At 44.5% G+C, this 144,179-nt stretch overlaps 1 protein-coding gene across 2 annotated transcripts; it reads right to left on the bottom strand.

Moving 5' to 3' along the window:
- Positions 1-53,917: 53,917 nt before the first annotated feature.
- Positions 53,918-136,630, bottom strand: LOC144823108 (6-pyruvoyl tetrahydrobiopterin synthase-like). Of its 2 annotated transcripts, none has more exons than XM_078681289.1 (6): positions 107,599-108,131; positions 74,536-74,615; positions 62,146-62,168; positions 57,853-57,909; positions 55,815-55,885; positions 53,918-55,201 (listed from the first exon to the last, which is right to left on the bottom strand). In XM_078681289.1, exons 1-6 carry the CDS (start codon positions 107,712-107,714, stop codon positions 55,078-55,080), a joined length of 471 nt encoding a protein of 156 aa, XP_078537415.1. In that variant the 5' UTR covers positions 107,715-108,131; the 3' UTR covers positions 53,918-55,077. The 2 variants fall into 2 exon arrangements, with proteins under 2 accessions (XP_078537415.1, XP_078537416.1); XM_078681290.1 differs by lacking the exon at positions 107,599-108,131 and adding an exon at positions 136,473-136,630 and having other exon boundaries at positions 54,958-55,201.
- Between the last annotated feature and the right edge of the window lie 7,549 nt (positions 136,631-144,179).

Here is a 144,179-nt window from a genome sequence, read left to right as displayed (position 1 = left end):
TCATGTGACAATACAATGCATCTCCTCACATTTTAATATAACCTCTGTTTCACCCAGTGTTAAAAAGAGAGTATAATTTTTGAAACCATTGACACACCAATACTAGTTACTACATACGCACTCACTGATTGCTACGTCTACACACACCTTCACTCATTCACCCATACAATCATTCATACATACAATCACTCATCTTTACAACACTATCATATGCACTCATACACCTATACAGACACTCACAGTCTGCCACTCATCCATGGAGTTACTCACACACCTAGTCAGTCCTGTAAAGAATCAATGACACTTCCATTTTCTTGTCTATACAGTTAAAAATAGAGCACCTTACATTTTCAAACATATACTAACACATACTTACCTTCTTATACAATCATTGATACAAGTACAGATTGATCTGCACAGAGTCACACACCTCCCAGCTAGCCACACACACACTCAGTCTCCCATACAAATACTTGGGCAATCAATCAATAACCCATATAGTTACTCATATAGCTACTGATCAACACATGCAGCAGTTTACAGAACAACAGACATAATGATGCACAAATTAAGACAGTTTAGTCACTAACCCATGCAGTCAGTGAGACACATTTAATCACTCACTCATACAGTCAGTCAAGCACCTACTAAATCCTTCGTCCAGACACTTACACATCCACTCATTCTTCAATATGTAAGACATATTTAAACTTTATAGAAACAAAAAATCACTGGATGTTGTTATCAGTGATGTCATCAGTGATGTCATTTGAGATGTCATCAGTGATGTCATCAGTGATGTCACTGACCATGTCATGAATGATGTAATATGTGACATCATCAGCAGTGGATTGCGGGTGCGCGATATATAGTTAGTGCAACTAACTATATATGGAATTTCAATGGTTTTGTGTGAGTAAAATAAGGTTTTCTAAATGCTAATTCCTAACTATATATGGTCTATAACCTATGGTTTTTTCAGTGAATTTTCAAGGTTTTGTAAATGCTAATTCCTAACTATATATGGTCTATAACCTATGTTTTTTTCTGTGAATATATATATAGATAGATAGATAGAGAGATAGATAGATAGATATATATAAAGCATTCAAATTGGGAACTGCCAAAGACGAAATAAAACCTACCTGTGCAAGAGCCGCTGTGTTCCCTGTTGTTTTAGAAAGGAGGAAACTTTGGTGGATATTTTGCATGTGGCCACAACACGCTAAGAGAACCCGTCCCAAGGAGTCCAGAATAGATTGGCATATGGTGTGACAGTGTTCAAGGGCTAGAATAAATCTGGACCGGGGCAGACGTTTGGCCGTAAATAGGGCCATGGCTACATGGTGAGTCACGGTGTACTCACACGGCGCCTCCTGAACATGCCCACCTTTGGAATCCACAGAGGACGTAGGTTGTGCACAGATGGGCTTATGGAGTCTCAAAGGTAAAGACTCTACTGACTGGCAGCAATCTGAAGTGTCCATCGAATGGCATGCTGGGACTTGCAGTTTCTGGTTTCCTCCAATGGGAGAGATGCATGAAGCATTCAAATTGGGCACTGTGATTGAGCACCAGTATAGTAATTTTGCATCTGAGGAAGGCATTAGCTGAAACGCGTCCTGCCAAAGACTAAATAAAACCTACCTGTGCAAGAGCCCCTGTGTTCCCTGTTGCTTTAGAAAGGAGGCAACTTTGGTGGATATTTTGCGTGTGACCACAACGGGTTAAGGGAACCCGTCCCAAGGAGTCCAGAATCGAGTGGCATATGGTGTGACAGTGTTCAAGTGATCGAATGAATCTGGACCAATGCAGACCCGGGAGGGCAGACGTTTGGCCGGAAATAGGGCCATAACTACATGGTCACTTGCGGTGTACTTATACGGCGCCTCCCGAACATGCCCACCTTCGGAATCCGCAGCGGACGTAGGTTATGTACAGATGGGCTTATGGAGGTTCAAAGGTAAAGACTCTGGTGACTGGCAGCAACCTGAAGAGTCCATCGAATGGGATGCTGGGACTTGCAGTTTCTGGTTTCCTCCAATGGGAGAGATGCATGAAGCATTCGAATTGGGAACTGTGATTGAGCGCCAGTATAGTACGTTTGGCATCTGAGGAAGGCATTAGCTGACACACATCCTGCCAAAGACTAAATAAAACCTATCTGTGCAAGAGCCGCTGTGTTCCCTGTTGCTTTAGAAAGGAGGCAACTTTGGTGGATATTTTGCGTATGGCCACAACACGCTAAGGGAACCTGTCCCAAGGAGTCCAGAATTGAGTGGCATATGGTGTGATAGTGTTCGAGGGATCTAATGAATCAGGACCGCTGCGGACCCGGGAGGGCAGACGTTTGCCAGGAAATAGGGCCATGACTACATGGTGAGTCGCGGTGTACTCACACGGCACCTTCGGAATCCGCAGAGTACGTAGGTTATGCACAGATGGGCTTATGAAGTCTCAAAGGTAAAGACTCTGGTGACTGGCAGCTACCTGAAGTGTCCATCGAATGGGATGCTGGGATGCTAGGCTTAGCAGAATGGATGGACCGCAGCTGTCTTAAACTGAATGCAAAAAAAACGAGGTCCTGGTTCTGGGGAAACAGCACTGCATTGTGGCCAGACGCTCTAAGGCCGACCCCAACTCCTAAACTGAAAGTTAAGAACTTTGGCATCTAGTTTGACACTACTCTTTCTTTTGACAGCCAGATAGTCAGTCATGCCAGGGTCTGCCTGGGCATCTTAAAAAAGCTACACAATTTCTTAGGTCTTCTCCCAGATGCGGCCAGGAAAGTAGTCCAAGTCCTTTTGGTCGCTAGACTGGACTATTGTAATGTGCTTTATCTTTGAACACCCAAAGTAGGTTAAGAATGTTTTAAAGAGTTCAAAATGCTGCAGCACGGATGCTGCTGAACATTCCTAGATACTCCTCGATGGACTGCGCACTAGTCATACTTCATTGGCTCCGTGTCAGGAAAAGAGTATATAATTTAACGCTTTATCTTTCTATCCCAAGAACCTGAAACTGAAAGGACTCCCATACCCATATCTTCATCCCCTGATCAAGCCTTATCATCCTAGGAGATGTTGCAGGTCTACAGGAGCAGTGCTCACTGTGATCCCTAGGGGGGAAAGAGTGCAAATGGGAGGTCGCTCATTCAGTTTTCAGGCCGCCAAACTGTGGAACACTCTCCAACCGATTTGAGACAGGAACGTCCAGAGGTGGTCCTTCAGAAGAAACTTAAGACCTGGCTTTTTAGACAGTCTTAATAGGTCTTAATCATGTGTATTGGACCATGGTGGTTCTGGAATCCTAGTGCGGGGACACCCCGAATGGAGTAGCCATGCGCTCTATAAATCTCTTAACATAACAGCAAAGTTGACCACACCCCTCTTTCATGTGCCCTCATTGGCATGTTGCTGAGCAACCACTAGACTGGGCCTGCAGCTGAGCCTAAGAGGGTGAGAAAGGGTTAAGTGGCCTTCCCAGAATTACAAATCCTCCGCCCAGGGTATCGTAGCCCAGGCATCAGGACAAGGGTGGAGAGGACAAGGGTGTTGTCTGTTGGGGCCTGTTCGGGCTGAAAGCAAGAAATTATGTCCATTTCAAAACCTGCAACTACACTCTAGGATACAGCCACAAACACAGCCATGCACACTAGATCACAACAAACACACATCACTCTGTACCAACAAACAAGGTCATCCCACTTCCTTACTGAACTCTACCCATTGTAGAACACCCTCATAAATACCTTTCTACCCCCATACCCACACACTCCTATACAAAACACTAGCCTATACTACAATACAACCAAATACACATTTTACTTACAACCCTATAAAACACAAAACTCACACATTCAATCTCACAAACTGCCACCTTTGCCATACAAAACCCTTTCAATATTTCCTGCCTACTCCTGGTATTGCCTTTACCACCCCGTGTACCTTTTCTTAGTCGCTTTGCTGCGGCCAGAATTCACCCGTGGTGCTGAGGAATTTGACTCGTGCACAGTTCGGACGGCCCCTGGCCATCCTCCTCACACGCCCACCGTGATGTCAGACGGCCGGGGGCTGTCCAACGCACGGAAGAGGTCAAACCATCTATCATAACGCTTTTCCAAACAACCATCCTCTTCTTCTTGTACACAAACAATGACAACACTCTTCCAACACCCCCTCCACCAATAAAGCAATACCATCTCCTTACTCAGCCTGAAACCATCTTTCAAAATAAATATTTACCCACTCTCACATTACACAGATACTCTACTCACATATTCCCACCTCCGTTCTCCATCAACATTCACAACTTACCAGTCGTTCACTCTCAAATAGAACATCTCAATTCACACCAAAATACCAGATATTACTACCCAAAAAACAAAATCAAATGCGCATTAAGCATTTATCTGAATATAATCGAACACATTCAAAAACTTACCACCTTCCCAGCATACCACCATAAATAACACACATTTACACCCATCTCAAACTCATACTCTGTATACAACAAATACACCAAGAACCCAGTCCTCAAACAAAGGACACTCACTCACTCACACATTATCATCCATTGCTCAATTCAGAGCTTTATAGCAGGAGCCTCATGCTCCACCGACCACCTTCACTGTCGTGTAGTCTCACACTTCCCAGTAGGAACTGCGTGTTTGTTGGGCAACAAAAATATGGGGCTAGTGCCAGAGTGAGTCCAGGATATGTCGTCCTAAAGACCAGCTAGCCCACAGTGCCACTATAATCTCCCCTAAACCTAGATGGGTGGAAAACGGTTTTGGCAACCACAGAACATGACAAACCGGAGCTTTTCCAGGGAACATGGTAACACATCTAGAACCCTTTGGCCCAGTCACTCGTGCTCTCTTTCTCTCAGAGAAGTATACAAGGAATTAACAGTAGGGCGTTTTCAATAGTTATTCAACCAAAGTAATTCTTATATATAATATATCTGCTACATTGATCAATAGACAGAAGCAGGTAAAAGTGATTAGCAATATCCGGCTAGTGATCAAAATGAAAAGTTCCACCATCTTGCTAAACAATGTATAAATGTGAGTATATAAAATTATCTCTAGATAGCATACTCCTACTAGGCGTGCCCTAACCTAAGTGTCTAGGGGGTGTGTGTGTGTGTTCTGCCAAGAATTCCCCATTGGATAATCCCGGTTACCTGAAGGGAAAGTATATAGGTTCCTGTCGTGGTCACAAACTTGACATCCCTCTTCGCAGAGATATCAGCAAGCAGCCGGGCTGAGTTTTCAGCGTGCAGTGACCTGACAAATGATAAAAAGTGCTCCTCTGCCTGAATCCCGGAAATGATTGTTAATTTGTAATAAAAGTCATCCTTGACCTGAGCCAAGATTCGAGTCAGACTGCCATTGTTTATGTTCTATAGATAGATATGTCGCCACATGAACAAACAACCGCATTTGCACAATGTATATTCAGACCTTGCACAGAATGTTCAAGATGTTGTGATTGTGTTCTTGCAAAGTTGAATTTGAAGTAAGTTTCTTTTTATGGAAATTAATCCTCACAGTCACGGAAGCGAATGTGTCAAGCCTCATTGTGTGGAAGAGAAGGCAACTGAGGAAAACGTGTGTATGCAAAATGGCAGTGTTTTCCACTAGGCCTAGCCGACACACATGATACTGCCCCTTGCCCATACACCTTCCACATTCAACATATGCAAAGAAAGAAACTCTTTCTAACCTCACATGCTCTTGTCTCCACATCCCAACCACTCAATGTCAAGCAGACTCACCACTACCCACACAACCAAACCGATAAATTATCTTTTAAACCTTCTGAAGGAAGATAATGATAAACAAAAACAACGCTTTTTCTATCCTTCCACAGTCAACACCACCAATAACACACTACCCAAACTTCAAAGGACAATACTTACTCTCCTGCAGCACAGTCTCACACCACCTCCAACACAGATTCTTCAGACTGACTACTGATAAACGCTCACTATTGATAGACACAGAACCGGACTTCCTTTTCATAAATGAATCATGGCTCTGGGAAGATATGGCTCCAATATTTGCATGAAGCCTTTCCACTGGGATATCAAAACCGGGCACAAAATTGCATAGGCAAAAAAGTCAACGGCTTAGCTGTCATATTAAAAGAAATTAAAAATCTCACCAATGCTGAGGATGTTTCTTTACAAGGTTGTGAGGCCTTCCTTGTCAGATGCAATCCTACCCAAACCTTTTCATGTTACTTTCTCCTACTCTACAGACCCCCTGCTAGCAAAGCAATAGTTTAAAAACGCATAGCTAGACACAATCTCTAACATTTTTACAATATACTCAAGCCTATGCATACTTGGTGACCTCAACATATGGTTTGACAAACCTGATATGCTGTACCACAGAACCATTCTCACTGGCCTAGACACATACAACCTACAGTAGGTTGTCCCCAATCCCACCCACATTGCCGGACAAACATTAGATATCAACTTCACCAACCCAGACCTAATCACGTTCCAAAGAACTCCAGTCATATGGTCAGACCACTTTCTCATTGCCTTCCTCACAAGACACCACAAATCACCCCAACTCAAATTATCTTACCCTTAACTTCATATCAACCTTGGAACAAGCTGAATTATCCTCAACACAGATTTGGTCACAACCAAATTTGTACATATATTCTATGGATGGCTCCATAAAGCTTTGGATCTTTTAATTCCTCTAAAAATCTGTATACAACAAAAGAAAACATACACCTTGGATGAATTCATAATTTAAACAAGCATTGAAAATGCAATAGGTCTCGCAGCATTAGAGTTAGTGCTTTTAGAATTGTTTATGGGTTTTTTTTGTAAATCTTTAGCATTTTTGTTTCCTGTAGCCAATGCTAAAGAATTTCAAAAAAAAAAAGCCATAAACATTTCTAAAAGCTCTGAAATGCAGTCTGAAATGCTGGATATATATTCAGTACAGATACACTATATTGTTAATGAAGACATAGGATATAATATGTTGTACTGTATACACACAATTAGATGGGAACGTGCTGTGTGTGTCAGCGATTGAAAGAGACTGCACTCAGAGTTGCTGTGCGCATCAGCGAAAAGATTGCAGAGTAGACACGCAATACTTGTACTAAAGTGTTGTGCGATTGTACTGTAGGCACGCAATTTAAAATCCAGCTAAACGCGTCAGCAGAGTTGCTGTGCGCATCAGCGAGTGAACTGTAAACTAGACACGCAGTTTTAAAATCAAGATGTGCGTATCAGCGAAAAGATTGCAGGGTAGACGACCAAATACTTGTACAAAAGTGCTCTGCGTGTCAGCGAAAGAACGTAAAAGTCTGCACTGGGCACTGCTGTGCGAGTCTGCAAGAAAGCATGGAGCTGCTGTGCGCATCAGTGAGTAAACTGTAAAGTAGGCACGCAATTTAAAATCCAACTGTGCGCGTCAGCGCCGCGGAGTTGCTGTGTGCATCAGCGAGTGAACTGTAACTTATACACACAATTTTAAAATCAAGCTGTGCGTATCAGCGAAAGGATTGCAGGGTAGACATGCAAATACTTGCACAAATGTGCTGTGCGTGCCAGCGAATGAGCATTAAAGTGCACACAGCGTCGCTGTGCGCGTGAGCGATAGAGCATGGAGCTGCTGTGTACATAAAATGGACACAAAGCTGGTGTGCACGTTAGTATTGGCACAAAGCTGTTGTACACGCTGTTGTCCGTCTGTAAAGGCTGCTGGGTGTGTCAGCCAAGGAGAATGAAGCTGGTTTGCGCGTCAAGGTTTCTAGGTGCGCAATCAAAGAGCAACGTCGGGTCAATGCGTTGCACGTTGCGTTCCAATGACGAATTTCTGGAATGCCACAGTTATATGGAGAAGTCCTAAAGTTCACAGAGGAAAGCACAGTGCCAGCACGAGGACGGGCAGTCACGAGCAGGTAGTTAAAGAAATAACATGGAACCACCCGGACAGCGGTAAAGTTAACAAGTGAAAGCGGGATGTAAGTAGGGGGGAGGAGAAGTCTGGGCAGGCAGGATGACTCAGGGGAGGGGGCGGAGCGGGGCAGAGCGGCATGTGGGTGTGAAGAAGCCGGGCCTTTGAAGTGAAGCTAAGCTTCACTTCAAAGGTGTCGGAGGAATGCGGGCGGCTGTGCACGCGCTTTTAAGCTCAATGCACATGCGCATTGAGCTTAAAAGTCACGGGCACTGCAAGGAATCGCCACGATTCCTTGCAAGTTGGATAAAGAGTGGATAAGCCCCCATAGTCTCGCAAGCTCGATGCGCATGCGCATCGACAGGCGAGACCTAAAAAGACCAAAAAACAAATTGCTAAGCTTTTTAACGCAACTGGCTCAAAACAAACACTCAAGACAAGATATAGCTGCACAGACAGAACAGAATATACAAGTCAACAATCAAAAAGACATAAACAAGATGTTATTCCAGCAGAATCCACAATGCAAAGGATGCCAATAAAGTTTTTCATAAAATACTCTCAGAATTCCGGAAGACAAATTGGACAGGGGCTACCAATCTTTTTTCTCAAGAATTTTGTTGCAAACTGGCAAATCATTACACAAATAAAGCAAACATGTTGGGGTCTTAATTAAACGCAAAAAACAACAGGTGATGGACAGAATGCAGAACATTGTCATACATTCACCCCAGTACAGAGATCTGGACCTAAATCCATCGTTTTTTTGCACTCCACACCACCCCAGGTCAGACATGGCCATATGCAAATCAGCCTGGACCCTGTGCCTCATGGGAACAGTCCAGCCCGAACTGCCAAGCCATGTCTTTCCTGGACCAGAATCAAGCATCCAAGGACCGGTTTCTGGCTATCAGCCGTCATCAGCCTGGATAGCTTGACTCCAGTGGTGTGGAGAGCATGGGACTCACGTCTGAGCATACCCATCCCACTCGGGGCGACAATGGCAAAAACAACAGGTGATGGACAGAATGCAGAACATTGTCATACATTCACCCCAGTACAGAGATCTGGGCCTAAATCCATCGTTTTTTTGCACTCCACACCACCCCAGGTCAGACATTGCCATATGCAAATCAGCCTTGACCCTGTGCCTCATGGGAACAGTCCAGCCCGAACTGCCAAGCCATGTCTTTCCTGGACCGGAATCAAGCATCCAAGGACCGGTTTCTGGCTATCAGCCGGCATCAGCCTGGATAGCTTGACTCCAGTGGTGTGGAGAGCATGGGACTCACGTCTGAGCATACCCATCCCACTCGGGGCGACAAAGGCAAAAACAACAGGTGATGGACAGAATGCAGAACATTGTCATACATTCACCCCAGTACAGAGATCTGGGCCTAAATCCTTCGTTTTTTTGCACTCTTGGCAGTTCGGGCTGGACTATTCCCATGAGGCACAGGTGAGATCACCTGGTAAACTAAATTATCTCACCAACTCGGCCAGAGGGGTCACATACATATTAAAAAGGATGTGGCTCTATTAACAGTTTGAAAAGATGGACAGCACCCTTCGTGGATAAATACACAGTTTATGATAGAAAATGTCCCAATATTTGTTAAATTACGTGTAACATAGTCATAGTTGTTTTACCAATGAGTATATACACAAGAGACTCCAATTTTTCAATTTTCTTTCTTTTATTCAGTTTTTCATTTTCTTTAAGATATTCGCTGATAGCCAACGCGTTTCGTCCGTCACCGGACTTCTTCAGGGCTATACATAATAAAAGAGATACAAAAATACATATTTACAAAAATTTGCAATCCATAAGAAAAGATCTCAGCTAAACAAATTTTAGCTAGGAAAACAGAGAACCAGACTTCGTTGTAATAGTGTGAGAAAAATTAAGCACATTTGAATAATTTTTGGGGAAAACAAATACATGTGCAAAGATAATAAAGAGAAAACATACTTATATAAAAAAGAGTTCATATACCCTCAACACACAACACAATTATACACAGATAAAGTCAAGTATAGACATAATGTATGTGGTTTCATGTACCAATAATTGCTGGATTGTTTAATGCAAAAAACATACTAATAAATTTATCATATAACACTGCAAGAATATTATCAGAAAAACTCATTGAACTTATATGCATGACTTCCTTTATTTACCAACCATATAGTTACATTTGTCCAAAATTAAACAACATGTGAGTACTAATAAATTTGTAATATAGCGTTGAGAAGATATCAACAAGACCTGGTTAAACTCGTATATATATCTACCCTTATCTATAAGCCATGCAGTTACATTTGTACAGATTGAGAAAGAGACATATTCGTGAATGTCACAATCAAGATGAATGCATAAAGAAGTACCTGGATAAAATGTTTAGTTTTCACAATCACGGAAACTGCATGATTTAGCATCTAGATGTTGGTCTGAAAAAATAATAATGACCAATAAGCATTCCCATAAGGTGTCTTATGTCCAGGTATCTAATCTCGGAAGTTATTACCACTCTGTTATACTCACAAAATATCAAAGGAAAATCCTTTCCTGTTTGCGAAACGCTGCTGTGTCAGAGATGAGATGTTGACAGGAAGTCATAAGGGTATTTCGTCTGGCCAAGGTAAGCCTTAAAAAGATAATGAACAAAAGTAGTATTTGTCATATATCGCACGGAAAGATCACTGTATGGGGCCCACATAATATTAATTCTGGGCTGAAAAATTTAACAAATAATACCAATTTCATAGGTACGTAAACCAAATTAAAATCCCATTTAGAATTAAAAAATGGGATAAATCGACGTTTGAGCAATCTAATATAGACGCCATATATATAAAAAAACACACAATAGCTGCAACACAAGAAAAAAATATAAGAAAAAATATATCAGCAAGGTGCTAAACAACATGACACGAGTGATGTATATTAATGTCAGTATGGCTTCTATAGACATAAAGCGAGTCTTTTCTAATTTGCTTCCACTAGTGAAAATTTCGGGAAAAACACGAAGCACTATTTAAAGTTGACACACAATGACTGCAACACAAGAGCGAGAGTCATCAAGGTGCTAAGCAAAATACCACGAATGATGTATGTTAATGTCAATATAGTTTCCACAGGCAAAAACGAGTCTTTTCTCCTATGCAGCCCCAGTAAAAAGATTTTTTTGAGAAAAACTCGAGACACTATTTGGAGTTGACGGAAAAGAAAAGAAAGTCAAAATACTACTTCACCCAGTCTGCGAGAGTGTTCAAAGAGAGGGGGCAAAAGGCAGCGCCATTACAGATGGGTCAAGGATACACAAGATAATAATTAGTTGTCTATCGAATAGCATGTAACAGCCCCCTGCAAAGAACATGAAAAAATATATAGATCCACGTAGTCTACCAAGACCCTAAAGTAGTTTTAGCGTTTCAAAAATAAAATAACGTAAAAAAGGGGATAAAAAATGCCGAGCCCCACTTACCATGAATGCCGAAACGGCGAGCGTAGCAACAAGTCCTCTGGTTCGAATAAGAAGACCAGAGGACCTTGTTTATATACATAGGGCAATTGACATCTAATTGAGTAATTGTTCAATAATCATTAAATAGCGTGCGAGCACGGTGAACAATAATAAAGATCGCGTCATGTTAAGTAGGCTAGAAAGCTGTCAGAGAGCGGCGCCATATTTGAATGTGCATGAAATCCCATCAGAACAACATTGCCAACAATGTGTAGGCCGTCTTAAACAAAGACCAGTAACATATTGGATATCGTGGCTCAAATAAACACACTGTTTTATATCAAAAACAAGTTTATAAATCAACAACGTGTGGAGACAAATGTACACCACGAGGTATTTTATATATTACGTAATTTCATGGGTAAAATATATGTCCCAAATATGGTCAGATAACGATGTTTAAATGTTATCGAGATGGCATAAGAAGGCGTTCTATGTTAAGCTCGCCACGGTCATTGCAACATAATGGAAGGAATACAATGAGAAAACTCCAAGAAAGGCGGCGCCATTTTGAAGCAGGTTAATGAACGTGAAAAAGATGTGATATAATAACGTACACAGAAAGATATAAATAACTACCCAAATAGATACCTCATTCTAGAACACCATCAAACGTTAAGGTTGAACATAGACCCTTAAACGCGTCTCTATTGGGGAAATATGTGGGATGCGTTCGTACAATGAGACAAAAATTTATATACATGACAATATAGCTCAATGTGTAGATCTATATATCCAAAGTAAAAGACAGTATTGTAGACGCTGTCAGAAAAATATCCCATGGAAAGACATATCAACACAAACAGCTGAAGTATTAACAGCATGTTTGAAGAGGAAAGGCACGAGCGACAGCGCCTTATTGGAATGAGTCCAAAAAATGCTTGAAAAATATATGAAAACTATACAAAAGTTATTTCATTTCAGAAGCCAAAAAATAGAAGTTAATGCAAAATATATTCAATTTAGGAACTGCAGAGTATTTTCAAGGATGTAACACTTCTCAAAATGAGACCTTTTTTATCCAGAAAAAGGACACGAACAATTATTTCAATTAGTCTCACAGAGATAAGACGATTAAAAAGACACATAGAATGGTCTGTAATACATATCTAAGAATAATGAGAATTAAAAATAAAAAATTCCAAAAAAACAGGTTATGCCAGATTAACAACGAATCTTTGTTTATCTGAAACAGGATCCTGTGAGAAAAGAGTCTCAGGGTATGGAACTAGACACTGTAGGTCCCTACAGGAAGTAGTGAAATTCATTATTCGTGTTCATACCCTGATGAACTGCCCTCAATCTACAAATCCAACGGGATTCACGTTGTCTCAGGGATAGAGTCCTATCCCCACCACGAGCATTGGCCTCCACATGATCAATGGCATGAAAACTAAGAGTTTCATCATGTGGATGGCAATCTAGAATGTGTTGTGCTACTGGGCTGCGTACATCACGGTTTTTTATGTCCCGTAGGTGTTCCTGAATTCTCACTTTCAAACTTCTAATGCTGCTGCCCACATATATCTTTTTACAATGGCAAATCAGCACATATATTACATGGGTCGTATTGCAGTTAATAAATCCCCTTATGGTGTAATTTTTTGGGCCATTATATTTAAATGTTTTGATTTTATTGCAGCCAAATTTGCATATTGAGCAATTCCCACATACGTGGAAACCCTCCGGTTTCTCAGGCCACCAAGTAGATATGTTTTTCTTCTCCACAGATTTGATATAACTTGGGCAGATGCGACTTTTTATTGTGGTGCCTTTCCTATACACAACTCTAGGTCGTGTTGACACTATATCCTTTGGTATGGCATCTGACTGTAGCAGGTGCCAATGTTTGCGAAGTATGTTATAAACATGGCTGCTGTATATACCATATTCAGTCACAAAGATACACTGGTTACTAAAATCAGTGTCTCTTTTTTTAGGCTGACTAATCAGGGTATCTGCTCTATGCTTTTTCCTAATTTTATCCTCCGCAGTTTTGACTATGTTTGAATCATAGCCTCTTCTCTCAAAATCATAAGCTACTTTGTTCAGACCTTTCTCAAAATTCGGCTCTTCACTGCAATTGCGGCGTACACGTACCATTTCTCCAAAGGGAATTGCAGCAATCGTGGTTTTTGGATGGCAGCTCGCCGCATGCAGAACACTATTGCATGAGGTGGGTTTCTTATAGATATCACTGTGAATTATGCCATCTTTTGCATATAGCCTTAAGTCAAGAAAGACAATTTCTTGTTTGGAGCTAGCCATTGTCAGTTGAATATTGCGTTCATTTGAGTTAAGGAAGTTAAAGTACCGGTGGAGCTCGTCCTCACTTCCCTTCCAAATTAAAAAAACATCGTCAATATAGCGAACATAGAAAAAGATATGTTCAATCCAGTACCTTGCGCCACGGCCCCAGGCATGCTCCCTCTCATACATTCCCATAAAAAGGTTTGCATAGGATGGAGCAAACCTGGAGCCCATGGCTGTGCCGCGTCTTTGTATATACCACGTGTCCTCGTGCAGAAATACATTTTGGGTCAGGATCAGCTCCGACATGCTAAGTAACATGTTGCTGTGTTCCAAATGGCATGCATTACGTTGGTATAAGTAATGCCTCAGTGACCGTAGGCCATCCTCCAAACCAATACAGGTGTAGAGACTGGTCACGTCCATTGTTACAAACATAAAGTTGTCATGTTCCCATGTTACATCCTCCAGTTTGCACAACAGTTCTTTACTGTCTTTTAGATAAGATGGCAAGTTTTGAACTAACGGTTGCAGAAAAGAGTCAACATATTCTGCCATGTGCTCTGTCGGTCCCCCATTCCCCGATATAATCGGTCTTCCTGGGGGTAAAACACCGCCCTTATGTACTTTAGGCAGTGCATAGATGCACGGATACCGTGAATTGTTTGCCATAAGGTATTTGGATTCAGAATCCGAAATAAGACCAGATTCCCTCCATTCCACTAGTCTCATATTGATGTTACTTTCAACTGATTTAATAGGATTGGAGTGTAACTTGGTATAGCAGTCAGTCTATGATAATTGTCTGTCTAGCTCACCCATATAGTCCTTTCTGTCCATTATGACTATATTTCCTCCCTTGTCAGCCTCACGTATGACAAGGGAGGAGTCACTGCGTATGGAATTCAGAAAGAGTCTTTCCGCTTTAGTAATGTTCTGTGGATGCCTACATTTAGACACGCCGAAATGGGTGTCCTCTAATTTGTATAGATCGTTAGTCACACGATTAGAGAAATCCTCAATGGCACTATATGTATTACCAGGTGGTACGAATTTAGATCTATACTTAAGGCCACTTTCAACAGTTGTATCCTCACACACATCCAATCTCCGAGCAAATTCAACTAGATCTCCTATGTCGTCCTGACCATCCAAAGTAGCAACCAGATGTGAAGTATCTATCTCAGAGATGGTAAATTCAGAACGACAGGTATTATGATTGCTGGATAATGGAGCCTTAGGATGTTCAACAAAGAACTTCTTTAGTTTTAAATTTCGTGTAAAGCGAGACAAATCAAGATGTACATTGTCAAATTCTTGTTTATTAGTGATGGAAAAATTCAAACCTTTACACAAAATGGCATTTTCTTTGGCATTAAAGTTTTTAGAAGATAAGTTGATTACATTAACATTGTCCAATCCCGTATCTTCACTTTCACTGTCCACACCGTGACTCACAGTTTCAGTCCCTATTTGTTGTTTACAAGCTTTGCTCTTGTAACTGATCTTGTATTTTTTGCCACCCCTCCTGGTTCTTCGCTTTGGATCTTTTTCTTGTTGCCCAAACAATAACGTTGGACCACCCGTAAAAAATCAGACATTTTCGGATCGAAATGAGGGGCAGTGGAACTAGTGCCTTCTCCACGGTCACTTTCTAGTGATGAGATGGATGAGACCGAGGTACTGCTAGATACACTACTGGGCACTCTATTCTCAGCTACTGGTGCTGTGGTGTTTTTTGAGACTATGTCGTCATATTTGCGAGCGAACGTAAATATACGTCCTCCCTCATAGTCTCTACGATCTCGTTCAATTTTCTGTTGTTTTTTACCTTTTAGAAACAGTTGATAATTGGCCAGTTCCTTCTTTAAAATGTCAAAGTTTTTAATTATGACATCTTTTAAATTAGTCTCCTCAATTTCTTTTTCAAGGGCTAGGATTTCTGCCCTAATTTATTTGCCCCGTCTTTCTGCATTTCTTATCAAAATGTCCATCATTTTATATGATGCAACATATAGTCCTTCTTCCCATTCGCCTGAGAGATCTGGTTCAAGATACTCAAAATTAGGAAAAATCAAAATCCTTAATCCTCTAGGGATCCGTTTATTCTCCAAATATTTTTTTAAGGTGGCCCCGTCCCACCATTTAGCCAACTCCTGTTTACGGAGTTTTTCTAGCCGAATGAATTTGCTTTTCAGGCCATCTGTCTTAGTTATTGGTATGGGTGGACGAGTAGCATTCTTATCAGAGTTAAAGAGATCACCAAGAAGTTCCTCTCTATTATCCTCAAAATTCATGATTCCAAGTTTATGAAAAACAGGACTGGTTTCTATAGTGTGCAATACTGCCCAACTAATACAAAGAAGAGAATTTTTTATTTAGGGATTAAGGCAAAGACGTTTGCACCACTATTTAAGTACCGTGTCTAAGTCAAAAAAACGAAGGTGCTAGAACCAGGAATGTAATCCCTATACAGACCCAACAAGGAAGATGAGGGGACCCCACTTCCTTGATTCAAGACTTTGAAAAGATGGACAGCACCCTTCGTGGATAAATACACAGTTTATGATAGAAAATGTCCCAATATTTGTTAAATTACGTGTAACATAGTCATAGTTGTTTTCCCAATGAGTATATACACAAGAGACTCCAATTTTTCAATTTTCTTTCTTTTATTCAGTTTTTCATTTTCTTTAAGATATTCGCTGATAGCCAACGCGTTTCGTCCGTCACCGGACTTCTTCAGGGCTATACATAATAAAAGAGATACAAAAATACATATTTACAAAAATTTGCAATCCATAAGAAAAGATCTCAGCTAAACAAATTTTTGCTAGGAAAACAGAGAACCAGACTTCGTTGTAATAGTGTGAGAAAAATTAAGCACATTTGAATAATTTTTGGGGAAAATAAATACATATGCAAAGATAATAAAGAGAAAACATACTTATATAAAAAAGAGTTCATATACCCTCAACACACAACACAATTATACACAGATAAAGTCAAGTATAGACATAATGTATGTGGTTTCATATACCAATAATTGCTAGATTGTTTAATGCAAAAAACATACTAATAAATTTATCATATAACACTGCAAGAATATTATCAGAAAAACTCATTGAACTTATATGCAAGACTTCCTTTATTTACCAACCATATAGTTACATTTGTCCAAAATTAAACAACATGTGAGTACTAATAAATTTGTAATGTAGCGTTGAGAAGATATCAACAAGACCTGGTTAAACTCGTATATATATATCTACCCTTATCTATAAGCCATGCAGTTACATTTGTACAGATTAAGAAAGAGACATATTCGTGAATGTCACAATCAAGATGAATGCATAAAGAAGTACCTGGATAAAATGTTTAGTTTTCACAATCACGGAAACTGCATGATTTAGCATCTAGATGTTGGTCTGAAAAATAATAATGACCAATAAGCATTCCCATAAGGTGTCTTATGTCCAGGTATCTAATCTCGGAAGTTATTACCACTCTGTTATACTCACAAAATATCAAAGGAAAATCCTTTCCTGTTTGCGAAACGCTGCTGTGTCAGAGATGAGATGTTGACAGGAAGTCATAAGGGTATTTCGTCTGGCCAAGGTAAGCCTTAAAAAGATAATGAACAAAAGTAGTATTTGTCATATATCGCACGGAAAGATCACTGTATGGGGCCCACATAATATTAATTCTGGGCTGAAAAATTTAACAAATAATACCAATTTCATAGGTACGTATACCAAATTAAAATCCCATTTAGAATTAAAAAATGGGATAAATCGACGTTTGAGCAATCTAATATAGACGACATATATATAAAAAAAACACACAATAGCTGCAACACAAGAAAAAAATATAAGAAAAAATATATCAGCAAGGTGCTAAACAACATGACACGAGTGATGTATATTAATGTCAGTATGGCTTCTATAGACATAAAGCGAGTCTTTTCTAATTTGCTTCCACTAGTGAAAATTTCGGGAAAAACACGAAGCACTATTTAAAGTTGACACACAATGACTGCAACACAAGAGCGAGAGTCATCAAGGTGCTAAGCAAAATACCACGAATGATGTATGTTAATGTCAATATAGTTTCCACAGGCAAAAACTAGTCTTTTCTCCTATGCAGCCCCAGTGAGGATACAACTGTTGAAAGTGGCCTTAAGTATAGATCTAAATTCGTACCACCTGGTAATACATATAGTGCCATTGAGGATTTCTCTAATCGTGTGACTAACGATCTATACAAATTAGAGGACACCCATTTCGGCGTGTCTAAATGTAGGCATCCACAGAACATTACTAAAGCCGAAAGACTCTTTCTGAATTCCATACGCAGTGACTCCTCCCTTGTCATACGTGAGGCTGACAAGGGAGGAAATATAGTCATAATGGACAGAAAGGACTATATGGGTGAGCTAGACAGACAATTATCAGAGACTGACTGCTATACCAAGTTACACTCCAATCCTATTAAATCAGTTGAAAGTAACATCAATATGAGACTAGTGGAATGGAGGGAATCTGGTCTTATTTCGGATTCTGAATCCAAATACCTTATGGCAAACAATTCACGGTATCCGTGCATCTATGCACTGCCTAAAGTACATAAGGGCGGTGTTTTTCCCCCAGGAAGACCGATTATATCGGGGAATGGGGGACCGACAGAGCACATGGCAGAATATGTTGACTCTTTTCTGCAACCGTTAGTTCAAAACTTGCCATCTTATCTAAAAGACAGTAAAGAACTGTTGTGCAAACTGGAGGATGTAACATGGGAACATGACAACTTTATGTTTGTAACAATGGACGTGACCAGTCTCTACACCTGTATTGGTTTGGAGGATGGCCTACGGTCACTGAGGCATTACTTATACCAACGTAATGCATGCCATTTGGAACACAGCAACATGTTACTTAGCATGTCGGAGCTGATCCTGACCCAAAATGTATTTCTGCACGAGGACACGTCGTATATACAAAGACGCGGCACAGCCATGGGCTCCAGGTTTGCTCCATCCTATGCAAACCTTTTTATGGGAATGTATGAGAGGGAGCATGCCTGGAGCCGTGGCGCAAGGGACTGGATTGAACATATCTTTTTCTATGTTCGCTATATTGACGATGTTTTTTTTATTTGGAAGGGAAGTGAGGACGAGCTCCACCGGTACTTTGACTTCCTTAACTCAAATGAACGCAATATTCAACTGACAATGGCTAGCTCCAAACAAGAAATTGTCTTTCTTGACTTAAGGCTATATGCAAAAGATGGCATAATTCACAGTGATATCTATAAGAAACCCACCTCATGCAATAGTGTTCTGCATGCGGCGAGCTGCCATCCAAAAACCACGATTGCTGCAATTCCCTTTGGAGAAATGGTACGTGTACGCCGCAATTGCAGTGAAGAGCCGAATTTTGAGAAAGGTCTGAACAAAGTAGCTTATGATTTTGAGAGAAGAGGCTATGATTCAAACATAGTCAAAACTGCGGAGGATAAAATTAGGAAAAAGCATAGAGCAGATACCCTGATTAGTCAGCCTAAAAAAATTAAAAAAGAGACACTGATTTTAATAACCAGTGTATCTTTGTGACTGAATATGGTATATACAGCAGCCATGTTTATAACATACTTCGCAAACATTGGCACCTGCTACAGTCAGATGCCATACCAAAGGATATAGTGTCAACACGACCTAGAGTTGTGTATAGCAAAGGCACCACAATAAAAAGTCGCATCTGCCCAAGTTATATCAAATCTGTGGAGAAGAAAAACATATCTACTTGGTGGCCTGAGAAACCGGAGGGTTTCCACGTATGTGGGAATTGCTCAATATGAAAATTTGGCTGCAATAAAATCAAAACATTTAAATATAATGGCCCACAAAATTACACCATAAGGGGATTTATTAACTGCAATACGACCCATGTAATATATGTGCTGATTTGCCATTGTAAAAAGATATATGTGGGCAGCAGCATTAGAAGTTTGAAAGTGAGAATTCAGGAACACCTACGGGACATAAAAAACCGTGATGTACGCAGCCCAGTAGCACAACACATTCTAGATTGCCATCCACATGATGAAACTCTTAGTTTTCATGCCATTGATCATGTGGAGGCCAATGCTCGTGGTGGGGATAGGACTCTATCCCTGAGACAACGTGAATCCCGTTGGATTTGTAGATTGAGGGCGGTTCATCAGGGTATGAACACGAATAATGAATTTCACTACTTCCTGTAGGGACCTACAGTGTCTAGTTCCATACCCTGAGACTCTTTTCTCACAGGATCCTGTTTCAGATAAACAAAGATTCGTTGTTAATCTGGCATCACCTGTTTTTTTGGAATTTAAAATTTTTAATTCTCATTATTCTTAGATATGTATTACAGACCATTCTATGTGTCTTTTTAATCGTCTTATCTCTGTGAGACTAATTGAAATAATTGTTCGTGTCCTTTTTCTGGATAAAAAAGGTCTCATTTTGAGAAGTGTTACATCCTTGAAAATACTCTGCAGTTCCTAAATTGAATATATTTTGCATTAACTTCTATTTTTTGGCTTCTGAAATGAAATAACTTTTGTATATTTTTCATATATTTTTCAAGCATTTTTTGGACTCATTCCAATATGGCGCTGTCGCTCGTGCCTTTCCTCTTCAAACATGCTGTTAATACTTCAGCTGTTTGTGTTGATATGTCTTTCCATGGGATATTTTTCTGACAGCGTCTACAATACTGTCTTTTACTTTGGATATATAGATCTACACATTGAGCTATATTGTCATGTATATAAATTTTTGTCTCATTGTACGAACGCATCCCACATATTTCCCCAATAGAGACGCGTTTAAGGGTCTATGTTCAACCTTAACGTTTGATGGTGTTCTAGAATGAGGTATCTATTTGGGTAGTTATTTATATCTTTCTGTGTACGTTATTATATCACATCTTTTTCACGTTCATTAACCTGCTTCAAAATGGCGCCGCCTTTCTTGGAGTTTTCTCATTGTATTCCTTCCATTATGTTGCAATGACCGTGGCGAGCTTAACATAGAACGCCTTCTTATGCCATCTCGATAACATTTAAACATCGTTATCTGACCCTATTTGGGACATATATTTTACCCATGAAATTACGTAATATATAAAATACCTCGTGGTGTACATTTGTCTCCACACGTTGTTGATTTATAAACTTGTTTTTGATATAAAACAGTGTGTTTATTTGAGCCACGATATCCAATATGTTACTGGTCTTTGTTTAAGACGGCCTACACATTGTTGGCAATGTTGTTCTGATGGGATTTTATGCACATTCAAATATGGCGCCGCTCTCTGACTGCTTTCTAGCCTACTTAACATGACGCGATCTTTATTATTGTTCACCGTGCTCGCGCGCTATTTAATGATTATTGAACAATTACTCAATTAGATGTCAATTGCCCTATGTATATAAACAAGGTCCTCTGGTCTTCTTATTCGAACCAGAGGACTTGTTGCTACGCTCGCCGTTTCGGCATTCATGGTAAGTGGGGCTCGGCATTTTTTTTCCCCTTTTTTACGTTATTTTATTTTTGAAACGCTAAAACTACTTTAGGGTCTTGGTAGACTACGTGGATCTATATATTTTTTCATGTTCTTTGCAGGGGGCTGTTACATGCTATTCGATAGACAACTAATTATTATCTTGTGTATCCTTGACCCATCTGTAATGGCGCTGCCTTTTGCCCCCTCTCTTTGAACACTCTCGCAGACTGGGTGAAGTAGTATTTTGACTTTCTTTTCTTTTCCGTCAACTCCAAATAGTGTCTCGAGTTTTTCTCAAAAAAATCTTTTTACTGGGGCTGCATAGGAGAAAAGACTCGTTTTTGCCTGTGGAAACTATATTGACACTAACATACATCATTCGTGGTATTTTGCTTAGCACCTTGATGACTCTCGCTCTTGTGCTGCAGTCATTGTGTGTCAACTTTAAATAGTGCTTCGTGTTTTTCCCGAACTTTTCACTAGTGGAAGCAAATTAGAAAAGACTCGCTTTATGTCTATAGAAGCCATACTGACATTAATATACATCACTCGTGTCATGTTATTTAGCACCTTGCTGATATATTTTTTCTTATATTTTTTTCTTGTGTTGCAGCTATTGTGTGTTTTTTTTATATATATGGCGTCTATATTAGATTGCTCAAACGTTGATTTATCCCATTTTTTAATTCTAAATGGGATTTTAATTTGGTATACGTACCTATGAAATTGGTATTATTTGTTAAACTTTTCAGCCCAGAATTAATATTATGTGGGCCCCATACAGTGATCTTTCCGTGCGATATATGACAAATACTACTTTTGTTCATTATCTTTTTAAGGCTTACCTTGGCCAGACGAAATACCCTTATGACTTCCTGTCAACATCTCATCTCTGACACAGCAGCGTTTCACAAACAGGAAAGGATTTTCCTTTGATATTTTGTGAGTATAACAGAGTGGTAATAACTTCCGAGGTTAGATACCTGGACATAAGACACCTTATGGGAGTGCTTATTGGTCATTATTATTTTTTCAGACCAACATCTAGATGCTAAATCATGCAGTTTCCGTGATTGTGAAAACTAAACATTTTATCCAGGTACTTCTTTATGCATTCATCTTGATTGTGACATTCACGAATATGTCTCTTTCTCAATCTGTACAAATGTAACTGCATGGCTTATAGATAAGGGTAGATATATATACGAGTTTAACCAGGTCTTGTTGATATCTTCTCAACGCTATATTACAAATTTATTAGTACTCACATGTTGTTTAATTTTGGACAAATGTAACTATATGGTTGGTAAATAAAGGAAGTCATGCATATAAGTTCAATGAGTTTTTCTGATAATATTCTTGCAGTGTTATATGATAAATTTATTAGTATGTTTTTTGCATTAAACAATCCAGCAATTATTGGTATATGAAACCACATACATTATGTCTATACTTGACTTTATCTGTGTATAATTGTGTTGTGTGTTGAGGGTATATGAACTCTTTTTTATATAAGTATGTTTTCTCTTTATTATCTTTGCACATGTATTTGTTTTCCCAAAAAATTATTCAAATGTGCTTAATTTTTCTCACACTATTACAACGAAGTCTGGTTCTCTGTTTTCCTAGCTAAAATTTGTTTAGCTGAGATCTTTTCTTATGGATTGCAAATTTTTGTTAATATGTATTTTTGTATCTCTTTTATTATGTATAGCCCTGAAGAAGTCCGGTGACGGACGAAACGCGTTGGCTATCAGCGAATATCTTAAAGAAAATGAAAAACTGAATAAAAGAAAGAAAATTGAAAAATTGGAGTCTCTTGTGTATATACTCATTGGGAAAACAACTATGACTATGTTACACGTAATTTAACAAATATTGGGACATTTTCTATCATAAACTGTGTATTTATCCACGAAGGGTGCTGTCCATCTTTTCAAAGTCTTGAATCAAGGAAGTGGGGTCCCCTCATCTTCCTTGTTGGGTCTGTATAGGGATTACATTCCTGGTTCTAGCACCTTCGCTTTTTTGACTTAGACACGGTACTTAAATAGTGGTGCAAACGTCTTTGCCTTAATCCCTAAATAAAAAACGGCTCTATTAACAGCCCTGAGGGACCCCACATGGAAGGCTGAAGGCCCTAGGTCTGAATCCTCCGCAGCTAACGATGGGGCATATTATCAAGTAAATGCGATGATTATCGCAAATCGCGCTTAGCGCGATTATCATTACCGCCGTCTATCGCTGGATTTCTGTGCCGGGTTAGCGGCATATTATCAATGCTTTTCACCTAGGCGATGTGAAATCCAGTGATAGAGGGTGAGAACATGCTTTAGCGGCATAAAAGCAGCGATAATTTACCAGCGATACAGAAAACCTTGGTAATAGGCAGGTTTGAACTCAGCCATACAATCCACCTCCCATTTTACAGATGGCTAAGTCATATTTTTAGCAGGAGTTATAATCCTGTGATAATGGGGCCTTAGCGCGACTTCTAAATATTGCTTCGCGGGTCTGGGGCAGCCTTGTAAATACCGCGAAGCTGTTGTAGCAAGGTTTCCCCATGACATTATCTGAGGAACGCCTACTTTGCATGTCATTAGTGAGATTGATCGCTGACATGCAAAGTAGCAAGGAAACACGCGCTAACACTTGTTAGCGGGTCCTTTTAAATCGTGCAATAAAAAATTTTCCACTTTTTCTGCGCTATGTGCCGAAAAAGCGGCAAAATATCCCTTAATAATATGCCCCGATGTTCGTTCTCCTTGACATAAAAGAATGGAGAAGCTGCAGGGCCTTACTCATAACTCCCACTCCCTGCAGATGCTGAACCATGCGTGCTGGGAGACAGTATTGAAAGCCGCTGACACGTCAAGCATAATCAGCACCGCTTATCCTTCCTGATCCACCTGCATGCGGATATGGTCAGTGGCTGCAATATGGGCATACTTTGTGCTGTGACCGGCACAGTACCCATTCTGAGAGTAGTCTAAGCTCTCTTGGGACTCAACATGCTTCATCATAATCCTTCAACTCTGGAATTTCTCCCCTTCATTGACGTTGCCTGCTTATCTAAACTCCTTCTTAAAGTTAAATCTGGCTCTCCTGAGTTCATCTGCCCCCCATATATTTTGAGAGAAGTGGGAACCGTCATCCCCGAGAGCATGCTCTCCATGATGAATGGATCTCTTTCACAGGGTCTAGTCCCCGATAACTTTAAAAAAGCTCTTCTTATTCCTTTGTTAAAAAAAGCGGGGGCTAACCCATTGGACCCACTTAACTATAGGCCCATATCCTTGCTGCCGTACTGTGCCAAACTATTGGAGGCCCATGTCTGTAATAGCATCTCCCAATTTTTGGAAGAATCACAGTACCTTGCGCCTGATCAGGCTGGCTTCCGCCCTTATCATTCTACCGAAGCAGTTACCGTTTCGGTACAGAATACTTTGAGGCGGAATGCCGATGAGGGGATCCACCAGGCTCTGGTGCTACTGGACCTATCGGCCGCATTCGACACGGTTGACTATACCATCTTGGTCAACCGTGTCGAGCAGGCAGGTCTCAGGGGCTCTGCGCTGAGCTGGATCCGCTCATTTATTACTGGCCGCACCCAATCTGTGAGACTGGGTTCCTTTACAGCCCCCACCATCCCTACCACCTGTGGAGTCCCTCAGGGCTCATCCCTGTCACCTTTGCTTTTTAATTTATACTTACGCCCCCTGCTGTACTCTCTCAGGAATGCCAGGGTAACCATCTTCAACTATGCAGATGACTTGCAGCTCATCTTCCCTTTAAACACCAAGGACTCAGTGGCAGAGTTTCAAAACACCATGTCTCACATCCTGAGTTGGATGAGCTGCAGTCATCTGAAACTCAACCCAGGCAAGACTGAACTGGTCTTGCCTGGGCAGAGTGTACTTAGTTGGAACCCTGGCTTCTGGCCAGCCAGCATGGGAGCCCCACCACCCAAGTCGCCCTCAGTTAAGAGCTTAGGCATTTTTCTTAGTGAAGATCTCTCTCTGAAAAGGCAGGTCGGCGCAGTGCTTCTAGCTTCTTTCAGTTGAAGAAAATCAAGAAAATTGCTAGTTTTTTCTCCCTGGAGGCCCTCACACAGATTGTCATCTCCCTGGTTCTGTCCAGGCTGGATTTCTCCAATAGCCTCTATCTCGGGCTCCAGGTTGGAGAGCTAAAGCATCTCCAGCTGATTCAGAACCAGGCAGCCAGACTTATTCTCAACCTACCTAAAAGGCAGTCTGTCAGATTAGGCCTAAAACAGCTACACTGGCTGCCTGTTGAGCAACGGGTAGCTTTCAAAACCGGGTGTATTTTGTTTAAATCCCTACATCACTCTGGTCCTCTATTCATTAGAGATCTGTTTAAAAAATATGATCCCCCCCGTAATCTCCGTTCCATGCATAAATCCCTTCTGATTGTCCCTCCTTACAAGAGGAAACGTCTCGGAGGTTGCTGCTTTGACCACCTTGCAGCCACCTTCTGGAATTCTCTTCCCTTTCACCTCAAAACATGCGATAACATCTTCAGTTTCAGACACTCCCTCAAAACATGGCTTTTTTCCCAAGCGTTCTGCTGAGTTCCTCTTTGCCACTCCTGACTGACCCGTTGTGTTCCTGTCTATAGCGCCATGAAGCCCACGGGCGTACGAGCGCTCAATAAATACATATCAATATCAATATCAATATCATCAGTTTGGTGTTGAAAAATTTCTCCAAATTTTAACGGGGCAGGGAGAAGGGATATAGGGCAATAGTTTTTCAGCTCTGAGGGCTCAGCATTAGGCTTTTTAAGGAGTGGTGAGACGATAGCCTCCTTCCAGGTAGCCGGATAATTTCCGGATAGGAGACTGTTGTTGAACACCTTGCACAAGAAGTTAGCTACAGGGTCAGAAACAAGTTTAAGTACGAAGGGCATACAGGGATCTGATGGTGCAACGGATTTAAGGCCCATTAGGAGCTTTAGTTTGCTGAGCTGTAATTTGTGGGAAGGATGTAAGAGCATGCTTCTCACGGTCTTGAGTAACCTCCTTAGTATCTTTCAGTTGCTGGACTGTGATTTGCACGAAGGAGTTAATTACATGCTTCTCGCAGTCCTGAGTGACCTCCTCAGCCTCAGGATCTTCGGTTTCCATAGGTCTGAACTCCTGGAAGATCCTGAGGACCTTGTCCTGAAAGTAAGTAGCTACTCGATCACAGAAATCTTGGGAGGGGGTCAGCAACTGTGTCCCTGGTGACTTAGATATCTCCTTTATAACCTTGAAAAGCATACTAGATGAATTGTCTGCTGTTAGGATCTTTTCAGTAAAGAAACAGGATTTGGCTTTGAAGATGGCGTGTTTGTATTTCTGCAGCAGGTATTTCTGCTTGACCTTTTCCCTAGTGCAAGGGTCCATACGCCATTTACGTTCTTATCTGCGGCACTCCTGCCTAAAGGATCTGAGCTCGTCTGAGAACCATGTGGCTGATGGTTTAGCTCTTCTAGTGATGTTTTTTTTAAAAAGGGGCAGCAATGTCAAGAGCCTTATTGATCCAGTTGCGGAAGCCATCGGCCATGGGGGGTACATAGTATGCCTCCCATCACATGCCGTAACAAAGGCGGCCTCCCATTTAGTGGCTATGAGCTTGTTCAAACCCCTACAATGTATAGACCTCGGAATAGAATCCTCCTTCATCGTGATGGGGAGGGTAGAGCAGACTCTGAACACAATCAACCAGGGCTCCATCCAGTTGAGAGAATGAACAGTCTCAATCTCTAAGTTGTCGTGGTTGGTGAAAATGCCATCCTAGGTGTGGTCGGCGCTATGGGTTGAAGATTGAAGCAATTGCTCAAATCCCAAAGATGTCATGAGCTTCAGGAAGAGCACTGAATCATTATCCTGTTTGTTTTTTAAATGGTAATTAAAATCCCCTAAAATGGTCAGATGAGTGGAGGTAACAGATGGTTCCAATATTTTACACCAAGACTCTGTGAACCTGGTTCTAGGGCCAGAAGGGCAGTATATAAAAAGCCTGATAAGTTGTAGTTATCGGACAGCTTAATCCTGAATGAAGCTACCTCCAGTAGCGAGCCAGGGTCACCATCCACGGTGCTCAGAGTGCATCTAAGAGAGTCCCGAACCACCAAGGCCAGGCCGCCACCTCTGCAGTCAGGGCGATCACATCTGAGAATGATATAGCCAGGGGGATGGCATTGGTCAGGTTGGGACCCGTGTGCTCACTTGCCCATGTCTCGGTGACAAAGAGGCAATCCTAATTGAGTGTATGGATAATCAAAGCAATTACGGTTTTGTGTTTGGGCATGGAGCGTGCGTTTATTAATACTCCCCGAACAGGACTGAATTTAAAACCAGCCTTGGGGTTGGTCTCAGTCTTTATCTCTGCCCCCAGTTCCTGAGGCTACCTAAGGCAGCCAGGGGCAGAGGCCAGGCCAAAGGTACGTCTGAAATTACAGTGCTGACAGTATTCCTCCTCCACAGTAGTGAAGACAAGCATGTTTGCACTCCCCACGTGGTACAGTTTGGGACATAGCTTGAGGAGACTTGTTTTGGAGTAGGTTGTTACCAGGATATTTTTGTGTTCTGGGGAAAAACAGGCATATTATCTGGCCCTTGGTGCCATCCAGGCGCAGACAGGCTTGCCTTTGGCATGCCCGCAGCACGCACACTGCATGCCCGGGGTTGCATCAGCATTCAATGCCTCAACCCGAAAGTATGCGCAAGCTGGACGGCTAACCACCAAGATGGTGGCCAGCTAACGAGGGTGCTAGCGCAAGGGTCTCACCGCCCAAGCGGGAAAATCCATGGCGGACCGGAGAGTCCCAGAGGACAGAGAGGAAAGAGGCCCCAGCTGCAGGGAAAAAGAGAAATGCCAGACCAATGAAATAGTTAAGGCGGACGGGGCAGGCAGCACAATAAGCCTCCTGAGGTTAAAGTAAAGCACTTGTCACTTAAAAAAGCACATTGCTGTTACCACTAAAACAAATTAAAAACCAGATAAAACTTTAAGTTAGAACAGCTTGTAATTGTAAAAATAACAGAAGCCTGACTCACTGCACCACAGGTCCGCCAGACGCCTTGGGGGATTTATACCCGTTACTAAAATCTTAAGACATGTCATGTGTATATATGTATGTATAACATAATTACTGTTATCTCAAAAGAATTTGTATACTAGAACACAGGATGAATGTGCATATCATATCATGTCAATATTGCTGCTTCAATGTACACATGGATATTTAAATAGAGGGGTTGCTCTAGACACTAAAACTATACCAAGTTTCATATGTATAAGTTAATTTGTTTTGTTATTTAACCAAGAATACTCCCTTCAGCCTTTGTCCCATCCCTCCTATCTGACTCATTTCAAACCTTTCCGACTACTATGAACGTTCACACAGCTTTCTCAAACTTCACCCTCTTTTTTGCTAGCCAGGTCACCCAACTAACAGACATACGACCACTACTTACAAAAGTATCTTGCTACTTACCCTTTTCACATCTATTCCCGTCACTCTATCTTGACTCTAAACTCTACTAAACACACAAGAAATCAAGAGCACAAACCTAACACAACTGATGTACACAGGGGAAAAAAACACTGAGCACTAATCTACTGACTAATAACTCCAATCTTGGGTTCCGGAGTAGCATGCTACATTTCCACACAGTGCTTCAACAACTTCTCAGGGGTAGTAAGCTCTATATAAATACCATTTACAATGTAAAAGTACTGTGTGTATGTATGTATATATATATATATATATATATACACGCAAAACAACAACCATATGGCTACACAGAAAGTATGAGTGGGCCTGCTTATATATAAATAATGTGAGTATACACACACCCACATATATATTTAGTTATATAAGGTAAACTTACCAGTGATGCATTGCCTCCTGAAAATGAATAAATTTAAAATTAAAACATCACCGACCTAGCGACACTACTTCCACGCCGAGCAGGTCCTCCTCCCTGTTAATCAGGTCAGCCGAGCAGTGCACTACCTCCCACTGGTTGAGGGAGACCCTGGAGTGGCGGTGCATGATGCGCAGCAGTCTATCCCAAAAACCCTTTCACTCTGCCAGACTGTACCCTTTCCCGGAGCCTTCCACCTGTTGCCAGCATGAGGAGGAAGTGGCGCTGCACAGAAAAAGGGGCTGCCACCTCCTCCTCATTGAAAATGTGGCTAGACATTACCCCCTCACATTGCTGTCCCCCACAGTGGATGTATGTCTTACAGATGGTGGTGCTACCTGCCTCTGCAGTAGCGGGGATGGGCAATGCAGTAAAAAAAAAAATCACAAAAAGAAAGTTAACACACGGACAGTGACAAACTACCAAAAAGTGAAAATAAAGTGAAAAATGGCAGCGCGGTGGGCAACAATGGGGTGGATAGTGATGGATGGAGTTGAGGGTGCTTGAAAAAAGAGGGCTAGCAAGACAGCAGTAGGCTGAAGTAAAGCAAAATGGCCACATGCTTGTGAAATGCGGATTGCTCTTTGTGCTGTTTTTGGACATGAAATGCGTCTTTGGTGCAATTTTAAAAAAAAGGTAAAAGTTCAAAAGAATTTACTACTCTAGAAGAAACTAATTAATATTTGTATCTATTAAGATCTTAACTTGCAATATGAATGATATTAATAACAAGCAGAAATCCTGTGCATTTTAATAGTGGTGAAAAGATCATTGGTGAGATATTCTCAGCCGGCCAAATAACATATTTGTTGTAAGTGAAGAAAAAAAACTTTAATTACAGATAATTTACAATGTTACAGATAACTTTAATTATAGATCTTTAAATTGGACCTTTTGTTTTTCGGCGCAACCAACCCTTGTGCTGTGTACATCGCCTGTAACAAGGTTGGGGTGACTCCAGACTGTATTTAAAAGTGCTGCACTAGGCTTCTTCGTACACAGCGGATTCAGACTCTTCATGTTTAAATGATGTGTACACACCAGAATCGCATATTTAAACTGTCTGCCCCAGATTTGGAGTACTATGTATTATGTTTCTTTTCACAGCTTACATTCTCCAATTGCTTGTTATCCCAGAAAGCCTTCTCTCACTATACTCCTACTGCTCGAGTCCCCTCCTAATTGACCGTGACCTACTTCTGCTCAATTCCCTTCCTTTCTTCCTTCCATACTCTGCATGCCTTTTATTTCTGAGCCTCATCTCAGTCTCATGCCGGTCTGCCTCAATCCTTCTTTTATTGTAATTTACAATTGGGTGATGCCTCATTTCATAGATTACAACCTCTCCTCTTTAAAGCCCTATACCTGCAACCTAACATTACATAATCTTGGTCAGCCTACCTCACCAACCATTCACCTTAAACCATATAGCCCCCACTTATTATCACACTTAACTGGTATTAATATTTTCTATCACTAAATAACTTGTGTAAATACATGCAATCTTTTCTCAAGATCACATGACTAATTACAATAACTGTAGGAAGGGAAGTGGGCATAACTCTGACCCAGTGAGCCTAATTCCACAAAAAAACAAGATGGTGAATGTAGTAAGTTGGTGCTGTATATACTGTACCAAAATGAGGTATATTATGCATAGAATCCAGTGGATCCCCAGAGGCTTTACAGAGCTTCAGGTAGATAATACTAATGCTCTCTTTTGTGGTAGTGTGGGCGAGCAGTTAGGCTTATCAGAGGGCAGTGCTAAGCATTTGTTGTACTCACTGAGGCAAGAAATGATTATGCACACTCAATGACTAAATCCGAGAACAATGGTTTGCAAAAATAATACTTTAGTATAACTATTTTATAGAACTAAATATTCTTTGTTGCATGTAAATATGTTTTGCAATATCAATGCTTTTCAATGTAAAAATTGGACAGTTATTGCATTTTTCAACAATACAATGTTATCCTATGGGAGAAAACACTATAGCAATATGCATGGAAGTTAACGATTTATGATATTGAGTTTCTGGATTAAGAGCCAGTACAAGGTAAGGTTCAGGTAAGTTACAAAACTGCACCACCAGTGGCAATGGGGGAAGCCGGGTGCTGTGTTCTAACTCTGCATCTGGTATCAATGTTATCCAATGGAGAAAGGGGGCAATCAAGTGGTACTACTTACAGTTAAGTAGTACAGTGTGGTAACCCAGTCTCCAGGAGTTAGGGTAAGCATGGGGGGGACAAGGCAGCACCAAACTTACACCTCCACCGGCACAGGGACGGTCGGGTGCAGAGTACCAACACAGTGTTGGGCGGCCAATGCAAACCAATGGGAAATCTCAAAGTCAGAAGAAGGCTGTAAGCTCAGGCTAGGCGGACAATCGAAGGAGACCTACAGTTGCACAGGTAAACTGAGATGTGCTGGGGAACCTTTGCTGAACCGGTGGGCTTCGGGTACAGAGGTAGTCGGTTTTGAGGTCTTGCAGGCAGAGCTTTGGTCTTTGAAAGTTGGTTTGCTTTAGGACAGGTCTGCTGTCCACAGGAGAGCAGGAGTCTTTACAGAAGGTAGTCCCCCCAGGGTTTTGGAGGTTGCTAGTCTGTGGGATGAGTTGTGAAAGCTTGCAAAGTTCAAAGTACGCAGACAGGCTTGCAGGGCTGGGACCAAGTCAGTGGCTGGAGCTTTTTGTCCTGCAAGGATCGACTCTTCTTTGTCCTCTTCTTCGCAGGTCGTCGGTCATTTTAGGATTAAGGTTCAGGGGTGCCCCGAAATACAAACTTTAGGGGTGTTACAGGGAACAGAAGATAGTAGCCAATGAGCATACACCCTTTGTATGTCCACTCCTTCTGGGGAGGGGTTATATCTGTAACACTATTGGCTAGAGTCCTCCAAAACAATATGGAGGATTCTGAAAGTAGGGGGTAACTTCTGCTCAGAGCATCTTAAGAGTGGCCCTGGCTGAGTTGGGACACACCCCTATTTCTTACTAATTTTCCAGCCGACCTTACTACCAAAAATGGGGCTTGGGCAGGGGGGCGGGCATCTCCACTTGCTGAAGAGGTCCTGATCAGCATAACAGAGGATGGGAAGCCTTTGAGGGTAACTGCCATTTTATGCTGTTCTCTTCCAGGGGATCCTCATCAATAGACATAAGAACATGAATATTCCCGCCAAAGCGCGGGGACCCTGGAAACAATATATACACATATATGTGAAAAACATATATGAAGATCTCTCTCTCTTAATATATATACCTGCAAATGCAGCTCAGCATACAGTAAGATTTGGGCAATGCTACAAGAATTCTCATTGCACATATACACATTCAAAAAAGCAGGGAAGAAAACAAATGCATTTGAACTGCTTTAATGTACAGTAGAAACCATAATCCTGCAATGAGGAATGAAAGCATTGCCAGCTCACAGGCTGCATTGCAGAAAAACTTTGTGTACAAAGCTGAAAAGCTAACTCATAGACACACATAGGAAAAAACTGGTACCGTGCCTTTAAGGTAGCCATGACCCATAGCTTCCCATCATGCCTCAAGGGTGACAGTAGGTCAGTTGTTCTTTCTGGCTCCTTCAGTCAGGACCACTGTTCCCACCAAGGTGCGCGCGCGGGCACGCGCGCACGATGGTCTCCCGGAGCGCGCAGTGTCCTGATTTCAGCGCGCACTCTATGAGACGTCCCTACAAGAACATTTGCGCCGCCGCTTTTAAAACGCGAGCGGCGCGAAATTCAGGCTGGAGGCAGAGGAAGAGACATGGTGTTGCAGGCGCACAAAGCCCATTGTGGTCAAAGGGCTTCTGCTTCAACCCCTCCCTCCCCCCGTCGTGTGTGGACCCCCGGGCAGAGACAGCTACCCGGGCAAACAACAGCCGCACCCGAGTACTTCACAGGTCTTTAAAAGACCATTTGCACGTTAATGACCTTTGTCATTTTTTCACCCCTTCATAGTCATAGAGCCCCTGCATCTCGACACCTCCTACTGCGGGAAAAATTAGCCCCCTCCCGCCCCTCTCATTGCTTGTTTGGTCGGCCTTTTTAGAAACATGCTCTGCTGGCAGCATTAGGAACATAGCTGGGAGGGGGTGAGGAGGTAAAGTTTGCTGGCACTCCGCTCGTAACTCCAGCGGGTCATTTCTTTGTGGCAAATATGTCTCAAAGAGGACTCTTCCCCTGACATTCTCCAGGCTATCCCACAAGGCTATTCAATTGTTAGGCAATATAGATTATTGCGGGGGTGGAGTTGTGCAAACATCTTTAAAAGTGTTCTTAAATACCCCTTCTCCGACCTCTCTGTTACAGGCTGTGAAGCTGCAGTTTTCTCTCTGACCCGCTCACTAAACCTTGCTGGGTCAAGAGCTCTCATTTATCGTACTCCGTGGCTGGTGTCTCGTTTCCCCATCTCATTAGCAGACATATTGTTCCCGTAGTTCTGCGCTATTCTAATTTGATGATTTTCGGAAATTTTAATATTTATTTTGATAACGCAAATTGCCAGAGAGCGAGTACTATTACTGGGGACCTAGAGAGTCTACAGCTTCATCAGCAAGTATTTAATCCCGCACAAAAAATGGTTAATATTCTTGACCGTGTTCAACGAACATGGCCAAACTCGAGGTCGGTACACCTTTTCCATTAGTATTGTCAGATCAGTTAGCTATTCATAAAAAGTTACTCTGTGCTAGGAGGACAGCGATTTCAATGCGTGCTCACATTTTGACTCAGAAGTGGTATAAAGTAACTACGGTGAGACTTAATCAGGCCCTGAAAAACAGTAGTCTAAACTTGGATCAGAATGTAAGCAAAGCCAGTACTCAATTGGACAGCTGGTTAAAATAAGCTACTGACATAATTGCCGACCTTGGCAAACAAGTTGCTCGTAGACCAAACCCTCAGCAGGGTGGTTTAATGATGAACTTATTGTCTCAAAACAGAAGTGTAAGAGGCTCGAGCGCCTCTGGCAAAAACACCAGGACCCCTGTTGTAAAGCAAATTACAAGACAGCATTTAAAGCCGACCATCAGATTATTTCTCAGGCGAAGCAAGCATTCTATTCACTGAAGATTACAGCTGCTAATATCTCTTCACGCAAATAATTTCAGATTGTAAAATTGCTGATTACATTAGCTGCTGTCTCATCTTCTTTGGCTTAAGAAGTGAGTTGCAATGCACTAGCTTCCTTTTTTGTGAAAGAAAGTAGAAACAATCTATACCTCCTTTCCTGCTGAGGCTAGGTGTCATCCACAGAAGGATCTGTGGTCTGATCTGTCACCCGCTAGTGCCAAGTTGCAACAGTTTTACCTAATCTCCTCTACCGATCTGGCTTCTCTCTGCTTTAAGGTCAGATCAGGTTCTCCTGCGTATCCAATCTCTTCCACCATCTTGGATCAGAGCTGCAAGTTTACTCAACCTGCAGTGCGCGAAGTAATCAATGTCTCTTTGTCGGTTGGCTATGTCCCTCAACAATAGAAACATGCAATGGTGGTTCCTGTGTTGTAAAAAACGTTATTGAATCAATTTAGGCTTGAAAACGACCAGACCATTTCACTGTTGCCTATATTCTGTAAGTTAGCAGAAAAGCACATAAATCCAGGTTTTCGGAGGATAATAAGCTCCTACACTAAATCCAATCTGGCTTCCGTCCCACACACAGCGGAGAGTGTCAGCTTTGCTACTTGCCTCTGAATAGGCAAGATGAATTATGGATGAGGGCAATATGGCACTCATTCAATCTCAGTGCTACCATAATATTTTGGTCAAGCAGTTATGAAACTAGGGCATTTGAGGCATCACACTACAAGGCTGTCCTCTTTCTTGATGGGGTGCACTTTTCAGTTGGTACAAAAACCATTTAGTCATGAACGCGCTTTCTGCATCAAGACGTTTCTCAGGGCTCGTTATTGAGTCCATCTCTCCATAATACTTATGTCAGCCCATTGGCTGAGATCATTGAGCAATATGGTTTCACCATTATTTCATACGTTGATGGCACTCAACTTGTCATCACTCTATCTGACTACAATGAGCGTATCGCCTCCTCTCCCCAGATGTGCCTGTCAGATGTTGCCACCCGGATGGACCTTAACTGTTTAAAGTTGAATGCTGAGAAGACAGAGGTTCTAGTCCTGGGCAAGCATCTAAATATTTGGTCCAACACATTGGAGGACAGATAATTTTGGCTCTTTACCATCTCCTAAGCCCAAGGTTAAGAACCTGAGGAGCTTTCCTTTGATCCCTTTGATTAATGCCCTTGCAGGAAACTGTTTCGGGATGTTGAGATCCCTGAAACAAATTCTTCACCTCCTACCCGAGACCACTGTTCCCACCAAGGTGCGCACGTGGGCACGCGCGCACGATGGTCTCTCGGAGCGTGCAGTGCCCTGAATTCAGCGTGCACTCTATGAGACGTCCCTACGAGAACATTCACGCCGCCGCTTTTAAAACGTGAGCGGCCCAAAATCCAGGCTGGAGGCAGAGGAAGAGACATGGTGTTGCAGGGGCGCAAAGCCCATTGTGCTCAAAGGGCTTCAGCTTCAACCCCTCCCTCCCCCCGTCGTGTGTGGACCCCCGGGCTGAGACAGCTTCCCGGGCACACAACAGTCGCACCCGAGTACTTCACAGGTCTTTAAAAGACCATTTGCACGTTAATGACCTTTGTCATTTTTTCACCCCTTCATAGTCATAGAGCCCCTGCATCTCGACACCTCCTACTGCAGGAATAATTAGCCCCCACCCCTCTAATTGCTTGTTTGGTCGGCCTTTCTAGAAACATGCTCTGCTGGCAGCATTAGGAACATAGCTGAGAGGGGGTGAGGAGGTAAAGTTTGCTGGCACTCCGCTCGTAACTCCAGCGGGTCATTTCTTTGTGGCAAAAACATTGTTTTTCCTGTGTTGCCCTCTCCCCTCCCATCCCTCTCAATTCCTTACAGGTTCCCTTCCTCCCGCCATGCTTGTAGCTTTTCCCTATCTCAATGTGTGTTTGTTCAGCCTTTCTTGAAACACGCTCTGCTCGCAGCATTGGAACAAAGGTGAGCGGCGGGGGTGGGGAGGCTAAGTTTGCTGATGATCCTGTATGTAACTTCTCTTTTTTCACAGGAATAATTAGAGGACTGGCCTATGGCTTCTTACGTTCCTGGATCAGGAGTTTTTGACGTCGTCATCCAGATGGGAGCTCCAGTAGTCTCAACCCCAGCTCCACAAATAACTCATGAGATTTTTTTGACTAAAAGTATAAACTGTGCTGTACACGGCTAGAAAAAATGTTATTCTGTAAAAAAAAAGGGTTTGGTTCTTGGTGTACAGCTGCTCCACATCGCAAAGTTACCATCAGCTGGACGAGTCCCCAATCACCACCCACTCACCCTCCCTCTGTGATCTGCTCAGTTAGAAGGCACTTCACTCTGCCTGCATCACTGATCAGTTAAGGAGCGGCTGCTGCACAGCATAAGAATATGGGTGGTCCACCTTTATTCTGAGCTAGGAACAAAACAAGTATTAGACCTATGAAAATGGGCCAATGCACTACAAAGCAAATATGTTCTAAGAATACTACATTCTATAGCTAGCCTTATTTAAAAAAAAAAAAAAAACGAGGGACCTCTACATGAAACCTCATTTGGTGGCACCGACATTTCCCAAATCTAGTCCTGAAAAATGAACGTCTTATCTAACTAATGGTAAGGCAAACAGAGATACCAAACACTTGTTTCACCCAATGACATAAGCTTTATTTACAAATAAACAGTAAAAAAAAAAGTCAGTCACTCATTTCAACATTGGTTGTGCCTCATCTAGTAAAGGAGTTTTGTGGCAGTGTGGAAAGGACCGGGAATATCTTCCACAAACACCCTCCTTTACAGGACAAACACCCCTCAAGCTACCAGCATAAAACAATAATTCAGTTGTAGAGAACAGTTGTTCATGCTATTGCTAACAACTTATGGAAAGTGATATTCATTTTGACTAAACTCCTCTAACAAGCCAAAGGCTATCATTTTGTGGAGGAGAGCTTCCATACTGCAGCTTAGTAAGGGAGGAGGTGTGGTTGCTAGGTTCCCTTTATTTTTTTTCAAACACATTAACTGTGTTTTGTCTACATTCCTTTAACACATCAGAAAAGTTATAGTTGTGATAACTTGTGGCTTGGTGAATGCGGGGACCTTTCTGGCACTCCCTTTGCAGATTCAAGTATGCAAGCATAGATACACTGAACCTTTGTGAATAAAACAGGGTGCCAGATTGTTCAGTTTGTATAGAATACTCTGCCAGCAGATTTCAACACAACATCTTGCATTGCTTTACATGAATAGAGCACAAATTAACAACGCTGTCCCAGCCATCACCGTTTCTAAAGGTGGGCAAAAAATTCTGCTTCACAGAGCCTGGTGGACACCACAGATAGATACAGCAACTTAAAGGTGGATGAAGTCATGGAATTGTGAAACATAAGGGCAGGGTATTGGTTGGAAGGCTTAGATTGGTGATACAGGGCATTTTAAGAAAGGTCAACTTATCTCCCATCTTGGACACTTCACAGCCAGAACTAAGTTCTAAATTGTCTTTGCAGACAGAAGTGGCTAATATTGTGAAAACCTGAAATAAAAATTCAAAAAAATAAAACAATAAAGAATTGTGCGGTAATTGGGGAAGCATCAGGCCTATAATATGTTCATCTGGTGCAGTGACTGGCTTCATGACCAGTTTGCTATTGCGGTCTTATTGCAACAACTGGGCAACAAAGGCAGGGATGGATGTTATTGCAGAAAGTCAGTGATCCCCCATCTATATGCCACACTTACTACAGCCAAAAAGGATCCATAAATAAGTGAACAAGAAGCACACACTCCATCCATGCAAGGTAAATGCCTAACCCCAAAGCGTACAAAGAAGGGAAGGGACAGACTACTTGGCTACACCTCCGGCTCTGTGAAGCAGAATTTTCAGCACAGACCTCTCATCACTGTACCCCACTCAGCAGTTACTAAATATAATAGATTGATCAATCCAAATAACTGACTAACATAGAACCACTCAAATTACTTTCATATTTCACTATAGTAATTCAAAATTAATCCTCATGGGTTCCAGAGTAGCATGCTACTCGCCAAAAAAGCGCTTCAAAACCCCATTAGGGGTAGCAAGCGCTATATACATACAAACCTCTTTCCCTCTTCTATCCCACCACCTACCCTTCTCCATCAAAATAACTGAATAAAATATACACCACTCGAATTACTTCATATTTCACTATACTAATTTTCGACACGAATACTTTATGGGTTCCAGAGTAGCGTGCTACTTGTCAGAAAAGCTCTTCAACACCCATTAGGGGTAACAGGTGCTATATGAATGAAAACCTTTCTTCCCCTTCTATCCCTCCGCTATCCTTCTCACTCCAAATAACTGACTAATATGTGTGGAAATGCACAGTCTTTTCAGTTTTTTGAGCAAAAGTTTGGAAGGATATTTGGCGCTGCACACACGCGCAGTCTGGTTCCTGGTGCACATAGCCATGGCTGCAGCGCACAGAGACCCTAGACTGCCGCACACAGAGGAAAAAAATTAGAGGGAACATTGGTCAGGACCCTGGTTACTTCAGCTCTCTGTTTTTCTGATTTCTGTCAGAAAATATCTGCAGTATTGTTGCCAAACCTACTTACTTCGACGTCTTTTGGCTTTGAAAGTAGATTCCTACTTTTTTTGAGCGAGTTGAGCATATTTTTTCTCTCAGAAATGCCATCTCTCTTTGACTCTTGCCCATCCTGTGGCAAAAAGAAGGCTAGATCAGACTCCCATTCTGTCTGTATCATTTGCCTTCCTGAGGATCATGATCCTATGACTTTACGGCATGGTCAGTCCCTGTCTAGGCGTAATCTGAAAGACAGAGAGAGGATTTGCCTTTATGGGCTGGCTGAGAAGGTAATTGCTCCTTCTAGAGGCAGGTCTCCGGTGAAGGAGAGAAAGGAGAGAGCCAGATCTTCATCCAGAAGTAAAGTGCCAGTCTGCTCTCCTTCAGCATCAGGATCGGCGCTGAAAATACCTTCACTGGCAGCGAAAACGTCGACAAGAAGACCATCGGCGGCTCCCCGTAGAGAGAACACTGGTTGTCGATGAAGGCTGCAGGTATGTCACATCCTCCGCCATCGTCAACCCGGCAACGATAGGCGTTGAGAAATCGTTCTCCGTTGGTGCGGGCTCGCAAAACGTCGAGAGTTGGATCTCCCTCACTGCCGACACTACGGTGTTAGACGTCGAGACATACTCCTCCGTTGGCAGTAGAGGGGCAATCGGCATTGAAGCGGGCATCTCCGTTGCCGTCAACCAGGCGGCGGTCAACATCGAGATAGGACTGGTTGCCAGTGGAGCAACGATCAGCGTCGAAACAGGCATCTCCGTTGCCATCAACCAGGCGGCAGTCAACGTCGAGACAGGTCTCATCGTCGCCAGGTGCGAGACATTCAATGTCCAAGCGGACTCCTGCGTTGTCATCGACATCGAGGGCCAACTCTCCATCGTCGGCGAAGAAGGATTCGTTGTCGGACCCAAAGTGAAGTATTCAAGACGACGTTCGACATTGAGGCGGCGGTCTCTGCCAATGTCGAGGATGAGCACGATGTCGAGAAGGTATTCTCTGTCGGTTCACACTCCTTTGGGTTCTCTTAGACGCTGCGCGTCGAAGACGAGGTCGATGGATTCATCGTCAAGAAATTCAATGTCGAAGCACAAAAAGAGGTCGACGTCGAGAAGAAAATCCCTCTCGAAAGAGTCACCAGTGCTTGTCACATATAGTCGTTCGACGTTGAGGCACTCACCATCAACGTCGCATCGTTCCTCCAGACGCCGTTCAGCCACCAAAGACCACATAAAGTCATTGGTTTCAGTTACGAGCTCTCCTCAAGTAATTTCAAAAAGAGGCTCTTCTTCTCCATCTCCGGAGGCACGAAAATCCCCTAGGTCAGCCTCTTCACGAAGGCAGAGGTCGCCTTCAGTTCATCTAATCGCCAAGATTGCTTCAGCCCTCAGCCCCTGGCAGAAAGATCCTTCTGGCCAAGCTCGACAGCCTATGGACTATTCCAGTCCACTGCATAGATCCCTGTTGGAACGGCTGGTGCAGGAGGTGGACATTTCACCCATTACTTGGACCAGGGAACGCCAAGACATATCTCCGGAGCATAGACCAGCTCATGCCCATCGGAAGAGAACAAGAACACCGTCTTGGTCTTCCTCTTCAACTCACTCCTTAAAAAGGGACTATTCACCTACCCGTACGGATAGCCTGCCCTCTAGAGTGTCACCTATTGATGACCAATACATTTCATGATGTTCTCACTAGAGGAGCGCAGAAGCTGAACATAGACATGTCAGCTCCTCAAGCTTCTACCTCTGTTATCTTTGAGACTCTCCATCATCGGTCTGTGTCTAGACCTTTGCTCCCACCGGTTCCTGGGCTTCTTCACTCAGTAATGGATGTTTTTCTCACCTCATCCTCGATTAAAGCAGCACCAGCAAAGATTCAAAAGAAATACAAGCCTGCGGAAACTGATCTTTTATTTTGAGACTCAGATCCTCCACCTGATTCAGTGATCATCACGGCAGCAAAGAAAACTCATGCCTTCGCTTCTTCGTACTCTGTCCCTCCAGACAAAGAGAGTAGCGATCAGGATTCTTGGTGGAGGAAGGTATGCGGCTCCGCAGCGTCCTGCTTGAAAGTATCAAGCGCTGCAGCCCTGTTGGGCCATTATGAGAGGTCTTTATGGGACTCTTTGGAGTATTTTAAAGGAAAACTGCCTAAAGAGGACCGCCAGGATTTTGCAGAGATTCTTCAAGAAGGGGCACTGGTTTCTAATCAGGTGATTAGCACTGCAGCAAATGGGGCTTATCTGGCCGCTCATTTATATGCGCATGGAATTTGTGTACGTAGGTCTTCATGGCTACGCTTAACAGCTTTAAAGCCGCAGTCTCAGCATCGGATTTTAAATCTCCCATTCTCCAACACCTCTCTTTTTGGTTCCCACACCGATAAGGAAATGGCCAGGATGAAGGCTGAGCTGGACATGCTGAAGGCGGTAGGCCTGAAAAATAAAAAATAATTCAGGCGTAGATTCTGGTCTTACAACCACAAAAACTACCATCAGAGGATTCAAACCCTCAATGGCAGCAGAGGCAAAGCCAGCAATCCAGGTCTCAGTACCAACACCATAGATCCGCCAGAGGCAGGGGAGGACAACATCAACAATCTTCCAGCGCAGTTAAGACTCCATGGAAGCAGTAATTTTCTGCTTCATCAAGAGCCGTTGCTCACTCCAGTGGGAGGAAGTATTTCAAATCATGTGGCAGAATGGCGCAAAATAACCAAAGATCATTGGATGCTAAATATACTGAACAATGGATATACACTTCATTTCAGCGCACTCCCAAAGAACATCTCTCCAGTAAAATCACACCCCACCAACCAAAATTGCTACGTCAGGAGTTGTCAATCTTACTCCAAAAGTTGGCCATAGAAGAAGTTCCTCCTGCCCGAAAAGGAGTCTATTTTTAGGTACTTTCTGGTGCCAAAGAAAGACCAAGCGCACAAATTCAGACCTATCCTGGATCTTCGGTCTCTGAACAAGGTCATTCAGAAGGAGAAGTTTTGCATGTTGGCGCTACATCAAATATATCCGCACCTGCAAAAGGGGGATTGGATGTGTTCGATAGACCTCCAAGATGCGTACTTCCACATACCAATTGCTCCACGTAATCGCAAGTTACTGAAATTTATGGTGGGCGCCAAGCATTACCAGTTCAGAGTCTTACCGTTTGGCCTAAAATCCGCGCCGAGGATATTACCAAAGTGCATGGCGGTGGTGGCCGCAGCTTTACATCGTCAAGGCCTGTTTGTGTATCTGTATCTGGACGATTGGCTGTTGAAGGGTTCGTCCCCACAGATGGTGAAGGAACATTATCAAATTTGCTTAAACCTACTTCACCGCTTAGGCCTATACGTGAACATCGAAAAATCTGTCCAATAACCCACTCAAACTCTCCATTATTTGGGCGCCACCATAGACTCCTGTGTAGGAAAAGTGTTTCCTTCGGAGGAGCGACTGTTATCAATGAAACAGAAGTGCAACTCTCTGCTTTATGCACACCAACCCTCAGTACGACAAGTGGCATCTCTTCTAGGGTCGAAGGCCGCTTGCATTTTTCGCATCCCAAACTCCAGATTGAGAATGAGACCACTGCAGCAGGATCTGGAAGACAAATGGGACCAATCCTCAGGACATTGGGAGGATCGGATTCTCTTATCCCATGGTGCGAAGTCATCCATGATCTGGTGGACTCAACCGAAAAATCTACTAGTGGGAGTGCCTTTCCATCAACCTCTCCCAAAGCAATCCCTGATCACGGATGCATCTCTCCAGGGATGGCTGATGGCCATCCCGATGGCCGAGATTTTCAAGGCAGAAACTTGGAAATCGGTACACACGTTTACTAGACACTTCTGTCGTGATTTTGACTCCAGAGCAGATACCCAAGTAGGCCAAGCCTCTTTGAGGAATTTGTCCGATGTTAATTTCATTGTAGTCATGATATTTTTTCAATATCGGTTTGATTTTATGCTTTTCGTTTGCCCGCAGGATGAGGGCATGGGCTTGCTAGTCTATTCATGTGCTTATGAGTATTGATGAGGTTCCCCTGGAAGAGAAGGATAAGTTCTCTTCCAGGGGTACCCTCCTCAAAGTCATAAGAAACCCATCCGCCTCCCTGGGCAAATGATCAAGGTAAAAATCATTTCTTTGTGTTCTGGCCTTCGGGTCTCCGCAAAGAACTGACCTGTCACCCCTGCGGCATGATGGGAAGCTAGGGGTCATGGCTGCATTAAAGGCACAGTGCCAGTTTCTTCCTATGTGTTTCTAGGAGTTAGCTTTTCAGCTTTCTACACTAAGTTTTTCTGCAATGCAGCCTATAAGATGGCAATGCTTTCATTCCTCTTTGCAGGATTATGGTTTCTACTGTACATTAAAGCAGTTCAAATGCACTTTGTTTTCTTCCCTGCTCTTTTGAATGTGTATATGTGCAAAGAGAATTCTTGTAGCATTACCCAGCTCTTACTGTATAGATGGCTGCATATGCTGTTATATATATATCTTAAGAGAGAGAGAGCTTCATATATGTTTTTCACATAAATGTGTATATATTGTTTCCATATATATGATCAAGGTAACGGCTGTTACCGAAATGCGTAGTGACTGCAACTAATGCTCAAATAAAAGATTTTTGCGTACCTTCAAGAGGAGTTCATGCCATTCCTTTTCGAGGAAAAGCGGAAGGAGAGGCTCTATAACCTGTCTTTGGATATATATATATATATATAAATACATGTGACCAACACCACGGACGTGGTCGAAACACGTCGTCTTTTCTGCCAGGAATAAAATTTTCATCTGCTGCATCAACCTTGTGGGCTTGCTGACTTCCTATTCGTTGGACTTCTGACATCGCAATATATATATATTTTCCCACCAAAAGTGTCCTGATGCGGAGGGCGCTCTTTCTCACGGCTGGTGCGCGTTTGCAAGGCTGAACAGAGGAAGAATTCTTGACATATCTGACCATACTAAATGACAATGACAATGATATCGGTCTGAGGTTTACACATAACATCAGTGCTAAGGAAATCGTGTATGTAGACACCAACGTGTATGTGGAAGCAGACAATATTGAGACCACTGTTCATAGGAAGATCACAGCTACCAACAGTATATTGCATGGTAAGAGCTTTCACCCGGATAATGTCAAGAAGAATATCCCGTATGGGGAATTTATTCGAATGAAAAGGAACTGTTCTAATACTAAATAAATGAACCTCAAGTTCCATGAAACGAAACAACGCTTTCTAAAAAGAGGATATCTGTACAATGATGTTAAAAGAGGTGGAATGAAAGCACGAAAGGTGACAAGAACTGAAACCTTGATAAGAAAAAAGATAGAAGCAATGAAGGACAAACCAAGGAACCAATCAAGATGGTGATGACCTTCAGTAACGAAAGTACGAAACTTCGAAACTCTCTGATGAAATATTGGAACATCTTATTGAAAGATCCTGATATTGGCAACCAACTAGGGAACTGGCCAAAAATGTCATACAGGAAAGCACCATCGTTGTCGGACAAATCGGTGAATAGTAATTTTGTGAATAAGCGCCCAGATACATGGCTTCAAGGACTCCAGAGGGGATTCACAAAATGTAGCCTATGTAAGGCATGCAAAATTGGCTGAAATACAAAAACTATTTTGGATCCCAGAGGGAAGATTTTTAATATAGAAGATACTATCACTTGTAATACCACACATGTGGTTTATTGCCTGGAATGCCAATGTGCAAACGTTACATTGGCAGTACTATCTGCCCCCTAAAAAAGAGGATCTTGGAACATACAAGAGCCATTCAAAACAAAGATCTAACTTATGCAATGTCAAAACATTTGGTAACACATCCAGGTAAAACATGGAAAGACATCAGCTATTTTAGACTGGCAATGGTGCCTGTGAATGAAAGAGGGAGGAAATCAAACCCTCAAATTGCGAAGGCTGGAATCTAAGCTGATTATCAGATTCAAAACAAAATTCCCGACAGGCTGGATTGGGGATGAAGAGATGTACAAACATCTCTGAAACAGGGAAATGGACATAAAATAAAGAATGATGGCCAAATCTTTAATGCAGATCGAAATATCTTGAAAGAATGCTGGAGACAATTTGGTAAGACGGAGGTGAATGAACAACAATGCAAGGCATCAATCATGGCGATCTCTACAAGGCACTGAGCCAATACAATGAAACTGTGTCAGAAATATTTGATTTTTTTTTTAAAAGACATGGCGTTCAAAAATCCGATAATTATTGTTAAAAGAAATCATCAAGGACATAAAGAAATATGATATTACATAGAGTCACTTAGACTATTATGTAGTAACAAAGTATCGCAATGAGAAACACAGTTTTTACAGGATGAAATGACTGTGATAAATGAACTGCAGAATAAGTCTGATAAAATGTCAACTAAATTACCTAACCAAAAAAAGGTCAAAACGAATCATAAAGAAGATCTGGAACACGATAAACCGTTTTCAAATAAGAAATGAAACATTGTTTTTATAAAAAAAAAATCTACACAATGGGTGAACACTAAAAGAACTACCATACCCAGAATGCAACATAACATGCACAATGGGTTTAAGGTATAAAATACAGAAACTGTGAAGGGACTAATGTTTTTTGCACCGTGATCAAGCCCAGCAGGGTGAAACGCGTTGGTGAGGAGGAGATATGGCTCTGCTTAAATCTTGATTAAACTCACCATTCTGCCTTAACTGAGAGAGTGCTGCATTTTTCTTTTGGTGATATATATATAGAGCTTCATATATGTTTTTCACATATATATGTATATATTGTTTCAGGGGGCCCCGCGCATGAGCGGGAATAATCATTTGCTTATGACTTCGATGAGGATACATCTGGAAGAGAACTAGGATTACAAGTAAGTAACTTATCCTTCCTGTCGGAGCAACCTTTGTTTCTGACCCACAAGAGCAAAGGTTTCCCACCTTAGGGGGTCAGAAACATGTCTAGAGGTAGCAGGCTGTAGGGGACTAGTCAGACACACTACTGGCAAGTTGGTAGGATTTCAGGGGCCACCTCGGAGTTGCCCTCTGGGAGCATTTCCTAATACATCTAACACTGGCCTCAGTGTGGGTTTATTAAGCGGAGATGTTTGGTACCAAACATCTTGGAATTCATTGAAGCCATCATGGAGCTGTGGAACTCGTAGTGACAAGCTCCCAGCACATGTACTCCGTATGGCTTCACTGTGCACTTATAATGTATACAAATTGACTTGGACACTACTGAGGCATATCTGCTGAATAAGGCATGCCCTCACATGGCATATAGTGAACAAGGCCTTAGGGCTGTAAGGCCTGCTGTGGGGTTACTAACCTATGCCGCTTGCGGTGCAGGTATGCCTGGCACACATGGATGTGTGCCAGGTTGACTCATTTTTATCTACAACAAAACAAGCAGGCTGCTTTGGCAGTATGCCTGTGTTTGGTGAGGGGTCTCTTACAGTGGCATAATACATGCTCCAGCCCATAGAGGCCCTCTCTGCTCACAAGGCACCTAGTACCACGGATACCTTTTACAAGGGATTTCTGTGTGAGGCATAGGTGTGCAAATTGTGGAAACAAAGCTATAGTTTTGCGAAGAACACAGGCACAGGGAACCTGGTTAGCAGGACCCCAGTGCACACTCAAAGATGCATCAGGGAGTAACAATGCTAAAAAGGGTACTATCGTACAATAACCACTAACTTTGGGTTCCAGTAGTGTGCTACTCGCTCTAAAGTGCTTCAATGCTTGGTTTGGGGTAGCAAGCGCTATATAGATACACACATGCTGTTACAATTTTTTCGACAACTTCACACCATTTTCATCAAATTATTTAATGGCATTACGAAAAAAGATTGTATTCCCGATTCATTTTTGAAACCTTAATGATTTTTTTCTTTTTCTTTTAAGATAAGCAGCAATATGACCCTTATCTAGACGAGGGTATCGATAGTTAAGATGTCGATTCTCCCTGTGTTTATATCTTCATTTATTGATGCCTTTTTAAAATCCCAGAGAAAGTTTTCAATCAAATTGGTAGAATGATTGCATATTTCATTTGAAAGGATCTGTACTTCCGATTAAAAATATCTTATTTTCAACTGGTCATCGGATAGATTAACACTACCAAACCTGTGCTTATATTACAAGGCCCCTTTTGCAAGAACCCTTGTTTGCTTTAATGACATTGCAAGTTCTCCATTATATGATATTTTTTAGGCTATTTAATGATTGATGAATCAGCTATATACTTGCCTATGTTCAGAAACATTTTTCAATCTCCCCAAAAATTTAAAGTAAGATGTTACAATCACTGATCTTCAGGGAAAAGGGATGTTTTATCTAATATAATATACCATCCCTGCTTGAATACTTAGCTTTAAACAATTGCAGCTATTTAGCCTTCCTGTAGAAGATGCTATTATTAGAAGCGCGGAACAAAAAACATCTTTTGAAACACTTTTTATTTAATAATGTATGTAAGTCGTGGGATCAACTTCAGGTCAATAATTTACAAAATAATTTGCTTAAATGGCTCTTTTTTCAATAGAGCTCATATTTTTTTAAATTTTTCCCTTATCTGATGATATTACGACAGAAGACATTTTGAAATTTGTATTTGAGATCTTGGTTAAAGGAATTGGAATATGGTATTAGATTCTTATGAGAAAACTATATGAATCTTTATTAATTAAGCATCTAAGTAACATTGAAAAGGAAACAAATGTGCAAATAAAAAATAGCTGGCCACAAATTGTGCAGTTTGTTATAGATCATTTTTATGCAGCAAATTTTCAAAAGAATGGAGTTATTTTCACATTGGAGGATTTACTATACCCAGATAATTATCTATGTTTTATCTGCTGTGTTATACTTATTGTTTTAGATGTCAAAACAATATAGTCGAGGAATTGCGTTATACAGAAGTAGATTCAGATATTTATTTTGTTGTTGAAAAAGTTACATTTTTGAGTTTCAAATTAGTTATGAGCTTTCAATCAGCTTAATGTACAATATGGTTTGGATGTGCAAATTACTGATTTAGGGTGTTCAAAAAGAAGGCTTATACTTTTTCTATTCCAAGCTCTGTTTCTTATAACTCAATGTTGTAAACTAATTAGTTATAGTTTTACAATCAGAAGAAAATAAGCAAAATAATGTCTATAAAATGCTTGTATGCATTAAGAAACAACTGGTTCAAATGTCATAGTATATGGAAATGTGTTGCTATAGATTAATTGTTTTATCAGTATATATTTTGCTTTTTATTAGATAATCTATACAATTTGAATCTATTGATATGTTCTCCCTCAATCAAGAAAAAAAAGGTTAGATATTTCTGTGGATGGTGCTTTGTACCCTGGGAGAAGTGATGGAATGGAGATTGGAACATGCCTCAATACTCACTCTGCTTCATGCTAAAAGAGATATAGCCACAAGTTGTTTGTATTTCACTTGACCTAATGATTGGGTAAGGGACATAAGCCATTGCATGAACCTATAAGATCTCCATATACAAGTCCGGATACTGCCCCCACAATTATCACCAACAAATGGATGGGTTGGATATAGTACAGGGGGTTGGGTTGAGTGCAGGAAATGCCTAGATTATGGAATGCTCTAATGTGAACTTGCCTAGCTTTTCTTGCTTAAGAGTGGAATTTGGAAGACATGCTACCAAGACCAGATGAGTGACTGCTGTAACACTGAATAACAATATCATCGTGTGTTGTTGTGACCATTCATTGATAATGCAATATAAAGGATTTTTGTACACACTAAATACCAATAAAATAGTTCATGGAAAACAAATTCACCATTAACCAGTGGCGGCTGGTAATTCAAGCAGGAGGCGGTGCAGGGGTCCACACAAGCACACAAAGGGCGGGACTGCTGTAGCGGGCACCCGGCATTTTCCCGGTGACCCCAAGGGTTGGGGCCGGTTTTAGACCCATGGGGGCTAGTTTTGTTACTGGGTGCCGGTTTTGCAGCAGTGTTGCATGATCGGCCCCTGTAACAAAAGCGTCAGCAGTGCTTGGCACTAGTACCCCCCACCCCCTCCGGGGCCAGTCGAGCAGAATTGCCTGGGCTGGTTTCTGTTCCCAGTCCAGCCGTGCGCCCACATATATACTTACCCATCTACATGCACACTCACTCAAACCCACATACATTCAGAAGCATGCACACATAGACCCACCATTCACAAGCATACACACATATCCATTCATATCATGCACTCACAAATACACATACATTCATATGTACACACGCACACAGCATTTAAAAAATAAAATAAACGTACCGACTGATGCAGTGATCATGGCCTCAAAGATTCATGGAGGCCTGGGATTGCCGCTTCTTCTCGTGGACCTTAGGTCAGCCCATGAGAGGAGGCTGCAGTCCTTCACGACCCCACCCCACTCTATGATGAGGTATCGCGATTGATACTAGCCCTGGGCATTTCATGGCTTAAAACTGAAGGGACCAGGTCTTTGGCCATTAGTGGCGCTACCCCCTCGTTATGAGGGGTCCGGGGGAGCTACTGCAAGCACTTTGCAGGGTTGAGGCGGTCACACTCACAGGGCCGTGAAACTTCCGACCGGCAGCGTTCAGCTCAGGCAACTGGGCATATGCGCATTATGGAGTATGTATAGCGCTTTGCTGCCCGACCTGAACATAAAGAGTGTCTGTCAGGCTGACCAATGCTGAACCTGACAGACACTCTTCATGTTTGCCAAAAGGTGGGTGTCGGGGCCCTTCACCGTTAAATAAGAGGATTATGAATGTAGTATTATTTATTGGTTTGAGTAGGTGTTTTTTTTATTATGTTGAGCTTTTAGAAGTTGATACATACGGTTATAAATCATGAGGTCATAAACATTGCATTTTAGTGTGCAAGTTATGGTTTGCATGGCTGATGTGCAGGCTTGTGATTGTGGAACTAAACATAACTTGCAAATTTCAGTGTTGTTTTGGTTTTCAGTGTGCAACTATCACTGTGTTTATAGGAATGTTTACATTTTTTTTTCAACTTATTTTAAGGTGTTATAACCGAACCTAAATTCATTGTAACCTTGCTTTTTTCAGTGAATTTCTGGGTTTTTGGTTATATACTGCATCCAACATCTATGAACCTAATACCTACTGTGCAGCTCAGGGTATTTGGCTATCAAAAGCAGGGGTTGACTGCAGGGCCTGGCCTCTGGCCAGAGCCTGCACTAAAACAGTCATGTGCCACCAACCCCAGCAGTGCATTGGCTCTGGTTTTGCAGAGTGGGTGGAGGGGGGCGGGGAAGTGGAGGGGGGGGGGTGAAGGGGAGGCAGTGCGCCTAACTGTCAGTCAACCACTGTTGTGCACAACTGTTGGTGCTTGCAGACCCTAATAATGGACCACCAGGACTCCCCAGGTCTAGTACTGGGTCCATATACCCTTCAGAAACTCCAACAACAATTTATAAGTTCTTGCCGGGTGTTCTGGACCTCAAGGAAGGAGGAGCTGCTTTGGGGTTTATCAACCCTGCCTCGTGGTGTATATATACAACATAACAAAATGAACTCTTTAACATTTTGTGACTTAAGGGGTGTCACTTTGGGGCCCCCACCTGACTTTGGGTCTGCGAACCCGAAATGGATAATGGGAGAAAAAGCTCCCTAACTCAACAAGATTTGCTTATTTTTTTAATTTAGGTCCATTGACTAATAGTCCAGCTATCTCTAGAGGTCAAGCTCACAAACAAACCCTGTTTAAAGTGCTAATTTCTAGAAATAAAAATAAAATAAAAATCTGAACAAATTTACACTAAACCAAACAAAGGCATTTCCTTGAGTACAATTCCTTATCTATGCCAAGTTTGGTGTGATTCTGTTCAGTATTTGTTTCTGAATCAGCCAGCAAGGCTTCGTATGAGAATTACATTTGGCAATGTAACTTTTGACAATTCAAATTTTATTTGTCATTTCAAACCCCTAATGCCTTCCCACAGTTTTACACACACACATCCACGCCCATCCATTAGTAGCATAGCAGAGTACCCGGACACACATGCAGGGTGCACTTAGTATGGGCATCAGCACACACATCCCTCTATGACCACTGCTGGGGGGGCTCCCTCACTCACAAGTTTACCCTTTGCAGCCCTACCTGGAGAAGGGCTTGATACCACTGTCAGGGAACAAGGACAGATGTTGACAATGGACAGAGTGCTATGAGAATCGCAAGCTAGTAGAGTAGGTATAGTTGTAGCAGTAGATGTTCTTCACAGAATATACACACAAGATGTGCAGAAGCCTTGCATGCTTCACTCACAGAACAGAACAAGTGCCCTCTGAGCAGCACCGCTTCCGCACACACGGCAGTAGCAGTGCATGCTTCACTCACAGTACTGGATGCTTCACAACCACCACAAACTCATTTAATCCAAATCAGAAATTCTCACACTGGAGAGCAAAAGACCTCTTGGCTGAATGAACCGCCTGATGGTTCCACTGCTTTTTGACTAGGTTTGTGCGATAGTAATATCCCATACATACAGAGACTGACCTCCCCACACCCCAAAATAAAAGCAATCTAGAATGATGTGTAAAACTAGTCTAGATCGTGGCTGCTTCACAGACAACCAAATGTGCTGGTAGTTAAACAAGGCAGCAATTGCCTTAACGAGAGTAGCAGTTTATTCGAGTGTATGAACATGTGCTCTTTAGAGGGGATCTTCATTTTGCCAATAGCCAGTAAAACTCACCTTGTTAACTGTTTTCTCGTTTCATCATCACTTATAAATGGATATTCTGTCTAGACTGCATGGTATTGAGTTTTTCTTCCAAAGGAAGTAACCATGGATTCCAACCTGTTGCTTACACCATAATTAAATGAGGTACCTTTTATACCATCATAACACTAGGGGTGGGCGGTGAACCCCGCTCCGCCGGCGGAGCTCGCGTTTTTTTTTTACTCCATGCTCCACTTGTAATGTGGATTTCGGGTAAAAGCTCTGCCTCCTGCGGAGTGGAATTTAATGGCGCCGACCCACCCGTAGATAACACTAGACTACATCTGAACGCATCTAGGCTTCCCTCACAGGATTCAGACCACAATGAGGGCCCTATATACCTATTGCAATAAATTCAGAATGTGGCTGCCTCACAAGTCCTTCTCCACTTCATGACTTGTAATTGTAGAGCAGCTGAAGGTACCCAGAACCTATTTTGTACAAATGGTAACCCTTCTTGAGTGGTTCATGATTCCACAATTTGAAAGCAAGTCAAGGATATTGGATTGTTCAGATTTCTGCTGTATTTGACCAAAAAAGTAAGATAAGCACTGAAGAACTGGTTATACAAAACAAAAACGATTGGGGGTTAGTGTATGAATAGTCTAATTTAGGGAACTTTCGGAACAGAGCATCAGCTAGAAAAAAATGTTTCCCTGGAAAGTAAGTGATTTGAAAAGAACATTGAATAAAATTAATAATTGGGAAACCTCCTCGTACCGTAGGTGGGTGAGGGAATCTGCCCTATAAAAGGAACTCTCCTAGGTAGGTGTGTTTTTCCAGCCAGGCTAACACTGTCCTTTAGACCCAAGGGTTCCTATTTGTGTTTTGATATGTGAAGTAAGGAAGCCAACCCTTGCACGTCTCAAAACCTCCTCCAGCCCATTTTTTTGTGAAAAAAATAATTGTATGGAGGTTTGTGAGGGGTTCCACGGGACACATCGATAGGCTTCATGGGTGGGTTTCGAGATGTATGTGGATGGGGGGCGGGGGGATCCACGTCCATTCTCCCTGTAAGCCCATGTGCTATACTGTCTAAGTATTGTCGACCTGAGAATTGCTTCCTATGATTGTACTGTCAACTGCTTACATCTGAAGCTTGTTTACGAAGTTAATAAAAAGAATTAAAAAAAATTTACAAATAATCCAAGGGTGCTTTTCTGCCATTCCTTCACTGTACTCGTTAAAGGCCTTGCACATTAGGATGGTCTGTTGAGATTTCTACTTCCCATTTAGCCCAAAGTGAGAGAACACCCTTCAGAACAAGACTTTTGATATCCAAAACCTCCTTTATCAAAACTGAATTTCAAGAGTTGAGAATCCGAGGAAAAAAGAAAAACAGGTGTTCCAGATCATACTTTTTGATTCGCTACAGATGGGAAGCTTCCCTGAGACCGAGCTTAGTGAAACCATTCGCAATGCTAGATGTCTGAAATCAAAGGAAGAGAGGGTATCTATCCTTAACTTCGACAAAGTTTAAGCCTGTACAGTCAAAACAAGGAAGAAGCTCAGGGCAGTCTTTTTTGGGCCCGGTAAATAATAATCACTTGCTGGAGGTTTAGACTAAGTGATTATGACGATCTGTTATTTTTGCTGAAGATACTCTTTTGAACTCTCTTTTTAGTTTTGCATGGTGTATACATTCGAACAAAAGCTGCAGTAGCATCAGGTATTAATTCCGTTGAACAATCATAGTACCTCAAAAGAAGAAGAGAACATTTTTGAGATTTTTGGAAGCACTCCGAATACTTGTGATAATGAGTTCGTAAAGTAGTCAAAAAAGCTATAGTCGAATGTCTATTGCAAGTCCTCCTTTACAAATGCTGTGGAAGAACAGAAAAATATAGGTTCCAAGTGTGTATTGGATTTTGACAATTCTGGATACAAAACTCAGAAGCTAAAATCAAAGTCTGGGGCTGTCAAGCTTAAATAAAGTTCCTTAGCTTCAAGTGGAAGATGGTAACACTAAATGGAGAGTTGCACTTATATATTAACAGTTTTGGAGCACAAAATCAATAAAAAAAAAATCAGTATGATAAAACAACTCAATGACTAAAGCAGGTTGAAACAGTTGTAAAAATGTACGTAAATAGAGAAACTAAAACAAAGGTCTGGTCTGTGCCCCTCCAGACTAGCATTGAAGTGAACTACTTTTTAGGTGGATGTGCACAAGCAAACTGCGGTCACTCACAGAGAAGAGGGCCTGACCCACCGCCCCATGCTATAATCAAAATGCGATTGACACTTAAAACAGATCAATAAATGAAGAGAGCTAATCAAGATCCCATGTGTGGATATATAATTACAAAGTTTAATTTTTAGAATGTATCTTTGGAAATAATGAAGTTGGCGAGGCAGTCAGAGCTAAAAACACAATTGTGTGAGAAAAGTCTGCCACACTGTTGATATTTGGGGCTTACAATAAAAGTTCACCTCTTCAGGCGACAGTGGAACAAGGGTTAGAACAAACACAGAGCACGCTAGAAAGAGCACCAGTGCCTTGGGAGGAGAGTTTTCTTACATGCAGACATTGATTGCTGAGGTCATGCTTCTCACTGCAGGGTCGGACTGGCCTATGAGGCAATCGGGCAGTGTGTGGGCCTGGTTTACGGTTTGCTGGGACGGTTTTTACACATGATTTTCAACATACTAAACAAACATTGCCTGCAGCAGTCTCAAATCCATACTTTGCAAATTGTTTATCCATTGTGCCTTAAAGTTCGAAACTGCCTCGATTTGCAGGCATGGACCACTTTTTAGGTCGAGCCAGGGCAGAGCATGCGCTGCTCTGTGAGGCATGCTGTATTCAGGTAGGGACTTGAAGCTCCGCTCACTCTCCACCCATATTTTTCATTGGCTTGTGTCATTGTCCACTGTAAACTGTGGCTGTTCATTGGTCAATAGGCTAGTAGTCCCTCCTTAGTACCGCCTTGTCTCATTTTGTAACCTCGTGGAGACACCCCCTGTTACATGTATTGTTACTCTGTAGGCTTTAATTACAGCTTCTGAGCACTATTTTCTCAAATAGCTTTGTCCTGCCTGCTTATTCAGGCAGGACAAGCTCTCTCCTAATGCTTTTTAAAAGCATTTTTTAGCACAGGCGCTGAACGCATTTGCAATGCAATAAGTCTTGCTTTTGCAAGAGTTTAAGCTTTTGGCATTGTAAATGACAATGCCTTTTATTTATCTGTTTTAAAACTAACACATAAATAAAAGGCATTGTCATTTACAATGCCAATAGCTCAAACTCTCGTAAATGCGAAACCTATTGCATTGCAAATGCTTCTTTAGTTATCAGTTTTGCTAATGAGGCCCCTTTTATTTTGGTGCCCGGCGCTATTTTCGACCCTGTTAACAGATGTCCATTTGCACAATGTGGCCTTCTGGTGTGGTAGAACTTTGGAATGGTTGCTCTGTGCGTCTTCTCTGCAATGAAGGGCCATCCAGCCTCCTACTCGCCCTTGTACACGGCCGAATTGCTGTCTGTTTCGTGTACAGTCACTTTGTAGAGAAGACCAGGTGCTAATTGCTTCTGCATGCTCTCCCAGATGAACACGGCCACATTCTCAACGGTGCTGCAAAGAGAAGAAACAGAATGAATTAAGAGACTGTGGCCATTCACTGACCCTCAGACTTTTCAAGCAGCATTTCTCAGATCAGCTTTCTCTCACCAATCAGTGATTTTATAGTGAGGTTTACATATGGCACACCAAGGGCAATTCTTCTAAAATTGTTCTGTACTCTCCATCGGAGACAGCATATGATTAATTTTCTATGCTCCTTTGTAAATATATTTACAAAGATAATGATTCCAATAATAATGGATTCATGTATCTGGGAGGGCACAAGAGTACGAAGGCTCATCTATGAAGAGTGCTGATCATTTTCTGTAAGCATGAATTTGTGCCTGAATATTTTCTACTAAAGGGCTGTACACAGCATTTATTTGGATATATCTTATTGTTTCCTGTAAGCAAAGCAAATGCTGGAGACGTTTTTCTGGTAGTCAGATGACCAACTGTGCGAACACGTACGTGAAATGTTAAAGCTAGTTGAGAGTGTGAAAGCTCTTACCAAAAAACAAAAACAAAAAAAACGTGCAATCGCATGGGATTATAAACATTCATACATTTAAAAAACAGACCACAATTGTTCACACAGCATGGTGTGCATGTGATATTCCTGTACCTAACATGCTGAGCAAAGAACTGCACATCCTTGTCCAAATTCTTGTGGTCCAGCGGCTCTATGATGGCTTTCTGTAAAAAAAAAAAATGTACAAAAATTGAAAAATGGCAAACAAGTAATGCTGAATATGTCTTCTTCCCGAGCAGGATTCTTTAGTTAACATATTAGAAGGCTGCAATTTGCCACAGTACGAGGGGTTTATGACCCAAGCAAAATAAGCCAGAAAATCAAGGAAAGTGCACCTGGTACCTAGTGAGGATGCATCAGAAACCACAGCAAAATGCACATATTACCTGAGAAAACGACTGCCTGTGGGCTCTGCAGCTAGGCCAATGTGGCACACGCGTTACCTGAGTTGAATATGCATGTTACATGGATAATAGAGGCAGAACACACATGTCACCCCAGCATAACGAGTTTCCTGAACAGAATGTGCCCAATACTCGAGCCATGGGACAACGAGGCCCGTTCTAAGATAAGGCCAGAGCCTTCTCCAGTAGGATGCTGTGTCGCTATCCTGTAACTACTGACATTGGTTGACCTGGAGAAGGAGGAGGTTGGGCAGAGGTGGCTTGTCATTTGTTTTCCAATGATTTATTCAGCAGACTCCTGAAGGTCATGTCTGGTGTTTGGAGCAGAAAGGGCCTTCTTGGGGTAAGAAGTTAGCTCAGCGGCAGCCGCCACATAAATAAAGTGGTGGGGCGGGAAGGGAAGCGAGTTTGCAAATGTATAAAAAGTTAAACTTACCTGGTGCCAGCTGCCTACCGCATCGCGCCTCCGCGCTGGTTCTTTCTGATCCCAGCAGAACTGGGACCACGTCACAGACTCCCTGTCCAATCCCCACGCTATTCTCTCACAGCAGCACGGAGATTGGCCTGAGCAGGCTGGAATGACGTTCAGCTCAGGCCAGGGAATCTGTGGGGGGTTCCATACCCTCCCTGTTTAATGCAGCCAGGTTAGAGAAACCTAAGTGCGCATGTGTGTTTTGGTCGGCCAAACACACATGCTCACTTAGGGAGTGCACATTGCACTTCCTCTTCCCTCTCATGCCCCGGCCCCACCACTCCCTGCACACGCTGGCTGAGCCAGCTGCTTAAAAATAAAACAACAATGAAATATCGTTTTATTTTTTAGCTGCTGGCTCTGACCAGTGGGGCGATGCACCGAAGGGAGCTAGTACAGTATGAACCTATGCTCAAACAGCTAACATACAAGAGATTGCACCATCTTGCCAGAATATGAGCTCAGGGGAACCCTGGATGAACTGGACTTTAAGACCGATGCAGTACGAGGAGCAGCTGTCTAAGGAGTAGGCTCCGGCTGCACTGCTTAATGCTTCCAGGCAATGTCTCATTCTGTAGCTTGACGGTGCAGGCCGGACCACACAACCATTTATTTAAGGTGGCTTTGGAGCTTTGCACTTTGGTCCTGCAGCCATGGAATTATCCCTGGTTAATGATTATTCGGACACTGCATGACTTCACCCTGGCTGCCAGTCCAGGTGCAGTGGATTGGGGAAAACAAGGAAAAACACAAGACGTGTAGGGTTTGTATAAAGATTTGCCGGTCCCTATGCTGCTTGCCAATTATTATATTCAGGATGCCGCCAGCAAGAAAACGCTTTCAGAAGGCAAGCTCTGGGAACGGGGCAAGCACTAGCCAATAAACTCAAGGCCAGCAGTGAGCCGGAGTGTCATCGAGCACTCGTCTGGCTGCAGACAGCTCTACCAGAAACCTCTGGCACCCAAAACAATCACTGAGCCCTTGAGTGAGGGGCACATATCACAAGGATCAAGACCCACTAACTGCACATTGCAAGCCCACTGAGCACACGCTTCCATTAGACACAGAGGGACTCTGCTTGAGAATATCTATGTTTTGGTGTGAGGGAGAGGTCGCTTACCTGAACACACAGCCAACACTTACCCACTTTAAGTCGAAACCCAAAGCGAAGCAGAAGTAGGACCATTTAGTGGAAAGTGACTAAAACTGTGGGCGTGAACTCATTCAATGTCAAAGTTAGGCCCGAGATGCTCACCTGCATTTGCTGCTTGAGTGTCGTCAGGTTTATTACCATTCCAGAGACAGGATCAATCTGTGGGGTGAACGAAATGTATCACTTGTGTGACAAGTGGAATTAACCATTTAGAACGAATATAACAAAAATAACATTCTTGCTTACAATGACTAAAGCAAAAAAAATAAAAAAATAAATCAGTTCACCAAAAAAGTACTTTCTGCTCTTCAGAAGGACACGACAAACCCCCAGCAGGCCGCATTTGTCCCCACATGTTGGAAAAGTAGGGACATTGCCATTGTCATGTGATCAAACATCATTAGATATCACTTCATACCATAGAGCAATCCAGAGGTAAACATGGAAAATATTCTCGGACAGCCACAAGTGCAGCACCACCAAACTGTCTAGGAGGATCATGTACATATTTGTGCCATCGAGCAAGCACATGTACATTGAGACTGCCACTGCTTGCCACAAAACCACAGAGAGCAACCAGAAGTATTATGTACAATACAGGAACAGAGAAATACAAATAAGAGGTCTCGGAGACTCCTTTAAAGAATCTGCAAGTCAATCATGCTACAGAGAGATTTGTATAGGCACTCTGTAATCCTGGAGAGACAATTGCCCGAAAACCTAATCATAGAACAATATAGTATATGCTCCTGCGATAGACAGACATTCAAGGACACACACCAACCTAGCCCGATTGTGAAACTTATTCAAACAGGCATTAGCACAGCCAATACGTCTCGCCTTTTTGAACTACTGGCTTTGCCAACGCTCCTGATGATGCTGTCCAGCATCAGCAAAAAAAGGCATGATGCAGTGTCAGAGCGATTACGCTGCATGATGCAGTGGCAGCTGCATGTGATGACATGCACGTGCATACATCACCATGCATATGCACGCTTATAGTATAATGTGGCTGCCATTTTGTTTACCTGGGAAAAGATGGCGGATACCACTTGAAGTGGTAAACAAACAATACATTTAAACATACATGAAAGCACTTTGTAAAAGTGGTGCGGCCTAGAAGCCAATGGCAGCTGTTGCCCACACCAAATAAAATGTTAAGAAAAAAAACAACTTTAAGTGAATCGTGGACTGGGGTAGCAACGAAGGGGAGCTGGTATATGAAAATAATAGGAGGAGACACCTCACCTGCCAAATGGTGGCATGCTTCATCATTGGTGTCCCATCTCACCCAGATAAGCCACTTTGGTAGGCTAAAATAGGCTAAAACGTGTTTTATATAATGCCAAGTGGAAGTGCAGTGGTTCCAACATTCTAAATTTGCCAAGATGTTTCAGCTGAATAAAAAAAATATATATTTTTGAGATATCTGATCAGCCTCCATCGGCACAGGTCTAACATGGCAGTGGAGAGCAATCCAGGAGCACACCGGCGACCCTGCTCCCTTGGCACAAGTGTGAGCACAGGGCGGCGGCCCCAATTCCGCCAAGCCGATGGGGCCTGATCAAAAACCTACAAAAAATGTTGCATCACTAATCAGGTAGGAGAGCCTTAGGCCTCATTTTTACACATCCCTTACAAATTAGAAACTGGTAGATAAGGAGGTCTAGGAGCCCTGATAGAAGCCAAGTGACCCACAGGGTGTTTTCCTGAACTTAGCTGAAACATGTTGGTAAATTCAGTATACAGGAACAATTGGATTCCTTTTGGCATCCTGATCATTTATTTGTAATCATTGTGTGGGTCTCTGTAAAATAGTGAAATTTAGGGTACCTCAATAGCCATGTTAAAACTTTACATGACCTCCGCATTTATCCAGAGAATAATATACGCATAGAGGCTCCCAGATTCGGTTGAGCCTACCAAGGTGGCAGTGACCTAATTGGGTCAGAGGAGACACCAATAAGGATCCTGTTGGAAAGAGTTCCCATACAAAGGCACAAATAATCCTAGAAGCTTTCGCATGCTGTGGTGAGGATAGTTTTGACTTAATGAGAGGACATGCAGAAGCTAGATATTAAACCGCCCACTCTTTTGGTGGGGATACAGCGGTAAATGAACAAGCACTGGCGTTGCCAATAGGTCTCGCAGTAGGAAAGTTGGAGCTATTACAATTGCAAATAACAATGCCTTTTATTTTTGTTTTCATTTTAAAAACATAAAGGGCTTTGTCATTTACAAAACCAATAGCTCCAACTTTCCTACTGCGAGACCTATTGTGCACTGCACAGTGTGGGTGAAAGTGGCACTGCGTGGGTGTGAGTGGCGTTGCGTGGACGAGTGGCGTTGCGTGGATGAGTGGCGTTGCGTGGACGAGTGGCGTTGCGTGGACGAGTGGCGTTGCGTGGACGAGTGGCGTTGCGTGGACGAGTGGCGTTGCATGGACGAGTGGCGTTGCATGGACGAGTGGCGTTGCATGGACGAGTGGCGTTGCGTGGCTGAGTGGCGTTGCGTGGATGAGTGGCGTTGCGTGGATGAGTGGCGTTGCGTGGATGAGTGGCGTTGCGTGGATGAGTGGCGTTGCATGGATGAGTGGCGTTGCGTGAGTGAGTTGCGTTGCGTGTGTGAGTGGCGGTGAGTGGCGTTGCGTGGGTGAGTGGTGTTGCGTGGGTGAGTGGTGTTGCGTGTGTGTGGTGTTGCGTGTGTGTGGTGTTGCGTGTGTGTGCATCAGCTAAGCCAACCAAAGGTAAATATTCTGCGTGCAGTGGAGCGCGAAGGGCAGCACGAAGAGCAGCACGAGTCTCTAATGTAAAATAAATACGCTGTGAGTAGTGAAGCGTGAAGGAGACCTCGAGCCTTCAAACTGAAAGGGAAAAGGCGCGAGGATCAAAAAGCGACGAATATCTCATGCTGGAAACACATTATATGAAATGCTACTGCTGCTAATTAAATATAAATAAAAAGTGTTTAGGGAGTCACGGCTGCCGAGAGTAACAACAAGGCAGTGCTGGGAGGGGAGCTGCGCACCAACTGAAGTGCTCTGGTTGCACGGCCTGCGGCCGTGTGAAGTGATAAGACTTTGAAGTATGTCACGGCGCCTGAGGGGAGAGCAGAGAGAAGAGAAGGCGACATGCTGTGACGGAGGTGTGAGAGGTCTGGCAGGGAACAGATGGCCTGGCCGTAAAGCAGGGGGCGGGGCAGCGCTGGGGAAGCCTGTGGGAGGATGATTGATGCATTTGATGTGGAGAGGGAGGAGAGCCTTTTGCGAGCCTTGTGCTGGAGAAATGCTGCCTGGTGCACCTTTTGTTAAGTAGAGTCTAAAAAAGCATTTTAAATGCACTAAAGATTTATCAAGTCCCACTCTTAAAAGGCGGAGTGCTGCTACGGGCTGGGGAGGGGGAGGAGAAATTAAAGGAAAGGCTGTGTTTGCAGGGAGAGAGAGGAGAGGTGCTGGTGTGGGAGGAGTGCTGCTACGGCAAGGCTGTGTTTGCGGGGAGAGAGAGGGGAGGTGCTGGTGTGGGAGGGGGGAGGTGCTGGTGTGGGAGGAGTGCTGCTACGGCAAGGCTGTGTTTGCGGGGAGAGAGAGGGGAGGTGCTGGTGTGGGAGGGGGGAGTTGCTGGTGTGGGAGGAGTGCTGCTAGGGGAGGAGAAGCCCTGGCCGTGAATGCTCGTGCATGTTTGCTCACGTGATTCACGTGAACTGCAAGAAAACCGCGGCTGAAAGCGCTTTGGTTTGACGAGGATTTTGCCGACTTGAATTCTCGCTCCGTAGGTCGCGAGACCTAAAAAGGACTAGGCTAGCTCAAAGTTCACTCAAAGCTTTGCTATCGTGCAAAAGAGTTCCAGGCAAGCCATAAAATAAAACAGCGACATAATCACAGTATTTGAAGAATCAAGAATCATCTTTAGGAAAGGCACCGCAATCTAGAACTCTTTAGTAGGATTATCTGTAGTTGCATATCAACCCATCTTCACATGGAGACATCCAAATCCACCTGAAAAGATTTTTGGAGTCTTGGGTGAAATCTGGTCAAACACTGGCGAATCATTCCTAAATACACAGAAAGTTCAATCTTCTTTTAAATGTTAATACTTCACACAGTTTGCTCCAAAGTCACCAAGAGCCCTCTACCGTGCCTCAACTCTAGAATAAACATTTGCTTTCTCAAGAAATCGACCTGAAATCGACCTGATGACAGATTACATCCCAGCCGCTCCAGACCAAGGAGCATATTGCTGAGAGAAGACATCGTAGACGCCCCTGAAGCTGCCTGTGTACATCAATGGATCCTGCAAAATATGCCTGGAACACATAAATCCTAAATGCATAAAAATACTGGATAGTGTTAGTCTCCTAGGGACTGCAACAGTAAATAAGGATGTGGATGACACTTACCTCTCCTCGCACAGTGACGATCACTAAAAAGAAGAAAAAAACCAGTATAAATACATAGAGAAGAAAGTACATCAACACGGTGGTCTGCACTGGTAATTAATTAGCAGTGAAGTTTCAGATGAATGTCAAGCAGTATTCATTGTGGAAGTAAAATAAGAGTTATGAGTTGAGGGAGGGGAAGTCTAGGGCTCCTGGACGATCCATTGGGCAAACGATGACACTGGAAACAAGCATTGGCATTGACAACAGGTCTCGCCTTTGGGATCTTATAAGTGTTTGGCCAGAGCTATTGGCGTTGCCAATGGGTTTAAGCTAATTTTAGAGCAACTCGTTCAAGCCAAAGAAATGGAAAACTGATAGTGTAGAAAATATAAGCTGCCTTTAACTGAATTCTACTCTAAATGTTGCCCTATGAAACAAAAAATAGGACGAGAAGCCAAAATAAACACTGGAAAACCAACGAGAGGCGAGCAAGAACTAAATTTAAACTTAATTATCACGGCTATCTAATTAGTGCCCACAATGTCTTGTACCTATCATACAAGGAAACCCTTTACCAAGAACCAAGCACTAGGAAGCCGGGTGAGCTCACCAACAAGTTCTTGAAATCATGCGTGTACATACCTGCGGAGCAACGGAGTTCTGACTTTAATAGTTACAGGGAGTTCTGTAACATGACAGCATATATATATATATATATATATATATATATATATATATATATATATACATACATATACTCTCTCTCTCTCTCTCTCTCTCTCTCTCTCTCTCTCTCTCTCTCTGACCCATTGTTATGTAATGTCTGTAATTAGAAGGCCGACTCCAGAGATGGGGTGGGAGGGACTCCTGGGGGTAATGAATTAATCTTTGGGTCACATACTCCTCTGAGTGATGTGACCGGGGAAAGTCTTAAAGCTATCCTTATTAATGCTAGGTCTATGAGGAATCATGAATTCCAACTCTATGACATCCTCGTGGAAGCCAAGCCAGAAGTTTTGTTTATTACTGAAACTTGGCTTCACGAGGGATCAAACCCCACTCTCGCTAATGTTATACCCCCAACTATATGATAATTAGGAAAGACAGATTAGGGAATGGAGGTCGGGGGTAGCAATTATCTACAAGAATTCTCTCCCTTGTTCGGCTATATCTATTACTGACTTAGAGGGAGCGGAAGGCTTAGGTTTCCATCTGTCAGTTTCCGCTCACCAGTCAGTGGCCGGGGTGATTATATATAGACCACCAGGGCCGCCTGGACGTTTCCTGGAGTCTATTGGCCACGCCATAGCACCCATCGCTACTAGGTTTAGTCAATACATGGTCCTTGGAGACTTCAATATTTATCTAGATCAAATGGAAGACCGAGAGACCAAGAAGCAATGTGAATCATTGAATATTTTTAGCATGGTTCCGTATGTGATGTCTCCCACTCATGAAAAGGGGCCCATCTTGGACCAAATTTTTTCAACATGCAAGATTGACCTAGACAACCCTCTTCCGATAATTTGGTCCGATCATTATTTGATCACTTTTCGGCTTAAAAAAGACCATAGTAGGCTCAGTACCATGGTATTCAACAAACTAAAGATTACAGATCCTTTAAGCTATTTACGCCCGATTCTGTAGCAGAAATATTAGTCCGACATCCTATTTGTGGGGAAGGTTCCCTTGAAGAGGTGACACATGCTCTGGAAACCTGGCTGCAGAACTGGGCTCTGCACCTTGCTCCTCCAAAGATGCGCAGGGCCGCACGTGGAAATACTTCATCTCCTTGGTTTACAGAGGCATTGAGGAAAAGTAAAAGTGCTTGTAAATGTCTGGAGCGCTCATGGAGGAAAAGTTTCGATCCATTAAGTAAAGACATCTACAAACAGGCGCACTCAAAGCGCACTACATAAAAGTGCGTGATGAGAAAAAAAGTTTCTTGGCTACAAAAATTGATAAAGCCAGAAACAGTAGTAGGGAACTGTTTAAGATTGTGAAATATTTTGCCTCACCCCAATGTTACCCAGAGCCTCTTTACTCCCACCCTTGAATGGACCAATCAGGTCGCTAAATTATTTCATGATAAGATCAAATCTATCCAAGACACATTTGATATGCCTATCTGTACGAACCAGGACGATGCGGCAGACTCTAAAGAATGCTCTAGGGAGGAAATACTTCCGGATTTTCCTCCTGTCTCCCTGGATACCTCACTTACCATCATGAAGGCGCTTAAATCTGGGTCACCTTCTGATCCGTGTACTGCGAAAATTGTAGCATCTGTTGCTGAGGTTCTGAATCCAGCTGTTAATCGAGTTCTGAACCTTTCTCTGTCGGAAGGAAAGGTCCCAGCGAAGTGGAAACAGGGTAAAATCCTCCCACTATTGAAGAAACCTTTAGCTGACCCAGCAGTAGTCAGCAACTACAGGCCCATAACACTGCTTCCTTTTTTTGCCAAGGCATTAGAGAAGTATGTAAATGGGGTTATTACTAACTTCATTGAGGCCACAAATGCTCTTCATCCCAGCCAATCGGGGTTTAGAGCTAAAATATAGCACCAAAACGGCCTTATTAGAAGTCAGTGAAAGTATCAAAGCCACCCTTGACAGAGGAGGGAAGGCAGTATTAATACTGCTGGACCTCTCAGCGGCTTTTGATACCGTGCCCCATGGTCGACTCCTACAGAGACTTAGTGAGTCTGGATTTGGGGGCACCGTTTTCAGGTGGTCTTGCTCTTTCTTGGAAGGTCGTCAGCAATCTGTTTGGTCCCCACCTTTCTCAGCAGATATTCCATTGTTGAATGTTGAAGTGCCTCAGGGCTCAGTTTTGGGCCCAACTCTTTTTAATATTTATATGGCACCTTTTGCATCCCTAGCGGAGAAACATGGGGCCAAAGTTATAACCTATGCCGATGACTCCCAATTGTTGTTCACTTTTGAAAAGGATGAGCCGCTCAATGAAAATTTAATACATCGATGCCTGACTAAAGTGTTTGATTGGTTTTGACAAAACCAACTATCATGCAATTCCGCCAAAACTGAAATGACCTTTTTTGGACACTCCCCTGGTGATGAATGGCAGAATTGGTGGCCTCAGGATCAGCCTCCGCCATCCAGTCCTGTTTCCACTGTGAAGAATCTTGGGAGTCATGCTTGATTCAGATCTTTCCATGAAGTCGCAGGTTCAATCTGTGGCTGGCACGTATTTCAGACTTCTAAACATGATGAGGAACTTCCTACCTTTGTTGCCATTGTCCCATAGGAAGACAGTAGTCCAAGCCTTGATTATGTCAAGGCTGGACTATGCCAATGCATTATACCTGGGCATCCCAAATTATTTATTGGGCCGTCTTCAGGTTGTTCAAAACGTGGCTGCCAGAATGGTTTCTTTGGCAGGGCCTAGGACCCATATGGCAAGTCATTTAAGAACCTTACACTGGCTTTCAGTGAAAAATAGGATTGACTTTAAGTCTTTGGTGCTTGCTTTTGAGGCTCTCCATAACAGCAGGGCCCAGTACATCAGAAAGAGAATCACACGCTATATTCCAAACAGGACGCTGAGGTCATCGGCCCAACATCTGTTAGTGGTGCCAAAATTTACCCGGACCAGAAAGGGGGGTCGTTCCTTTCAGGTGGTAGTGGGAAGACTATGGAACGCGCTGCCTCTCTCCCTCAGACAAGAGCGAGAGCTTCTTAGCTTCAGGCGCCAACTCAAGACCTGGTTGTTCCTTCAGTAAAATTGTGGTGCAGGATTGTGAGTGCATTCTGTCTCTCTTTTCAATGGGGGTCCTCTTAGCGCCGGGACACTCCCTGGAGTAGCCGTGCGCTTTATAAATTCCCCATAACATTAACATTAACATATATATACACACCAGAATGAGGTTTAGTGTGTATAGAGTCGAGGTGACCCCAGAGGTAGGCAGAGGTTAAAGTTAGATAGAACCTTACTCTCTATTTGTGGTAGAGTGGTCGAGCAGTAAGGCAGTATCAGAGGACAGTGTTAAGCATTTGATGTACACACTCAGTCAGCAAATGTATTCGTCACACTCAAGAACTGAACTCTAGACCAATTGTTTTTGTATAAAAAATATACTGTTTTATTTTTAGAACCAAGCAAGCCTGGAACAGGTAAGCATTAAATACTTTACAGTAATAAGTTGCTGAGTGTAGAACAGTTTGAAAATGCAATAGAACTTGTACTTTGTTTGATTTACAGAGAATGCAGTAGGTTGCAATACTTAGCAAATACAGTACATTGAAATGAATAGGCTTTTTCAGTAAATTACAGGTAAGTTAATTTTTACGTTACTTTTATAACTCAGTGCTGGATACCTAGACTCAGCACTGGGACAAGTAAATACGTCTTGGTTATTCGTGCGATTTTTAAAGAATATCTTTAGATTTCAAAACTCCACACTGTGTGGAAGGAAATTGTCAATGTTATCCTATGGAGGAAAAACAGGTTATCGGTTCACTGGTAAGTTATCGACTGAGAGAGTTAAGGTTCTGGGGTTAGACTAAGGGGTCCCCCAGGGCCAGTGATGCACTCTTGTTACACCCTCAGCGGCACTAGGGCGGCGGGTGCAGAGTGTTGAGGCCCAATGTTATCCAATGGGGGACAGGGGGCCTCCGGTTTGTAGCTGCTGGCAAGCAGGCCACTGGGTTGTGGGAGCAAAGCTCCTAGGGTTTAGGTCAGGGCAAATGGGGAAACAAGTAGCATAAAAGGTGCACCCTCAGTGGCGCTTAGGTAGCCGGGTGCAGAGCGCTGTTTCGACGTCGGGTGCCCCGTTGTTTTCTATGGAGAACCTCCGGTTTGCAAAAGCACTGCAGTCAGGGAGACGAAGGACTTCTGGGTGCGACCATCACTTCGAGAAGTAAGTTGGGAAGTTCAGGATTGGTTAGACACCGTTGGTTTTGGCACACAAGGCCGTGGAGCATCGGGTGCAGGGGTGCCTTTTGGGGGTCAGATATTCTTACCAGCACCTGGTCGCAGTTAGGGGGGCCTTCTGGATTTAGACTGCAGGCGTCGGCTAGAGGCTTGAGGCAGGTCAGGGGTCCCCGGATCTCGGGTCGGGATCGCCGGGGTGACCTCCTCTTGGTGTTTTTTTCACTCGAGCTCGGGCCGGATTTGGCAGTTGCAGAGTGGGCTGGATTTGAGGTTTCTGGCTGCTGCCAGAGGTTGTTGTTTGAACAAATCCGGTGTTCACAAAAGAAGCAGTCTTTGGAGGTGAAGGAAGGCAGGTCCTCGGGCGATATTCGAGGGGGCTGGCTGCAGGACACACCGGGATTTTGCAGGAGCAGGTTCAAGGGGAGACAGGCCTGTAGGGCTGGGGTCAAGTCAGTGGGCATCTTCCTCTTGTTAGCTGGCTGCACGGCGGTTCGGTCCTTCTTTTCTTCTTCTTGTTTCTGGATCTGAGGAAGCAGGGATCAGGGTGTTCCCTAAATACTAGATTTTAGGGGGGTAAAAGGTAAGTAAAGGGCGGGGACCAATGTGTCCCTTCCCTGGGGTGGGTACATTCCCTAATTCGAAGGGACAGGGTTTTAGGTGTGAGGCCAAGAACTGGGCGCACTGCTAGGTTGACGCACAATTAGAAGCTAACAGGCAGAAAAGGTGCATGCAGAAAAGGGGCAAAGCCCTGTAACCCCTCACGATGTGTTTTGAGGACACACCACGTAAAAGAAAAACAATTTCGCAGCACACTTATAGAAAAATGAGAGTAGAGATGATGTCTCAATGGACATAAAGTTCAAAGTTCAAGAGTGAAGGAATTGTCCACAAATTTAGTGAAATTTCTTCTTTTATTGTCCAAACATGCGCCAGCCGACACGTGTTTCGTCGCCAGAAACACACTGTTTCTGGGACTCTTCAGGGCTATAAGAGTAGAGGTAAGGGATCTGCAGGTCGCGGTGCCGGTGATAATTCCGACCCGGCTCCGCTCGAGACCGGGTATTGTTGAAATCGTACACGGTTGTCACAGGAATACAACGATGTTGTTGCAGTGTGAAGTGAAGATCCTTAATAAAACTTAAACCAGGACACGGTTCGCGAAGTAGGAGTCAACATGCAGGGCTGAGTGTCCGTGTCTCCGGAGTGGTCGGTAAAGAGGCTTGTAGGCCAAGGGGTCCCCGTAGTGCGGGGATTGTTCGGCGGTGACTCTGTCGAGTTTACGTTTCTGTTCCAGGACCGCACCCGGAACAGAAACGTAAACTCGACAGAGTCACCGCCGAACAATCCCCGCACTACGGGGACCCCTTGGCCTACAAGCCTCTTTACCGACCACTCCGGAGACACGGACACTCAGCCCTGCATGTTGACTCCTACTTCGCGAACCGTGTCCTGGTTTAAGTTTTATTAAGGATCTTCACTTCACACTGCAACAACATCGTTGTATTCCTGTGACAACCGTGTACGATTTCAACAATACCCGGTCTCGAGCGGAGCCGGGTCGGAATTATCACCGGCACCGCGACCTGCAGATCCCTTACCTCTACTCTTATAGCCCTGAAGAGTCCCAGAAACAGTGTGTTTCTGGCGACGAAACACGTGTCGCTGGCGCATGTTTGGACAATAAAAGAAGACATTTCACTAAATTTGTGGACAATTCCTTCACTCTTGAACTTTGAACTTTATGTCCATTGGGTACATTCCCTATCATGCCACCCTCCAGTGAGGGGGGGCAGGAGCCTGTCCCTGGTTGGTTGGGCTCCCCCATCCTCAAGATGGCAGGGACTCAGAGTTATGCTTCACCTCACCTCCCCCACCTGATGGGTGGAGTTGGCAGAGGTGGGGACACCTTTTTCCCTCACTTGTTTTTCCCGCCGGCTCTCCCACCCTAAGTGGGGGTAGAACCAGTGGGGACCTGTTGCTGAAAGCAGCAAATGGTCTGGGGACGCTCACAAAGGCGGCATGCCTTTGAAGCTTCCCCTTCGTGAACCCTGCCCATCCTGGGGGAGGAGACTTGGCACATCGTCCCAGGATGTGCATTGTTTCAGGCCACAGAGAGCAGCAGGTTCTCGACCCAGGGGTCCAGAAACATGTCTTGTGGCGGCAGCTGCAAGCAGCCACTCAGCCTGGACACTAGTGGTGGGTTAGTTTTCAAGGGTCATCTCTGAGGTGCCCTCTGTGTCCATTTTTCATTAAATCTCACACTGGCATCAGTGTGGGTTTAATGTGCTGAGTTGTTTGATACCAAACTTCTCCGTTTTCAGTATAGCCATTATGGTGCTGTGGAGTTCATAATGACAAGCTCCCAGCACCATATACTCTTAATGGCAGCACTACACTTACAATGTCTAAGAATGGACTTAGACACTGTAGGGGTACAGGGCTTATGCACCTGTAGCCTCACCACTGGCATAGTGCATCCAGCTAGAAGGGTGACTGATCTATGCCAGGGCAGTGGATTGTAGGCATGGCACACAGGTGTGTGCCATGTCGACTCTTTACTTTGTTCTTCACCAAAACATGCAGCCTGCAAGAGCAGTGTGTGTGTGTAAAGGTACAGGGCCTCTAAGGGTGGCACAATGAGTGCTGCAACCCTTAGAGTTCTTCCCTGGTCACTGTGCCCTGGGTACCTGTGATACCATTTACCAGGGGCTGACCTGTGGCCAGAGATGACAACTGGGTTAGTTTTGGGGAAAGAGCACAGGCCCTGCAAACCTGATTGGCAGGGACCCAGGGAACACCAAGAAAAAGTGTGGCAAAAAGTGGGGGTGTTACTGCAACAGAAACCCACTTTCCTACACTGTGTCTCACGCACACTGTACTCACCGAGTGACGCAAACATGCCATGTATTTTAAAGATGTATTGGGGTGCTGCACTGAAAAAAGGGAAATGCACAAACGTGCATTAAGAGCTGTTTACAAATAAAAGCAAGGAAACAGAAAGAAAAAGAAGTTCAATGACCTAATGAATAAAACTGAAGAGCAATTCTACAGGTAACAGGGCCTATTGCCAGGCACAGGAACCGCCCAAGGAAAGGCGAAACAAACGATAAAATTAGTCACTGAAAGGAAAGGGCTTTCTAAAAGCACACTTAGGAACCAATGGGAAGCCATTGGTGTGATCGAAGCCCATAGAGCATCTGCATCTCTCGCCGAGCAGCGCATGAGCGCCGACTCCAGGCTCGACCTAAAAACTACAGTGAGTGAACTCCATTTCATGATGCAAACCTGAATGACCAGCAGGCACGGGGAGGGGGGTGTGGGTGGTACACTGCATAAGCCACACTGTAGGAAGATCGCATCTTAATAATTTAAGAAAAGGGAAAATTCCTCCTTCAGCAAATCCTGGCTAGTCAGGACAAACTGGCATGGTGGTTTTTTTCATTTTTTTTCTACTCGTTCACTGGCAAAGATATATTGGGCAAATCGAACATCCTGAAGTTTAACACCCACAGTAAATTATTGCCAAACGCCTCCATTCATTCTCACGGTGCAAAGACTAAGTAGTAGACAGGTCTTTGTTGGCTGGGGTTGACTGTGTTGTCGCTCCAATAAACCCAAATAATTAGAAAATACTTGTATTTCTTCAAACAAAATATGTTGCATTCTCTCGATTTCCCAACTTTGAACAAGGTGTGGCTAGGAGTTAATCTTAAGGAACAACTGACAAAAGATCAGACTCTATTTAAGTTTTGTTTCTCCCTTATCCCACTCATCACACCATTCCAATGAATTACCTTCAAACACCCCATTATCGGCAAAAGCTGTGCTGGGGCAAACACTCTGCTATCCTGTAGGTCTTCCATTGGAAAAACATGGCTCGCTGGACAGGGTGCAAAGTAAAAAATCTATTTCGATTGAGCAATGATCTTTCTATTGTACATAGGCGGTTAAATGTTCATCCGTCGCTATATATTCAATTTACTGCAAGACTGCTTTGTTAAAACCAACAAAAATGTTTATATCCCGTACCAGGGTTGCATTAATATAATATCAGGTCAGTTAAATGCTGCTAATAATGTGTGAGAGCGTAGACTTCGGATTTAAGCCAATGTACAGACTTAAGTTGCTCACTACACCCAGTGCTTAATTTGAGCTGGCGAGGGCCACCAACACTCATTTTTAGAGACCACTAATCATTTTTTCTGGTAAGACATTTCCCGAGCGCAAGAGAGGGAAAAACACACACAAAGGAGAAAGGAGGACGGGGAAGGTGGAAAAGCCACCAGAAAGGGACGAAAAAGGAACCTGAAAGAGTGGAATAAATGGAAAGGGGGCCTGGGTAGCATATTAAAGAGTCTTGAGGTGGATAGAAGATTACGTACCCGTGGTAACACTTGACAGCACACGTTTCCGCCCACAGCTGTGGGCACTGGCACTTTTTACAATGTCGCTCTCTTGTGAATTTTGTCTTGTAGGGCTGTTTCCTGTTTTTCTTCGTTAACCATGTATTTAATCTATTTCATAGGGGAGTCACTTACTGCCCATTATTAACTCTCTGATGTATCTAAATTTAAGAAAATCCTACGTTTCTCCACCACTGTGGGACACATCAGCAAGCATTTTTGATACATTGAAATCGAATGGGATGAACAATATTCTGAAAGCGCTGGGGGAGCCAGAGCATCCTCATCTGCACCCATCCAATCCCGTTCAAGCTCTGCCAACTCAACCTTGTCTACCCTAATGCCCCCTTCAATTCAGCCTTCAAGACTCACTAGGCTCCACAGCCCCTCCATGCCTTCAAGATCATAGATGTCTTCCTCTCAGATTCCCAGATATCAGCAAAATCCCTATTCACTGAACATTCCTTTTAGGAAGAGTTCGCATTTTTGAGAATTTAAAAGTAATCTGTCATACTACTGAAATATAACAAAGAGGACCAAGACCAGCATGGCCCTGCATCTCTCTGTCCGGAAAAGACCAGTAGGCAGCATTTAATTTGTAATAATAAAGTGCATGGGGACAAAGTTTTTCTTAGGATCCCACTGCTGAGTCCCTTTGCTGCCCAGTCTTGAATCCACCTAATGCCACTTTCATCCACCATCTGACAAGGTCTTTTCATCTGCCTCTTGCAGGTTATTGTCATCCCTACTTTCGTCCTATGTTGCTGTTTTCATATCTTTATTCCTTGTCATTTCTTCCTTTTCTGCTTCTTGCTTTCAGTCAGTCTGATGAGAACATATAAGCCCCCCTCCACCCCACCCCAAAATGACTGATGATGCTAAAGTTATGCAACTACTATGCACAACTTAATCACTACCAGAATGGACTAGAGGCACAATACCTGAACTGTCATAGTCTCTCCACCTCCTATTGCACTTGCTACCTTTTCAGTGTCATCTACGCCAATAAAAAACCTTTGGAACCAAAAGCATTGTGGAGTAGTGATGGGGTTGGAGCCATATGGAAGGGTATGAATCTCCCCGGACAATAACCCAGAGCACCTAGAGCAATATTGCTTGCAGCCATCTATCCAGAGAAGAACTGTGACAGCCTGGTCTGTCTGTCGGAATAATCATCTTCTCTCAGAAGAACAATGAAGGCCTTCTGTGGTGTGAATGGAAGGTCGTCTATATTAAAAACCCTCCAAGGTCCGTAAAACTCAAATGAAAGGCAACTCTCCATCTTGAGGATACCCAAGAACCTGGAACAGTCTTAATAAGCCATCATACACAACTGTGACTGCTTGTAGAAGTCTGGATGCGGAGTTATGTTTTTTTGTTATGTGTATTTGCAAAGCGCACCATTGAACATGAGCGTGTGTGTGCCTAGCGCTGGCTATGGTAGGTTGGTTAATTGAAAAGCCAGGTCTTCCGCTTCTTGTGGAATTCAAAGAAAGTAAGAGTCTCTGATGTGGAGTGGGAGGTCGTTCCACACTTTAGGAGCAATGTAAGAGAATGCCTGTCCTGATCTGGTTCATTGTATGCATGGGATCTGAGCGAGTAAGAGTCCTGTTTAGTGGAGGTGGTTGTGGAAGGGGATACGACTGTTCAGGCAGGTGGGGTCGAAGTTGTGTAGTACCTTCAATGTGTGTGAGAGGGTTTTGATGTGAGCGTGTTTGTGCATCGGAAGCCAAAGGAGCTCTCTGAGGTGTTGTACGATGGGAGTTCTGTGTGAGAGTTTGAGGATAAGTCTGGCTGCCGAGTTTTGGATGGCTTGTAGTATTCTAGGGAGTTGCTTGGTAGTCCGGTTTAGTGGGTATTGCCATAACAACTTTCTGGTGACTAGTGCATGAGTGACGATTCTTCTAGTGTTGCTTGGGAGCCCTTTAAAAATCTTCCTCAGCAATTTCAGGGTGTGGAAATAGGATGTAGTGATGGCATTGAATTGTGTGGTCGTGTTCAGCTTGCCGTCTGTCAGGATTCCGATATTCCTGGCATGGGTCCAAGTTCAGCCGGCCACCAGTTGAAAAACCCATGGTGAGGTGTTTTTGCTGAACTCTGCTACTTCTGTCTTGTCAGTGTTGGCCTGAGACAGTTGGCTTTCATACAGTGAGCAATTTTAGTCATGCAGGGGGTGAAATGGTTTCTTGTGTTGGGGTTCTTCTGAGAAGGAGTTGCGTGTCGTGTGCATAGGAGAGGAAGTTTATGTTGTGTGCATAGATAACGTTGGCTTAAAGGATCATGCACCTCTAGGCTTGTACCGAAGGTCTTGTAGCCAGCTAGAATGGCTGTCAATGTCCAGAGGAGAGGTTGTAGTTAGCCATGTTTCCGTGAGGAAGGGCAGGTCAGGAGCGGGGTCGTGCAGTAGGTCCCATACCACTGTGTCATGTTTAGTGAGTGAGAAGCTGCTGGGGTGCATGCATGCAAGCGTGGCATGTTGTGTAGGTGGTGGTTGATCTGTAGGAGTGTGAGCAGGTGGCTGGTTTGTGTAAGAGTGAGCAAGTGTGCAGCTGTTGGTGCAAGAGTGGTGGGAGTAGGGTATGTGAACTTGCAGGAGGCGCATGTGAATGCTACTTCCGTGTTGAGTGGTGAGGCAGCAGCTGGGGCTGAAAGTGTGGCTGAGTGTGGCAGGTTTGGGGGGTGGTGGGCAGAATACCAGAGTTCCTGGTGCTCAACGTGGTCCAAGCACAGACAAGATTGCCTTTGGTGTGCCAGTCGCATACCCACACTGCAGCCTCTATTAAGTAGGTCCTGGGAGGGGAGAAGAGTGCTGGGAATGGTGGATGTGAAACTAGTGAAGACACTTCCTGTGTTGATGGATGATGGAAATTCTAGTGAAGTCGCTTTCTGTGCAGATGTCTACCTAATCTAAGTTAGCTACCTAGATAAGGCCTCCCTACGGCTAGGAGTGGTGTATACTCTGATGGGACCTGTGCAGATCCAAAACTGCATGGATTAACCGAGGCCAGTATATAAATCAGGAGTTCCAAGCAGCTGGTAATGGCCCCTGGTGTCATGAAGTCTGTGCATAGACTGTCCAGGCTGACACGAACAGTGATGGCCCTTCTCTCACCTCGATAGTTGTGCCCGTGTCCGTTGGGGTTGTTGCATTTCCCATACAGCTCCTTGTTTTCTTCATCGCTCAGGGAGTTGCTGTGGGAAACAAAGTGGATAGAGTCATTGAAAACATTTTCCAGACAATCCCCCCGCCACTGTAATCCACTTATCCCAAACAGAACCCCTCTGAGAATGAATGTATCAATCCTTGCATAACCTCGCGTGTTGAGGAAGCCAACCCCTCCAGGTTCCGTGCGTCAGCTACCATATGTTCAGGAGCTCACAGGTGACTGGTGAGAATTGCTTTCCAACCCAAACTTACCTGAACCACATGAAACCTACTTGATTTGATTCCAATCTTGATATTGTACTACCCTGGTCAGGTAGGTTTAGAAGTAACCCAGGTCTCCCTTAGCAGACTCAACATTAATGCAAGATGGCTCACTACGGACGTCTGCTATGACCTGCAGGCCAGGACTTCGAATCTTGGCATGGCCAACTCAGTCTTCCATGATTCCAACATTGAACACAAAGGCAAATTCCCTCAGAGGCACGCTTGCCCTTATTATTTCTTCAGATCCCTGGGGGATCTTCTAAGGATGGCTTCTCATCCATCAGGCCCCCAGTCCTCATGATTTGTTGGCATAGATACATGTTCATTGGTACTGCTCTTTTTCCTTCACAGCAAACTGTAATTGCATGTGTGCAATTATTTCCAAACATTACGCCTCATGTCCAACTGCATCCCATTCTTTCTATAGGCGCTTCAAGCTTTTCACCTTTGTTTATAATCAATTTTATTTTGTGCACCACCTTTTCTAGAAGAGAGTGTCGTCTTCTTCTGCATTATATGAAAAATGGTTTTGAGTTTCAACCCACATGCATACATCACAACTTAAAACAGGTCCTACATGGGGACTTGAGCAGGGAATTTCTGAAATGAACAGAAAGAAAACATTTCTTCCTTTTCTGTCATTTTTGGTGGTCGAGTGAATGGGGGAAGATCCTAGCCATGAGATCTCCGGCATTTTCTATGCGAACAGCTACTGATGTTCCCTAAAAATAACCCCAAGCAGAAATTAGTGTTAACAATAGTTACCACTTTAAACTAGATTCATTTAATGCAGGACTACAGGCAGTGACCACCTCAGTGCATCAAGCAAGGTCACCAGCATTAATGAAAAAATAGAGCTTATCAATTTTCATTTAGAATGCCTCTACATGTCAGAGCAGTCATATAGGCAGTTACCCCTAAGAAAAAATCCATAATAAAACTACCCAATGCAGCATGAATTACCATTTAAAAATTAGCCTAATTTTTTTTGGGCAAACATCAGCTAATTAATTCTGAAAATACAAACATTTTACATTTAAACACATTAGTTTGAGAACTGGAAACAGATCTAATCCAAACAAACAAGCACTTTTCATTGACTAAGTTTTTTTATTTTTTTTGTTTTTTTATTTTATTGAGATCAGTATATTGCAAGAAGCATACCAGATACAGTGACATTTCCAGAAAATAGGAATCTTCAACAGAACATTCAAACCCCCCCAAATCCCAGTCTATACATACTGCAAGTCCAAATATGTCATACAATTTTCATATACCACTCATGTAATGTACTGAAGATGAACAAGGATACAATCTTAGGAGGCACTCTCATGGGCAGCGTACCGAGAACCGACAGTCTGTCGGGGTGAAGCCGTGGTTCCCAGAATCTCCTCCACAGTGTCCTCATCGCGTTCACAGCTCGCCAGTAGATAGTCTCTAAGTGGACCCCAAATGTCCTTAGGGCTCGAGCTCCTAGGGAGTTCCTCTGAATATGTGTTGAGCTGCTCCTGACAGTATACCAAGTCTTTAAGCCACTGTGACACCTTGGGGTAGCGCTTACCATCCCATGTAAATAACACCCTCCTTTTCGCCAGCAGGAGAGCCACTCTAACAAAGCGGCCAAGCAACCCTTTAGCCTCAGGCACATGTCCCAGTAAACACAGAAGCGGTGTACAGTCTAAAGTGAGTCCTGTCATAGTATCCAGTTTCTGCAGAACATCTACCCAGTAGGCCTGAACCGCAGGACAGTGCCATGATAAATGGATGAAATCAGCACCAGCCTGCCCACATCTCCTACAAACGTCAGTATCCCTGTAACCAATTCTATGCAGCTTGACGGGAGTGTGGTATGTCTGATGTATAAACTTCAGATGGATAATGCGGAGGTTGCTATTGGGCGATATCTTACCCGTGAGGGAACAGATGTGACCCCATGTGTCCGCCTCTAAGTGTGTGCCCAGGGCAGTGTTCCATCTAGCCAAGCTACGATCTTCTGGAAGGACCAATTCCGAGAATACCACTCTATACAACCTAGTCAGAAGGTGCTTTCTAGTGGTGGACGTTATAACCAGTTGCAGGGCTTTGGAGGTGTCAGGCTCACAGGGGAAGCTAGGATAGTGATCGCGCATAGCGCGCCGCATTCGATAACATGTGTATGTGAATAGGGGTGAAGCATTGGTGATATATCGAAGCTCGTCCCCGGAGATATACATCCCATCTATAAATAAGTCGCCCAGAGCGGAGATGCCAGCTTCAGAAAGCAGCCTCATTGAGCCACGTTCCTGTGCCACAGAGATAGCGCCGTGGCCCGCCATGCTCATGTTTGGCACGTAGAAAGGCAGATTGTCCGTCAGTCTACCAATCGCCTGCCAAGCTGAGCATGTGGCGGCAATCGTGTTAATCTCCGTCCTAGGTACATGTCTGTGCGTGTGGGTCAATATGTTCTGTAAAGGGATATCTCCCGCGTCCCCACTCTCAACCGCTACATGCGGGATAAAGCCATGATGTCTGTACCAAAAGAACGCGAAATGAGCCAGGCCGCATAGATAATAGATGTAAAAATCTGGGGCACAGAACCCCCCCTGTCAAATGGCAGGACCAAGGTCGCCCAGCTGATACGCGGGGGTTTCGACCCCCAGACCAGTCGGAGTAACTGGGTCTGAAGAGTGGTGAAAAAATGTTTATTCAAGCGAATAGGTATATTGCAGAATAAGTACAAGAACTTGGGGAGTATCACCATCTTGATGACCGCAATGCGATCCGCCAGTGACAGAGGCAGAGCTACCCATCTATCTACCTGTTGTACCAAGTCAGCATAGGCCTGTCCATAATTCTCACGAATGACAATCTCCGGGTCTCTGTGAACCCAGATCCCCAGGTATTTCACGGGATCTACAGTCCACAGCAGCGGATATTCCAACGTGGGGGCAGAAGTGGCCAGTGTGAGGGGGATGACAACCGACTTATTCCAGTTGATGCACAATCCGGAGAGGAGGCTAAATCGGACCTATTCCCGGATGATTTGCGTTAGGTGGGTATGCGGGTCACGAACATACACAACCATATCATCTGCATAAGCAGAGACGCCCACCGGTCTGTTATCAAAATTGAGCGCAGCTTCTCTGTGGTGCTGCCGGATTCTACACATCAGTGGTTCTAGTATAATAGCAAAAAGGAATGGGGAGAGAGGACATCCCTGCCTGGTACCGCGCTGGATCGGCAAGGGGTCAGAGGTGAAACCACCTACCCGCACTCTTGCGGAGGCATCAGTGTACAGAATTTCGATCCAACGGACAAAAACAGGGGGGAACCCCATCCGACGGAGAACAAAAAAAATATATCGCCATTCGATCGAGTCGAAAGCTTTGGCCGCGTCAAGCAACACGGCCACAGCTTGTAGGTCTGGGTTAAGGACATGGAACATCGCAAAGATTGTGCGGAGGTTCCACGACGTGGAGCGATCAGGAATAAAGCCTGACTGGTCAGGTAGAACAAGCATGGGCATCAATGGGTGAAGTTTAGTAGCAAGAATTTTAGCGAGAATCTTGGCGTCAATATTGATAAGGGAAAGGGGCCGATAAGATTCGCATCTGTTGGGGGGCTTATCTTTTTTTAATAGAGTGATGATGAGTGCTTGACGCAAGGACGGAGGAAGATAGCCCAATTCGTGTGCCTCAGCGTATACAGCCAGTATGTGGGGCGCTAGCAGATCGGCATATCGTTTATAAAATTCAGCTGTGAGCCCATCAGGGCCGGGAGCTTTCTTGTTCGGCAAAGAGAGTATTACCTCCTTTATGTCGCTCTCATCAATGGGCACGCCAAGATATTTCCTATGGGCGTCCGATAGCCAGGCACAGGCGGTATCCTGCAGGTAATCTTCCATAACAAAGTCCGACACGTCGCCCCGGGTCGAGTAGAGCCGTCCATAAAAATCGCGGAATTGCCCCAGTATAGCGTCCGTCGTGTGATGACTGGTGCCGTATCGTCCACTACGTGTTCTATAGGATGTGCAGTGGCTCTCTCACGTAAACGACTAGCTAGTACCCTGCCCGGCCTGCCACCCTCTCCGTACGCTCTAGCCACGAAGCGCTTGGAGATATACCTCATCTCTGCCTCTGCTAGGGATTTATGTTCCTCTGTGTATTCCCTAATGCGTGCCAGTGTGTCCAGTGAGGGAAGAGTGTCATATAAGGATTCTAAGTCATGCAGTTTGGTTTCAACCTTCTGTATTTGTCCCCTCAAGTCACGTAAAATGCCTGCAGACGTGCCTATACAGACCCCCCGTATATTGGCCTTGAACGCTTCCCAGAGGGTGGCAGCACTATCCACCGTGCCCACGTTCAGGTCAAAATATTGCTCTATGGCTTTATGGACAGTGTCTGCAAAGACGGGATCTAGCAGGGCATCTGCCCGAAACCGCCATGTAAAGGGAGGCCGTCTGGTGTGTGGAATCTGCAGTTTGACCAACAAGGGCCTGCTCCAGCGTTTGCAGGTTATACAAAACGCGGCAGCTCGGTTTGCTCTCGCTCTGCCTTGGTTGGCATCTATGACCTTAGCGAGGAAGAACCTCCACTGGCTCCCCATTCCTTCAAGGATTACTTTTAAACTCCTCTGCCTAACATATAAGGCTTTAACGGCAGGCTCGGCTGATGCCCTTGGGTCGCTACTCATTAGATATGTCCCGAGCAGATGCCTACGTTCCAGTGAGCTTAATCAACTGGTAATTCCCAGAGCCAAGAAGGCTAGATGGGGGAGCAAAGCTTTTTCCATACTGGCACCTCAGATGTGGAATTCACTCCCCCTGGAAATCAAACTACTGCCTTCCCTCGACCTCTTTAGGAAGTCACTGAAAACTTGGCTTTTTATTAATGCATATCAGTAGGCTCTGTTTCTGTCTGCTAACAGCCTGTTATTTGACTTAGGCGCCTTGACGCCCACTGGGCATAGCTGCGCACTATAAATGATATTTCATTCATTCATTCATTTGAGAATGACAGGATTGTGATCCGATAGAGTCCGGGGTAAAGTGTAGGTGTCAGTGACCCACCCATTGGTTGGCCTGTCCACTAACCAGTAGTCCAGTCGGGACCATGTGTTATGAGAGGGGGTAATGTGCGTTCCTGCCCTTACCCCATCGTTCCGCAGGCGCCAGGCGTCAACCAGGTCCCTCTCCTCCATAAACTGTCGTACACAAGCTGCGGTCTTTAACATACGATTACTCGCGAGGGCAGATTTGTCAAGTCGGGGATCTAAATGTGTGTTAAGGTCACCCCCAATCAGCAGAGCCGATTCCGGCCACGTACTCAGCACCTGAAATAAAGAAGACAGTGACGCTGGGTCGTCCACCACAGGACCGTAGACATTAGCAATAATCACCTCAGTCTTGCCCAGTGTGCCCCTCACTGCAGCCCAGCGGCCCCCACTGTCAGTGCAGGAGTCCAACGGATTAAAATGTATCCCTCTTTTCATAAGTATGAGGACCCCCCGGGCGTAGTTAGAATAAGAAGAGGCCAGCCGGTACCCAGCCCATCTACGCGCTACAGAACCCTCAGTTTGTACAGTCAGATGAGTTTCCTTCAATAAGGCGATGCCTACACCATGCCCATCCAAATGAGCTAGTACTTGTCTGGTCTTTCTAGGTGTGTTGAGGCCACGTACATTCCATGTCACGCAAGTATAACTCTCACCCCCCATCCCAGAGGCTCCTGAGAAGTTGCAAGTCAGCGTCTCCTAAAATTACAGCACAATTACATGGTGATACAATCAGCTCATTCGAGTGAACAACTTTTGCAGCGTATACCCTGATGCAGTACAAGAGACCAGGCCTCCCACCCCCCTCCCACTTTGGCAACCCCAACCCGCCAAAGAGCCTTACAACCTCCCCCCCATCCCTCCCAACATATCCAAACAAACAAAGCATCAAATGGGGAACACCCAGTGGGGGCAGTGGAGGCAAAGCTCACTTCTGGCACAAGGCAGAAGTGGGCCCCCGCAAAAAAGATCGAACCCCTTGAACGTGCCAATTAATATCAAAAGACATTGAATCACCGGTGAGACAGATGGAGTTCAGTCTGCATCGTTAACCATAGGGCGTGAGCCAGCAGTATGCCCAGCACGTAACCATCAAGTTGGGGAGCGTCAAAAGGGGGAAATGTAGTGTAGGAACAATTCAAAGGGTATACCAAAAATATCCACCCCCCACAACTGCCTCAGGCTCAGAACCAAGCATTACACCAATAAAAGGGGTACCATAATGCATCCAGAGTTAGTCATCCACATCAGAGGTGTCAGCCGAGGACCTGCAATGTTTTTGAAGTGTCTTGGCATACGCCATCGCTTGCTTGGGGGTGGTAAAGATTTTACCTCCCTCGAAGTCGCCAATTCTGAGTCTCGCAGGATATAGCATGGCATACGGAACCTCCTCCCGTTGAAGTACTTTCTTCACTGACTGGAACTCCTTTCTCGCCGCCTGCACTTGTGCAGTGAAGTCAGGATAAAAGGATAATTGGTTGTTCTGATAGATAATCTTACCCTTCTGCCGAGTAACACGAAGTACAGTGTCTCTGTCTCTGTAGTTCAACAGCCTTATAATGATGGGTCGCGGAGGTGTGCCAGGTGGAGGACGAGCTGCTAAGGAGCGATGGGCCCTCTCGACTGCAAACATGGGAGACAAATCGTCGGCGCCACAGATCTCTCTCAACATGGTCTCCACATAATCCTCCAGTCTCCCCACATTGGTCGACTCCGGCAGGCCCAGGACGCGGATGTTATTGCGCCTGGCCCGCGCTTCAATATCCTCATTTTTAGCCTGGATGACTTCCAGGAGTTTGACCATCTCATTCGTCTTGCCCGCCACCTGCTGTAGACCATCCTCGGTGTCCGTGATCCTCTGTTCCGCCTCCCCCAATCTTGTAGCCTGTCTATCAAGCTTGGCGGAAAATTGATCCATGCGGGTGTTCAGGGCTTCGATTTTCCCATCTATTGCCTGTAGACTCGCCTGTATCGCAACTAGTGTGGTCTCCAGCGTGGGGTGGCCTTGTGATGTGGAATCGCGATCACCTTCCACCGCTCCTGTGTTCGGCTGCTTGTTGCTCTTGCGGAGCTCAAAGGATAGCTTGGGCTGCGATCTGTCAGACTTGCCCATGGTGATTCGCCGTCTCCCACTCCCCTCAGCGTCTTGCGCGCTTTCTCGAACCCTAGGCAGGCCAGGGGGTTCCTCCACAGCACTCACCCGGTCTTCACAGGATCAACCAAGGGCCAGCTAGCCGTCTTGTCACACTCCGCTCAACATTCAGTACGTGGCCCCGGCGCCCAAAGGGTGTTGTCCCGATACACTTTTGCTAGTGGGGCCAGAGGGCAGCCCCCCATGGGCCGCAGTTGTGTGAAGTCCACGCAGTGCTCGGTAGGTCGACCGCGAAACAGGCGCACTCCGGTATGAAGGGCAGCCTAGGAGGCCCAGCACAAAGCGCTAATGCAATGGTCTGCGCAGCAGGTAGGTGACTGCTGTGGTTCAAGAGAGGGTACCTGGCAAGCACGCAGCGTCTGTGGCCCAAAGCGAGCGTTTCCAGCAGACCCCCGGTTCTTCCTGGGCCGCAGCGCAGGCCGCACCCCCTACTCTGTCACTTCAAAGCAAGATCAGAGGTTCCAGCACGCTACCTCACTTGCGCTGCGAAGCAGCCTGCGTGTCCCCGTACTGTTCACTGTCTTTCGCTGCGAGGAGAAGTCCACGCACCAACGGACCACCTGCAGCCCTCCAGCCTCTCCGCAGCCGGCCGCTTGATTTTTAGGCCGCCCAGCGACCGCACTGCTCCCCGGCGTCTCGAAACTCGAGAGCCGCGCGGAGCTCCGCCTTCAATGACAGCCCGCCAGCAGTCGGGGACGGGACTCACCGGCAATCGCCCTTCAGCCACCACCTCCAGCGACGAAACCCCGGTCTCCAAGGAAGGGGAGAAGGCAGAGGAGAGTCACTCGCGCCCAACAGACCGCAGGCGCGGACCCCGCCGCGGCCGATATCACAGAGGCTGACTCCGGTGGCGTCCAGGCAGCAGGGCTTCCAAAACTCAGGCAGTCCGCAGATAGGGGCACAGCAGCACAGCGTTCACCGAGCAGGAGCTGAATCGGCACGTATGGGGCAGGATATTGAAGGATTACAGTGCGGTGGCCGGCAGAGCAGCTCTACTGTGCGGCCATCTCGCCGCGCGCCAAGCCACCCATTTACTAAGTTGAACGACACGTAGGGAAGCTACTCATAGGTACCTGGAGAGCTACCAGTAGCTACCGAGCTACTCTTTGGAGAACCCTGTTCTAGTACATTCCACAGTGGAAGACACAAATGGGAGATAATGATGTGCCACAGTACCCTCCACCAACTACTTGATAAGATTGAGGGAGAAGGCCTTGTCTAAACATAAAAATCAAATTCCATCCTTATACGTGCACACTCTTTAACATCCACTGACAGTGTGTACTCCATTCATGCTATACCTGAAAACCTAAGGTGTTCTGCTAAGTCTTGGTTTGTCTCCTTTCTCCTCAACCTCAGTGTTCCATGTAAAGAGTTCTGGCTTAACCCTTTCCCTCCTTTAGCGTTGGCTATGAAAAGAGTGCAACATTATTTGTAGGGTGAATTTATTGAGATACATAGCAACACCAGCACTGCAATAGAGCAAAGGCTGAAGATGGGGTACATACAGTGAGAAGCTGATTTCACTTAGCGCCTACCAAAAGTAAATAATATAGCACTATCTTCATATGCAGTAAAGTGTGAGGCTTGAATCCTCAAATTGCATGCTGTCTCAAAAAGCATCCCCCAAATTGATAAATTACGGCTTAAAAACTGACCTTTACCAAAAATCTCTAATTGTTGCCTCTCCTTTAACCTTCGCAAATACATCTTCTTCCTTTCCTATTCTGTGCAGGCATTTTCTCTCGAAGCACAACTTCGTTGAGTCCCTTCCATGCCAGCTTTTAATCTCTCTGTATATTTCTGCAATTTGTACAGAACTCATTTTAAATATCATAATCTGTCTTTGTTTGAAAGTCATACCCCTGCAGCCTAACAATACCTAACCTCCTCTAGCTTATCTATGAATCCCACCAAAAATGTATGAATTCATATAACTATAACCTCTCACTCGTATCCCTAATGAAATCGCCTAACTCCTCTTATTGTAATCTCTCACAAACAAAATGGAGTTAATGCCTGGAAAGGTTTGCTTGCATGGCCAAGACTTATCTCAGTAACACTGGACTAACCACAAAATTTGGGCTTCGGAAAAGCATGCTGCCTGGAGTAAGGTGCTTCAATGCATCGTTGGGGTAGTACGCAATATATAGCTAATATTACATCAGTGTGTTGCATACAAAATTTTAGTTCAGTTTCATTATTTAATCTGACGTCATGGTGGTGTAATAGACGAAGGCAGTGATGGTGATCTGGATCTAGCAATGCTTTGTGCAGCAGAAAAGATGTCGGTCAAGTGGTGAGGAGAATGATAAACAAGCATTGGAAATGCAATATGTCTCGCATTAGGAAAGTTTGAGCTATTTGTCTTGTAAATGACAATTTTTTTTATTTGTGTTGGTTTTGAAAATAGCTAAATTAATAGCTTTGTCATTTACAATTCCAATAGTTATAACTTTCACAAATGTGACACCGATAGCATTTGTAATGCAATGTGTTGTATTTACGTGATTTACATGTATTGATATTACAAATAACAATGTCTTTTAATGTTTTTAATTAATTAATACTTAAATTAAAGTTATTGTAATTTCTAATGGCAATAGCTTAAACTTTTGTAAATAACTTTTGTTAAGATTATGTTCAGTGTATTTTATTGTGACGAAAATCCAAGAACAGAAGTGAAATATTAACATTTTTTTGTTACATTTGTAATAAAGCTTGAAACATTGTTTTGTTATGCTATGCTGGTGAGGGTGAGTGAGAGTGAGAGTGAGAGTGAGAGTGAGAGTGAGAGTGAGAGTGAGGGTGAGGGTGAGGGTGAGGGTGAGGGTGAGTGAGAGTGAGAGTGAGAGTGAGGGTGTGAGGGGGTGTGAGGGGGTGTGAGGGGGTGTGAGGGGGTGTGAGGGGGTGTGAGGGGGTGTGAGGGTGTGTGAGGGTGTGTGTGAGTGTGTGAGGGGGGTGAGGGTGAGGGTGTGAGGGCGAGGGCGTGTGAGAGTGAGGGCGTGTGAGGGTGTGTGAGGATGAGAGGGTGTGTGAGGATGAGAGGGGGTGTGAGGATGAGAGGGGGTGTGAGGATGAGAGGGGGTGTGAGGATGAGAGGCGGTGTGAGGGGGGTGAGGGTGAGGGGGTGAGGGTGAGGGGGTGAGGTGGGTGTTAGGGTGAGGGTGTGTGAGGGTGAGGGGGAGTGAGGGTGAGGGGGAGTGAGGGTGAGGGTGAATGGGTGAGAGGTTGAGAGGGTGTGAGGGTGAGGTTGAAGGGGTGTGAGGGTGAGGGGTGTGAGGGTGTGTGTGAGAGGGAGGGGGTGTGAGGGGAAGTGAGGATGAGGGTGTGTGAGGGTGTATGAGTTTATAATATCCACCAGACACAAGACCTCACGTACAATTGTTGGTAATCTGCACCAAAAAAGAACTCAGAAAAGATCACGAATGCACGCCATCGGCAAACTGAGCAATATTACTGGACGAACGTCTGGCTGGGCGCAGCAACAACTTTCCACAACCACAGTAGTCATATCACCGACGCTCCCGAGAACTGCATGCCACGCACCAGACTTCAAACACGCCCAAGCAGTTGGTTTCAGCTGCACCACCCACACAGGTTTCAGTGCTAGGTTAACACTGTTTATTAGTTCGGAGTTTTCATTCGAACAATGTGACTCTAAAGCACAGGTCGTCAGAAGGGAACAGTAGACGCTTATTCAGTACTGGCAGATTAATTATGGAAGGAATTCACCGATGCAGAACAAGGACAGTTTGTTCAGACTAACAAAATAATCAAAAAACAAATACTGCTCACAGCGGAAAAACAAAATAAAGTTACAAATGAACAGTCAGCATCATATGGGCAAAACAGTCCAAAAAGGAAGTACAGTTTATTAAATCTAAATAAACTCTGCAGAAATAAGAGGGACCCACACAGTGCAGTCTGAAGTATTGCGTAATGGTGGGAGTGAGGAGTCAGAATGGCAGAATGAGGTACACGTCTGCTGTTAGATAACACGGTTAAAAGAACTTCCCTTGGTTTTAGCGCCGCTATTCCGCAGTACTGCAACCTACACCAAAGGTGCTAAACTGACATTTGCCAGGCAGAGGTAAAGCTCCATTTTCTGTGCTCCCGAGAAAGACGTGCCTTCAGGAGAAAGCAAAGTAGTCTGTTTCCTCTGCGGACAGATCACCCAACCAGAATTGAGGAAGCCATTTAGGCACTCCGGGATCAGTAAGCGGCCTCGGGTGACAGCCATAAAACGGAAGTCACATTCATGTGACAAAAAGATGGACCTGAAATATTCTGAATCCACCCAAGACTAATAAAATAGGATTAAGAACGCATTGGTTTGTCCCATTAGTGGCCACATCTCCACCTCATTTAGCTTTTGAAAGGGCAATGCACTTTGAAGAAATACAATCGCAGAATGAAGTAGAACAGATGAGTCAAGAAGATCCCGGTGTTGACAGAAGTGCAATCACGAAAAGAAAAGTGGCCACACGGCCTACAGAGCAGTAGATCATACTGGGGAGCCAAGCTTAGGCACCGGATACGCTGGAGAGGAAACCAGGATTAGAAGAACAAGTTAAATAAGGAGACACGGCTGGCCTGGCAGCCGTGAAACTGAAAGCACGGCCGGCCGGCTGTGAAAGCCTTTAATCCGGCAGGCGGCGATGAGGGTGTGAAGCAGCAGGGGCTGCGGGAGGGAGGCTGGGCTGCCTTTGATGTGGTAATGCAAGGCAGGCGGCTGGTGGCATGTGCACGCACTTTTTAGGGCTTGCGCTTGCGCAATGACCTAAAAAGCACATGCACTGCAAGGAATCGCCAGTGGAATCGTGTGCTTGGTTAAACGCTGTTTAAGCCCCTATAGTCTCGCTCTGCTCAATGCGCATGCGCATTGAGAGGCGTGACCTAAAAATGTATGGCTTTCCTTAGTTCTCAAATACATCACCTCTTGAAGTAAAGGTTTCCAATTATGACCCTCTTGTTAATCCTAGGGTAATGGTCTGGGAAGTGGGTTGTAGGGTTGAATCTTTCCCTCCCAGGACCTACTTAATGTGCTTGCCACAGCGTGGATATGCAAAGGCGTGCCAAAGGCAAGCCCTTCTGCACCTGTCCACGCCAGGAACCCTAGTTCTCCCCCTGCTACCATACTGTGACTCTCCACATCCTGAACCCCGGCCACTGCTCCACATGCTGCTGCCTACCTGCACCACACAACACCGAAGGAGCATTCTATTGCGCTTCCTGGAAATTTTCATGCACTTACCCACACACAACACTCGTAGCACTGGCAGCACACAACACCCCACTGTCACTCAGTCCTGCAACGACTCAGCCACCAATCCACACTCAAATGCATGCTCCTCGATACCCGCTCATTCACCAAACATGCCACAGAGATCAGAGAACTGCTGCGTGATAATGCACATGAGCTATTTTTTCGAGCAAAAACTTGCTGAACCCTACATTGCCACAGCCAACTCCCTGAATATAAGATTGCAATGCAAGACAGACTTCATAAGCCCGGAGGCGGAATTGCCATCATTCAAAAGAAAACCATGAGCTGAGCCACATCCACGTACATGTCCTCTTCCAACTTGGAACGCATGTCATTCAAGCTACACAACACAGCCAACTTCACCCTAAGAGGCACTCTCATCTACAGACCTTAGCGACTCGGCACCAACATCACTGGCATCATCACAGACTTCACCGCACCACTCACCCGCGATGTTACCAATTGCATCCTACTTGGAGACGTGAACTTCCACCTGGAAGACCACACCAACCCAAACTCGAGAGCACTCATTGAAGACGTTGGAAGCCTGGGCCTCAGTCAACGGGTAAAGGGCTCTACCCATGTCACTAGACATCTCCAGGACCATTTTATGAACCAAATTCTGCATCATCCAAGTCAACAAGCTCTCACCACTTCCCTGGACAGACCACACCATCGTCAAGTTAAGCATCCCAGTCGAACGCACACTCCCCACCGCTAGACCAGCTTGCCAAACCTTGAACAGCATCAGTGACAAGGACTGAAACACCTGTCTCAACACCCACCGATCCGAACACAGCAACAGCCTGCCCAAAGCCATCAAGAATTTGAACATTGATCACCTCCATAGTAGACTCCCTCGCCCTCTCAAACACAACAAGATCCAGATCCCAGGCCAGTTGGAACACGGAGGAACTCAAACTGATGAAACATCACTGCAAACAACTGGAGCGCAAATGGGGAATGAGCCAGGACAATATAGATACGAACATGTTCAAATCCACCCTGAGACCCTGCCAATGAATGCGCTGCTCAAGCAGACAGCATTATTGCCCATCCACAGAAGCAAAGAAATCTTCACCATTATGAAAGATTTCACCTCACCATCGGCATCCTCCAGCTCGACCATTCCCTTGAAGGATCTCAGCAAACATCCCTCTCAATTCTTCAGTAACAAAATCACTGCCATTTACAGCAACTTCAGTCAGCAACCAGACCAAACGAACCTCGCCAAATGTCTCCTGATCTTATCCAAAAAACCAATGCTAACCACATGACCTGTCTGACGCTAGAAGAAACCGGCGAGTACATCCATGACCACCAACTTTTCAACACAACTCAGTTTGGTTTCAGACCAAACCACAGCACGGAAACTGACCTCATTGCTGCTACGGATGATATCCGTATGACTTTGGACTGAGGAAATGTGGTGGTCATCAAAGTCCTTGACATGTTCAGCATTTGACGGTCTATGGCCCCATCCTCATCCAATGCCTACACAACACTGAAACCCAAGGACACACACACCAATGTAGCTGCTCGTTCCTGACTGGAAGGACTCAGTCAGTCAGCCTGGCACTATACACCTCGGAAGCCTGCGACCTCATCTGCGGAGTCCCGCAAGGATCCTCCCTGAGCCTGATCCTCTTGAAAGCATACATGATTCTTCTAGCTAGCATCATCCACTCTCAAGATAACCAACCTCTCCTAAGACAATGACACGCAACTCATTCTCTCCCTCACAGACAGAACGCCTAGTACCCTAATCAAGTTCAATGCCAGCATGACTAAAACTGCCCACTGGGTGAAGACCAATTATCTAAAGCTGAAAGTCCACAACACCAAATCATGATCTTTGGGAAGAGCCCATCACCGTGGGACTTTACCTAGTGGCCATCAGAGCTAGGACCAGATACCACCCACGCCAAGAACCTCAGGATCATCATCTACCACAAACTCAACATGACCATCGAAGTCAATGTCGTCACAGCCTCATGCTTCCATACCCTGAAGATGCGGAGGAAGATTTTCCAATGGCTCCCAGGCAGCATCTGGAAAATCGTCACGCACGCCCTGGTCACAAGTCAGCTGGACTACGAAAGCACCCCCCTATGCCTAGATCAACAAAAACAAAAAAGCTCACTGATGGCTGCAGATCATTTAGAACTCAGCAGCCAGAATCACTCTCAACCTCCCATGCCACTCTCACATCACACCTGAAGGAGCTCAACTGGCTCCCCATTTACAAACGAGCACAATTCAAACTCCTCACCCACACTTTTAAGGCACTACGTAACACTGGCCTGGCATACCTCAATCACATCAGCTTTCACAAACCTTCCAGACATCTCCACTCATATGGACTCCTACTTGCACAAATCCCATGCATAAGGAAAAGCAGATCCAGTGTCCAAGTCTTTTCCTACATTGTTCCTAAAGCATGGAACGACCTCCTCTACATATAAGAGCCTCCTCCTCACTTCTTGATTTTCACACCAGTATTACCACTAGGCCCTTTATGTGTGCCTAGACTCACACCTGCTTAGTGCCAGAATACCCTCTTGGGTAATAGAGTGCTCTACAAATCTGCATACCATAACGTTTGTATTATCTGCCTTTGCTCTGCTCCCAAACTCCCTTTTAGATCATGCCCTTGGCCTAATCATACTCAAAATTCGATCCAGGATATTATCTGCATATAGTTGAGTCTAGGATAAAGGGAGAGTTCAGTCTAATGGAAGGAGTCCTGGCTGCAGCAATGACAGGCTAAATCTCTGATTTACACCAACTTTCAACCAGAAGTTTTAGATGTTTAGTCTACAGACTGGTTGGCTTTATTGTCAATTTTATTTGCTTGCTTTCTAGTCTAGGGTTTTCCTTGTCACAAATTGTACATCTTACATTTGTCCCTCCCCTAGAGAATAGCTTCTTTACGATCTCTCTGGCTGGATTCTATCCTTCCACCGCTCACTTTTAGGGAACTACTTTTTCTTTTTGCTTTAGCACTCCATGAGAGTGCACGTGTTTTTTAGCTCTCTCAATTGAATATTTTATGTTACCCAGCCATTATGACTGATATCCCTGGCACAATGCGTCAAAAATTACGTTATATGTTAGTTGTTATATGTTATATGTTGCAAGTGCTTGGACGGACCAGCATATCTGTATTCTGTGTCACTGTATCATCAACAACCAATCCTCGCTGCTGAACCCCCTGTAATGACAAAGCGACGACGATACTGTGTTATTTGTTACATGTTGTAAGCGAAAAACCAATAAACATTTCTAAAAAATAAAAAAAAGAAGTACACATCATTTCCCTTAACCTGTGTTGCAAGTGTTCTCTTCTGTGCTACTCTCCCTGCCAAATTTCAGGCCTCCCCTGTGCTGTGCTGCTTTCCTACTTGTATGCCTCTACCCCCAATCTCTATGCTGCTCTCTCTCATGTGCTGCCTTTCCTCTACTCCACCCACTCCCTGTTACTTCCCTCCCACCCACTCCTCCGTTGTCCCCACATCCACCATCTTTAGTGCCACTTTTTAATTTAAAAAGAACAATTTATTCATCCATCGCTAATGACTAAAACTCCTAGAGTGAGTGCCCCTGTCATTTGTGCAGGTGTGCATGCCTACAAAATAACACAGTTGTACACCATTGCCAAAAGGCAAGTACCAAAGGCAATACCTATTGACTTTGCCAGTGCTTGCTCAAAATGGAACTTTCAGGCTCACAGCATCTAGTTACTCCACTGGTCATGACACTAGGGGCCAGATGTAGGTCGCCGAATACCGGTCGGTAACGGCCGATTTCGGCCGTTACCGACCGGTATTTGGAGTTTGAGATTTAGGGGGCCTAACTTTACAGAATCGGTAAAGTTACAGATTCGGTATATTTACCGATTTGGTAAAATACCGAATCGGTAAATTTACCGATTCTGTAAATCCAGATGTAGGTGGCACTGAAAACAGTGCCACAGGCCCTTAGGAATTCATTATTTACCACTCAAAAATTCTTGGTGGTAAATAATGAATTTCTGTGTACATGCACATCTGTGCATGTACACCGGCGCCATGTGGCACACATACATGCCCTAAGGGCATGTATGTGTGTCACATTGCACACAAGCCAGAATCAGGGGTGCAACAGGGTGTCAAAGTGACACCCTGTCCCCCTTGTAAATTCGGTAATCTATTCCTGTGGAAGGTGGAACGTCTAAGGTGTGTGCATCAGTAGGTGTTCTCTTATTGTTGCCTTTAATTTAAGCATACGTGTGCTCATTGTTCCTGTGTGTTTTTGCTCCCTTACATAACTTGTACAGTGGTCCTTGTACTCGGACTGTCACCCCTTTTGTTTTTTGCCTGTGTGGTTTGTGGTGTTTGCTTTATAGCGCTCAAACGATCCTCATTTTAAGACCCTTGTCTTCATCAAAGCATAATCTTTAAACAGTACTTCTTTTGTAGAAATAAATGAATACACCCTAGAGCCATATCACTCAGTGTTGCCATTTCTCATAGCTTGCCCTTAACTGATACCCTGAACCCCGGTGCCTCTGGCTCCCTTTGACTCCACCGTCCCCTCTGCCCAGAACCTCTGGCTGGGAGCCGCCTCCCATCTATCCCAGGTCACCATAGCGGTTCGTCTTTAAATGTCCCGTTATTCTGTGCTGGGGTTTGGCCATTTGTTTAAACTCACTCCTGATAGACATAAAGCGACCCCCTGACATAAAGTGACCAGATGACCCACTGGCACCTTATATCCTTGCTAATTTACTAACTATTTTGAGCACAGCCTGCAGCACTTCTGGAATAGTGTCACACTCTCAAATTTGCTTGTAAATACACCCGTTGCCTACTCTTTTTTCAAAATTTTCTTGGAGAACCCCCCTTAGGGAGGTTCAGCCTCGCTCGCTCCGCTCGCCACAGTGAAGTACGGCAATTGTTTTACCCCTCACCACCAGTTTTAAATGTCACCAGCCGCAACTGACTATACAGAATAATCCCCATACCCCTTCGGCCGCTGGAAGTGACTGTGACTGACTCATTCAAGTGTATTGCATGATTTTTTTCAGTTTATTTGTTCAGAGTGTTTTCACAACATTTTGGTTTATTTTGCCACGCAAGCTATGTAAAAAATGTTCCTTTGAACTCATAGACTCTGTTAAAAATGGCATACCCTACCCCAGTATTGTCAAACAGCACATACGGCACTAAAATTGTCCCTTTTCAATGCATTAGTGATTTTAGCTAATTTATTCCAAAATTGTGCTTTAAATGCACTTTTGATTTAATCTTTTTAAAAATGTTCATAGGGCAAGGAATTGGGGAACCTCCTATCAAAACCTTGCTATGAGGAAGGCTCCCTTGCAGAAATTCAGATCAGGTATATATTACTTCTGACGTTTAGCAGTGCCAGTTGATGTAGGTGGAGCTAATATAGTGGGTGGAGCCAGTGGAAAGTGGGTGGAGCCAGAGAAAAGTGGGCGTGGCCTCCAACAAACATTTGAGCACCTGCACTTCATATTTTACAAATTAAGCACTGCTGTGGGCCTCAACTCCCATAGGAATCAATGGCAATTACCGAATCGGTAAATACCGATTCGGTAAATACCGAATCTTACCGATTCGGTAATTAAATAGGTAAAAATACCGACATCCCGATTGCCAGTTCTTAAATACCGAATCGGTATGATTCGGTATTTAAGAATCAGTAATCTGGGATTACCTACATCTGGCCCTTAGTAATTACAAATTAGATCGAAGTGATCAGGAACGACTTGGTTAGGAACCATGCAAATGAGGGAACGCGCTCTGGTGATAATATAGTGCCAGCGCTATCTGTATCACGGAAAGGGCCGCACATACGTCTGCGGTCCTTTCTGTAATACCAGAGTGCCCTTGGGGCGCGTGAAGCAGGCGCATATGCCCGTTGCGCCCCCGGGGCACTTTTTATGATACGCCCCCAGGTCTCTCAGATCTGAAGGTGCAAACCTGCTTAAAGTAACCAACATCCACATATTCCAAGACTGGCAGCTACTTCTTTGCCTATACAGCAGCCAAACTTTGAAATTCCCTCCCGTAACACATCTCTTCTGCCCCGACTGAACGTATCTTTTTCAAACAGCTGAAACCCAGCTTTTTAAAGCTAATTAGCTTCCTCCTACTTCATATCCTTTGTATGCAGCACCTGGGAAACCCTGGTGGCAGGGTAACTGTTCACTCACAATACAAAATCATATTCATTCGTATCTCCTGTGTGCATATTTAACCAATGGCAACTCCCCCCTGCCAACTCTAGCCCCGGGTGCCTTGCCTCCTGCCTTTCCCTACAACACACAACCCTAACACCCAGACCACCACTTGTTAACCTTCTTAGCCAGCCCCTTCTGAGAGCTACAAATGTGATCCCTAGATCTCCCAAGTTGCCTGTCCCCCATAATCCCCAATTCTGCTTTAGGGGATGTCAGTTCGACCTGGATATGTTGTGGTCAGTTGGGAGAGTTTAGAAGGGATCCCGCAGGAAGAAGTCCTAGAAGAGTTAGAGTGTAGCAGTGGTATCTGTACAACAAAATATGGGAACTGTGGTGTAGAATCTAAAGCTGTGGGTTCCGGGATGGTGATGACAACAAAGATGAGGGGGGGAGGGGTCATAGGAAGAGCCTAATAATTGAACCATAGCTATTACATGAAAGAAAACAAGCATTGGCAAAGCAAATAGGTCTCGCCTATGGGCGAGATTTTGGCTTTGGCAGTCGGATGGGTGATGGCCAACAAGGGCGGGTAGGGTTGGATAACGGGGTGATTTTAAAAAGCGCTACATAGCAGGCAGTGCTGGCCGCTTTATAATGCTTTCTTTTTCCTTTCTGTCGGGAGGGTGAGAAGAAACAGGGACAGGAGGGAATAAGTAAAACCAGTCCAGCACACTTGCAAACCTGCTTCAGATAATTTACATTTAACTCTAAGCACTGGACTTAAGTAGTTTTGGTTTCAATTTATAGTTTTCCTAGGCACTCAGTGTGATCTTGGACAAGTACCTGTAATGTAACTTGTCGCAGTAGAGCCAACAGTCCTTCTACAGTTAGAAAACACCGTACTGACTATGCTGTTTCTGTCAAGTCTGTAGTGGAAAACTACGTCATATCAACCTATGCTTGCATTATTCAGGAAGCCACTACTCGCAATTGTGTTGCATCTCATTTCTATACTGTTAAAAGCATCGGCTTAATAATCCCAGCATGCACAGAGTTGTTGGCTAAAACTTGGCCTGGTTGAAGATGTCAGATACAGGGTACTTGACAGCTAGGGATTGCAAAAAATAATCTAATAAAGAAGTAACCATGCCTTAAGAACTTGAATGCAATGATCAGACAAAGCAGACATTTGGTGTTGTTGCTGAATTACTGTGTTAGGGTTTTGCAGTTGTGAAAACCTCCAGCGCTGATTCTCAAGATAATCAAGGCGCAGCTGACCCCGCTTTTAATCTATTTTAAGATTCAAAATGGTATGTGCTCAACCCAAATATCTGATTGTTGTTTTCTGCATCGGATGTAATCCGACTCAGAGGAGCCCTGCCTGTAAAAGCAAGGAGGGAGAATGTGTCACACATTTAGGAGGTTGCATTTCTTCATTTTAGCTTGCCAAAAAGGATACCACAGTATGGTACTGTAATACCCAGTATAGGTTGTATCCTTGTCTCTTTATGACCATACCATATACATTGAAATAAGAATGCGAGAAAATAAAAGCAAAATGGCAGGGGCCCTTTTTATATAATGTTCCAAACCGACCTCCTGCCGCGTCTAAGCACTGTAAATAGGAATAGCAGATGCTATTGTCACCCCATATAACAGGTCTCAGTTTGCCGACTTCAGCAGGATGGGAGGCAGAGTGGCCTACCTGAGAAGTGATCCTCTGGCCGGCTTGCTATGCAGAAGTTTCTGCAGAGCAGGCATTAACCCACTAAGCTCTCTGCATCTTCCAGATCTTTCCCCATGCCTTGGCTTGCACGGGACCCGGGCTCACTTTCACACAGGGTCCATTAGAGTGCAGCGGGCTACTTTACTCGGCAGCTGCAATGAGCCCCTCATCCGTTTCTTAGACTTTAATTAAAAGATCACTTCTGCTACGGTCTTCTGCCAGGGTGTGCTGCCAGTGAGGCGCCTGTTACTGTTAAAGGGCCATCACTGCCTCGGTCTTTCCTGCGTCTTCCTCCCCAGCCCCTGCCCATCGTTTATCTGTACACAGGGGTCCTAATTCACTTTAAAGAAGCGGCCCCTGTTTAAAGAAGCAGCCCCCAAAGGAGTCAGAGTCCTTCCGGGGCTGTGGAGAACCAGAAAAAAGAAATGTGTCCATCTGTGATCCCTAAAAATAATGGAGGCGCAAGAGTCCGGGACTGCGGAGCACCAGATAAATAAATAAACAAGCAGCTCAATAGGAGTAGTGGGCGCGGGCACAGAGAGACAAGGGGGAGTGGTGCAAAGGAGGCACTGCAGCTGCCGCCCTGCTCGCTGCTGCTCGCTCCCGCAAGCAAAACACTATGGGAGTGAACCTTTGCAAAAGAGGTGGGACATGCACCCACTTTTAGCCATTTGCAGGCTACGATAACAAACATGACACAGGCAACAAACAACCCAATGCATGGGGGGAGTCAGACCCACACAAAGTAGTTTAGAGTGCTTACAAGAAGCCTCGCAGAGCAGCTCATGCGCGCTGGCTCAGGCTCGACCTAAAAAGAAAAATGTCCCAGATTTCAATCTGTTGGAATAAAAAATCAAGACCTGGATTATGATATCACACATGACATGGACCCTTCTGGCAGCATAACCAGATTTTGACATGAAGAGACCACAATCTTGGATGCAATCAAAGGGGTTTTGTTGTAATTGAGGTTCTCTCTTCGTAAGTTTAACCCCTTCCATGCTCATGACGAGCTCATCATGCAGCACAGTGCTCGTGTGCTCATGACGAGCTGAGCTCGTCATGACCACACCCGTTTTTATTGCTGTCCAGCACAGCAGGGGAAACTCTCGAGCAGCGATGCGGATAATTCAGGTAGCCTTTTTGCCTCTGCGCCCGTGCCGTATTCAAGACACAGGCACAGAGGCACAGAAGCTGCCAGGAGACGCACTGACAATGCACTTAAAAGGTGACGCACTGCCAGTGCGCCCCCTGATGGCAGCCCTCTGCAGGGGGAAAGGGGTCCTTTGGGCCCTTCAGACATCCTCATGCAGGCAGGTGCACTCACTCACTGCACCCTCCTGCAAGCGGATGCTTTCCCCTCTTAAAAAGAGCAGGAGCGTTGCCACCTGCACAGTGAAACATAGAGTGGCTGCTTCAAAGCTGTTCTGTTTTTCACTTGAATGCGCTGCCCCCATACCAGTGCGGCTGCCCTGGGGGCAGTACATTAAATATAATAGGGCACACTGTCCCAGTTTGGGTTCGGCGCACCTTAAAATAGGGGGCGCAAACAGGGAAAGCGCACCGTATGTGTAATAGGACCCCTGGTCGAGAAGCAATGCTGTAGTAGTTCCTGCAATTAGATAGCCGCTTGTTTGGCCAGTGCTATATATTCTGTTGTGGACGAAAAACCAGTGGAGGGCTTTAAGATAGGAGACAGACTGATGCCTTGGTATTATGAGTAGGAGCCTAGCTGCCACGTTTTGACAATTTTGAAAATGTGACATTAAATTACAGGGCAGATATAAACAAAGAGAATTCCCGGAGTTTAGTCTGTTGGCAATAAGGGTGGGTAGCACGGTTTTATGATAAGAGATAGGCAGGAAATCCAAGATCTTCCTGAGATATTTGAAAATGTTGAAGAGGATGCTAAAGAGAGTGGCGATTTGAGATTTGGAGGATCCCACGAGGCAGACTTTCCCGAAGATTAGCTGTTCGATTTATCAGAATACCATTTTATGCAGCGGAGATGCTTATAGGCAGCAACTGCAGAGACATTTTAATTTGTGCTAGGAGGATGAAAAATTGTTGCCGATCGAGATGATAAGTTGCATTTCACCAACATAGAGACAATAGAGAAGCCAAAAGAGCAAATCAACCAGAGAACTGGGGACATGTACATATTAAACAATGTGGGGCTGATGGAAGAGCTTTGAGGGGGATGAGTATGCCCAGACTTGGGTCTCTTGCTCACTGTGCCACTGGATTCAAGCTAGCCTGGCTGATGAAGGGTGAAATACCCTGAAACTGGACCCAGGATGCTTGTTTCTGGTCCAGGTAGAACCTGGCTTGGCAGTTCAGTCTGGACTGTTCCCATGAAGCACAGGGTCAAGACTGATTTTCATATGGCTGGGTGCAAACTGGGGAGGCATAGTGGGCAAAAGAACGATGTATTTAACCCAGAACTTTTGACTGGGGGAGAATATCTGAATCATTCAGCATTCCATCCATTATTTGTTGCAGTTACACATTTCGCCCTAAGTGGGATGGGTATGCCTAGACGTGGGTCCCTTGCTCACTGCTCCACTGGATTCAAGCTAGCCTGGCTGATGAAGGGTGACATACCCCGAAACCGGTCCCAGGATGCTTGTTGCCGATCCAGGGAGGACATAGCTTAGCAGTTCGGTCTGGACTGTTCCCATGAGGCACAGGGTCTAGACTGATTTTCATATGGCTGGGTGCAAACTGGGTAGGCATAGTGGGCAGAAGAACGATGTATTTAACCCAGATCTTTTGACTGGTGGAGAATATCTGAATCATTCAGCATTCCATCCATCATTTGCTGCAGTTATGCCTAGTAAAAGAGTGGCATGAAGCCATATTGCAAATCATCGTCGGGAGAGTTCCATGTTGACAAACCTTTCTAGGATTGTAGTTGCTAGTTTCGGAGAAGGGTTGGCCTGTTTTGGCAAGGGAGGTTGTGTGCCGAGCAGTGACCAGGGGCCTGGTGGAGGGAAAGTTGCAGTATTACAGTTTTGCAGTCTTTCCCCCTAGTTGTAGTACTGATGCTCTGGGGCAAATGCATCGAAAACAAGAAATAATGTTTAATGTTACAAGTCAGTGGTGCAAGTTGCCGACAGGCAGTGTGCCTGGAAAGTGAAGGTTTTGCAGTTGCTGATAGTGTTTGTGCTGGGTTGTATGCAGCATATTATTCTTTACCGAGTACGGCATATCCTACAGTTGATGATGTCTTATCTCATTTGCAGTGAAGAGATTCCATGGGCTTGCGCTGAGAGTAGACAAGGGAAGGAGTGATGACATGGTAAATTTCATTATGTCAATGATTGTAAAAGGTCTCTCTGGGGTCATCATAGTTGTAAGCTGGCAGGGATTGAAATTTTTGGTAAAATACTGTGGAGCTATAAGTTATTTATCAGAGAAATGGGTAGGTGAATTCTAGGGGGGTGTGCAAGGGAGAAGGACAGAGGCCGGAAGGCTGGTAATACTGGCATTGCTTCACTGGGTTTTCCTCACACTGCATGGCTTATTCAGTAATGAAGAGGAAGTAGTGTTCCTTCACTGGTGATGGTATGGTTGTTTTTGGGGGCATTTAGCATATCAGTATTTTTAGAGAGAGGTGGGTGTATGGTAGGAGGAGATGGTAGAAAAAAAGAGATGCCGTAAAAGTTTCCCTGAGAAAATTAAAGACTGACCAAAGGGGTAAAGGTAGGCAAGTTTATGCCCAATGTATCAAAGTTATATTTGCTATAGGTTGAGGATTAGGGAATGGGTTTTTACACATTAAGATAACTAAAAGCTTTCTAGTTTTCAATTGCTTATTGTGTTGCAAAATGTTTTGTGGTTCCTTAACTAAGCGACTGGGGATTTTGGTAATGCTCAGACGTGAGTCCCATGCTCTCCACACCACTGGAGTCAAGCTATCCTGGCTGAAGATGGCTGATAGCCAGAAACCGGTCCTAGGATGCTTGATTCCGGTCCAGGAAAGACATGGCTTGGCAGTTCGGGCTGGACTGTTCCCATGAGGCACAGGGTCAAGGCTGATTTTCATATGGCCATGTCTGAACTGGGGTGGTGTGGCGTGCAAAAAAACGATGGATTTAGGCCCAGATCTCTGTACTGGGGTGAATTTATGACATTGTTCTGCATTCTGTCCATCAACTGTTGTTTTGCATTTGTCACCCCGAGTGGGATGGGTATGCTCAGACGTGAGTCCCATGCTCTCCACACCACTGGAGTCAAGCTATCCTGGCTGAAGACGGCTGATAGCCAGAAACCGGTCCTATGATGCTTGATTCCGGTCCAGGAAAGACATGGCTTGGCAGTTCAGGCTGGACTGTTCCCATGAGGCACAGGGTCAAGGCTGATTTGCATATGGCCATGTCTGAACTTGGGTGGTGTGGAGTGCAAAAAAACGATGGATTTAGGCCCAGATCTCTGTACTGGGGTGAATGTATGACATTGTTCTGCATTCTGTCCATCAACTGTTGTTTTGCAAACATTCATTGAAAGAAACTACAGCTGCCAGTGCGTGACAAGCCATGAGCCACAACGCTTTATTCTAAAGTCATTCAACACCTGGGGTTGCCCAGATGTTTTAACTGTCTACTCGGGTGAGTACGATTTAGTGCGATTTAGTGCAGCTGAAAGGTTTGCTTTTGCTTACAAATATAAAAAGAGAACTTGGAGAGCTTAGGAAGATATGGGCAGCAATGACTATCATGTGGACTGAGTTGATTCCTCAGAGGAAATGGCAAGGTGCAAGGAAGATAGCTGCTATTGATAAGGCTAGAAGAAAGGTGAACAGAGAAATGAGGCACTTTTGTAGGGAGGGAGGAATAAACAGAATTAGATATCTTGTTATTAGATTTGAAGAGCATCAGTTTTTCAGTGATGATGGGTTACACTCATCAATTATGAGGATGGAGTTGTATCTGATGTAATTGCATAATGCCGTGGCCAGATTGCTTTGGTGAAAGGTTGTGGCATGGTTAGGATACCTAGGGAAGGGCGGGGGGACACAACAAATCATTTAATGTGGGTTTTTCTGCCAGGCAGGTGTACAGTCTGTTACAATAATTTATGTAGTTTGGTTACACTAGTGGACCGTTGGGTCAGCCCAGGGAGGATAGGGGAAAAGGTTTGGGGTAGTACAGAGTTGTTCACTGGTAAAGAAATAGAAGGCCTGGGTATGTTAATACATTTGGGAAATGTGATACATTAGCATTTCGGTACATTGGAAAGGTGGTTACCTGGGGGAGGGGGGTGTTAATAAGTTAGGTTTTGAATTATGTTTAGGGAGGCCTTAATGTTAGTCTGATGGCAATGTGCCAAGAGTTTTGATGATGGTATTCGCACCAGTCTTATTAAAGCATACTTTTTCATACACTTCAATGTGCAAGGTGGTTTTTGGGGTGCCCCATCTCGCTAGTACCTTGCTACGTACACAGACTAACGTGAGACAAGCAGAACCTCTATTTCACCACGCCCAATTCTTCTGTTACTCACTGAACATCCGGAGAACAACAACCTGCTTGATACCTCTCAGACCGACTTCTGTACCAACCACAGCACCGAGACTGCCCTGTTCGGCGCCACCGATCAAATCAGAACCCTCAACAATCAGGGAGACACAGCGGCCCTGATCCACCTCGACCTCTCAGCAGCCTTCGACACTGTATCCTACCACCCCCTTTTCAAGAGGCTCTGCCAAATAGGGATCCAGGGAGATGCCCTCAAATGGATCCCATCCTTCCTCACAGCACGAACCCAGAAGATCTGCTTACCTTCCTTAACGTCGGAACCCAAGAACCCCATCTGCGGCGTACCGCAAGGTTCATCACTCAACCCCACCCTGTTTAACATCTACATGACTCCCCTGGCCGACATCATTAGATCCCATGTCCTCAACATTATCTCCTATGCAAATGACACTCAGCTCATCCTCTTGCTTTCAGAAGACCCCTCCAACAGCAGGACCAAAAGGCACAACTGCATGACAAGTGTCGCCGACTAGATGAATACCAACTGCCTGAAGCTCAACACGGACAAGACTGAAGTTATGATCTTTGGAAACAACACCTGGTGGCCAACCGAACTCGGACGCACACAGAGAGACCATGCCCGCAACCTTGGCCAGCAAACTCCCCATGAAACGCCTGATCAACCCATTATCCAATGCCTGCTTCCACACCCTGCGCATGGCCCGAAAGATCTTCAGATGGCTCCCTGTTGACACCAAAAAAAGTGTAAACCAAACTCTAGTTACCAGCTGACTCCAGCAAGGTACTCTACGCAGGAATCATCACCAAACTCTTGAAGAGACGCCAGATTATTCCGAACTCAGCTGCCAGACCCATCCTCAACATCCCCAAACAGACCCACATCTCACCCTACCTCAGGAAGCTCCACTTGTTCTCTGTCTAGAAATGATGCCAATTCAAGATGCTTCTCCATGCCTACAAAACCCTCCATGAACAAGGACCAGCATCCATCAACCACCGCCTGAACTACCAGCAACCCTCCAGACACCTGCACTCGGTCTCTCTCACTCACACTCTCCGCATCCACTGAATCTACAGCGGAGGATGCTCTTTCTACTACCTCGCCGTCAACTCCTGGAACGACCTCCCTATCCACATTCGAACAGCATCCTCTTTCGCGGAATTAAGAAAGGGGATCGACCTGGCTTTTCGACTGACTGCAGCAGGATCCTAGGACCTGGATACTCCCACGGGTGATTAGCCATGCTCTACAAATCACGATTGATTGATTGCTACACCTCCCTTCACAATTGAGCTATGGCTATTACTCTATCAAACGAGGGAAGTGCTTTAAAGCCAGTGGTCGAAGTGAGTGTGATTGGCGGGGCACAACATGCCAATACTTTTTTAACTCATGAAAAGCAGTTCCCCTACTTGTTGTGAAAAGATAACTGTCCCAGGACGGTTAATTCTGGGAGTGAAATGCTTCAACTGCAATGTTAAGGCAGTGAGTCTCCTCTGCTGTGAAACGGAGGATGGGACACACAACTAAACAAGCCTTCTTGGAGTGGTGTCTGCTTGCTTGCAAGAAATGTAAATGTGCACAAGTGGTCAATCTTCAAATGTAAAGGCTGCTCAGAAGCCTGCATTGGCTTTCATTGATGGAATCACTTGAAGCTTCCTGATGACACAGATGTGTGCTTTTTGACTGGTATTGCAAGGGAGTTACCAGCTTAGCTGTAAAACATGTGCTTTTAAAGGACAGTTATCGAAAAGATTACACTATGATAGAAAACATTGCACTAGGTACAGTCTGTGTATTATTAATATCTATATGTTGAAAGCACATTTTTTTATCTTAAACCTTTTTGTGGATTTTTTTAAAATAATGAATAGTCCCAGTGCTTTCTGTCACAGACTGAGACCTCTTAGCACTAAATATATGCAAGTCACTATTCTCCACTGCTACAACCACAATTCAATTCTGTGGCTCTCTGGTTACACACAGTGACCTCTGCAGTGCATTAACTAATAGAGGTTTCATAAAGTATGATACTGCATTTTCCACTGATTAACTTAAATTGCATGTATTTAGCATTTAAGTTGTGCGTTATTTTATATGTAGTTACCTGAAGTTGAAAGTCCTTAAAGTTATAGAATATTTCGGTTTCTTAAGCCACGCATTTGACCCCGCCCCCATGCTTACTCACCCCACCCCATTGCACAGCATCACAGTTCCCATGCCTTTTTTTTATTTCTCGCCTAGCGTTGCTGCGCACATGCGTAGCTCACTCGGAGAGATTTATTGCTAATGAGGAGTTTCAGTAGAGGACTTGAAGCCCCGCCCCTCATTTCCATTGGCCGGTGTCACTGTTTATGCTAAACTGTGGCCTGCCATTGGAAATGAGGGTTTTTGGTTGCCACCCTTTAGCCTGCGATCCGGACTGGCTCGCCTGCTTCACGGCTGTCGTGAAGCTTTTTCTTATCTTTATGGGGCCAAACACATGGCCCCATAAAGATAAGAGATCCCCATGCTCCGGCTGCAGCGCGGTTCTCTTTCACTTTCGGTACCGCGCTTGTTACTTGTAAAATGGCGATAGCTTGTTTTATTGGCTGCCTTGCATTAGAGACTAAACACACGCTTATTATTGGTTGGGAAAATACTTTACAGTAGCTCGTTGGCTCTATGAGCTCGGAAACTGCACGTGCCCCCGTGGCGCTGACTTGAGCTGCTGCACGTCCCGCCGACTGTCAGTAGGCGAGTCTAGTAATGATAGCACAGATATGCTGATTTTTCGAGGGGAGTGTAAATCTACTCCTCCATTTCAATGAGCCGGTGCCACTGGCAGCCGGAAGTTTCCCATTGCCCGGTTGCACAGGATTGGTGGTAGTATGTCAACTGTTCCCTAAGGCGGGCTGAAGTCTGAGCATCGACTCCGTGCCGCAGCAGGTTCCTTGGTACGTTCTGCTGGGAAGAGTCACCCGGTCTGTACTTGCGTTAAGAGCGCGTCACCTTGTGCGGGACCCCTTCTGACTATTAGTTCCTCCCGCTGCTCCGGAGCACCGCAGCTTTCAACCCGGGCCTAGGCCCCACCCTGTACCACGGTTGCAGAGAACCCCTTCTTTGCGCAGGGCTCAGGCTGATCTCTGCCGTTCCTGCTTGGATGACAAATCTGGCTCACCTGCAACTCTCTCCTCTGGCCTGCACCTCCATAAGATTGAGGTGAGTGGTGTTCTACCTGCAGAGGGCCGCTGTAGTTGCCCGTCGCTTCACAGAAGCAGGGCTGAACTCAGCATCCACTGCTTGCCGTTCCTGTTGTGCTCCCTGATTGCCCACCCACCGCCACCCGTCTACTTCGCCCGGCTGCTCTTGTGCTTTCTTCCCACTGAGTCTTTGGTTCTGCATTTTTGTGTTGCTGTTGCCCTCTGACAGATGATCTGCTCCGCAGGGGGTGGGATTGGACTGCCTCTGGTCCTACTGCATGTGTGTGAAAGCTTCCCACTGATTTCTGTGCCTCCTGTGGTAGGGCTATGTGGATACTAGGGTCCTCACACACTGCCCTGGTGTGTTGCTGAGATGCTAAAGACTCTGTGCACACTGCTCTGCAGTGGTGGTGTGGCCTTTATTAGTGCTCATGGAGACTAATTTGGTCGGGTCTCTACATCAACCCATCCCTGGAGGAGGGAAAATTGGTTGGACTTCAGACAGTTCCACACCCACCTTTTCTCTGAGGTAACAGCATGTGGACTCACTCAGCTCCCACTACTCCGCAGGGGCGGTTCTGGGCTCCACACCCACCATTGTGTGGGCTGGTTATTGAACTCTAACCTGCACTCTACACAGCCAAGTATGGGTCAAGGTTAGCTATCAGATAGCTTCCGATTAAACTCCTTGACTGCCTTATTAAAATGAGTGTGTAGCCAGGCCGCTCTCATGACGTGTATATATATCATGCGTACAAGCCACAAATGTAAATGGACATGTCTTGCTAATGTTTGCGCAGTCAAAGGGTTTATACTTATTCAGTGGACTGGGGGGTCGTTAATGGTACATCGTTTAATACAGCCCATTGACAAATACACTGATAAAGATGGGGCATTGACACCCATGCTTTTGAAAATGTTTTCATTTGTGAACGCTCTCATGCTTTCTCCAACTAAAATGTATACCTTGAAGAAAAAAAAGTAAGTAAATACTTCTATGTTGGTGGAGTTAATATTGTGGGCATTACCAACCCATATTTCCTAGGTCTGTGCTTTTTCCTTAAATAAAGCTTAAGTTCCAATTGCCATTACAGGTAAGGGGTGTCCCGTTACGAGTTTGTGGACCTGGGTAGCATTCAATATAGAAGAACAATGGTACTCAAACCAAACATTTCACAATATCGGAATTAATCCAAAAATCTAAATGTTTGAGCAACAACCAATCCGCGCTCCTCAAGGGTAAAATACTTTAATACAATCTTTTCTTATAATATGCATGAAAGGATGTGCAGAGATATAAACTTCATATGTAACAAAACCAAATGTATTTACATAAATGAAATTTAATCGCTATACATTTGGTGGTTGCTCCAGAGGGGGGAACGTGCAAGGAAAGTGGTGCTCGAAAGTAAGTAAGTGGGGGAACTAATTCCCAAGGTGACGAATAGAAAAAGGTTGAAGTTTTTGTGTGAGATTGATCATACGTATCAATCTAGCTGTCCTGTCCCAATTGCTATTTTACAGGGTCTATTTACAATGGTTACTACAATCACAGATTGTAATCATCTGTGGCACGTGGCAGTGGTAAGAGAATGGGTCCAGGTACATGAATGGTTGTCGACGTTTCGACTTGACTTGTGGCATGTAGGATGTTTAAGCCTTGCCTGCGAATCTTCCTCAGGACGAGATGGGTGGGGAAGGCGGTGGAAGGGAGCAACGAACCCCTGGTAGAATGTACTTTATCCGCTCCAATCCATGTGCGTATAGTGCTGTGTTTCTTGGCTCAAAACGACATAGACGGAAGCCCATCCAGGGTCAGTCCGCTAATGCAACACAATTGGATATTTTTCTGGTGCTCACCGGCATCCGTTCGGTAACAGAGACGGATTTGGGATTAATTCCGATATTGTGAAATGTTTGGTTTGAGGACCATTGTTCTTCTATATTAAGTTCCAATTGCAGTATTTAAAGCACTAATATACTTTTGGCAGTCCTTGCTGCCCCCCCCTTACATATTGTAAATGGTGTGCACCGAATTTTAAACACTTGCTTTTTGCTACACAATCAAAAGCTCTGTTATTCAAATACTGTCTGGTATTTCGAGCAAACAGTGTCAGACAAATATTCTGTTCACCTGTCCTAAACAAGCATTAAAATGCAATAGGTGTCGCCTTTTATTAAGTTAAAGCCATTTGCTTTGCTATATAATACCATTAGCAAAGCAAATGGCTTTAACTTAATCAAAGGCGAGATCTATTACATTTTCAATGCTTGCTCTTAAAGCACTTCGACCACAGTTCAAAGCCTAACTCCCACTGTAACCCCTCACACAAGAACCTTACTTCACAATCACACTCTAGCCCTACCTGGCCATCCAAGATTTCACCTCAAACTTACAAACCAATAAAGAGAGGCTTCCTGCTTACAAATGCTAGCCTGCTTCTTTTTCAGATACATATAGCGTGAACTCGACCCAAAGGTATTGGAGCACTTTACATGAGCACCGGTTACGTTACACAAGGTCACATTCATTTTTTTGTAGGCACGGGGAGATTAACTGATTCGCCCAGAATCATAGGATGTGGAGTTGACCCCGAGGCTCGAACCTTAGTTTCCCAACTCCAAGGGCGGGAGGCTTGTCGTGAGACCAGGGCTTTAAGTGGGCCAGGTCTCAAGGGGTCTGAGCACTGGCAGTTTTTTAAAGGGGGCCTCGAAACAGGTCTCTATCGGGCTCTGTTTTGAGCCCTGGCACAGGCGGTCCGTTTTTTTTCCAGACTGCAGTGAAAACTGCTGTCACTGTAGTCCGGAAAAAAAGTGCCAGGGTGCAAAATAGCCCGGTAGAGACCAGTTTCGAGACAGCAGGCACATCAATGTGCGCTCCCCACACTGCTCACTTGTGGAGAAGTTACGGCATAACGTCATGCCAGGTATTGCCCCTTGGCCGCGGCGGTAATTTCGCTGGGGAAGGGGGTGGGGGTCGCCCGGCACCGCCATGCTTGTGATGGAACTACTCCGCCATGGGCCGGCTGTGCTTATGACGGAGTGGTTCCGTCACAAGCATGGAAGGGGTTAAAGAGTAATTTTCTTTCTGGATTTCCCTTCTCTTTCTGAAACGCAAGAGCAGCAACATTGTGGTAGGGTCACCGGGGCTTTAATTGGGAGCTTTTTCAATATTATATGTTACAAGCCATAGTTGCAGCTTATTTATCGTATGCAACTAATAACCATTGACAAAGCCAATAGTACTTACTTGCTGTAGGTATGATGTTACTTGTTGTATCACATATCTGATGCAATGACAGAAAACAGCAAAATACAAATCGAGTGGCAAACTATGCTAAACACAGATTTTTAGCGTGGTTTAAAGCCACGCCCCTAATTACATTGGCCACGCCCCTTCGAGAGACCCCCCACAGTTTTATTATCCCACTTAAGGCCCTGCGTGAGACCACATCCTCTCCCAAAGCCTTGCCCTTTCACTCTCAACAGCTAACTAGATGCGATATTTTGCTGGCAAAGCAGGAAGTTGGCCAGCGGATATACAATAGTCTGCTCCCTCTTAAGCAGGGCTGCGCACGTTTCCCAGTGACGCTCTCACCATCACCCGTTATTCGCCTCCCGCTGTCAGGCGCCCAGGGAGATGCAATGTGCCCGCCACCTCTCCACCAGCGATGCCCAGGGGTGCTCGCGCCTCACCTGTGCAGTCTGTGCGCGGCGCTAAAGGAGGCAGAGCGACAGATGCGGATGATCCGGGGTCGAGCCGAGCCCTGGGGGTCCCCCGGCATGGCTGAAGCGGCGCGAGGAAGCAGCATCCAATATTTGGTCCGGTGTTGTGAAAGGAGCTTGAGTTCATGGTGGGGGAGGAGTCCCGGTGGGAGCCTATGGGCGGCCGGGAAGAGGCTGGGCGAGATTAAATGGCGAGCAAGCCAGCCAAGCAGACGCTTCAGAGCCCTTTCGCCCAACTTTCAACGCCAGCTTGAGCTTGATCCTCAGCCCGTGTCTTCTGTAGGCGCCTGACAGTATGCCTCCGCCATGGAACAAACCCCCTCCCCTCCCAGGTGTTAGTGGCAGTTAACACACTCAAGTGTGCGGTATTCTTGCACGCGTCCCAACCGTCATCTTTTTAACGCGTCTATATGTGTCCCTTTTTACTTCCTTTTAGAAGTCTAACAACACTTTATAGCCACATTTAGATCCTTTCTGCATCCTCGTCCCGTGCACCTTGCTCCTGTTTCCGATTCGCAGGTCTTTAAACAAGGATCGTGTGATGTGTCCTGGTATCACCACGGGCTGCCTTACGCAATACATGACATTGCAGAGTGCACTTTATAACATGTTCTCATCGATGTCTGAGAGGAAGATCTGTTTGTTCGGCTCATGGCCACCATACTTGAAGGCCACTACTCTCCTCCATCATTGATTATTAGTGTATTAATACACTGTCGTTATACACACAGGGCTGGCTTTAGCGCTGGTGGCGTCCCGTGCGACAAACTTTTTTGCTCTCTCCCCCCCATAGCTACCTTCTCCACGAATTCCCTCACTTCTACGCGCCACCAGTGCCCCTCATATCTACATAGTTGTTCTCCCACATGCATGTAATTTATTTTTACAGCGCTACTAATATAAGTGTAGGGTGCCGTAGCACTTTTACATCACACAAACAGATTATACCAGGGCTCGAGTCGGGGTACCACGCGGGTGGACGGCGTCCCCCCACTTATTTTACCGGGGGTCGCTGTCCCCCCTGCAAAACAGCTGGACTTCACTCTTAGGCCTGTCTGGGACGAGGAGCTCGGCACCTTCCGTGACGGCACTTCCTGTCGTGACGTCACTTCCGGTGACAGCGTCCCCCCACTTCTTTTATAACTACTTGTGCCCTGGATTATACAGAGACAACGAATCATACGTGTGTAAAGCGGTCTATAGGAAATGTTACATAAAATATTGAGGATTACGAGGGGTAGAAATCGCATGTCATCCCAGTGGCGTAAAGAAACTTGAGCAAAGCACCTAGGGGGTCCCTCACCCACGCTCCAGACCCAGTCAGGAGCTATCAGCCACCACCATTGCACAGTGCTGGAGGGGTCCCCCTCTAGTTCGGACCCCCTGCACCGCATCGGCTTTTGTTACGCCAATGTGTCATCCATTCTAGTAAGCAATATATTTTAAGTGTATTTGGTATTGGGGTGACCAACTGGCAAGGGTGCAAATTCAGGACACTAAGTGTAAAAATTCAGGACACAGGGTCAAAATTCAGGACAAAACTTCAGGACAAAAGGTACGTTTTACAGACACATCACTACCATTGTGAGATGTAAAGCGGCACGCATAGGATGTAGCTAATTGTGACCTGCAGTACTGGACTAGAGTGCAGTCCTCCGAGGGGCCATCTTTATGTGTCAGATCGCTTCAAGCATTCCATTTCTGTTCAGCTGGTGATGACTGATTTAGGAGCTGGTACAGTACTGAGTGACGGATAAGATCCACAGCGGACACATCTTGTGTGAGGGTAAGAAAAAGGAGTTCTTATAAATCAGCCTGCATGAGCTATAATTTGCTGCACACTGTCGAGTGTTGTGGTATTATTGTGGTAATTAGTAGGTACATTTGCGCGATTTCACGGGATAGGAAGTAAGTACTCTATGTTTGTGAAAACGGACAAAGCCAGTCCAAGGAACGGCGATATTTGAAACTATTTACGAACTCGAAGGTCTTATTGATATTGACCTAACAAACATTGTATGTATTCATCATTTTACAGCAGTGTGTCCGATAAGTGAAATTGACCCCCCAGCGAGACCATGAAGTGTCATTTTTCGCTTCAATAAGTAACTATTGGAGACCTTTATTATTTTTCTGTGTACCTGTTATATGTTATGTATGTCAAGTGTTTTGGTCACATCAAGTCCTGTCTTGTTTAATTGTGTGAATTCACGAACAAACACCACAATTTTTTGGACTAATTTTGGTAAGCCTGCACGCGCCATTATGGTGCAAACCATCTTTCTAAGCACAGAATGCGAGCGGCATGCGAATATACTATGTGTGCCTTCCCACAGGGAAGGTTTGTTATTAATAATATGCTTTCTTTTTCAGCACCTTCTAGTAAAGAGGAACGTATGTATTTTTAATATAAATGCATGCTAAAATCACCTTTTTATTGTTGTAAATTCACTGTTCCCATAAATGGGATTTAGGAGTGGCATATGCAGGGCTGGTCCCTGCATGGTCCCGAAGAGATGCTAGGGGTAGCATGAAACATGTCGACCATATCGATCACTGAGTCAATCACATTATAGGTTGCCCTACAGTGACATTAACCCCACTTTTAATATACCTGCATAGGAGCTCAATAAAACAGTTAGGCCCACTAAGCATGGTATTTTTAAATACTCACACACACCCACTCCACCACTTTTTCTGCACCACACATAGTCATTCACACTTAAGTGCTCCTGCGTAGTTCGTGAGTCGCAGCACGCCCCTTTTCGTAGAGAACTGGGATGGCCCCAATGATGAAGCATGTCACCGTGGGGAAACCCCGGTGTGTGAGGGGACACTAGAAAGAAATTTTTCTTTCTAGACGGTACACTGATTCAAAGCAATCATACACCTGTAGCTGAGCTAGGTCCAAGGGTCCTACAAGTAGGATCCACACTGTTTTGTGGTATTATTGTGGACCAGAATGGTTAGATAGATTACTATATAAAGGCCTGGCTAGTAGCTAGCAATACATCAGCCTTCCTTATTTTACCTGTATATTTGAAATAGTATACTGCTTGGGCTGTTATATTTCTGTGAGCTGTAAACTGCAGATTCGAGCTGATGCACAGAAGTGTGCTACAGACTAAAAACTGTATACACTGTTAAGGCATAATTGTGTTGCAGAAGGAGGCACTGTCTTTTACATACAGAACATTTTCCATAAAAAGGAAGCAAAGTTCCAACATGCAGGTTCACTGATATAGCTATATTGCGCACAAATACTAATGTGCTGAAATGTGGTTTCAGCAAATATGTATCATTTGCACATCATCAAGTAAAGTGTCTTAATTATTTTGATCCTATTAAAACTGTTTCCAGCACACTTCTGAATTACAAACAAGTGGTCCATTTGTGGTTTCCTAACTGCTGATATGTTTGGAAACATTTGCACAGTACATTTGCAGATATTCAAAAGTTCTGTGTTACAAACAAACTAACAGCTTACTGCCTATGTTTTTGCCAAGAAAATTTGGGAAAACATGATGCATTCTACAACACATTTGTCAATATATATAAATTGTATTAGCTTCTAAAGCATAGTAAATGATGACTTCACTGTGCACCAGGATACGACCATCTTTGATGGGGCTCTCAATGATTCCCTTACTATCACCAACAGTGCCTCTATCTCACATGTATTTTATTTGTTTTATAGCGCATCTCATCCCAGTGTAGGGTGCCAGAGCACTTTACATCACATACATATACAGAGACAATTAATTATACATGTGTAAAACAGTGTATAGAAAATGTTGCATATGGCAATGGGGACTACAAGGTTTAGGATGCACGACACCCATACTAGTAAGCATTTTGTAAGAGTGCTTGGTCTGGAGAAGCACCGACTCAGCATTCAGAACATAACGCAGTGGTTAGCGTTGACTTTAATGATGAGAATATATTACTACCCAAACAAACCTTTTTAACAACATCGGGATAATGAAAAACTGAGAAGAAAACATACCTTTGTAACCTGTACCATACAGCTTGCATACAGCTCTTTGATGGCAGTTCATAGCTCACTGTGCTAGATTACATATGTAACTTATGAACTGCACAGTAACAATAGCATCTCCGTGACAAAAGCATTAACCCACTGAGCTCTGCACATAAAATACTTTTCTTTGATATGCATGGTACACATTCTTTGCAGCAGGCATATTAACCCTCTGTGCTACCTTAGATAATTCAAAACTGCTACTAAACAAAACTCACAGCTCTCCCCAGCAGGTACATTAGCCACCAGAGTTATCGTGACACTTTTATTGTTGCTTGAAAACTGCTGGATATACAAAGGACTTTGCTGTGCCAGCCCCAGTAACAAATCTGGACCCCACCACCCACCCATCCAGTCGCCCTGGGAAATGCTCGGTGTCTGGAACGGCCAGTCTGGCCTTGCTACCACCCTCCAATGGTGCCCCTCATCTTCACATAGACCCTCTCTCATGTGTATTTCATTTATTGTACAGTGCTACTCATCCGAAGTATGTATTGCAGGGTGTCGAAAGGTGTTACATCACACATATTATATAGAGACAATGACTCATGAATGTGAAAGTATGTGTATAGGAAATGTTACTTAAGACAGTGAGGGCTACAAGGTGTAAGAGTCAGATGTCATCCATATTGGTAGGCAGTGGCGTAACGTGGCCAAGGTCAGAGAGGCTGTTGCCCCGGTGGCAATATTCTTAAGGGTGCACATAAAAAATAAATTAAAAAAAATAGTGGTGGAAGGGACTCAAGTCACGTCAGTGCTGTTGTCTGCAAGTGCAGATTATGTTGTCTTGCCCGCCTTTCCCCACAGAAGAGCTGCACAGAGCTGTGCTCTCATACATCTCTCATAGCCTCGGAGCCAGTGTGGGGGCTGCTCGCGCTGTTTCCTGGTGGCATGAGATCAGCGCCGCACAGTGGCACAACAGCGGTACATCTCTTGTGGTACCACAGTGCCGTACAAGGAATTCTTTTCTACTTTCGGGCAGGCAGAAGGAGCATTTCAAGCCAGAGTTCCTGATGTCATGTGTCAGTTTGGGATGGAGGGTTGAGTCACCCGGGGGGGTGTCATTCATTCTTTCTTTCATCCATCATTCAGTCTTTCACCATTCATTGTGTCCTTCCATCTGTGTGCCCATCCACATCCAAACCTATTCAACCATTTCCAAACCTATCCATCATCTATCCCTCCATCCATCATTTCACTCATCCATCCCGCCTTCCATTCTTGCACTCATCCATCTATCCTTTCACCCCATCCATCCTTTCACTCATCCATCCACACTTCCATCCATTCACTCATCCATCCAACCATTTACCCTTTCACCCATCCTTTCACTTACTCATTCCTCCATCCATTCACCCAGTCACTCAGCCGTACATTTGTCCATTAATTCACCATGTTACCCATCCATCCATACTTTCTTCCAGCACTTCACCCTCCCTTTCACTCATCTATGCATTATTTCACTCATCCATCCTTGCATCCTTCTTTTCACTCATCCCTACCATTCACCCAACCATCCTGACAATCACCCAACCATCCTGTCAATCATTCATCCATACTTTCACTCATCCATCCATCCTCCCTTCTCTCTCCATTCCCCTTTCCCTTAGCCATCCCTTCACCCATCCATACACCCACCCATCCATCCACTTATGAATCATCCATCCATTGGCCATATCACTCATCCATCCTTTCACTCATCCATCCTCTCTCATCCATCCATCCACCCTTTCACTCATCCATTCATGCTTTTGCCCATCTACCTTCCCTTTCACTCACTCATCTATCCTTATATCCACCCTTTCCTTCGTCCATCTATCCATTCACCCTATCCCTTATCAATCCATTCATCTTTTCCCTCATCCATTCACTTGCCCATCATTCACCCTTTTGCTCACCCAGCCACCCTTTTACCCATCCATCCATCCATCCATCCATCCACCCTTTTACCCATACATCCACCATTCCACCCTTACATCTATTTAGTTACCCTTTCTTTCATCCATCCTTCCACTCACTCATCCTTTCTCTCATTGTCCTCCCATTCACCCTTTCACTCATCCTTCACTATCCATCCAGCCATTCACCAATTACTTACTCATCCACCTTTTCAAATTAATTTTTAGTTGAGCCTTTGCAGAGTTGCAGACAGAAGAGGCCCATCAAGAATTTTACGCTTGCTGTAGTTCCTAAAGCAAGGGGTGGGGTTGGGTGGGGGAGGGTTCACTATGCCCCTGCATATAGGCAATCTGAAAACGTCAAAGTCATGAGTGATGCGCAGTGCCAGGACATGAGGTGACTGTGGCATGGTGTTGTTTCCAGACCTTTAAGTGGGTTGAAAAAACTTGGGGGTCTCTCCAATGGGCGTGTCTGATGTAATTAAGGGCGTGGCTTAAAACCCAAAAGCTAAAAATCTGTGCTTAGCATAGTGTGCTGCCTGACTGATATTCTGCTACTTCTTATTGCATCCAGATATATAATACATTACATCGACAACAAGCCAGGACTATTGGCTTTGTCAATGGTTGTTAGTTGCATAAAATAAAATAGAAGCAACTATGGTTTCGTTGTATATAATATTGAAAATGCTCATGTTCTAAAATGATGAGACTGGGAAATAATTATACCTCCTTCTTTTTAACTTATTTCGCTGGCTTATTTTAATGAACTGGATTCTGTATACCCTTCCATCTGGTGAGGTGCAGCATTTTTCTGTATAAACTGTTAAAATAGAATGCCCTGCCCTAGACCGAGGCAGGAGGAGGCCCACAACATGCTTTAAAAGCCCAGACTGGTCCATTGTCATTCTGTATGTGACAATCAGCCGACAGACAGAATGACAATGGGCGGGGTGGGGCTGCTCTTGAACTCAGAGAATGAGAGCGAGGCGGCCCCATCAGGAGCTGAGGCTTCTCGCAGGGGAACAGCACAGTTCCCCAATGCCCGAAATTACGGATAAAAGGCGTCCGTAAAAGGGAACATCACAGAAAACGGATGTGGGAGCAAAATTACGGGCGGTCCGAGAAAATTTACGGACGGTTATTCACCCTATTTGGTATGGAGAAGCACAAACTCAGGATGTAAAACTTATTACGGCGGTTGGGGTTGGGGTTGGGGTTGGCGCTACTAATAATGTATTTCCTCCCAAAAGAATCCTTTTTAGCAGCATTAGGATAATGAAAGACTGGGAAAAAAACGTTCTTTTACCTCACAGTTTGCATGCAGCTCTTTGATGACAGTTCATAGCTCACTGTGCTATTTTAGGATTGTTACTTATGAACTGTAAGTACTAAAAGCATTCCTGTGATAAAAATCCACTGAGCGATCCACATAAAATACAGTTCTGTGATTTGCATGGTACATGTACTTTGCAGCAGGCATATTAACCTTCTGCACTACTTTATGATGAGCCAAAACTGCCACTAGACAAAAACTCTGATCTCTCCCCTACAGGAACATTAATCAGCAGAGTTACCTTGACATTTTGACTGCTGCCCAGTCCTTAATTTATAAAAATAAATAAATAATGCCCAGGACCCTTCTCAGGAGGCCACTGCAGTTTGCTTCACCACATTGTCACTGCACTTACACTACTACCAATCACACTAAAGTGTGAAAATGCAGTCTATTCATGGCCGGCAAAGCTTTAAGAATGTCTTGGTTGTCAGGTATTAGTTGTCAAGTCTCGCCTGGCATTAGCAGCGCGCATGCGTTGCTCTCGCCTTTTGCTATTGATACAAACTATTGATTCCAAACTTACTTAAAGGCACGCCCTCGTTTTCAATTGGCGCACGTTATAGTTTGTTAAACGCTGACACATGATTGAAAACTGGGCTTTCAGGTTACCGTCTTGTCTGCTTTTAGGCCGGCCCACGTGGACAAGCCCCCCCCCCCCCGCCATCTTGTTTTGCTTGTGCCAATAGCTTTGTATTGTCATGGCAACCAAGCTCAGACGTACCATCTTGTTTTAATTAGCAGGGCATTGGCACGCAGTGTGCCAGATGGTTGGCAGGCTGGCTGCATTCCAGCTTCAGGTTACTTCTTTCATTGGCTTGGAAAGCGCCTCTTTATCACCTTGTGCGCACTCTGTTTAAGTTTTATTTTCATGCTACACGGACAGAAGTGCACAGGCCTCGAAGCCGGGCCCGACTCTACTGAAAGCGGGACTCAAGATGACTGCGCACTTCCCTCTGCTCCACCTCCCACCGCTCTCACAATCACTCCAACTCCAACTGCCCACAAGAAACAAGCACTGGCAAAGGTAAATCTACTATCGGGGGACTCAAGATTACCCCGCACTGCCCTCAGCTCCACCTCCCGCCCCTTTCACAATCACTTCAATTCAAGGTGGCCACCAGAAACAAGCATTGGCAAAGACAAATCTACTACCGGGGGGGGGGGGCTCGAGATCACCCCGCCCTACCCGCAGCTCCACTGCTCTCACCAAGACTCCAACTCCAGGCTTCCACCAGAAACAAGCACTGGCAAAGGCAAATCTACTACTGGGGGACTCTAAATCACTGCGCACTTCCCTCTGCTCCACCTCCCACCGCTCTCACAATCATTCTAACTCCAGGTGCCCACAAGAAACAAGCATTGGCAAAGACATTGCTGGACCCCATCATCCAGGATCCTGGCACTCACCCAGGGCCTGCCCTCGCAGCACACTGGATGTGCAGAGCAGGTGGGCTGTGCGACAGTTCTGACCATCAGTGCGTTCTAGAGAGCAGTCACTCTTGTGGGTACAGCACATCATATTCATGTGCTTGCAAGATAGTCAGTCTGTCATCTTTTCAGCATATTGTGATCTGTACAAAGTTCCTCTTCCAGAGCCCCAACTTCCATGTCCTTAGTCAAGTCATCTTTTTTGGGAGAATCCGGACGCATCCAGTTTATTGCCATTTTTCTCTTGCCAAGAGCAGTGTAATAGGCGCCCTCTACAATGATGGGATCTGGAGAAATAGCCTGATGCAATACATCTCTTCAATGTCCAATGTTTTTATTCATACATACGAAGTGCGACAGAAACGGGGTAGATGCAGTTGAGCCCCAGCAAGCACGCCTTTGGAGACAGCATAACCAGACTGTTCGCCACATGCTCATACAGTAACCTGGGAATAGCGGAGGTAATCTAGTACTCAGAAGTCTAAAATTGGGAAGTTCAGGAAGATGCCTTTGTGGCATTATTACATTTATGGCACTTATTAATCCTATTTTGGTCAATTGTATGTTGGTGCTGAGAGTGAAACACTCAAGCTATCCTACTTGCGCTGGGACCTTCCACTTGCTAGTGTTACACATTGAACTGCAACAGACGCTAAACTTCCTGAACTATCTCTCTGGGACGCAAGTGCATAATCTTCACATGTCCGTTTCTGTAGTTGTTTTCAACTCACTAACAACCTCTGATTGGGAAGCAGGGCAGCCGGACATGGAGCGTTGGGGCAATTGTGGGCCTTTTTTGTGCGTGTGGTAGCCGAGGTTTGTGCAGGTTTGCATTTTGCTACTTCACCGAATGTCTGTCTGGCGGACCTAAATGCAATAGGCCTCGCATTTCATTAAGTTAAAGCCATTTGCTTTGCTATACAATACCATTAGCAAAGCAAATGGCTTTAACTTAATCAAAGGCGAGACCTATTGCATTTTCAATGCTTGTTTTAATGTATATTGATTTAACAAACAACTGTTTTTCTGCTCATCTTTATAATACACAAACATCGCCACCATGTGTCAGCTGTCAGAAGTGCAGGTTCAGGCAATTAAGAGCGAGTATTGACAATTAAAAGAGTTGAGCAATGGAAACCACTGGCTCGAATTAAGCACTGCTGTTGCCTGAAAGCTGCTTGACAAATAAGGAGCTCTGTAGTAAGTGCTTAATAAACCCATAAGTTATTTCTAAACATGGGCGCCCCAGAGGTCAGCGCTAGGTGCTGCTGCACCAGATTCCCCACCCTAGAACCAGCCCTGCACACACCTATAAATGTGTGTGCATCTGCACCCCATGTACACTACTTGTGAACCCTGGTCATCTCTGAACAGTGGGATTCAGAAGTGTACTGGCACAACGTCCTTAGTGAATAGGGAGCATGAGTGTGTTAATGCCATGTAAACTGGCACATGTACAAAGCTGTGAATGTATCTGTACCTGTAATTCAAATACACTACTTATGAACTATGGCTGTCTTCAAACGGTGAGTAAACGCGTGCTAAAACAATGTCCCTCACAGAACATTGAGCAGGAGTGTATTAACACAATGTTAACTGACATACAAACAAACCTATAATATTATGTGTGCCTGTAACCCAATCACACTAAAGCACTTTGACGTCTCGTCAGGGGTAGTAAGCGCTATATAAATGCAATTACAATACAATACATGTGAACCACGAACAGTACCGAAGCGTGCGCAATGTGTTGGTGCACATGTACAAATGCTTGAGCCCCTGTCTTGTATCCCTGGACAAAATGTGTCAATATGACAAAAGGTACAGGTTACAAACATTTTTAACTGCCTGCCCCTTGGCTGACATGCAAAATCGGTTCTGTTAGGTTCCATGCTGTCTTAACTGTTAATGGAGTTATTATTTCAATTCCCCCATACATTTAAAGATAGCGAGTCCACTCGAATTTCTTTGGAAGCCTGGGAACAACCAGGGGTAATTCTGGTGATGCTGGTGAATGCTGTTTAACGAGCCAGCGAAAACGGGCAAGCACGCCCATGCACTCACCTCTCTCCTGCTTTGTTGTGGAATCACACAGAGCCGCCGCGCTCCAGTCAACTCTCCCACGTGGAACTTGGTCCTCTCCAGTGCTTAATTTGTAAAAAAAAAAAGTAATTGCCAGGGCTCTCGTCAGGAAGCCTCCACAGCTTGGACCACCCATTGCCACTGCCGGCGTTGCAAGTAACAGTACCTACACAACTACTAACCAGCACACTGCTACAAGTGTGACAATTCAGACTATTCCAGGCCCACAAAGCTAAGAAAATGACTTGGTCGGCAGGTATTAGTTGTTTTTAAAGTATACTAAATGAATAAACTTCTGCTGTTCTGCTTATTTCTAAATTATACAAACAGCCAGTGGCATAGCAAGGGGGGGTCCATCCCAGGCGGTTCACAATTTTACATGCCATCTCGGGGGCGGCAATCGCCCCACACTCCCCTTTATATTGTGGCCGTCGCCCCCCCTTCAGTCTTCAATCGCCCACAGAAGGGCGGCAAACACAGGGACTGCCACAGGTGGCCATAGGGCTAGCTACGCCACTACAAATAGCATCAGAAGTGCTGGTGTTGAGAATTAAGTGCTGGTGGCAAGCACCGGAAACCACAGCAACCACTGGCACAAATTAAGCAGCTTTGTGCCTGCACCTCGATACCCTGAGACGATTCAATTGACCACAGCACCAGGCTTCAGTTGACCATGACCCCAACTGTACCTTGGTGCGAGTGGGAATGAGTGAGAGATGGCATAAAGGGACGATGATCCCTTATGTGCGGTAACCCCTGCTGTGCGAGTAGTCAGGCAGTGGGCAGACCAGGGGCAGCTAGCACGTATATGCACCAGTGTGGCGGGCAACTAAGTGGTGGGTGCGAGCATACAGGCAAGGCGAGTGTCAAATAATAAAAAATAATTTCACTTAACTTGCCTGCTGCATGTCCAACATCCTCCTCGATCCCGCCTCTGTTGACTACGCGTGCTCCAGCCTCCAGGAAATTCCACAAACCAATCCTAGCTCCCTGAGTGGACACTCCTTCAGGTCCTTTTGGCCTGTGCTTGGTCTCCATCCAGCTGTCTAAGACAGCTGAGTGGAGAGCTGCAAAGTGCCCATGTCACTTTGGCCAGCTCAAGAGAGCCGGCCAACCTGTCATGCGTACTTTGGAGGGTCCATCTTGCTCCTCCAGTCCTCTATGCTGACAATCGGCAGAAAAGGGTACATGCCCCCATTTATCCCGGCTGGGGGCTCCTGCACACTAAACATGAAAAAATAAAATCATTTCATTGGCATTTTATTTTCCACGTGTAGTGCCGCTGCAGCGAGCAGGGAGATGTGGTGACGCCATCTCGCCCTCAAAGAGAAATGTAGCTGAGAAACAAATTGTGGTGGATCCCCTTGTGCCATATTTCCTTTTAAACGTACATCTAAGGTGCGTTTTGCCAGTAAAAGCAAAAATCCTATGAGACAACCATCAAATAAGAGCAATTTCAATTATATTTGAACCTGAAGCAGCATCATGGTAGTGATGGCCCCTTAAAAATTGCAACTCCACCTTCAGGGAATCTCTCTGAGGAAATGGTTAAGCTGTCTTTGTCCATTTGTAAACAAACACATTAAATCCCATATAGAACCCACTTCTCTGGGCCATCTCTTTGATGCTATCCAAGGATATTGCTCTTTTCTGCTTTCTCCTGGGCCACTGCTCTGAAGCCCCAGGGGCCAGATGATCAATCAGGGCCCTCAATATGGCCCTTTTGTCCTCCTCCCTATTACTCCCTTGACCCACCTGGAAGGACAGCAGCACGCAAACAGAGGTCGAAATTGACCAGCTGTATGGGGACCAAGGTGCCCATGGGTTTCAATTTTTATAAAAACAGTGCCCATACTTTTTTGTTATAAACAACCATCCCATAATTGTTAATGGGAATCTGGAGGCACCTCTGTGCGAGAGCGGAGGGGTCTAAAGTGCTTTCATTTCTGGAGTCACTTGAAGCATCATAATGCCAACCATTTATTATTTTTTTAGAGTTACTGTAAGGATGCTGAGTTTCGGAAGGTGTCTTTTTAACGGAGTTATATAAAAATGTTAGCATGAGGTACTGTCTGGTTAGGGATTACTAATATGTATTCTTTGAAATCACTTTTTTTATCATACACATGAAATCATTGGGTGGAAGCCTAACTTATACCGTGTGTAGGGTTCTGTGAAACGAGACGGAATCAGCGTGCGGGAACTGTTGCCACTTGATTGACATAGTACCCAGAATACTACAATTGAACTGCGCCTTGAACAAAATGGCAGTTTACATATCTTTGGAATGATCTTAGTTATGACAGTTCAAGGTCGTGGACATTTATATGTGTGAAGACTCTGCTAACATAGACTCTTTCGCTACTGTCAACATTTTACCGACTAGAACTTTGTCCAAACGACTCTTCTGAGGTACATGTTTACTAGCCGGGCCGAGTACCTCTGACTGGGGCCCGTGTTTTTTCGGTGCTGGAAGTAGATGCGCATTTGATGCCCGGAACATAATAGGAGAAGCTGGGATCGATATCAGTCACTACAATTTGCCATCTGCCGTTTATTTGCGAATCAGGACCAAGAACCCTCGGCATTTTCGAGGATATCAGAGCCAAAGAAATTGATATTAGGGCTCGTAGATTACACATTATAAGCCTTGAGGAAGTCACGGTGGTGACGAAATGCGCGTTGGCTGTTTCTTACTTTACCTGACTAAGAAGTGGGACTAAGAATACATCACAGAAACCACAGAAATGTATTTTTGTTTTTTGTGAATGTTTAAAGTCTGGCTGTGGTACTAGTGAGGACGAATTACTTTCCTTTGATATCTACTTGTGAATAAACACTGGTAAGAACTGAATGATATATGTCTTTATACATAACTCCTGTGATAGAAAGTTTCACTCATCATTGTGGTGTTGGTTTTAGCTCCAAAGACTGTTAAACTATAGAAATGAATGATTAGAGTGCCGGGGTATCTGCTTTGTGAATGATTACTGTACAATTCACTCTGTGTTTTGTAACTATTGATACCCTAGGTAGTGGGGCATCTTACCCCGATTGGCACCTATTAGACGCTCTGGTGTATAGTTACACCTATATGACGCCTAATTTGATAATACCGGTTTCTACTAAATTTGCTTTGAAGTGCGACTAGTTTGACTACCACTACCTTGTGTGTTTTTAGATTATACTGTGTGTAATACAGTTTTAAAATGACCGCTTACATATCAGTGCTTTCTGTTACAGGCTGGACCTTCATAGCACTCACTATAAGTACACAAGCCACGTTTCTGCACTGCGCTAACCAGGATTTCAATTCTGTGACCCTCTGGTCTCACAAACAGACATCTGCAGTGATCACACAAACCAACTGAAGTTTCATAATGTAAAACAGGGGATTTCCCAACAATCAGTTTAATTTGCATTTATTTGTCACTTAAGGTGTGTGCATGATTTTATTTGCAGTTGCTGTGAAGATAAGAAAACAACAAAATACTGATAGAATATTTTGTTGGATTTTTGCCATGAGGTTAACCCCGCCATCACATAGCTCAGGATCACAGTTTCAATTCTTTTTTATGCATTTCACCTGCTTCATGTCAATGAAGATGGCCTGAAAGCATGAAAAATAAAGAAGTCCTTCCAGGCCATCTTCATTTACAAGTAATTACTGAGGCATGCGGCCCCCCTGGGAAGTCCGCCATGGACCCCAGGGGGTGTGCCTCCCAGTTTGAAGAGCTTTGTTTCAGGCATTTTTGCATCTGACACTGACATCTGCACTGTTTTGACGTTGAAAGCATAAGTTACATATCATTTACTAATGTAGAGGTCCATTAACCATGAGCTGCTGTGCCCAGGCCCAGTTTGGCTTCTGGCCACATGAGTACAGACCTGTGCCCACTGGTATAACCTGTGTCCACTGAACGCCAGCATCAGGTTATACCAATGGCTGCTGGGAGCAGAGAATAGTTACTTCAGACAAGGGTATCTGTGCTACGGTACATGTTTGAACTGTTTGAGCTGTGAATTCTGCGGTGCTGTGTTACAATACCTAACCATAAATGGTGAATTTAAATTTTTGGATCATTGTGACAACCTTATTTCAGTGTTAGTTTAAAAACCCATATTTCACAGGATATACATCATGCCTGTAAGTTATTTTCTGTCATTCGTGGAAAATAAATTAAGCATGTGTATTACAGATGTCTACCTATGTAAAGGCTAGAAAGTAATGTAGCATATTACAGTCTAAAGTAGTATGATAGAGTAGTGATTTCAATACACACTATTATTCTGTGAATACATAACAGATAAAATGCTCTCTTATCTTCACATTTACAAACCCCACTGCCTCATGGATCAATATCGTGTCACAAGAGCCCCACATTGGCATTATAAAACTGGCGGGTAAGTGAACTATAAACGTTTCCAGTTTTGTTTTACATCCCTCTGATTCTGTTTCCTGTCCTTTTATGTCCTGTGGGACGTCCGTCTGCAGGAAATTGTATTTCCTGCAGCCCTGTCACTCAGGGCTGCAGGCTCTGGGTGACAGGAGAGAAACACAATAGCCATCACCGGAGAAATCGCATATTTTCTGCTTGCTGCAGTCAGACGTCCTGCCCCACAGCTTGAATAACTGGAAAAGGGAAGGTACCTGGCTCACTGGTACAGGGAAAACGTGGCTGGTGTCCAACCAGCTCCAAGCCCTGTGCAAGAGAGTTTTGCTGCTGGCCATGTAAAGCAGCAGAAAGATTCTGCTGCAGTACTGGGCATGTTATCTGATATTTTGCACATTCACATATAGAACTTTAATGCACAGCTGCCTATTAGTCATCCTCTGTACATGAAGGAATATATATCACCGTAAAGCGCTCTGCTACCCTCATGGGTCATGTTCGCGCTGTATAAAACTTCTTAAATAAAGAAATAGTTCTGCAATGGTGCCAAAATATTTACGGCAAAATTGCATTTTCCACAGTGAATTAAAAATCAATTTTCAGCTAAACTTTAGAAATATTTAAAAAAGTAGCTCACCAAATTTCAATTAGCCTCATGTGATTCACATGTTGTGATGGTTCATATGCAGATTTCGAGTGTTTAACTTAACATGTGCCAAGAGAACGGACCTTAAAAGAAGGCTTAACTTTTCTAAAAAATAATATTGCATGTACATGTCCTACACTATAAAAAAAACATGGAAATGACACATATCCAAACTGGGCAACTATCATGTACTGTGCGCTACTTATCTCTGCTAAGTGTCTGTCATTCATTTATTACGTTTCCAACCTCAGTTAAGGTAACGATGGATGCGGATTACAACACACAAAAAAAAGATATCTCTAAGGTATCAATACATACAATTTTTTTTTTTTCTTTTAAAGAAACACATACTTGTGCTGTTCAAAATCCTTATCTAATTCTGACTCATCACAAAATGACTCTATGTCTAATTCTGGAATAGTTAATGTTTAGCTATATTGCTATCATGTGCTTTTTTTTTTCAACAGCACTGTAACCACATTTCATCATAATTTTTCTCTGTTTTAACGTCTACACTCATAGAACCTGCAACATCCGTTAAAAATGTTGTTTTTATTAAATAAATATATGAAAACCAGTGTTAATGTATCACTTGCCACAGTATATTTTGCTGTTTTGTAGCACTGTAAATAACAAGGGCTCCAATTAATCCATACAGCGATAAACATTTCATCAGTCTCAAATATGTATGACTTAACTGTTATCATTACAGCGCTAAGAGACCCTGATGGGTCATGTTTACACTATTTAAAACTCCTCAAATAAATAGAAGGATAAAATGATTGAATTCAAATCAATGTCAGAAACAAACAACCATCTATATCTACATCAAGATCATCCAGGGGCAAAACTATCAAAAGTGCAGCAGGTGCGGTAGCAGCGTGGCCTCCACTGAACTCCAAAGAGATACAAGTGGCCCATTTTCTTTGCTTGCACTAGGACCAATGGAAACATTGCTATGTCGCTGGTCATGTAAATGTATAAGAATCTAGAATGTTCTTTAGTTATCCTGACATGAGGAAGCAACAGGTCCTTTGTTCACTTTTTATTTATTTTTTATATACCGCCAAGCTACCAAGAAGTACGTTCTCAATGTATGCACATCTTTCTTTACTTTTCTTGATATGGAATCACCCTTTTCAGATTCGTTCTGTCCCATCACTTTTTAGGGCTCGGCTGAACGCGCGGAAGCGCGTCTCCGCCGAGAACCCTATTGTGGCCGTGTCTGCTTCCCAGGAGACAATCCTGGCCACGCGCATGGCGATTTGAAACTGCCACGCGCACGCGAACGCGCGCTGTGGCCAGGCGCTGTCTCCTGGGAAGCTCGAATCACCACACGAAACACCACACACGCATGCGCATACACACAGACACAAGCGCCCATGCACGCACGCACATACATACATACAGACACCCCCCACACACACACATACACACACACACAAGTGCACCAAGGCCCCCCCCCTCCCCGCCGCCGTCACCGTCGCACACACACGAGCATACACACATGAGTCCCCCCAGCCCTTTTGAACTTACCTGGGCAATCTCGGGGGACTCTGCTCTCCGCACGCGGCGCACAACCTCCTGCTGGCGCGGACCCGGGGCTCTCTACCGCTCACAGGAGCCCCGGGCGCGAGACGCATGGACTCTGCCTGCCTCCTTTTCCGGTCCGGACGCGGCCCCGCCTCCGTCACAGGCGACCTTGCCTGACTTCCGTTTTTCCGCTTCTTGGTTTTCACTGCCGCAAGTTCTTTCACAATCTTCGTCAGAACTCATAATGCAAGCAAGATTATGGACTTTGTCAACGCTAACAATTCTTTTTTTTTACTGTGTCTAGGCAGCAGGGGCACTCGGGTGAGCCAGGAATAAATGAAATGACCTGTCGATAATTGAGAATGCATGCTCGGATAGTACTGTGCCGAGATGCCTTAATGTCAAACTGATAACTTAGCAATGTTTCCCATATTAATGTTGCCTTCCATTGCTACTCTTTTTGCAAACCTCTCTCAAGCTCTCCTCCGCTAACTTCCAGGCCTTTCTCTGAGTTACACAAAAAGCAAAACCACACGGCTCCTTGTTTAAATGGTGCATGCGCTTCTTGAACTGAATGGAGTTGTGCATGTGAATGGAGTCTGATCACTGCCCAGTGTCGACTTAATGGGCTGCTTGGAAGTCGGTTAAGGTAAATGATCGACTTTCCTTGCATAGAGCTAGGATAGATTAGTCATTAGGACATCCGCTGCAAAGATTTCTGTTTAATGTGTGCTTCACCCTTCTCTAATATTTCTGAGGGAAATTTGCGCTTCCGCATTGCTCAGCCAGTTACCGGTAAGGCAGACTTACACTACCGCATTCCCTGAACCAGTTTTGAGTGACGGAAGCGTGCACATCTGCTTGCTGTGGGCACAGCCTCAGGGATGGAAATTTGCATTCTTGTGTGTGTGGATCTTGTTCTTAGCGATGAAAGTTTGCATCGCTGCGACTTGCTTCAGAGATCTCAGGTTCCTCGATTCAGGTGAGAAGCAAATCTAGCCCGGAAATTTTCTTTGCAATGTTACATATTTCTGGAAATCCAGTTATAAAATCATGAACACAACTACAGGAATTTGAGGGGAAAGACTGGATGCTTATGCCGGGACCTGGGTTGCTTGCAAGCTCTGCTGTTCTGTACTTGTACAGTCTTTATTTCAATATTATTTCTCATAGAGAAAGTCACTTCATCCCCAAAACCGCACGATTTAGGAGTGTTGCCGTCATAGCCCAACCCTGGAATGGGACTTAATCTGGCCATTAAAAGGAGTGAATCTCCTATTATTTTCTGGGACAGAATGGGTTGAAAAAACGTTTGCACAAGCGCAAAAGTTTTTGGGTGCTCCAAAACTTGCCAGAGTATCCCCATGTACCCTTGGAGTAGGCTTTACCCTTGCATTAATAAGATTGTTACTGGCACGAGCAATTTAATGTAAGAGGGCAAGTTATTTAAAAAAAATGCCATGCACCCGAAAATTAAGCCGTTTGCATGTATATGTTGAATTTACAAGCTCAAAAGAGGGTGTGAACTGGGCCCACATAATATCCGACTAACGTCGTTCTCACTTTTGTTCAATTCCATTTTTTCTACCTGCTAACTCGTGTTTCCATCACAACCGGTTCCCTAACAGCGCAATGTGTATTTTTGAAGATCCCCAAATATTATGCACCTTTTAAGGACAGATGCCTTTATTATGCATTTACACTAACGAGCCCGGAGCTCCTCTAGTGTGCAGCCATTACTGTTGGCTCCAAGCCACGCCCCTCCCCGATTTTCAGTTTTTTTGCAGAGAGGAATGATAGCGCCCCTAGGTTACTATTTATTCCTCTCACTGCTCTCAGACCCTAGTCCACCCCCAACCTCTCATCTTAAAAAAAACATTTTGACAAAAAGCTAATTTATAGCCTTCCATACTTTCTGTTCTTTGAATATCAAACTCATGCAAAGGCTTACAGAAAAGAACACAACAGCAGAAAATACCTACAGTTAAATACATCCCAGAATAGATAGTATTTTTATAATTCTGGAGTAACAATACATTTGGTTCTATTGCTCACATTTTATTTAGTTTGCCTTACTAGTGTTGGCATCTGAAACTCTGTCTGGATTTTCAGACTGCATAAGTGGGGGTTTTATTAAACAGGTCCCACAGGCCTTAGGTCAAAACAACACAAGTCAATTCACAGAGGATTTTGTGCATGGGCGAGAAGTTCAAATAATATGACCAGAATTGCAAATGCATTCTTATCCGGATTGGAAGTCAACATCATTTAATCAGTCTCTTTGATAGAAGCAACTCTATCTTGCAATTACCTTTTTTGCTATCTGTGCATGTTGACACCTATGGATCTTCAATTATAGATTGTTTTATTTGTGCTGGCAGAGTAGGTACACTAGTTTGGATGGTGCCTTTAGATATGCGTTAATTCTTAAACAGTGGGAGCAGACTCCCATGGTGAGGGGAGCATTATCTTTTGTAGTTTGAGATTTTATTCTTAAAAATACAAAAGATACCAGTTTGGCGCATGGCTCCATCATGTTGATGGAGCCATGTACCCAACTTCGCAATGCAACCTCGCTAGTTCTCCCACCTTTGGCCCAGGTTTGCTGTGTTCTACTAGCGCCGGGACACCTCCTTGTGAGGTAGCTGTTCGCGCTGTATAAAATCCAGTATTATTATTATTATTATTAATGCATTAACAGGAACCACCGTAAGGGTGGTTCCCACCAATGCTTAAAGGAATGATCGCCTGCTTGGTAATTTGCTCCATCTCCCTAACAGAGAAAAAGGCTGCCCACCAATATATTGTAAATGGAAAACGCAATATTTAAAAATATAATTTAAGGTGGGAAATACTACTTTCCAAAAAAGCCTGACATTTGGCCATCTTTTAAAGCACAGCAAATGTGACCAGACAAAAAAAAAATGTAAAAGCATTTTATTGCTCATTTATTTTCTGAATTCCAGCATGTTTATTTTGGGGGTACTGCATCACCCTTACTATGTGCACGCTGCACAATGCTTCACTCTTCACCCTCACACCTCCTCACCCTCAAACCCCCTCACCCTCACACCCTCTCAAACTTACACACCCTCACTCACCCTTACACCCTCACACGCCCTCACCCTCACACCCTCACCACCCCTCACCCTCACACACCCCCTCACCCTCACACCCCCTCACCCTCACACCCTCACACCCTCACACCCCCTCACCCCCCCACCCCTTCACACCCCCACACCCTCACACCCCCACACCTTCACACCCCCCCACACCTTCACACACCCTCACTCACCCTCACTCACCCTCTCACACCCTCACTCACCCTCACACACCCTCACACACCCTCACTCACCCTCACACCCAGCATAGCATAACAACACACAGCATAGCATAACAAAACACAGCACATCATAATAAAAAAGCACAGGATAGCAAAAGATAGCATAGCATAATTATTCCCAACTCTCCTTATTATTGAGCAACATATGACATTTTGCAAATCATCTTTATACACCAATTCAGAGTTTTCGGAAAATTTATGCAACTCATTGTCATACACAATGCCAATAACTCAAACTTTAATGCTGCGAGCCCTATTGCATTGTAAATGCTTGTTTGTTGTCTCTTTATTGTCTTGTGGTAGGATCGTGCAGCGTCTTTTTATTATGTTTGGATTGTCTCAGGATAGCCTGCAGTTCATTTGCACTTTGGGGAGGGAAGTGATAGCATTGCCTTTCATCCCTGTTAATTACACAACTATACCCTGGATCGTACAGTGAACCAGAGCGGTTCTTGTTATTGTGAACCTTACACTGAGGGTGTGGCCCATGTGAAGCATTACAAAACAGACAAGGGCGGCTCCCTTTCCCTCCAGCCCCTCATCTAGAACCACGCTTTCAGCCTGGCATAGACTGAGTCTGCCCCAGCCCTAACTGTCTTACAGAAACCAAACTGAAACGTCAGACTCACACTAGTCCTGCCAGCCTTTCAGACTTGAGTCCCACATGTGTTAGACTTTGCCCCAAGCCAGCAAAATAGCACATCAGCTGTGTGCAAATATTAGGGTGACCAGGAGTCCTAAATCTGCTGGAAGGGTCCCGGTTTTCCTGTCTCAGCAGATTTTTCACTGAATTAAAGCAAATGTCCCGATTTTTACAGAGGGTCAATTGAATACAGATGGATGCAAGCTTTGATGCGTTCCTGTGCAGGATTAGTTACCAGCCTTTTCAGAAATCAGCTTAATAAACACAGACTAAACGCTGTGTAAAAGCTTCATTTAATTCCTACCCCTTAAGTGCCCGGTTGTTTTTTTTAAGGCCCTCTGTACCCGTTCGTCGATGTGAAATTATAGTCCTGTTTCTATGTTTATGAAATGCCCCCGTTTTTGGTTTTCAAACTCTGGCAACCCTGGCAAATATTGCCTGACCCATGGACCGTGCCCTTGTCTCCATGACAACAGAATGGAAAATGGTAGACTGGAGTGAATGCTTGAAGCTGGACTGGTGAGTGTTTCAGCTACAAGGAGAGGGCCCACCGCACTCCATCTCTGGCCTTAGAGATGGTGGAGGAACATACCTGGATGCACTGGTGCTTTATTTATTAAAACTAGCACCATGACGCCACCAACTCAGTATCATACTCCTGCTCTGACTCTGCAGGAAGAGAGTCGCTGGTGGACTTTGACGGGAGAGATCATAGGTGCGGGTACATGGTGGACATGAAAGGCCACTGCCACAGGAATAGGGTACAGCCAGGCAAAGAAGGATCTTGGGGTGTGGGTAAAAGTAGTTCTGCGGGAGCAAAGTTGGCCATGGCTGTGGTTGGTGCAGATAGCTTGACCAACCGTTCTGCAATCATGACTCCTGTCCAGCTGCCCGAACAGAGATCCCTGGTGGCGTCCATGGGTCCACATTGTGGTTTCCTTGCACTTTTAATCCTTACAAGGGACATGCAGCTCTCACTCTTTCGGAGCTTCATGAGCTGTAAAAGAGGTGCCTGCTGGGGGGTGGGGGGGAGGGGGCAACTGCGTTAGGAGCACATACACTGTAGTAGCAAATTTCATGCTATTCAAAAAGAGCGCTTTGGGTGTTTTTTCAAGTGTTATCCATTTTCTAGATTTTTATTTTTTATTTTTGTACTAGCTAGTTAAGGTTAACATTAGCTGCCAGCAACAAAGATGTCTGTCTGTTGTATTCTTTCTGTTTTTTTAACAGGCGACGTCTATGAGACCTTAAATTTTACTCGTCAACAACTACTTCAACATGCGCACAAGCTGTTCTGCATTTCCCTCTTTGACTAGTTCCTTCAAGACGGACACATGACTCTTTCAGTCTCCTATTCTGTCCCCTAAGCCATTCCTCAATGCATCCTTTTGTTATACTTGATTGACCTTACAACCACTTAATGTTGTATTGCTCAACTGTGACTCTTATGAATCCCCCCATGTACCTCGTGTAAACGTTATCACATGACATGTAAAGCGCTCTGATACGTTCGGGTTTAGCTAGCGCTATGAAAAACTCTAAATAATAATAATAATTCATCTACTGAGACGCAAACAGCCATAAATGTGCAAATAAAAAACAAGTTGGGGCCCTGACCTTGGACTATGCCCTTGATGTGTATTTCTTCTCTCATTACTAAGGATCAGTTTGTTAAAGTATTAAACCCAAGACTTAACTACACTGCAAAGTAATGCAAAGTCTCTACGTCTACCATCAAATTACATTTTGGTGAATTTACCATGAGACTTGGCACATCTTCCTTCCCCCAGGTAATATCCAGGCCATTTTCTAATCATACATCTTCCAGCAGGTTTTACATTGATTCAAAATGTTCCCAATCTTGCTTACTTGGAAGCAGAAGAATAAGGTCAAAAAGTAATTCCCCGGGGCCTCATACATTGGCCAAAGAGAGGCTATAATTAAAAGCTGTGTCTTCTGGTTCAGTGTTTCCAACCAGTTCACAAAGGGGATGGCAGTGATTCTGATGGCAAGGCAAATCCAAGGGGTTGTCCTTCCCAGGAATATATCACGGAGATGTAGGTCATGCCACACTTAAGAATACACTATTTATTGCCAACATATTTAGGAGAAGAGGTAAAGCGTGCTAGCTCCGCCTCCATGGCTGAAACACACCCATTGAACCAGGTCCTGTGGCAGCTGGTGGTATACGTAATATCTAGCTGTCAAATCTTTGAAGATTGCCTGATTTAGCGGGGGAGGGCTTTGAATGAACCCCCCCAAAAGCTCTGCCTGACTTCTAATCCCACTGTTCCTCGAAAAATATTTTTTGATGTTTTTATGTGCACAATTGTGTCTTTCCATTTGCAAAGTGATAGTGGCAAGATGGCCACTCGGTGCAGAGGAAGCAGGAGCAGTGAGGGGGTTTTATTTGCATTGTATTGTAATTGCAGTTATACAGCAGAAGCTGCACAGACAGAAAGATTCAGCAAGAGCAGGGATGGGGGCGGTAGTTTAAGCCAAGGAGAGTAATCAAAGCTGCAGAATGAAGGCTGTGAGAAATTGAGGCAGGGGTAAAGGAGTATAAGTGAAGAAGGCTGGGTCAGTTTCTGAAAGCTATGGGAGGCAGAAGCAGAGTGAGTTTTAGAGGTTTTAGGTCGAGCCTGGGCCGCGCATCCGCTGCTTGCTGTATTGTGGTAGGGAATTGAAGCTCTGCCCACTCTCCGCCCACATTTTTCATTGGCCTGTGTCATTGTCCACTGTAAACTGTGGCTGTTCATTGGTAAAAAGGCTTAGTAGTCCCTCATCAGTACTGCCTTGTCTCATTTTGTATTCTCCCATGGCGACACCCCCTGTTACGTGTCTTGTTACTGGGTAGGCTTCAATTACAGCCTCCCAGCACTATTTTGTCGAACAGCTTTGTCATGGGCGTAGGAAGTGTGGGGGACGAGGGGGATATATCCCCCCCAGATTTTAAAGTGGGGGGGACACGGGGGACATAAGAATTTCCCCTCTCCCTTCTGTTATTGACAGGGCCATTAGCGCGTGAAAGCGCTACCTAATGGCCCTGTACTTAACCTGCCCGGAGTCAAAGAGGACCCCTGCCCTCTGCCCTTTGTTATGCTGTAGGAGGCTTGGCGTCCTGGGAAGGGCAGCGAAGGAAGACAACTCTGTCTCTTTTCTTTCATGCTCAGAGAAGCACAGTGTCAACCTCTCCGGAGTCCTGATCTGCCTCTGGCAGCGGCCCTCATCCCCCTCTCTCTTTCTTTTTCCTCTATCTCTTTCTGTCTCTGTCTTCCTCCTCGTTAAGTTCTGATTTCGAGACAGCTCTTACATTCTCTCTCTTGCCTCTCTTTGTCTTTGTTTCCCTGTGAAATGGATCCAAAATAGGAAGAACACTTTGGCTGGAAATGTCCCCATTTGCTGATCGTTTTAGTATTCCAAAGAAAAACCTTAGGACGGAGAGAAAAAATTATTAAATACCTAAATAAAGCGATACAGAGTGGTCAGCAGAAAGGCCAGATTGTTATTTACACCCACACACATTAGCACCACTTTACAGAGTTTGCCAGTGAAAGCGCTACTTTCTTTTTTTCTTCTTTCTTTGAAGAAAATTGTTTTCCCGGGGTGGGGAAGTGCACTATCCCTATAGGGACTGCAATACCTGGTTGATGAGTGGAGTAAAAACGTTTAATATGATCGTTTTCAACTGTTTTAATTATTTTAGCTTATAAAATGTGTACTGCAGCTCTGTGTTCGGGGATGTGGTCTTTTTTTAAACCAAACTGCTTACATTTTAAAAGGATGTAAGCAATGGACATTGAAACGGATCCCTTCCTGACTGGTCCTGTAGCCATGTCCTGAAATTTACAGGCAAAATCACTTACTGATTTCTGAATAATGAGTTTAAAACTGTTAAGGTAACCATGTTGTTCCTGATTACATTTCACATGCTTTGCTTATTCTTGCATTCCTTATGAGTGTTTGCTTTTTCCAGGGTGTTCTTTGTTTTTTTCAGGCAGCATTTTACTGTTGTCTAGTGCATAATTTAAATTTAGTTGCAGCACAATTGAGTTGTAGCTTAAGGCAGTGCAAGTTTCTCTCAGTGGGGCAGTATGGTGTTCAATGTGGGAGAGGATGTGGCACTCTGGCCAGAGCTGCTGAATTTGGAACTTGAGCACCATTTTCAGCCTTCATGACCAGTCCACCAGACCACACTCCTGACAGAACTCATTCCGATGCTACACCTTAGAAGGCCCGATAGATCTTAGAAGCCCTGGTGTCTTAGCACCCGTAGGTGGACCCTATGGCGGCAAGTGTGAGTTAACCTTGAAGGCCTGTCCACCACAATCCATACTGCAGTTCACCTCCAGTCTTGCGAGCAGGCATACAAGCACACCCTAGACACACCATCGACGGTGACGGTCACTGAGGTCACAAGATCCTTGAGGCCAGTCCACCGCACCCATTGGTACCTCCATTGGCCTTTTTTAGCAGTAGTGGTGCAACTCACCAGCGATCAGTAATGAAGGATTTACATGCACACCAAACTTATGGGGTGATTATAATGGAGGTGGGACTGCCCCGTCACCCCGTCAGTGGCGGTTACACCGCCATCGTTGACTGCATTACCGCCAGCAATATTACAATGGCGGGTGGTTCCATGGCGGTCGGAAAGACCACCGCCACACACCCAACTGGCGCCTTGAGCCCGCCAGTGCGGCGGAGGGGCTCGTGGTTCCTACAATGCTGGTGGTGCCTACCAGCCACCACAGTAGGGATTACGATACCCCTTACCCGCCAGCCTATCCATGGCCGTTCACCCGCCATGGAAAAGTTGGTGGAAAGGGACATTGGGGGCCCGTAGCAGGCCCCAGACATTGAACCCAGGGGATATCTAAGATGCCCCCTACATATCACTGCACCATGTGGCAGGCACCTGATTGTGCCTGCCACGTAGTGCAGTGATATATGTAACATGTCCTTTTTCACATTGCGGCGTACGATGCAGCCAGCAGCACCTGCTGCACTGTAAAAGATAGGCACTGCGAATGCCATAGTGGCGGTTACATTGTAATGCCTATCGTGGGGCCGCCACCTTGAAGGCCAGTGGTCCCATTTCCCCGATTCGATGGCAGACGGACTGAAGTCCTCCTGCCATCGTAATCAGCTTCAAAGTTTGCCAACTTCATCGTCTCTGCTTCATGCACAAACACTTTTAACATGTGCAGCCTGCTTTCGGGCCACTGGAGTTATGCAGCAATGGAGGCCAAAAAGATGTTGCAGTGTTGACTAAATTATGCAACAATAAAAAGGCTGCAGCGTAATGCAGTGCATTTTATGATACTTTATTATTTTGACATATTTATTCATACTAACAGCCTCTGCAAAGCTTTTGCCTCATTAGTACCTGTGTAACATACAAATGCAGCAGTGGGAAAGGTGACCAGTCAACCTTTACAAAGGGCCCTACACTTCACAGCAACATGAGTCACATTTCTCTTAGTAATTTTTGATCCGTTTGAGCAACAAAATTGTTTTTGGTCAAATCGTTAGATTATGCAGCAGATGATGTATTATGTGGCAAATATGACACAGCCATAGTTAAGTGGAAAACATTTTTCCACGTAACTTATTTTTGCCCCAGCATTGTAGTTGATCAATTTGCAAGTTCCCCAAACCGAAAAGTCGAGTTTGGGCACAATTTTCATTTTAAAAGCAGTCGTACAACACAGGGCTACTTGTAAACTGACCCCATGCTTCAGCAGTGCACACATGCAAATGCAGAAAGGGCTACTGGCCTCAAAACTGCCATGCCCTATTATATTCTAGGGACTTAAGGTAGTTCTAATCCCCCTGCCCTATTATGTACTAGGGCCTTATAGGAGAGGCCATGCCAATCATAGGGGTACCCTAACCCATAGTGCACCCTAGTGTATGTAGGTGTTTTCACAGTATCTTTAGGTGTCTCTTTCAGAATAACACTGTTCAGGCAGAGGCCAGGGTCAGTCAGGTACCACCAGTACCAGTCAGCAAAATGTTGGGGAGGGCCCAGGGCAGAGGATGGCTTTGCAACACTAAAGAAACACAAACTCAGAATTTAAAACATAACACCATGGTTGTGGGATTCTCTTTAATAATCAGAATTGATTTCTATCCTAATGAACCCATTTTCTAACATTAGGATAAGGAAAGACTGGGGAAAAATCATAACGTTCTAATCTATACCTTCAAGTGTTCGTGCAGTTCTTTGATGATGGTTAATAGCTCACTGTTCTATGTTAGGATTTTAACTTATAAACTGCAAATACCAAAAGAATCTCTCAGACAAAAGCAGCAACTCACTGACCTATTTACATGATATGCATTTTGTGATCTGCGTGGTACACGTTCTTTGCAGCAGGCATATTACACCACTGTGGCTACCTGACCAAGAGCCAAAACTTCCACTAGACAAACCTCCGATCTCTCTCAATAAAGGACATTAATCCCCAAAGTTATCTTCACATTTTTATTGTTGCCTGAAAATTGCTGGAGACCAGGAATGCAGCAGCAGGTATTTTTCAAACCATAATGCACTTGCAAACACGATGCCCCCACCCTAAGTCCGTGACCTTTGTTTGCTTGGTGCATGAAGATGCAAGATTAATATACATGTTTTTTTAACATTTAGTCTGATTACTATATGAAATAACAAACAAGCATACATGCAAACTGTGACAACATGCCTGCTTTTCTCAATATTTCACTTCGAAAGTATGCAATTGTATTTGTTTAACGGGCGGTGATTTGTATAGGGTCACTGGGAAGTCCACAAGGTTGTCCCTGTCCCCCCCAGAATTTTAGTGTCTCCTACGCCCCTGAGCTTTGTCCTTCCTGCTGTTGCATGCAGAACACGCTCACTCCTAACACCTTTAAAAAAAAAATTACAGCACGCACTTGCAATGCAATAGGTCTCGCATTTGCGAGAGTTTAAGCTATTGGCATTGTAAATGACAATGCCTTTAATTTATCTCTTCTAAAATCGGCACATAAATAAAAGGCATTTTCATTTACAATGCCAATAGCTCAAACTCATAAATGCGAGACCTACTGCATTGCAAAAGCTTGTTGAAGAAGAGACTGGGTAAGAGCGCGTTCGGGGAGGCGGCAACAGCATTTCAGGCTGGGGAAGGGTGGACTTGGGAGCACTTTATGTTAAAAAATTAAGACTTCATATATAGTTCTACTCAACAATTCAGGTCCGGGCCTTTGCAGAATCTCAACACGTGAACAAACATGGGTGCTATTCCTCTCTGGGGAAGGTGGCAGCCAGCCCTAGCCCGTGTCGCTACCTCTTCGCCCCCCCCCCCCCCCCCTCCTCAGATGTGCTGTGCCTGTGCTCCACCCCCCCCCCCCCCCCGCTCCTCAGGTCCTCAGGTGTTCTGTGCTCCACCCCCCCCCCCCCCCCCCCCGGACTCCTCGGGTGTGTTGTGCTCCACCCCCCCTCCCGGGCTCCTCAGGTGTGATGTGCTTCTCACCAGTGCAGCCTGTGGGAGGCCGCGAAGCCCATGCTGGCCGAGGCGTCCGTGACTCTCGCCCTGGGCCGCGTGCTGTTCCCGTCGGCAGGGATCTCGTTGGCGATGTCCGGCATGTCTGTCTGTCCGTAGGGAGTTGCTCGCGTCGTCTGAGGGCTTGTGGTATCATGGGCTCCTTAAATATTCACTCACCCGTAGTTGCCGTGGCCACAACGACCGCTCTGTCCCACACTCCCTCCGCCCCCAACCTCTTGCAACTTCCCACATGCCCGACATCATGTGCAGGCCTCGAGTGGGAACATTTCATGCCTTTGGATATACCAAGGCCAAGCGATCTTCAGAGAACCGGGCGTGACGGCAGCTGCATGTCACATGTGGACAACGTCGGCCTGCAGCCTGGCCGCGCCAACACCAGGCCGTGACGCACGCTATAATGCCATTAGACAGGCTGGAAAGGCTCGGCCCTCATCTCCAAAACACGGATCCCTGTGCGTCCTCCAACCCCTGTGCTGAGTCGAGGACAAAGGAGCAAGGTGGCAGACCTCCATAGGAAAATACCCTTGTTCAGGCCTTCAGTGCTTTAAATGGAAATATTGAATTTCAGGCACTCACTAATTAGAGTACCTACTTGCTCCTGAGAAGTGCGGTACTCTGCCATTAAATATATTGGAGCAGTGCTGAGAAGGGCCGTACTCTCCCATTAAATATATTGGAGCAGTCCTGAGAAGTGCCGGTACTCTGCCATTAAATATATTGGAGCAGTGCTGAGAAGGGCCGGTACTCTCCCATTAAATATATTGGAGCAGTGCTGACTGTTGAGAGGTGCAGGTATTCTCCCTTTCAAATGCAGGTAGTGCAGATACGGAGTGACAGGCAGTATCTGGCCGTTTAAAGCACCTCCTTTTTCACTAACCACTTCACCGAGCCCATAGAGAAACCCTCCTGGCCTTCTATTTATTCCCTGCATAGCATGGCCCCAGAGAGGACCTCTGCCTTATATCCTAGGCATTGCACTCCCCAGAAAGAAGATGCCTTGCCTTCTGCTGCCTGCATAGAGTCCCACCCTCAGAGATGACCCCTTGCCATCTACGCCTTGCATGGCTTTGCCTCAGAATATCCTAAATTCTGCTCCTTAGTCAGCGTGGCCCAGAAGGAGCCCCTCGTGTGCTACCTGCTGCTCAGAGAGTGCTGCACCCAGTCCATGGATTAACCAACCAAAGAGGGAAGTGAGAGGTGTAAGGAGAACTGCAAGTACTGAGGACACCCTCTATTTCCTGTTAAAACTGGGAGAATCCAAAGAGCCGCAGTGACATTTCCAACCTAATGTTGACTCCAGAATATTGTGGACTAAATATGAAAGACCAACAAATCGACAAAGCAAGTATTGGTTTACTTTACTTAACTCCACATATATGTTCCTTTTTACAATATAAAAAGTGGAGTTAATAGTAAATCTATTCATACCTGTATGCACTTACCTTCTCAATAGGTTTCCACTATGCTTTGGTATCACCATCTTTCCACACTCAGGGATATTATGGGTCTGCCATCATCTTTACTTACCAGAGCTCAACCTCATAGCCTTCTGTTGTTTGAAGACCCTCTCTCAACTATCTGGAAATCATTTCCCCTCCCCCTCCCCAGTTTTTATCAAGTTTCTTTACTGGACCTTGGTCACACAAGACAACACGTGGTTAGACTATCAAGAAACATTTTTTTTCAGAAAGGTTCTTCTCCAGAAAGTCAGTAGGGCTGGGGCGGAGTCAGTCACATGGCAGGTTTAGACTATGCATGTTTATTGAGTCTGTGATCTTGCATGGAGGGCATTGTTTTTAGTGCTATGTAAAAGTACAGGCCACTATATAGCCTCAGAGCCATCTACCACCCCTATTTTATGATGTATTTCACCGAGGTGAATGTAACAAAACGTGTGGAAATGAGCATTTTTGTACGTTTTAATACATGTAGTAATATGCCTTTGTTTCTAAATAATTATTGAGGAGCCCTGTTTTACTTGGCATTAAAATGGAAGGTTGATTGCATTTGCCCCACATAAACCTTATGATCTCTTGATTTCTACTCCTCTCATTCTAGTTTCCACATCGTTTTTTGCAAACTTCTATTGTGTTTCCACTGGCATGAAGTCGAATCAGATGTTTATACCGGTGATTCTTTGATGTCAATTTGGAAAAGTTGCAAGCAACATTCTTCGTAACTCGATGATCAAGGGGAATTAAAACACAGCTTTATTACAAGACAGGAGGTTCTATTCTAGTTGTTTTATTATTGTAGACTATCATTCAGAATAACTCTATGTTTGATCCTGCTCCACCAGGGAGGAACTAGAAACACAGAAAAAGGACATCATAAGGTATATGCAGGCATCGTCCCCCAATTAGCTTCCTTTTTCCTTGCTGCTACATGAGTTCAAACAATCAATCAAGACATTTGTTAAGTGCGCTACATACCCGTGAGGGTCTCAAGGCGCTGGGTGGGGGGGGATGGGGCTGCTACTGATCGAAGAGCCAAGTTTTGAGAAGACGTCTGAAGGCCAGGAGATCTTGGGTCTGCCGTAGATTGGTGGGGAGGGTGTTCCAGGTCTTGGCAGCGAGGTGGGAGAAGGATCTGCCGCCGGGGGTTGTTCTTCGGATGCGCGCCACTCTGGCGAGGGCGAGGTTGGCGGATGGAGCTTGCGGGTAGGGGTGTAGAAGCTGAGTCGTTTGTTGAGGTACCCTGGGCCGGCGTTGTGGAGGGCCTTGTGTGCGTGGATGAGGAGTTTGAAGGGTATCCTCTTGTTGACGGGGAGCCAGTGTAGGTCTCTGAGGTGCGGTGTGATGTGGCTGCGGCGGGGGATGTCGAGGATCAGTCGTGCCGAGGCGTTCTGGATGCGTTGCAGCCGTCTCAGGTGCTTGTTTGATGTTCCTGCGTAGAGGGCATTTCTGTAGTCTAGCCTGCTGGTGACGAGGGCCTGGGTTACTGTTCTTCTTGTTTTGGTGGGGATCCACTTGAAGATCCTGCATTCGTAGGGTGTTGAAGCAGGATGCAGTTGAGTGCTTCTTGTGTGTAAAGTGTTTTGCTACAGTGCTTCTTAAGATGGTTTTTAGATTTTGCTTGTGCTGTGCTTGTAAAATCTCATCATTAAAAGAAAAAAAATCTTAAAAGGGGCTTACAGCCCACCCTTGCTTTCCATTCGTTAGTCTGTTTGCCACTCCATTTTCCTTGTTTTCTGTTGATTGCAGTACGCTATTTCTTGTTGGGTTCGAGGTTCTTTACATGTGTTTATCTTATCAGCTGAGCCTGCACCAAGTACTCCTTCAGTTGAACTTTTATTCCACATTTGCCCCTTAAAGGATCTTCTTTTTTCTTTCAGATCAAGTGTGTTTGGCGCATGTAATTTGTATTGTATTGTATTGTATTGTATTGTATTGTAGTACAGCAGAGCACTGTACTGTTTCCTTGTTGACATCCTCTGTATCCTTGTTGGAGTACGCCCCGCCCTGCACCTCTCATTGCAACGGACTACGGGATACACGGCAGCGTGACGCAGGGTTACAGCGGTAAAGCTGAGGAGGCGAAGCTAAGGATGCGTACACGGACGCAGGAGTTTTCAGGACCAGAACCAAGCTCAATTTGCGAGCCGCACAGTAAGGCTCATCTTTCAAGGGTTCCCCTCTCTTTTTTTTTTTCCTGAAGCACGGTTCCTATTGCTGGTCATGGGTCCGATAGGACGGGAGACAGCCCCTGTGGCCAAATGGCGGCGTTGTTGTGTTGAGTGGCGAAAACAGATTCCCGTTTCTGTAAAGAGAGGAGCCCCCACCCCACCAGTTAACTTGATCCAACGGGTCCTTCCTAGAACCACGTTTATCCTACTTCCCAAGGCTATTTCGGACCCCATTCGACCAAGAATTTGAGTCGGAGGTGGAGGTGGAAGTCTCATCGCACACGTCTCAGAATAAAGGGGACAGTAATTACTCGACGATCGCCCAAAGGAAAATGAAATATTGGATAGGATAACACTGATGCAACTGGAACTGATCTGCTGGGACCATCATTACAAAGTTTGGAGGTCACTGTATCACCCAGTGCCTCTATGTTAGAGGTGATGGTGATCCTCCAAAAGACTTTACAAGGCATATTAGAGGTGTCAATTTTGAACAATGAAATCCGAAAGTCACAATCTGTACAGTTTAAAAATATGATTGGGGAACTGATACAGATTAAAGGACAAATGCCTACGTTAGTTAGAACTGTAGGAGGTCCCCCGGAAATGAAGGAGGGGATGGAGGAAGAAGTAGTAAGGGTTATTGAACCACAGAAGGAGGAACCAAACATATATGTCTCGCGATGTCTGTTGATTATAAAAAGATGTGGGGATAGGAGGTATTACAAGCATTACATCCCGAGACCAGGAATGGGAAGAATTCACAAACGCAATAGCCTAACTCCAAGATGTCACGGTAGCAGAAAAAGAGCAAGGTCTGAAATAACCCCTTCTGATAAGAAAGTGCTTCTAGGCTCCAAAAAGGTTACTATAGCTAGATCTGGGGAAATTGAGAGAGAAGAAAAATTGGGTATTAAGGCAAAAGGGGTGGCGAAGTGCATAAGTACAAGCTCCAGTTACCCTAATATTAGTAGTGACCCCAGGAAGAGAAACATTCAAAAGGTACACAGTACAAACAGGCTGGAGCCAAAAGTGGGGGGTCCATCAGGCATCCAGCAAGAAGGATTCCCGGATCTGTGACTTTTCTTGGAACCATTAGAGCAGAGAAAAGGTGGGGAAAAAAGTAAGAAAAGGAAAACCCCTAAATTGATCCCAACTCCTTTTTTTCATTTTCAAAATGTGCAAGCTTACACTTTGTTAGCACAGAGGATCTTAAAGAAGTAGGGTTCCCGACAAATAACAATAGGGGGGGGAGTAACTAAGTTACTCCTGTATTCAGCATTAGTTAAAGCAACTCTGGAAAAAGCAGAATCGGAATTGCTAAAGGAAGGAATTAAACTGATAAAAAGAGAAGAAATGCTGACTAATAAGCAGGGTAAGTAATTCCTTAGAAACCATGCAGGGTTGGGTGTACGGCAAATAAGGATGATTAATCACTGCAGGGGTAACAAGGAAGGATTGGAAATTACTATATCCCCAAATGAATTAAGAAGTGATGATGATGCAGATATATTAGCCGGGAACATATATAGAGCCTTAGCATCGGTGGACTATGAGAGAGAGGGGGGCTTGAGTGAAATTGATTAGGAGCTAGGGACGTCGTCGCACAGCTTGGCCATAATCTCTTGGAATATAAACGGTTATAAAAGAATAGTGTCCCAAGAGAGCTTTACGAATATTCTAAAGAGTACTGATATTGTGTGTCTGCAAGAGACCTGGCTGTGCGACGAAACCCTTGCCACTGAAACTATGGTTATGGAGGGGTTTGCCCACCACTCGAAAGCCGCAAGGAAGAACCCTTGTGGTAGACCCTCAGGTGGACTACTGACATTGGTGTCCACTAAATTTGCCAGAAAAATAGAAAACCTCGATTTAAATTGTAAGTGGGCATTAGGGAGTAGAGTAATGACTCTGAATGAAGATCCTTGTTATGAAGGTATATGTATTATCAATGTATACATTCGGAGGGGGAAAGATGACTATAAGGTGAACCCTGAAAAATTAATAAAGGATATGGACAAGATATGTGATTCCTTACTGCACGATGTGTTTCTAATGCTGGGGGATTTCAACCATAGATGAGATCCCTGTAATTCAATTTATTTTATTATGTTTTGGCTCTCCGAAGAGGGCCACATAAAATATACAGAAAAAAAACCAGAACAAATACATTGCAGAAATATGCCATTGAAAAAAACAAGATTAAATACAAAACTGACATGCAAAACAAAACTACGAGAGGTCGGAAAGTCAAAACATCTCCAGGGACATATTAATAAATAGCTAAGAACCCTTTAAAAAAGTTAAAAATATGGAAGCAGAACATTTCATTAGGAAGGTAGTAAAGTGCATGGAGAAAGCCGTTCAAAGTGACGATACCAAGGCGGAGACAAATAACTTTTAACCATCTGGAGCGCAATGTACGAAGCGCAGGGCAAATCAGTAAAACATGCATACAGTCCTGGATATTCAATTTACATAAATTGCACAAAGCAGAGGAGCCATACCATTTGGATAACAGTAGATTTAAGGGTATTAAATCGTAACGTAAAAGAAACCAAAATCTACGAATACCGTGCGGTAGGGTCCATATAACATAGGGTTGAGGTAGCTTCATCACATAGGTATTAAGGAGAAGGTCTACATTCCTTTTTTCACAAATTAACTTTTTATCCGAGTGAAAACATAGGTCCCACGAGGCTGCTTTTAAAACGAGTTTTAACTGTAAGTGAGAGTACAAAAACAAAGCGTTTTCATCTAATTTTAGAAGGGTTACAGCTTTTCTAAAATTACGTACAAGTTGAGAAAACTCGTTAAAATTACCCAATAATTCACTTCTGAGGAGAGCTCTCAAAGTCCCTACTTCCGCTCTAGCCAGGCAGGCCACCCATCTTACTAGGGCACATAATCCCTGTACCCAGCTACTCCTAAGACCAAAGTCAAGCCTGCAAGCGGCCAAAGAGCATGCAGTATTTAGGGAAGAAAGAGATCTTAGAATTTTCCCCTCAATCTTATGGCAAAAGTCCCAATATTTCACCTCTATAAGTTCGATACCATACAGTATTGTTGCGGGGATTTTAGATCTATACACTTCCAATAGACTCGGGAAGTGCCGTTTCCCCGTTGCCTGGTATAGGGAATTTAAACCTTTGCCATGGGCAAAAGCTTTGCGTGAACAATGCTCTATATGGAGCCTCTCACTCAAGTTAGCCGTGATGATTTTTCCCAGGAAGGTATAGGAATTTACAACCTCCAGTTTTTGGCCCCCGATAAACCAACCAAAATCTACAGATCGGCACTTCTTCTTACCAGCTATACACATAACTTTACTTTTGGTAATATTGATCTTCATGCAATGGGCTACAGCAAAGGCATGAAGAGCATGTAGCCGATTTGCAAGTCCTTTAGGGGTCAAGTCAAGAATAAGGACATCATCGGCATACATCAGGCAGGATATAGGGGTCCCCCCCACCACCGGGGCAATGCCCTCTCTGGCAGACAAGGCGGCGGGTAGGTCTGCCGTATATAAGGAGAACAAAAGGGGAGCCAGTAAACAGCCTTGTTTAAGGCCATTCACAGATGGAATTAGATGAGATAGCCCCCTTTCGCCCCCCAACAGGACCCTACACCAGGTCTCTGTATGGAGAGCCCGCCCCAGCTCCAACAAATAGGTTGGGAGACCAAGCGCTGCCAATTTTCTCCACAGCGTTCTACGGTCAACTTTGTCGAACGCTGTGGAGAAATCAATAAAAGCGGCATACACTACCCCTCCTCTCACCTGGACATATTTATCTGTAACCACATGAAGAGCGGTGAGGTTATCTAACGTACCGTGGTCCCTGCGGAAGCCGGTCTGTTCAAACGGCAAGATGTTATTCTCCTCTACCCAAACGGAGAGGGAATTTAAGAGACATTTCGCAAAGACCTTTCCGATGGAGTCGAGGAGAGCAATCAGACGATAATTACTGGGGCTATCCCTAGTTCCCTTCTTAAAAATAGGGACCAAGATACTTCCCCTCCAAGAGGCAGGTACCATTTTAAACAAAAAA

This window comes from Lissotriton helveticus, chromosome 3_1, assembly GCF_964261635.1.
Source record: "Lissotriton helveticus chromosome 3_1, aLisHel1.1, whole genome shotgun sequence".
Taxonomy (NCBI): domain Eukaryota; kingdom Metazoa; phylum Chordata; class Amphibia; order Caudata; family Salamandridae; genus Lissotriton; species Lissotriton helveticus.
The sequence above is the reverse complement of the archived record's forward strand: the minus strand, read 5'-3'. Positions and strand labels throughout refer to the sequence as shown.

Excerpts from the sequence above, each read along its gene's own strand:
- LOC144823108 (XM_078681289.1), bottom strand. The coding sequence starts at position 107,714 with ATGCTGCTTCCTCGCGCCGCTTCAGCCATGCCGGGGGACCCCCAGGGC. Across the intron at positions 62,169-74,535 it reads ACACGGGCACAACTATCGAG|TGATCGTCACTGTGCGAGGA; the intron begins GTGAGAGAAGGG and ends TCTTCTTTTTAG. Across the intron at positions 55,202-55,814 it reads TTCTTTGCTCAGCATGTTAG|CACCGTTGAGAATGTGGCCG; the intron begins GTACAGGAATAT and ends TTCTCTTTGCAG.